Source organism: Gymnoscopelus braueri (genome assembly GCF_963280865.1).
Source record: "Gymnoscopelus braueri genome assembly, chromosome: 20".
Lineage (NCBI taxonomy): Eukaryota > Metazoa > Chordata > Actinopteri > Myctophiformes > Myctophidae > Gymnoscopelus > Gymnoscopelus braueri.
Genome location: NC_137622.1, coordinates 16368355 through 16512533, shown reverse-complemented (window position 1 = coordinate 16512533; position 144179 = coordinate 16368355). Strand labels below are relative to the sequence as shown.

At 41.6% G+C, this 144179-nt stretch overlaps 6 protein-coding genes across 9 annotated transcripts; 3 read left to right on the top strand and 3 right to left on the bottom strand.

The window, feature by feature from the left end:
- Positions 1-23491: 23491 nt before the first annotated feature.
- lonrf4 (LON peptidase N-terminal domain and ring finger 4) lies at positions 23492-41079 on the bottom strand. Its single transcript, XM_080416756.1, has 12 exons — positions 39945-41079; positions 37041-37159; positions 35812-35934; positions 34151-34330; positions 33526-33649; positions 33129-33204; positions 32556-32670; positions 29999-30120; positions 29622-29780; positions 27429-27591; positions 26537-26686; positions 23492-26162 (listed from the first exon to the last, which is right to left on the bottom strand). Exons 1-12 carry the CDS (start codon positions 40243-40245, stop codon positions 26013-26015), a joined length of 1782 nt encoding a protein of 593 aa, XP_080272882.1. The 5' UTR covers positions 40246-41079; the 3' UTR covers positions 23492-26012.
- A 2031-nt stretch (positions 41080-43110) lies between these two features.
- med7 (mediator complex subunit 7) lies at positions 43111-45726 on the bottom strand. 2 transcript variants are annotated; one of them, XM_080416260.1, is made up of 2 exons: positions 45606-45726; positions 43111-44150 (listed from the first exon to the last, which is right to left on the bottom strand). In XM_080416260.1, the coding sequence occupies exon 2, from the start codon at positions 44141-44143 to the stop codon at positions 43379-43381; it is 765 nt and encodes a 254-aa protein (XP_080272386.1). In that variant the 5' UTR covers positions 44144-44150; positions 45606-45726; the 3' UTR covers positions 43111-43378. The 2 variants fall into 2 exon arrangements, with proteins under 2 accessions (XP_080272386.1, XP_080272385.1); XM_080416259.1 differs by having other exon boundaries at positions 45518-45721.
- A 1843-nt stretch (positions 45727-47569) lies between these two features.
- Positions 47570-58864, top strand: itk (IL2 inducible T cell kinase). The gene is made up of 17 exons (XM_080415946.1): positions 47570-47754; positions 48361-48468; positions 48710-48791; positions 48906-49031; positions 49285-49322; positions 50212-50363; positions 50731-50796; positions 50931-50985; positions 52638-52717; positions 54456-54595; positions 55309-55395; positions 55847-56015; positions 56680-56896; positions 57435-57499; positions 57657-57775; positions 57905-58062; positions 58624-58864. The coding sequence occupies exons 1-17, from the start codon at positions 47608-47610 to the stop codon at positions 58687-58689; spliced, it is 1875 nt and encodes a 624-aa protein (XP_080272072.1). The 5' UTR covers positions 47570-47607; the 3' UTR covers positions 58690-58864.
- A 3693-nt stretch (positions 58865-62557) lies between these two features.
- cyfip2 (cytoplasmic FMR1 interacting protein 2) lies at positions 62558-99337 on the top strand. 2 transcript variants are annotated; one of them, XM_080415788.1, is made up of 30 exons: positions 62558-62724; positions 72767-72915; positions 74178-74267; positions 77688-77765; positions 78904-79005; positions 80425-80606; positions 80849-80945; positions 81361-81489; positions 81968-82072; positions 82280-82368; positions 83493-83730; positions 84209-84361; positions 84837-84976; positions 85163-85310; positions 85543-85696; positions 86630-86786; positions 87214-87310; positions 87416-87492; positions 87607-87715; positions 88045-88164; positions 88361-88560; positions 88856-88943; positions 89553-89696; positions 89837-89927; positions 91015-91145; positions 93995-94067; positions 94280-94374; positions 95111-95349; positions 95874-96021; positions 97211-99337. In XM_080415788.1, exons 2-30 carry the CDS (start codon positions 72799-72801, stop codon positions 97376-97378), a joined length of 3759 nt encoding a protein of 1252 aa, XP_080271914.1. In that variant the 5' UTR covers positions 62558-62724; positions 72767-72798; the 3' UTR covers positions 97379-99337. The 2 variants fall into 2 exon arrangements, with proteins under 2 accessions (XP_080271914.1, XP_080271915.1); XM_080415789.1 differs by lacking the exons at positions 95111-95349; positions 97211-99337 and having other exon boundaries at positions 95874-96015.
- A 743-nt stretch (positions 99338-100080) lies between these two features.
- Positions 100081-123369, top strand: hmmr (hyaluronan-mediated motility receptor (RHAMM)). Of its 2 annotated transcripts, XM_080416535.1 has the most exons (22): positions 100081-100219; positions 101683-101781; positions 102278-102378; positions 102888-102965; positions 103164-103352; positions 103446-103532; positions 103770-103881; positions 104064-104129; positions 105029-105102; positions 106636-106709; positions 106867-107237; positions 107345-107493; positions 116516-116751; positions 117660-117776; positions 118862-119044; positions 119149-119358; positions 120426-120608; positions 120713-120922; positions 121793-121853; positions 121972-122148; positions 122733-122898; positions 123126-123369. In XM_080416535.1, exons 1-22 carry the CDS (start codon positions 100180-100182, stop codon positions 123146-123148), a joined length of 3006 nt encoding a protein of 1001 aa, XP_080272661.1. In that variant the 5' UTR covers positions 100081-100179; the 3' UTR covers positions 123149-123369. The 2 variants fall into 2 exon arrangements, with proteins under 2 accessions (XP_080272661.1, XP_080272662.1); XM_080416536.1 differs by lacking the exons at positions 120426-120608; positions 120713-120922.
- Positions 123370-123736: 367 nt separating this feature from the next.
- LOC308075565 (insulin-like) lies at positions 123737-126219 on the bottom strand (the record flags this gene model as incomplete). The annotated part of the gene is made up of 2 exons (XM_080415511.1): positions 123737-123879; positions 126027-126219. The coding sequence occupies 2 exons, from the start codon at positions 126217-126219 to the stop codon at positions 123737-123739; spliced, it is 336 nt and encodes a 111-aa protein (XP_080271637.1).
- Positions 126220-144179: the final 17960 nt, after the last annotated feature.

Below are 144179 nucleotides of genomic sequence, written 5' to 3'. Positions count from 1 at the left end.
CTCCCTGTACACCTTCGACTGCGTAGCCACACACAGCTCCAATGTCATCATCAAATATGCGGATGACACGACTGTGATGGGCCTGATTGACAATGACGATGAGACGGCCTACAGAGCAGAGGTCGGAGCATTGACACAGTGGTGCCAGGAGAACAACCTTGCTCTCAACGTCAATAAGACCAAGGAGCTCATCGTGGACTTCAGAAGGCGGGAGAGAGAGCACGCACCCATCCACATCAATGGTGTTGCAAGTGGAACAGGTCGATGACTTTAAGTTCCTCGGAATAAACATTTCGAGGGACCTCAAGTGGGCAACGCATACCACACAGGTGGTGAAAAAGGCACAACAGCGGCTCTACTGCCTCCGGCGTCTGAAAAAGTTCAGAGTAAGCCCCCGCATCCAGAGAGCTTTCTACACCAGCACCATCGAGAGCATCTTGACGAGTGGCACCACCGCCTGGTTCGGAAACTGCACCGCAGCCGAACAAAAGGCACTACAGAGAGTGGTGCGAACTTCCCCCTCTCCAGGTCATACATCGGAAACGGTGTGTGGCTAAGGCCGGAAGCATCATCAAGGACATTTTCCACCCCAGCCATGGTCTGTTTAAGTCACTGCGGCACCCACGGCCAGGCAAGCGATGGAGGAGCATCGGAAGCAGCACCACGAGACTCTGTAACAGCTTTTATCCAGCAGTAATAATGTTGAATGAGAACTGAGCATGTGGACACTGTGCACTGAACTCATTGAACAATGTTTTTAATGCACAGATGATCTGATCAATGTTTTAATTGGACTCCCCATTACAAACACTTCCTTCCCTTAAATTATTGTGTACATTAGCCACTCTCTTAAATGCACTTTACTGTATTTCTATTCTATTCTATCTATCTTTTTAACTGCATTAATGGGCCTGTACAATTAAGAATTTCACCCATATTACCTGTAATGTGATGTGACAATAAAGTTTGATTCTGATTCTCCTTGCAACTGCCATTGTGGTTAATGGTTGCAATAGTTGCAAGTAGTTGCATGTTGCAACTCCTTGCAACATGCATGGCGAAACATTGTTGTGGATGTGGAGTGGGCTTAAAAGTACTCAGTACTTTATAGCCTTCCTAGAAATATACTCGAGTAAAAGTAAAATATTTGTCTTGGAAATGTACTCAAGTAAGAGTAATACGTATCCAAAAAATCTAATACTCAAGTAAAGTACAGATCCTCAGAATCTGTACTCAAGTACAGTACTCAAGTACATTTACTCTGTTACTGTCCACCACTGTGAATACATTATTTGTTCAAGTTTAAACTTGAAAATGCTAAATATCATATGGGTAAATTTACCCCTTGACTAGGATCAACTTACCCCTTACCTGGGGCAAGTTGAACCACATGACCACTTTTTTTTGAGAACCCATATTTTTACAACCATTTGTCATACTCATTATTTTAATTGATAGAAGACATCTTGAAGTTTCAGTAGATGTTTAGATTTTACTTCCATCTCATTTGTCCTTGCCTAGAGGTCAACATAAGTAAAAAGTGGTTCATCTTACCCCGTTCTCCCCTACTGTCAAAAAATATGTTTTGCACAAATCGGCCTCCTGGTGGCGCTATAAAAGGCCCATGAGAAAAATTTGGGGCAAAGGTTCTGAATTGGCATCCAGGGAGTGTGTGTGCACAGTTTCGCTGCGATCAAGACAGCGGTGCCGGAGATTAGCTGGTCACAGACGGACGGACGGACGGACGGACGGACGGGGTGGAAAACATACTCTCTCGCCATGCATTTGGTCTCATGCCTTTCGGCCTGGCGGAGACAATAACAGCATCCGAAGTGATTGGCCTGGAACTTAACCAGCAACTGTTTTTCTGAATTGAAGTGCTTTCTTCACTAAGACACATTCTTCCAAAACATCTCAGGATTAGATAGACAATGGACAAAGTTAAACACTCAACAGCTGTGATGAAATCTGATGTTCGTAGCATAAGTTACTGTAGGCCACGAACGTATCTAATCATTAGATTTGAACACAGAGCTATTTTTATAGTATAAACATCCTGGTAAAGATGTTTACAGTAGTTAAGATAAAACAGGTTCTCAGTGATTAGGTCTTGAGATCCGTTTGATCAAAGAGGAAGCCTCTTTAGATAGAAAACAGTCCGATTGAAGAGGTTATGTTGTTCCTTAAAATTCTTGTTTGTTAACTGTTGTATATTTATAAAAATGTATGCATTTTTACACTCCTTTTAAAGCTCAGGACATACTGAACACGAATCATTAAAGAATATTCCATTTTAGGTTATAGTTTGGCCACAGGAACATAAACTGTATTGTCAGAAGTTACCTTCATGCAAATGTGTGTGATAAGCCTAGCAAGACTCGCTGTGCGCTCGGCCGGAGCGGATCAGCTCCCGATTGGCTGAGAGAAGGAGGAGGAGGAGGGACTGCGAAGGTAGCGCGTGTCTTGAATTTACTGTATAAAAGTGTGTACTTGTGTGATCTCAGGGCACTGTATTTTGACCCACTCAGTTACCACTTTTTGTGAATACTCCTGAAGTTGATCAAATAAAAGACTTGGAGAATAATATCCATCGGATCTCGTTCCTTCTGTGCTGCGACATTTTCATTGAGGTTTATCCCACGGTATATACTGCCAAGATAAAAAGTGTTGTCATGACCTATTCCTTTGGACCAGAAACACACCACTCATTACATTATAACACCACTGCAGTGAATGTTCTTAAACAAAATAATCATTATGAAACGTGTGTGACTGATATACAGTGGACATCTTTATTGTCACCGCCAGGCCGAAAGGCATTGGCCGAGACTATGTTTTGCCCCCTGTCCGTCCGTCCGTCAGTCCGTCCTTCTGTCTGCGACCAGCTAATCTCCGCCACCGTTGGCCCGGTCACTGTGAAACTGCGCACTCACACTCCCTGGATGCCACAGCAGAACCTCTGCCCCACATTTTTCAGATCAGCCTGTCATAGTGTCACCATGAGGCCGACTTTTGCAAAACAATTTTACATTGTACACAGTATCTCTATAGTCATGTAATCAACACGGATCTGTCCGATTTTCTATATTCCATCCTGATTGGCTAATGTTGGCTTCCAAAGTTTGCACGATTGGGTCGTTTTGAACAAAATGCCTCAAATTATAAACACAGCATTCGATTTCCGTGAAATTTTTCACACACATTCCCACTAGGCCGAGGAAGAAGTGCCACTTGAAAATGTTCAAATCAGCCTCATGGTGGCGCTATAATAGGCCGATTCGCGTTTTTACCCATAACTGCACCGATCTGCGTGAAAATTTGCACGCATCCTCCCTAGAGGCCAAGGAAAAACCTTTGCCCTTCATTTTTCACCTCTGCCTTTTAGAGCTCCACCAAGAGGTTGACTTTTGTAAAATAAATTGTTTGATATTACTCCTTCAGATTCTGTCCAAAAATCACCTAAATCGGTACACAGTATCTCTATAGTCATGTGATCAAGACGAATGTGTCCAATAATTCCTATTCCACAGTGAGGCACAGTCCTGAATAGACTGTGATTGGCCAATCACGGTGCAGGGTTAGGGGGGTACACTGGTGGCCAATCACAGCGCAGGATTTGGTGTGCAAATATCCAAACCTCACATATAGGGGCGGTTATAGCGCCTCCTGGTGGCGCTATAATAGGGCAATGTTAAAAGGGTGGCATTTGTTCTTCAATGTAGTGCGAATGTGCGTGCAAAGTGTCACCACAATCGGACGCTGCATTCATGATTTGTGGCATTTTGTTCAAAACGGGCCACTCCTGCAAACTTTAGATGTCAATGTTAGCCAATCAGGATGGAATATGAAAATTTTAAAAGATCCATCGTGATCACATGACTATAGAGATCAAGTGTACCGATGTGCGTGAAATTTGGATACATTCTGGCTTAATATCAAAAAATGTGTTTTACTTAAGTTGGCCTCCTGGTGGCGCTATGAAAGGCAAATGTGAAAAATGCAGGTCAGTTGTTTTTCCTTGGCCTCTAGGGAGTGTGCGTGCAACGTTTCATGCAGATCGGTGCAGTTATAGTTAAAAACACAAATCGTCCATTTATAGAGCCACCATGAGGCTGATTTGAACATTTTCAAGTGGCATTTCTTCCTCGGCCTAGTGGGAATGTGCGTGTGAAATCTCACGGAAATCGCAAGCTGCGTTCATGATTTGAGGCATTTTGTTGAAAACGGAGCAATCCTGCAAACTTTGGAAGCCAACCTTAGCCAATCAGGATGAAATATGGAAAATTGGACAGATCCGTGTTGATCACATGACTATAGAGATACTGTGTAATGATGTGCGTGATGTTTGGATAAAATCTGTAGGAGTACTGTCAAGAAATGTGTTTTGCAAAAAGCGGCCTCCTGGTGGCGCTATAAAAGGTTAATTTGAAAAATTTGGGGCAGAGGTCCTTTCGGCCTGGCGGAGACAATTAACTTGTTCTAAAGAAAACAAAAGTATGGATTTTACTTGGAAGAGGATCAAAATCAAAACATATTTGATTGTTGCAACCCATCATATAAGTATACAGGAGTAAAATAGCCTACTTCAATTTCAGTTCCTCGACATTGCAGCAACAAGACAAAATAGCAAAAAAATTCATAAAATAACAACAGTAGCAGATGGTGCTGTAATAGAGCAAATGGATGAGAGACTTGCTAATTGCCTGTGTTGGAAAGCACATCTATGGGCAACTGGTTACAATAATGGGTATGATAGGCAGGTTGGCAAACTATATTTTCCAAAGAAAACATTAACATTCGTGACCTAGGATTTAATTGGAAGCCAGATTAATTAATGTGCTGCCATTTTTGGCATAATACTGATGTTTATGAAATCCAAAGGCTCCAGATTTCACAAAATAAAGCTGTAAGGACCCTTCTCTCATGACAGTCCTGTTATAAGATATGTGGGTGGTCATATATTAATGAATATAACAAACGTGTTCCCTTTAGTTGTTGTTGGGGTATTGGCCAAGCACATTTGCACATACCTACAATTTGTCCTCTGAATGTTGTTCTACATGGTGCAGTTAGACTGTGGAATGGTCTCTCAGATTCTCTCTGTCAATTTAAGCAAAGCATGATAAGTATGAAAAGTGTTATCAAAGGGCATTGGCAGTACATTTAAGTATAGTGCAATGTGTGATATATTACTTATAAAGGTTGGGACTGGTGGAATAGTTTTGCATTGTGTACTGTAGAGTATGTAGGCAGTTGCACACATTTTACCACTTTTGTTGAGCATGTATTCACATACATGTGAATGCATGTGTGTGAGTGCAAGCACGCACAAGCATGCGCACACACACAAGCACGCGCGCACACACACACACACACACACACACACACACACACACACACACACACACACACACACACACACACACACACACACACACACACACACACACACACACACATACTGTATGTACAGTATGCAGATGTTAAAGATTTCTCTGCAGTTACAGACATGCCATAGACAGGTGTACTGTGTAGACACACATACAGATGCATATTAGCCTGGTTCCAGACGAATCTGCCGTTGCAAAATTCTGGCCCCCCTTAATAGAGATTTAATTTCTCTCCCTCCGAAGTCGTGAGGGACCAATCAGGGCCCAGTATCCAAATGTGGGCGGGCTTATGTGTTAAGAATAGTTTCATCTGGTTACCAGACTAAATACGAGTGGAGCTAGCTTTCGTTGTTTACTATTTCAGCACCAGCGCTTGTGTGTGACGTAGCAGGAAGCACTGCTCTGATTGGTTTTAGGTCTAACCAATAGAGTCCGTTTGGATCTTTTTGTAACCGCCCCTTGATAGGGACCAGACTTATATCCACACAGTGTGTCGTGTGATATTGTCTGGCCACACGAGGCTAGATGCATATACCAGTGTGTGTATGCATGCTCACACACACACTCACCCACACACACAAACCTCTCCCACTTGTCTTTGAACAAACATGATGTCTGCGTCCAACCGTGATGTAATTAGAATGCGCCCGGTGAGCAGATTACCAACGCAACAGTAACCACGGCCGACAGGTCTGCCTCCACGATGACACCGCAGCCAAATAATATTTGATCAAGCCCGGGTGTTCGGTGATGAGATGCCCGTTTTCATAGTACTACTCAGACTCACCCGGATGACAACGGCCCATTTCCCGATCTCATACAGGGCTTGATTTTATGATTACAGCATTTTCCATGATGAGGACTTGTGAGCTCATTAACATCGTTCTTGAAATCAAGAATATCAATCAGCTCATGAGAGTCGTAATCAGATTGTATATTCATCCCCTGTGGAATGATTTCAACTTTAAATCATTCCACAGGGGATGAAAATGTAAATATAAATAGGTGTGTAATATAAAGGGTGTGTGTGTGTGTGTGTGTGTGTGTGTGTGTGTGTGTGTGTGTGTGTGTGTGTGTGTGTGTGTGTGTGTGTGTGTGTGTGTGTGTGTGTGTGTGTATAGCCTATATATACGTACGTACATACATGCATGCGTACATACATGCATGCATACATACATACATACATGCATACATGCATGCATACATGCATACATGCATACATACATACATACATACATACATACATACATACATACTACATACCACAGACTGTGTTAAATAACTCCATATTCTGATAGTAATCATTGATAGAGTGTTTGTTCTCTCCGTCTCTCCAGCTCTTTAATGAACATAAAATATATTTTCAGGTTGGGATAACAATTTCATCCAGTCCGTAGAGAGAATTCATACAGCATATGGGATAAAGTGAAATTGGAAGTGATGAAACAAAAGAGGACAGACAAAATTGTAATTGGAACATTGTAAAATTGATAAATGGGTTATCTTTCCTGACATACTGACTATATATTTGTATTTGTTGATGATATGTATTAATATGTTAATATTCTATGCTCTGTTGAGGAATTGTCCCAAATGTTTTACTGTACCTCCGTGCTGTTTATATTTTCTGACTAATAAAGTATTCAATCAATCAATGTATTTTCTCTTTATTAAAGAGCTGGAGAGACGATGATACCCCTTTTACTGAACAAACATTCTATAGCAATGAAGAATATAGAACTTTTTAACTTTTATCCCAGAAGTATCACTTACAGCACCTTTAAAGCGAGTGTTGTTTCAGACAGTGTATTGTCTCTGTATTACACTGTAAAGTTTTACCTCTAAAACTTGATTTTATAATGCAAGTTCTCCTTCTTTCTTTCTAACTTTCTTTGAGTTTTCTCCTTGATGCAGTCCATTGTTCCCTTTGTCAGAGGACTTAGTGTGACTGACAGAACCAAAAGGCTTGACAATAAATATGATCTCCCTGACTTTAGACGTTTTCAATTCAGACACCCCTTATCTACCAGACACACCTTTACGTCTGCAAACTGAAATCCCAAACCCATGCTGGGTGAGGTATATACGCTCATGGGGGTCATGCTATGGCTTATTACTTGCACAACACTGGCTACCAAGTGATGAGATGAAATGAAATTATATGACAGTATTTACTGAAATGCACCATTATTTTTCTGGACATCTTTATTCTATTTATCTTTATTTTTCTAGATATCCATCCGTCCGCCCGTCCGTCCGTCCGTCCGTCTGTCCGTCCTTCCGTCCGCACTGTGCACAGACACCAAACCTTTGGACCACCTTTGGACCATGCTCGTCCACTTGGACATGTATTTCTCTGTTCGGTTTAGGTCTTTAGTTTTGTTTGTCTGATTTACGTTTACTTGTTTAGTTCTGTAACTCTGTATTTAGTATGTTATGTGTCTAGGTCTGAGTTCTCTTAGTCTGTTAATTCCCCAGGTGTTTCTCTTAGATCTTATTTTGTAGTAGTATTCTTGTGCTTCCTGTCTACCCTTGTTTGCCATTAGGCTGCCTGTCTTGTCTCTCCACCCTGATTATTTGTTAGCTCACCTGTGTCCTGTTTGCCTGAGCCTGTCCCTGTGTTGATTGTCAGCTGATTCACCTGTGTCCTATTAGTGCTATGTCTATTTAGACTCCCCCGTGTTGTGACCATGGGTATAATTTAGTGTTTAGGCTGTGAGCCTTCTGTGTTACCAGTTGAAGTTAATGTTTTGTCAGCCCCGTTGGTTATTAAAGACGTGGTGAAATTAAAATAATTTTTTTCACACTTTTTTGAGCATACACAATTTTTGTGTATTTGTATATCAAAAGACCCTAAAAGTCTATAAATGATACTATCCTAATATCATATCCTAATATATTCTATCCTACTATCATATCTCTGCTGTCGGGCAGAAACAAGCTAACCATTCAGCTAACAGCTAGCCTCGGAAACCCATGCCTTTTTTTTTGTTACAAAAGAAAAAAGGCTGGGGGAAGATCCCAGGAGCTGTGGTCTCGGAGCGGGAGTGTACCTTGTTATCTCCTAACCAATCAGAGTGCAGAGGGGCGTCGCTCTAAATTTGGTGACGTCAGCGTGTTCCGTGCACAGGCCGGGGGGGGGGGGAGAGGCGGGGACATAGATTGGTGAAGCAATAGACCATATTCACACGGCGGCCATGTTTCTATGAAGTCAATGAAAGTAGCCACCCCGGGTGGCGGCACTTTCAATGTTAAATTCCAATATGGCCGCCGTGTGAATATGGTCTATAGGAAGCGGCGCAGGAATCCGGGCGCCTGGATTTGGATCCGCCCTTCAAGACCATCGATTGGGCTCGTTCTTTCAGTCTAGCTAACAGCTGAATGGACCTCCAAGCTCACAGTGGCGTTGGAGGTCAAAAGGGGGTGGAGCATGGAGTCAGCAAAACCAGCTAACTCCACCCCCCTTTGGTGAAGTTAGCTGGTTTAGCAGAAAGTTTGAGGATCCAATGGAGTTAGCTGGTTTTGTCAGAAGAGCTTTTTAATCCTTTTCATTGGTTCAATATTGTTTTTACCAACACACAGATGTAAAGGGTGTTCAATAGCACTGATTTATGGAGGTATGAGGGAAAAATGCAAAAGCATCAAAATGGAGTTAGCTGGTTTATGCCCGACAGCAACGATATCCTCCTATACTTCTATCCTATCATCCCAATTCCTGCTATCCTACTATAATATAACCTCTGTCATTCATTTTTCTCCTCAGTGTGTTGACCAATGAGACTGCACTTGCACATGGGTATTGACCATTGGCAGATGCAGGGAGCGAGGAAGCCGGTTCTTCACTTTTGCCAACTTTTAGCTGTTTATAAGCATTTATGTCAACTCTCACTCAATTAAGATTCTGCTGCAGGTAGAAATGCCCTCACCCATTTTTTTTATTTTTTTATTCACACAATAAAAACAGTACTTAAAGTTATACAATGATTTTTAGCAGCCTCTGCTGGTCATTACCGTCACTGCAGGCCGTTCGTTTATTCCTCTGTTACCCAGAATTCCATTTGTTTTCACCGGAAGACGGAAGCGTTTCAAAAAGCGTTCTTTTAATTGTTTTATACGATCTGTGGATCATTTTTCTTAGCCAGTGGAGCTTTAGTTACCGTGAGCTGTGTTTTCTTTTTCTGTTGTTTTTTGATCTACAAATCATACAATCTCTTAAAAACAGCATGAGTTTCCTTTTTGTTATTAGCGTGGTAGTTCCTGGCCAAACAGGAAACCGGTGCGGTAGTTCCTGGCCAAACAGGAAACCGGTGCATTTCCGCTTCCGTTTTACGGCCAGATGACGTCATTTTTGCGGGAAAGGCGCCCCTGACAGCGTTCAATAGAAAATATATAAATAAAAGGCTTTCGGGGGTGAAATTCATGGAGTGGGTGTTGTGAAACATTTGCCACTCACAAAAGATATACAATTTAACTTTAGTTTTATTTAAAAAGTTACCTAGTATTACTTTAAGGTAACAATTCTAAAAAATAGTAAAGAAATAAGTGCAGGTGAGAAAGGAAACCCATAGGGCTTAATAACGGTTCTCACAAAAAAAAGTAGTAAGTTGAACATAATAGTCAAACATAAGACACAACAAACAAGTACTCCTCAGTGGGTTGACAAATAGATCTGAAATTGCACACAGGCATTGAACTTTGGCATATGCAAGGAGGAAGCCGCTTCTTCACTTTTGCCAAATTTAAACTGATAATTAGCATTTCTGTGAACTCTCAAGTCTGCTGTGGGTGGAGTGACTCATGGCAGCAGTGCCAGGGTTATTTTAACAGCAGGTGTTTCCATTTGTATAACTCCTGAATGATGGGTTTAAGGCTATACATCCACACGACACTAGAGAGAATGCCAGCAGAGAATGAGATTGCTGCAAAGTTATAAACAACTTTGATTCAAACACAAATAAGCAGTAGAGCATGCAGACGCAGCAATAAAAGTTTGGGAAATGTAAAAAACTAAAGGAAAAAGTACGAATAGTGAAGGGTGGAAAGTGGTAGTTGATTACATTAATATATTGCCAGTGGGCCTGTTTCATCGAGGCAGACAGACAGAAGAAGATCTTATGTCACAGATGTTTGTATAGGACTCAAAGCCAGTGGTGGTTCTGGGGTGCCATCTCAACTGGAACCATCCTGTAATTGCCGTAATCACATTTCTGGTGACGGTGGAGCGCGGTACACCACTGCAGGTAGATTGCAGACTCGTAGCGTGTTACCAAGGTAACGGAGCAGTCTTGCCTCGAAAGGAGTGGTAGTGCATGTCTAGCAACCAATGATGACACGTCTGGTCCATAGGGTATGGTCACAGACATGGATAGTAGAATAGATCGCAGCCAACTGTCTTGGTCCAATGATGTGACTTTGGCTTGTAAATGCCTAACTGAGTCAAGCTATCAAGCTGTGCCGTGCAAAATTAGTTAGTTAGTTAGTTAATTATTTTTATTTCAGTCATGATTTTTTTTTTTTTTTTTTCAACAAAACCAGTTGAACATACAGTACAACTTTTTAAACAAAACAGTTGCACATACAGTACAACTTAGTCAACAAGACTAATTGACCGAAAAGGTATGGGCTGAAGCCGAAGCTTATTTTGCCCACCTTTTTACCATTTAAAATAAATTATCAAAGTAGCATAAGAGCAAACAAAAGAAAATGAACAAACACAGAGCTTCAAATATTACATTTCAGAACAGACGAAACAAAAAGAAACAACAATTTGATTAGTTTACAGTAAAACAGTAAACAGTTTGTTTATACCTTTTTCTATTTATCTTATAACAATATATTTTATCACTAGCAGCATTTATACCGTCACTATTTAGAATTTATTATTATTATTATTATATATTTTTTCTATTTATTTATAAACTTTATCCTTCCTATTGTTAAGTTACTTGACGCTACACTTTCCATATATATGAAGTGATTGCTTCATACATATAATAATATATGCACTCAAATACACACTCACAAACATATTTCTCCACATATGTATGCGTGCATATGAAAGTATGCCCACACACATATGGATACTCACTTTCATATTTATATCTATTCATTGCATGTATATATAACTATCAATTACCTTTGCTTTATATAATTTCTTGAACGTTTTTATTGAGTTGGACATTTTGATTTCGTTTCCCAATGAGTTCCACAGATCTACCCCTATGACCGATATGCATCTTTCTTTGGTGTTGGTCCTTGCTTTTGTTTTTTTGAATATGGCTGTACCCCTGAGTTCGTATATACTTTCTCTAGGCCTGAACAGCTCCTGCATGCAGCTTGGAAGTAGTTGGTTGTGTGCCTTGTACATTATTGCAGTGGAGTTTAGGTTGACTAGATCTTTCAATTTCTGTGTGTGGCTTTCTATGAATAGTGGGTTAGTTGGTGCATAGTAATCAGACATATTAACTATTCTTATTGCTTTTTTTTGTAATATAAAGATAGGTTGGATTATTGTTTTATAAGTATTTCCCCACACTTCCACACAGTATGTTAAGTATGGCAATAGTAAGGAGCAGTATAGTGTCTGGAGTGATTTTTTGTTTATGATTCCTTTCATTTTGTATAAAATTGCTATTGTTTTGGATAATTTTCTTTTTAAGATGTCTATATGTGGCTTCCAAGTAAGTTTGTTATCAATAATTATTCCTAGGAATTTTGTATGGTTTACTTGCTCTAATTCAATATCATTTATGGTTAAATGGATTGGAATATTATTATTTTTATTGCCGAAGATAATGAAATTTGTTTTACTAATGTTTAATGATAATTTATTTATGTCAAACCACTTTTTTAAGATTTTTAAGTCATTTTCCACTGCATGCAAGAGCTGCCCAAGGTCTGCACCTGAAGAGTACAGACTGGTATCATCTGCAAACAGAACGCAGTGCATAACCTGCAGGGCTTCACATATATCGTTTATGTAGAGAATGAATAGTTTAGGGCCCAGGACCATAAAATACTTTTATGGCCTATGTTACCATGAACTGTTGTAGTCCATTAGACCATGGGTCTTCAACAGGGGGTCTGGGACCCCTAGGGGGTTTTCAGAGTTACTACAGAAGGTCCGCCAAATCTTTGTGGGATAGGATTTTTTTTTTTACATGAAACTTGCCCAGTTATAGGCTACTCAAAAATGGCACTTGAGATGGCAATTAATTTACACGGATTAAAGAGCAAAAGTAGATAAATACTGTAAAACCCAATAAAAGACTAATTGTGTCGACCACGCCACCTTTGTTAAAGGAGATTGGTCCCCTATTTAAACCATTCAATTAAGCAGGACACACAGGTTCGTATTTAAAATCAGGGGAGATCAAACACTTTAAAAACCAGGAGAGAACTGAGACAAAACATTTTGGAAAAGGTTAAAGTATTTTCAATAATAAATAAACTGATACAGAGGCCTCTGATCCCCGTTAAAATACAATACAAAACTTACGTACTTACACTCGAGACAGGGGCGTCGGTTGCGTGTGCAGCACTGGCGACACAACACGTCAACACCTCTCTGTCACCGCCTCAAGTGACTCCAGGCCCCTCAACACCTCAACAATGTAATAAACACAATTTTGCTTTGCTGTGTTGAACTGCACATTCCTGAGTGGTCTGGCTGTGCGTTCCATCAGATAAAAGCAATGAAGGACTCCAAAAAGGAGATTGTCTTGCTCTGGGGTAGGTCATGGTGGATTAGTCCAGAGAGATAGTTGATTGTTATGTTAAAAAACCATCATAGGATGTTATGGTGTTTATAGCGGGAGAGAGAAAGGAAAGGAAAAACACACACACACACACACACACACACACACACACACACACACACACACACACACACACACACACACACACACACACACACACACACACACACACACACACACACACACACACACACACACACACACACACACACAACACTCTTCTGTTCAAGAGATTAGTCCATTGAACATTGTGGAAAAAACACAGATTTGGCACCTTTAGCTCTCTACCTCTTTCACTCACTGTTAATCCTCCATGCTCAGATCTCCATACTCCTTACATTCTCAATTTTAATTTCCTCATTGATAATCACACTGTTGATGCTAAGCTTCAGACTGTGTTTTTTTCTCATGACAGGGTGATACTGTATATCTTTAGAGGAGGATATTGCGTCTGTTCTTTATTGCACAAAACAGCAACAATAGCCTAACCTACGTAGTCTGTCCCAGTTTAGCTCATTTTGGCTTTGCTTGGAGGCCTTAGTGAGTCACTGCAACACAGTTATTTTTAATATTCACATGATGCATGCATGTACACACACACGCACGCACGCACGCACGCACGCACACACGCACACACACACACACACACAGAAGAGTGCTGACTCTATCACGAGATGAGGACATCAAACAGCCCTGCTGGACAACAAAGGATTCTCAGTTCAACCAAGCAGGAAAATAAGCAAATTAAAGTCTGTAGCCTATACAGTAACAACAAACTGAAAAAAGGATTTGTCAACTCACTCAACTCAAAGAAATGGTGAAGTATTGTAAGTTCACTTTCAGGGAGAAGTGACATCCCTGTCATTGAAAATTTCAATCAGGGCATTCCCCACATCATAGCAAATGAAAAGGTCAACGTCTTCTATCAGACCTTTGTGGAGAAGTGTAGATTGCCTGACGCACAATCACAGCACCCATACATGCCCATTATTTCCATCTTCTATTGGTAATGTCCACTTTTATGTGGCAAATGCCGCGAGTTTCACACTGTATTCCTGATTTGTAGCATTTTGTGCAAAACGGGCCCCTCCCGTAAATTCTTTAAGCCAATCTTAGACAATCGTAACGGAATCTGAAAACTTGATTCATCTTGATCGTGTGACCACAGAGATGTGTGCGTTTTGGAGAAATTTGAAGGAGAAGTAGCAAAAGGTTAACCTGACTCCGCCAGATGGGGGCGGTATTGACTACACAATACAGTTGTGAAACAAATATGACGCAGGCTTCTTCCTTCTGGCAGAGTCAGGTTAGCAAAAAGTGTGTTTTGAAGAAAACACAAAATGGCAGAAAAGCTTGTCAGGTGGAAATGGACGTGGCATATATGAGTTGCGTCATGAGCCAAGGAATCCGTGGACATAAATATTTTTGATTGTAAAGACCTATGGTTCAATAGTTGTAGTGAAGCGGCCTGTTATAGTGCCACCATGAGGCCGATTTGAAAGATTTGGGGTGGAGATTCTTCCTTGGCCTACTGGGAGTGTGCGTTCCACACAGACGAAAACAAAGTCTCCGGCCTGGTGGGTACAAAGATGTTAAGAATATCTTGTGCACCCTGGATCTAGGGAGGGCATCGGGGCTTGACGAATTTCCAATACAGTCCTCATAGAGTCCGCCACAGAACAGACCAGTCCCTTCAGCCGTCTCTTCCAGCTCCTTTTCTCTCGTGGCATGTTCCCAGAACAATGGAAAACATCAACACAAGGGACACTAACAAACTGAACAAGCTGGTGAGGAAAGCTAGCTCTGTAGTTGGAGATGAACTGGACAGTTGATTATGGAGGGGATTATGAGGAGGAAGCTGGACGCCATCCAGATGAACCCCTCCCATCCCCTCTATGATGCACTAGTAGGGACATGGACACACAGACTCATCATCCCCCTGAACAAAACAAAAGTGATTCAGACAGTCCTTTGTGCCAGCAGCCATCAGGCTCCACAACTAAACCTGACGCCTCCCCCATAAGTGCTTTTCTGTTCTTGTTGACTCCTGCTTGATGCACATTCACACATGGACTACTAGGATGTACACTATAGAACCATGACAGATGCCTGTTAACCGCTGTAAATGTTTCATTATTGATAAACTTCATACATTATTTACATATTATATTCACTGTTGACAGACTGCACATACATTATTGTCTCCGCCAGGCCGAAAGGCATGGCGAGAGAGTATGTTTTGCCCCCTGTCCGTCCGTCCGTGTGTCCGTCCGTCCGTCCGTCCGTCCGTCCGTCATTCTGTCTGTGGACAGCTAATCTACGGCACCGTTGGCTTGCTCGCCGTGATACTGTGCACACACACTCCCTGGATGCCACAGCAGAACCTCTGCCCCAAATTTCTCACATTGGGCTTTTATAGCGCCACCAGGAGGCCAATGTGTGCAAAACATATTTTTTGACAGTACTCCTACAGATTTTGTCCAAAAATCCTGCAAATCAGTACACAGTATCTCTATAGTCATTACACGAAACGGGTCTTTCAGATTTTTCATATTCCATCCTGATTGGCCAAAATGGCTTCCAAAGTTTGCAGGAGTACTCCGTTTTCAACAAAATGCCTCAAATCATGAACACAGCATGCAATTTCCTTGAAATTTTGCACGCATATTTCCACTATGCCGAGGACGAATTGCCACTTGAACATTTTCAAATCAGCCTCATGGTGGCGCTACAACAGGCCGATTCGTGTTTTTACCTATAACTGCACCGATCTGTGTAAAACTTTGTACGCGCATTCCCTAGATGTCAAGGAAAAACCTTTGCCCTGCATTTTTCACATCTGCCTTTTATAGCGCCACCAGGAGGCCGACATATGTATAACTTTTTTTTTTATATTACTCCTTCTGATTGTATCCAAATTTCATGCAAATCGGTACAGATGATCTCTATAGTCATGTGATCAAGACGGATGTGTTGATTTTTCATATTCCATCCTGATTGGCTAAGATTGACATCTAAAGTTTGCAGTAGTGGCTTGTTTTGAACAAAATTCCGCAAATCATGAACGCACCGTCCGATTGCGGTCAAACTTTGCACGCACATTCACACTATGTTGTGGAACAAATGCCACCCTTTTAACATTGGCCTGTTATAGCGCCACCATCAGGTCTAATTTAGCACACAAAAATGTTGCACAAAATGCCTCAAACCATGAATGCAGTGTCCGATTGCTGTGCAAGGCCTAAGAACAAATGGCACCCTTTAAACATTGGCCTATTATAGCACCACCAGGAGGCCACAATAACCTACCTGACCTGGCGGAGACCTGTGCTCCGAGGAGCACTTTTTCTAGTTTTAACTGAAGTGCAGATGGCTATAGGGTCAGACTCTCTATTTACTTTATATAATTTTATATTTATTCAATGTTTTATATTTGAATGTATGCACACATGCATGTATTTATTTAATCTCATTCTTATCTCTCTACTCTTACCTGTACACTGTTCCTATCCTGTTTTTCATGCTTACTACTGTTGTTGCTATGATATGGGGATCACAAAAGATCTGTCTATCTGTCTGTCTATCTAATTTATCGATCAGTCTGGACCATTTTTGCTCCATTAACATCATCAAATGGGTCTGAGATGGCAGCAAGCTCCTGATAAACATCCGAAAGTGGGCTCATGTAGCTAGCAAGTGTGACAATAATCCTGTCCTCATCCTGATCTCCTAATTGCGACCACTAAAATCAAGCTCAGTGAGCAGATGGAGGTTTGAGGACTATGCATTGGCAGAAAACTCCAGTGGAACAGCTATCTCTCTAACATCGGATGATGAGTATGCCCTTAATTATTATGCTAATAATCAGTGGTGGAAAAAGTACTCAAATTCTTTACTTAAGTAAAAGTACCAATACTGCAATGTAGAAGTAAAAGTCCAGGATAAAAAAGTTACTTGAGTAAAAGTACAAAAGTATTGGCATCAAAATGTACTTAAAGTACCAAAAGTAAAAGTACTAAAATATTTGAAAATAGCCGATCTCACTGTGAGCTTGTAGATCTGCTATTTTCAAATAGCCTAGGTATAAAATAGGGCTAAAGTGGTTAATGTATGTTTCATAATATCATAATTTATATCTGAAAAGTAACTAGTAACTAAAGTTTACAAATAATTATAGTGGAGTAAAAGTACAATATAATAAAGCAGAACAGTTACTGCAACAACTGTTATTCATAAGGTGCACACTCCCAACCGTCCAGCAGATCTGGAGGCAATTTCCTCAGCTCATGTCCCAAGCCGAAACACGCAGAGGACATACACACACCAAGGCATGCCTTGTCACTCCCCAGGGCTTTCTCCTCTCTTGCTGTAACAATATGGAACAGCCAGACATCACATTTAAGTGGTGTTCATGCCTCCAAGAAGAAGGCTGCAGATCAGTGAGAGACTTGCTGAATGGTATTCATGAAGTCTGTATCTACAAAAGCATAAACACACAGGCACACAGAGGCACACAGAGACACACAGACACACACACACACACACACACACACACACACACACACACACACACACACACACACACACACACACACACACACACACACACACACACACACACACACACGCACACACACACACACACACACACAAACACACACACACACACACACACACACACATGCAGCCAGTTCCCCTTTGTGATAACTCCTACAAAACGCCTGTCATCCTCACTCAGTAATGTGCAAGGGGGAGCCGCCGCTAGCTGATGGATCAATTTAGTACAGAAAAGCTGTGGCATTCTTCAGATGTAATGGGCTTTGATGTAGATGCTGAGCTGCATTACACAGCCCCACTGAAGCCACTCCAACCCCCGTTCAAGCTGTCAGGCTCCTGTGCAGAGGATGTTGGCAGGAAACAGGCTGCTTTTACGGTATATTACACACTTTCATTTTTACTTTTGTTCATACCATTGTTAAGTAGGCCTATACTTCATGCACACACATGGGCTATCTCAGCTATATTGCTGACACCATTGTTATTATATTAAATAGGAAAGTCAGATTTCAGGTGTCCCCCCCCTTGATTATCCTGTATGATAAATATATATGCATTATTATGACCTATGATTGTCACCACAGCACTGGACTGCCCCCTGGTGGCCGTTTCTTTAATAGCATGTGTTAAATAGCAATGATCTTGACCTGCCTTTAGATTTTGCTTTGTCTGTTGCATTTGTACTTTTCAAATTAAGTTATTGGGTCTGACAATAATCAGCTGCTGTGTCCAGCATAGACTATATTCTGAATAAATTCAATTTCAAGCTCTCATTTCTCATGCTATTATTGTGTCTTTTTTGTAGCCATTCCCATGAGTGGTTGAACAAGCCTGGAGAGGAGACTCACCTTGATGAACACAACTTTATTCATCCCAAAGAGAAGTTAACAGCAGCATATGAAATACATGTACACAGGTTGTGTGTGTGCGTGCGTGCGTGCGTGCGTGTGTGTGTGTGTGTGTGTGTGTGCCGCGCGCGCGCGCGTGTGTTTTCGTATTTTCTTTTTCTTGCAGTGCCCAATGGTGATTGGAGGTGGAGTGACAGCACCTGAATGTCGTTGGCAATCAGCCAGCAGCCTGCATAAAAACCTGGGAGAAGCTCATCACCAGCTGGTCTTTGCAAATGCCAGTCATACCTGTTTTCCATGTCTGTAGGCTAGTAGGCTATGTGCCATGTCCATGCTGTGTGCTATGGGAAGCTGGTGATAGGGCTTTTTCTTTTGATCCCTTTTCCCCTCTGCTTTTTATATAGCCAAAGAGATTCGATTTTTACTTTTTAATTTAGATCTGGTGTAGATTAGTTTGTTAGTTTTTCAGGGAGTGTGAGGTTTTGGTTTGTTGTTTTGGCCTTGGCCACCCTGAAGTTGGGTGCTTCCCTTTTTGTTAAAATGTTGTATACAGTCACATTTTCATTATGTGTTTGTGTTACTGTCTTACATTTTTTTTGTATATTCTCCAGGGGGAGTCTATTACAACCGCTTCTTAAGAAGACAAGGGATTGAACAGCACGGCAGAAAAATTAAAAATAAAATAAGAAGAAAAAACAGTCCAAGTCATCATAAACAGTCCAAGTATTTAAATTTACAACTGCGTGTGATTCCCCCCCATCCTCAAAGTTGTCAGGAGTGAGAAACTGACACATTTGTCTACATATAATGAATTGAAACAAAAACAAGAAAAAAAAGAATGTAAAACTAACAATGGATAACTTGTATCTCAGTAAGTTCAGGCGTCACTGGCAACAAGATTAGATCCACGATATACACCTGCTATGTGTGTTGTGGAAATATGTCAAGAAGGTTCCCCAAGTCTTATAGAATTTCTTCTCTGAACCAATAATTGAAAATCGGAACATTTCTAGCTTAACCCATTTAGGCCTGAGGCCGATTCTACAAATGTCTTCTAAATCCTAACAGTTTTCTTAAAAACGTATGTTGCTATATCAGTGGTACTCAAACCTCCTTGACACGTATCCATGTCAAGGACCCCCAAAATTATATGCATTTGGCCGCCGACCCCATCTCAAAATATTTTGTTCTAGGGACCCCCAGAAGCAAAGATTTGAGTAAAAAAAAATCGGAAATAAAGTAAAGAATATATATATATATATATTTATATACATACATATATTCAAAGATTTGTCACAAATGTTCACGATTTTTCAAAAATAGCAGATCTACAAGCTCATAGCGTGGCACGAAGTGGCGCAGTTGTGAAATTGTCACAGGTTTTTTTTAGACCCGTGAAGAGCTCTAATGCTACCACTTATGTTGGTGCAACGGCACAAAGGTGACGCAAAATGTAAGTAATTCGTCGAAAGTAACACTAGCGTTTTCTCACCGTCAGTTGATGCTTCATATCCATAAGAGTCAAACCGCCGGGATCATTTGTTTATTTTTGGAACACAGTTTTTATTTGACACGATATTAAACACGTCTATGGGAATTAAGAATGGGGGGGAAAGAACGCGACCCAGGTAGGATGAGTAAATTACGTCAGACTTCGGTGCTCTATTAAGGCATCCCTAAGCTGTGCAGGGATTTCCTCTTCTTCCCAGATTTTGAGAAGCACGGCATGTATGTGCTTAAGAAGATCGGGTCCGCCTTTCTTCAGGACTTCTGCTGGGATGCCATCGGGCCCAGCAACCTTGTTGTTTTTCATATTCTTAATGACATCCATGACCTCACCCAGGCTGGGTGCTTCTAACATACTTTCAACTATGGGCTTTTGAGGGAGTTGGTCAAGAGCCTCCATCTCAGGAATGGTGTCCCTGTTTAAGAGGTCCTTATAGTGCTCTTTCCACCTGTTTGCTATTGCATTCTTGTCCTTCAAAAGCAAGAGCCCATCTTTAGAGCGAAGGGGGGTTAGGCAGCGATAGCTGGGACCATATACCGCTCTTGTGGCATCAAATAATCCTCTTGTATCTCCACAGTCGGCAAGCTGCTGGATCTCCAGAGCCATCTTTGTCCACCACTGGTTCTTCAGTTTCCTAACTTGCATTTGGACGGCTACCTTCGCTTTGGCATGGGCTGCTCTTTTCACCTTGCAGTGGATGTTGTTTTGCCAGGTGGTGAAAGTTTGCCACTTGATGTCACTGAGTTGCTGAATCATTCTCATCATACCAGTCTTGATATCTACGCTTTTTGTGACCGAGGATGTTTTTGCAGGAGTTCATGATGGCAGTAGAAAGTGTGCCCCAGTGTTTTTCAGTATCCTCAAGCTACTGTTTGGGCAAGGCTGCGCTAAGAGCATCCTGCAGCTGTTGTTGGGAGGTGGTGTCACCCAACATGTCGATGTTAAGCTTTGGCCGGCACTGTCTTTTCTGCATCCTTCTTTTCCGCATTAGTATAGCCAGTGTATCTGTTGTTATCGGAGGAGCAGATTTCTTTTTTCTCGCCTTCGTCTTTCAGCAGCCAGACTGGGCCAGAGCTCCATTGCCTGGGCCATGGCCCAAGTGGCTTCTGGTCGGATGGTGCCAGAGTTATGCCCAGGACAGACACACAGACACAGGTTTTGTGAAGTATGTTACTCCCCTTTTTCCCCTAGACCATAATAAAGATGTTGATACATTAAGAGGGTAATACATCAGCTGGATGTATACTCAATTCCAGTCAATTTAAAGGTAGGGTAAGTGATTTGCGTTGGTTAAAATAATTGTTAAATAGCTCTATATTCTGATAGTACTCATTGCTATAGAGTGTTTGTTCAGTATTAGGAGTCTCCTTGTCTCTCCACCTCTTTATTAAACAGAAAATGCATTTTCGTTTCAGTTTCAGTTTCATTTCCAATTTTATCCAACCAGGACAGAGACCTCAATCAGGATACAGATTAAACAAGTGAAATTGGAAGTGATGACACTAAGAAATGAGCAGACAAATTTGGAACTGGAACACTATACAAATTAAGCTTAAAAATGTGTACTTTCTCCTGATTGGCTGAGATTTTGACACCTACCGAAAAATGGATTTTCTGTTTATTAAAGAGCTGGAGAGACGGGGAGACATCTGTTACTGAAAAATCACTCTATAGCAATGATTACAATCAGAATATAGTATTTTAACCTTTAAACAAAATACTTTTTGTTTTAACCAAAAAATATCACTTACCCTACCTTTAACTAAAATGGACCCTCTCATAGTACAGCTAACTCTCAGGATTGTACAGTGTACTACCTTTACACATGAACAGACTGCACTCCCACTGAGTCTTTAGATAGTATCATCTAAATCCTTGGTTTCTGTCTGAAAGCCCTCCCGCTCTGAACTCTGTTGGCCTCTGCATTCTCACCTGACGGGAAGAAGCAGGATCAGAAGCCGGGGGAAGACCATCTTCATGCAGGGTAATGGATACATCCCAAAGCCACACAGGCTGATTAACTGGACCATCTGCAGTGCTGGGAATTAGTGCACCTTCTCCTCTGAGGCTGGATGTAGTGGGTTGGATGGAGGCAGTAACTAAGTACATTTACTCCAGTAGCCTACTGTACTTACGCACAATTTTGAGGTACTTTTGCTTTACTTGAGTATTTCAATTTTTTTTATACTTTGTACTTCTACTCCACTACAACTAAAATTATTTGACATCTTTAGTTACTGGTTACTTTGCAGATTTGGATTATTAATAAAAATATATTAACCACTTAAAGCGCTGTATTAAACTTGGGCTATTTGAAAATAGCCGATCTACAACCTATAAGCCAGAAATGTTCAATACATTTCAATAACAATAATAGGCCTCTATTAGATCGAGCCATATTTGTGGGGATGATGGCTATTGGCCTGATGGTTTCTATTGTGTCAAGTAAACCTCTATATTGCTATATTCCACAGGGGTTCTTGAATGCAATTTAATCTGCAAAAGGGAGCAATTTGTCTGTTTTCACATCTTGTGTTACACCATCAGAGTCTAAAACTGAATTATTTCAACTCATAAAAGATTTTTAATCAATGAGAAAACATTCCAAAGGAAATACCAAAGCTAGTATAAAAATGTAAAGAAAGAACAAACAACAACAGAGAGGAAATAGGTGACAAACCAATGCTGAGCATTAGAAGTGCATGCAAATTGATTATACGGTGCAAAAATAGATCTCATCTGATAACAAGGGGCCGACAGGGGTGACAAATTCATTCATTCTACCCCTTCACCATCAGGACCATCACCCAAAGGAGTGGCTGATAACGGCTACCAGAGCCGCCTGGTAGCCCAGTAGGGACCTACTGGGACCATAGCTATGAGTTCTAGGTATCAAGTGCATGGCCAGTTAAGCTTCACCAAATGTTTCAAGCTGAGGTCTTGCTTCTTGATTCATGTATACTGCATGAAAGTGAGACAAATTCTAACAATTTTATGCAGCAGAGAAATGATTGATGTTTGATCCACGGATGTAGATACAGCCCATTATTCATCCATTGCTTTCAAGGAAATATTGAAATAAAGTCGGTTTAAACTTTGATACATGACAAATCTCTGAATTTAAACTGTAGTCAAAGAAGTAATAGATAGCTAGAGTAAGTGTTTATTGCCCTGTAGTAAAAGCTTTTAGGTTAGAGGGCACCATGGACAGTACAACAAATCTGTCTGTCTGTCTGTCTGTCTGTCTGTCTGTCTGTCTGTCTGTCTGTCTGTCTGTCTGTCTGTCCATTCATCAGTCTGTGTGTGAAATCTCATGAATTAACATTAGGGCATTGTCACTCTCAGCTCACGTTGATCTACATTAACATTACATGTACAATTGCAGCATACCGTAAGGTAAACGCATATTATCTGCTGATCACAGGCAAGTGCTTTACTGTCTATTTCAGGGTGGACGGTTTAATGCTTATTTCAATTGTACAGATTAATATAAACATAGCTAATTCAATTTCTTAAAACACACATAACACAGAACTATTTCTCAAAGGTAAAGCCCACATATGTTGGCAAATCAATCATGTGTAACATTACATCTTCAACATTCCTTGGAATGTATCACTAAATCAAGAACTAAAAATAATAATAAAATAAAATAAAACATAGCAAGAACATACACAAAGAACAACATGACAAAGAAGTTCTACATCTATCCTTTATCTCAAGTAAGAATTCCTAAGACCACTCTAGACTGTAAGTCGTCTGTCAGACTCTCATAGGCACCAAAACTGGGGATTCGGGAAACCAAACAAAGTGGAGGGTTCGAGGGGGGCAGAGGCAGGTTAAGTAGTTTAGATAGAAGCCCCGCAAGGTTAGGAATAGCCGATCTACACATTGTGAGCTTGTAGATCGGCTATTCCTAACCCTGGTCAAAACCCTCATCACCAAACGGCCCAGGATTTAGTTGATTCAAGTCCCCCAGGGCTCTATACTGGGCCTGCCGCCTTTTCCCCTCTACATATCTTCGCCGAAAAAAAGCTGATTCATTTAGATCGGCTATTTTCACCGAATGTTCGCTCTGTAATTGGGATGCAAGGGTTCATGTGGTTAATAATGTATCCAAATTTAGTTACTGTCTTCATACATGAAATATATGGAATCACAAATGCATGTTGGCATGTTTGACTGGCGATGAGAAATGAAAGAAAATGTAGCATGAGGATCAAAACTTACTGATTAGATATCTCATTTACTGTAGACCCTTATAAATTATGTGACATCATAATGTAGATCACTACTATAATGTTCCTACAAAGAAAAACAACCCCACAAAAGATGGAGACATAATAATAACAATTAATCTTGAGTGCTTATTCCAAGTATGAAGTGAACTGTACTCATGTCATGGATGCTTAAAGATTGAGTTGCATCTGTTGGTCTTGAGACCAAATGAGTTATTTGACATTTCCAAAACATTGTCTTTTGTATAATACACTCAAATAAGTGTGCAAAATTCACAACTGCGATTTAATGTTGTTGCTCCGCCTCATTTTAATGAAACCTTGCTATGCTACTGCAAAAAAAAGGTTTGATTTGGCCAGATAATACCATGCATGTACACTGGCTGATCCAGTGATGTGGCGTGATCTACAGTACATGCACAGAAAAATGGGAGAAACAACAGTGACATCTAGTGGCTATCATTAACACTTCTTTCAAAAAAATTATCCACACAAAACAATTTTGTTGATTTTGTTGGGGTTGAGAGAATCTTTGGTCTATACTTCTATAGTGTGTACAGGAGGTACAGCCAAACATAGATGCATTGATCATATTCATCATTATAAACAAAAAACAACACAAAAAGAACTCAATTTCTGGGGAAATAAGTCTGTATAATTATGCTAAAATTATGCACACTGAAGCAGTAGAAGTCCAACATTTATCCAAACAACTAGTATGTGCGCTTAAAGACATTCAGTTTGTGTCTGTTGACTGGCCATGTGAACTGGCCTCAAGCTGTGACACAGAGAGGGACGGTCTCTCCATGTATTAAACTCCACCAACCCCCTCGAGTATTAGAAATGCTTCGATCTTCTGTCATTGTTGGGACTGCCAGTGAGTGGGTCTACTACAGCAGTGGTTCTCAAAGTGGGGTCCGGGTACCCCCAGGGGTCTTTGAAGGGGTTCCAGCAATAGGTAGCATCAAAATCACATTAACCCTATTTTATACGTCAAGCTCACAGTTGTGAGCTTATAGATCTGCAATTTTTTTGAAAGATTTTGATCTTTCAAATCTTAAAACATAAAATTTAAAGAGCACAAACCTTCTCTTATGGGTTTGCCTAGCACAAAATATATCCAGATGGGTGTCCGTGAATATGTTTGAGAAACACTGCTCTACCAACCCCAAACACCCTGAGTATTAGAAGAGAATTCATCTTACGATGCGAAGTTAGTTCAGGCAGACAACTCAAGGCAGCGCGACAAAACTGATCAGGTGACCAGTCCACATGCGGGCTTTTTAAACTTCCCTGCCTACCTGTTCATTCCTCGCTTCTCCACCTTGCTGCTCGCTGTGCTGCTGCTGTCTGTCTGCTATCCGTTGCCTCGCTGTCCGCTGCTGCCCATGACGTTTGCAATCCCAACGCCTCCCCCAGCATCCACCTGTAGGTTCTGTTTCTAGATTCCCCTTTGGGATCTTAATTCATTCCCTGTAATTCTGGCAATTTGGCAATATCACTTAATCATAAAATGTTCATGCTTACAGGGAATGAATAGAGACTGACACCAAACTATGCTTCAGATATCTATGCTCAATTTATGCTCAATAGAATATATTTTGATTCAATCCAAGAGTTGTCTGACTGAACTGACAATATTTTTTAGACTGCCAATGAGCGGATCTAGTAGCACTACAGACCACAGCGCAGGGTGGGGATGTGGAGGTGGGGGTCTAGCTCTGGGAGAAATACTCCAGGACGAGCCGCAGGTGTCCAAGACGATCTTTGAGGGCGTTGAGGGACAGCACGGTGGTCTGGTAGGCAGGGTCTAGCTGGAGGACAGAGAGAAGCCACCAACACCATGCTGGGCCGTTGGACGATGCCTGAAGGGGGGTTAGGGTAGGCAGTGGTGGAAAGTAACTAAGTAAATTTACTCAAGTCATTTTTTTTTTGCTTTACTGGAGTATTTCCAATTTTCAATCATTTTACTTCTACTCCACTACATCTCAGAGGCAAATATTGTACTTTTACTAGTTACCTTGTAGATTTTGATTATTATTACAAAACCACTTCAGACCAATATATATATTTTTGAAAATAGCAGATCTACAAGCTCACAACGCGTCGCAAAAGCAACGCGTTGTGAGCTTGTAGAATGTGACCATGTTCAATGATGCTGTCCCTAAAAGCAAATAAAACATGTTTCAAATAAAAAAAAATCTACTATGTCCATAAAGTCTTGTGTTCTGGTGCTGACCTGTATATTCTCCTCGCTTTCAGGCATGGCTCCATACTGCCTGTTGATCTGCTCACGGATGGGGTTGCTTTGGCGCTGGTACCACTCCTGAGCCTGCTGGTACACACTGTCATGGAGACGTTGCAACAGCTCCAATTCTGCACCGTCAGCCTGGAGAGGAGAAGAGACATTTGCCAATGTCCAATATCAGCACTTAAAACAGAAAAGGTCGCCAAACAAACTTCAGATGCAATTAATTTAATAACCCTGAAGACGGCAGACTGACTGCCAAAACGTTGGTTGTTTTTAATCTCTTTATGTCCTAATAAATAATTGCATCAGAGGTTAGAGCCTGAGTGTGTGGCAAGCTCTGATATTTTAAGTATTTAATTCCGTTGGCCGGCACCTCACTGCACCCGGTGTGCAGTTGTTAAAATAGCCGGCCCCTTGTCCTACCCGACCACAGGATCTGTCTCAATGGAAGTGCAGGGAGACCAACTATCCCCACCACAGCTGTGTTAGTTTTATTGTATTAACATACTCTATCATACAATTGGTTAAAATAATGCTTTATTCACACACAAAAAAGTTATGGACTGCAGAGAATTCATACAGGATAAACAAGTGAAATTGGAAGTAATAAAAGAAAACAATGAGCAGACAAAATGATAAATGATAGATGATAAATGGGTTTTCCCTCCTAATTGGATGAAATTGCGGTGTCCCACCTGAAAATATATTTTCTGTTTACCAAAGAGCTGGAGAGAAAGGGATACCCCTGTTACAGAACAAACACTCTATAGCGATGATTGCAAGCAGAAAATAGAACTTAAACTTTTCGATAAAAACTTTTTATATACGTAGCACCTTTAAGTAATTGTTACATTTTGATATGTGTTTGTGTTATGCTGACCTTATGGTCTTCTAGGTACTCTATGTCAGCGGTGTGGTAGCCATCTCTCTGTCCTCTCTTCAGAACCCTGAACCGACCACCCCCCACCGTGTCAACATAGGATCTCCCATCGGCCAGAAGCTCCAGGCTATTTATCTCCAACATACAGCCATAGTCTGCAAATCTGAAGAACACAGGACAGAAACATATGTCAGTGATTCTGCAATTTTACCTGTATAAAGTTAAATAACAAGTTTTTAAAAAAGATTGCCGAAGAGATGTGGTGCAGAGGGAAAAAAAGAGGGGACCAAGTTAGCTCTGGTCCATAGCGTTAGAAGGAGTTCAACTTAACGCTATGGTACTTTCGAGCCGTTGCCCTAACACCCCCGATAGCGCAGTGGCCGCAGCCTCTCGTCTTTAGTAAAAAATAAAAACTACACTTTTGCTATTCACCAAAACAAAGACGGTTTTAAGATGTTGAAAGCCTACTTTCCTTAGTGGGAACACTCTGAGCCCGACCAAAATGCAAAATAATAGAAAACTTCCATTGACCTGATCTGTAGAGGGCGCAGGGGAGTAACTAAATATTTCTTTCCATCCGGGTGGATTATTTTACATTTTGGTCAAAAAATGAGGTGGGCGGCTCCGAGCGTTCCCACTAAGGAAAGTAGGTCTTCAACTCCATAAAGCCGTCTTTGTTTTGGTGAATAGCGAAAGTGTATTATTTTCTTTTACTAAAGGCTGCGCAGAATGGGGTGTGCAGGCTCGAAAGTACCATAGCGTTAAGTAGAACTCCTGGCGCTATGAGCCAAAGCTAGGAACAAGTATAGAACCCTGGGGGACCCTGGTCAATGAAGTAGGGTGTAAGTGGTTAATTTGTACATCCTTAGTAAAATCTAGAGTAGTCTAATAATGTTGAACCTGCTCCCAATTAGACAGAATGACAAGGACACTAAGTGGATGCAAGTAACTGCCTGGTAGGATATAATATGTGCCGAACTAGAGGTCTCTGCTCAGTAAAATGTTACTGTATGAGGAGGACCAGGTCTGGGAACCACCCATCTAAAGGTCTCCCGTCAGGCTGAGAGAAAACAGCAAGAGCTGAGGTCAGTGATCTAGTAACCTAGCAACGATTAAGCATCTTCAGCACATGAACCCGAGTAACAGCCAGACATAATGATCTCCCTAGACCCAGAGATCAAGATGAAGGAGATCGAACCACAGTTGCTAATGATGCTCTCTCTTTCTCTCGTTGTACTGGGCTCACACTGCAAGAAGAAAATCGGGGTTCGGGAACGCCCCTCCCGAATATCAGCAGGGGTGTTGTTCATTCTAGATTTAGTCACAAGCTCTTGTTAATACTTTTCATTGGTTAAAAAACCCAAAAAAAAAACACAGACAGATGTAACCACTTTCAACTATGCGTACGTATTTTGGGCATTATATAACCAGCAAAAATAGCAGATCTAAAAGCTAACAATGCTCACATCATTACACATTGTGAGCCTGTAGATTGTCTATTTTTGCTACGTTTACATGACACTAATATAAAAAAACGAATATAAAATATAGCATTAACTTATGAAAGTAACAATAACGTTTAAAGTGTGCCATTTCTGCACAACAGCAACAATATTTATTTTCTTTCTGACTACTTTTTACAGTTAGACATGCCATTCCAACTTTGACTCAGAATAGCGTGTTCAATTTGTCCACATGGTGGCACTATAAGATCTAAGTTAAGGTGTCAATTTTGACATCATCTTGTGTCATCTTGTACAAAAACACTAAAATGACAGCTATATTGCGATATTGGAAAGCACATATTTAGCTAATTAATAAAAAATGTAAAAATTGTCTTAAGTTATGTTCTGCACTGGTAAAAGTGACAATTCGTTGACATAGTGGCACTCATTCTACACAGAGGACAGAACATTGCTACTGCCAGCGGGTGCTCAAGGTAGTCATGAACCTCTACGGAGCACTTGCCTGAGATGCCTTCTATGGGATGAGGAGAGTGTGGAAATCTGAGATGGGAGATGACCTCAAGAGGCGGCTGTTCGTGGTTAGTGGTTACAGTACAATCAGCACTACTGTTCGGGGCCGAGACATGGACACTTACAGTACAGCAAGAAAATGCCCTGGATTGCTATAGATAGATACTGTATACAGTATGGGTCTGGCTCTAATCAGCACACTATTTCAGTGTCGTACCCTTTGCCAAGCTCATAACAGCACATGCCAAACTTCTTGGTCCCCGTCTCCATACAGCGGCGCATCATGAGCCGGTACCGGGGCTCAAAGACGTGCAGTGGGCAGGGCACTCCAGGGTAGGCCACCGTGCACACAAAGATAGGGATGTCCTTGGTAAGACTGCCAAGAGAGAGAAGGAAAATTGAGACATAACACCAGAGGTTAATATACTGTATTTCTTACATGTAACAGCAACATTGTGAATTTGAGTCCCAATTTATGTCACACATCATTCCCTCTTTCTATTAGTTATTATCGTAACTGTTATCATAAATGTTGCTAAGTTGCTATGGATGCTGCTGTGTGAATGTGTTGATGTTTGATTGACAGGTGCCTACTGAGAGATCTCAGCCATCTCAGCCTCATGGATGTGTTTCCTCTCTGCCAGCTGGGCGGGGAAGAGTTGCATCATTATGTCCTGGAGCGCCACTGTCGGGTTGTACTTCCTGTTCTTCAGGAACTGAAAACAAAGAGGGAAAGAAATAAATTCATATTTTGAAAAACAAAATGATAATGATAACATTATCAACAATATTACGTACACCACTAAAGGGGGCTACATGCACCAATTATTTACCATCCGATAAGAAAAAAGTTATTTTTGATAAGACACCTTTCATACTGCCAACTGCACTGAGGTGATTCCCCTCCCTCCCCCGCTCCGTAATCTGATGGAATTAATCACAGCTGTGTAGTTTGCTCTGTCTAGAGTGCTGGACCACTGTTGTGTACATATTGCGTGGATATTTTAATACCTGGACATCGGACATTTGGACATTTGTCATGGAGATGGACAGTATGTTTAGCAATTTATTGTGACAGTTTGTTATGGGGACAGAGGTCTTTGTATAAACTCCTCAGCCAACGTCTGCTCCCACCGCTTGTGCTGCTGACAGAAGAGCCTAGTCTGAATGCGAGAAAAAAAAATCACAATCACAACCTTGGTAAGACTGCCAAGAGAGAGAAGGAAAATTGAGACATAACACCAGGGGTTAATAAACAGTATTTCTTATATGTAACTGCAACATTGTGAATTTCAGTCCCAATCTATGTCACACATCATTCCATCTTTCTATTAGTTATTATCATCGTGTTTTTAAGAGACATTGGAAGAATGTGTTTACATTCTGTATCACTGATGTTAGTATTCAGACATCAACAATGATCAGTATCCGTGATTCAGTATCAAGCTGCCATGGATGTGTGTTTTCAGAATCACAACCACCCAACACTATCTTTAGCGACCGAACAAATGTCGGACAGTAAAGACATCTAGGTGTACTGAGCTGACCACCAAGATCGCCCAGAAATAGGGTGATCAATTTGTCGTCAATTTGCGGAACCCCTGTTGTGGGACAATGCGGGACAGGGGACTGGTCTCAGTCGGACGGACAATAACAATTTAACATTTCATTTATTATTATTATAAATGCCTTGATTTCGTATGTGGTAACATAGCACATTTTGTTACCCCTGCTGTGAAACAGAATTAACATCAAATTATTTTAACAGGCTTATAAAAACGCTTCTCACACAGGAAAAGAAAACGTATGCAAAGACACTACAGAAAGCCTACCATCAGGATAGGCCTACATTGTTGCATTTTGAACGGCTGCTTAATAATATTATTTTTATCCCACGATTTTTTTCACCCGGTGCCAATTTCCTAAGTGATCCTGGGCGCTACACCAGCCCTACACCAGTCCCCCACAGCCTAGCTCATGCTTCCTTCAATGCATGAAGTGACCTTCTTGTCACTTCACAGGGGGGAGTTTCCCTGGTAGGACGTAGCGCGTGGAAGGAACACGTTATTCCAACCAGTTCCCTTCCCCTCCATTAGGCGCCCCGGCTGTCATGGGGGAGGCGGTATAGCGACCAGGATTACTACATGTTTTTGTGAGGGTATTAACTACCCTAGGAGACACGGGGAGAACATGCAAACTCCACACAGAGTAGGCCCTTTCGCCAACCCCACCTAGGGTATGGGCGCTGATGACGCGGAGGAGAAGACACGCCCCCAGCACCCACAGCGTCCCCGGCGGGAATCGAACCCAGGACCTTCTAGCTGTGAGGCGACAGCGCTACAGACTGCGCCACCGTGCCCCTTTGAACGGCTGCTTTTAAAACAAGCTTACAAATTAATCTGTTCTAACTTTATTTGGTAGCTACTTATCTTGTTAGAAATACTAATAGAGAGCATTAGATGTGTAAACTCCGGGAATACAGCTTCTTCTTCACTTGTATTGTTTTTCACTTGATCAACAGCGGTTCTTTGATCGGTCCCGAGTTCGACGGTCCATCAATTAAAACAGTCTCCGCAATAGGTTTGTAACCGGGTTGTTTAATATTAAAAGTATTAATATGTTTGGTTGCGTGCTTGTATGCTTGAGCAGTACTCCAGTGTCCCCTTTGTTGTGAACTCTTGGCACTGAGATATGTCTGCCCTGTGGACTGTGTGCGGCCACAGAACCAACAGAACACATGGTCCATGTCAGTCCAGTGTGCTTCTCACGTTAAGACCTTCAATCAGCACAACTCGCCACACCTGCACATTGTTTTATAACACAGATGTCACGGTAGTTCTCTTTTGATGCGGGACAAATGTCCCATTTTCTGGACTGTCCCAAAGAGATGCGGGACTGGTGGTCACCCTACACAGAAACCGCTCTTATTGACGTAATTTGGTAGAACAAAGTTCGGACGGTGGATGGTAGCATGTAAGGGGCTTTCGAGTACTACTACTATTACTATTACCACCACCAACGCTACTACTACTACTACAAAATATAAATAATAATAATGATGCTTTGCTTCAACAGCAACTATTCAACACCACAAAATCATGCTAACCATCTTAATAATTGGAGATTTTCATTGTGTTGTGTAAATGGTTACCTCTTGTAGGGGCTGTTTGCAGAGGGGGCAGCGAAGGTTGTGGTCCAGACTCCTTTCGATGCAGTTTTTACAAAAGGTGTGGCCACAGGGAGTGGTAACAGGCTCATAGAACAACCTTCAGAAGGAAGCAGAGGCAATGAATCATTCGATCTGCTACAAGTTCCATTTATTTGTGATGTAGCATCAGACAGGACGCGTTTTGCAGCGTTTTGCAGATTTTTGTGCAATCCTGCGAGCATTAACCGACAGCAGTAACAGAGAGAGGTGCAGGATGATACATGGTGTTACTTTTTTCTTTTTTTTTTCCTTTATTTATTCAGGGAAGCCCATTGAGAGCAAGCTTTCTTTTTTAAGGACGCCCTGATTACAGCATGAAAACAAGTACAGTTATAAAATACAGGGTTCCTTGAGTGGGTTCCAAGTGGACCCTCACAGGTCTGTAACTCTGAGAGTGTACAAATGGACCCTTACAGGTCAATTTGTAAAACTGTCACACTCTCAGAGTTATGGGGTCCTTGATAATAAAACGTTTGAGAATCACTGGGATTAGGATGAGTACTCTTCAATACTGACCTGATGCACAGAGGACACTCGAAGTCTGAGCCGGTGAGAACAGCAAGGGAGCTCCCTCTGTGCTGACTGCATTGACCTGGAGGTGAGGAGAGTAAACCCTTTAACACTATCACTGGTTAATATTAGGGGGAGAATGAGGACACACTTATATTACATTAGAAGAAAACTGATCATAGGATGCACTTGAAAAACGATCTGGTTTGGCAATGAGTTTTTATTTTCTGTCAACTGTAGTATTTTGATTGTTTCCATACAATAGTAATGGCACTGTACTATATACAGTACATGGTATACACACATACAATGTGTGTGTGTGTGTGTGTGTGTGTGTGTGTGTGTGTGTGTGTGTGTGTGTGTGTGTGTGTGTGTGTGTGTGTGTGTGTGTGTGTGTGTGTACCCTTCTCATGTCTGTCCACCTTCATCATCATTTCTTCATCTTCCTCAGCAGTAGGGAGGAAGGACACAGCTTGGCAGAGGCTGAGGCAGCACTCGGTACTGGAGGCCTGTTTCTCCCTGGAGCCCTGAAGACAGAAAATGACTGAAAGAAATGCCCCAAAACAAGAAACACCTAAAAACAAGAAATGCTCCCAAAGACAGCTTGTCATTTGTGATAAACTGTCACATGTGTGGGTGTTAGGACGTACTACAAATACAGATATAACTTTTTTTTATCCACCCTGCTGTCCCTATTTTGGGCATGTCAACAAATAGCTAAAACAGCTGATCTGCAAGCTTGTAGATCAGCTACTCTGGCCGTGCGACACCATTGTATGATGAAGTAAAACATAGTTCTTAAGTGGTTAAATGGTGACGTTAATTACACAGTTTTTAATTACACATGTTTTGATACATTTAGATCCATGTTGCTTGCCTGTCAGCCAATCAGGACAGAGTTGTGTTAGTATTGTGGCGGCGTTTGAAAATTGTGGAACAACCGACCGACGAACATAGTGGCTTATACTTGCAGCTAGTTGGTTGCAGCTGAAAATTCACCGTTATGTCAGCCAGCCTGTGAAGATTACCTCTCTCACACCGTCGCCTTCTCTCTCCTCCGCCAGTGGTGGTATGTGGGCCTCTGGGTGCGCTGGACCCTGGGAGCCGCTGAGGCTGGTGATGGGGCAGGGCTCTTTCAGATACTCAGTCACCACATGCAGGATACGTGACACCTCCTCGGGCACTGCCATGCCCTCTGTTTCCAGGATCTTCCAGCCATGGAAGAAATTATCTTTTCTTTAATTTAGAGTAGCCAATATCCCCTCCAACTTAGTCATTATGCCAATTCCCTCAGTCCCCTCGCATTTCTGTGCAGTCTTGTCACTGCTGCCCTTACTGGCTGGAGGACATAGTGCCTCCACCCCCCTCCCCAATTGTGCTCTTATGGAGCTTGGCCTAGTCAGACCAAGTATCCGTGGTGGTGACAGGAACTTTACCCCTGCAACACTCCAATGCCCAGATTAGGGCCATCATGATAACAGTATCTGATAACTATTAACCACACATGCTCTACATGAATGAACCATTCGATCAAATCACCATATACCATCACATGTTATATGGTCTCTACATCCTGTAACAAAACAGATCATAACAAACTCATTAATACAGTATATACTTAAATGCAAAATCAAATCAAAATATATTCATATAGATATTACTGATATTACATACAAATAAAATAAAATACGTCAGGCAAAAGTGCACAAAGTAAGTAATGATAAAAGAATAAAAACCAATGGAATTAATAAAGAGAATAAAATAAAAGGCAATAGAATATTAATTAAACAGTAATAACTGATTCTATGTAAAAGCAAGGCTAAAATGTCTAAAACAACATTCCATTGCAGGGTTCAAGGACAGTAGCCTATTTGTTTACATCATGAACAGGCCATTCTATTACAAGAGTTGCTCTATCCTTGGATAACCCAACGTTATGGACTTGTGATTACCCAACACTTTTATCTGTCACTCGTACTGTGCTAATGGCCTCTCACCCACCCACAGCGGAAAACAGAGATATGGGGTTGTACAAAATGGAGTAATTGCAAGGCTTTCTACAATTCTACAATACTAAAATAATCCCAGATGCTGCAAAATTCACCACTGAGAGACTAACCAAATCCAAACAGCAGAATCTGTCAGCACCACTGCCCTAAACATGTAAAGAAAGGGCGGGGGGGGGGGGGAGAATTGTCCTTTTTTTTACCGAATGGGTTCCCAGATTGATGTAGTGCTTATTTTACCTTCTTTTTACCATGTGTACGTACTTTTTTTTAGCCTCATTGTATTTAAGTTTTTAGTTTTATTCACAAAAGCACGTCTAGGGACAGGTGTTACAAATTAGCATTTGCTGTAAGCACTATGATACTTATTATGATTATTATTATTATTATTATAATACATTTCTAATAGAAACTGGAAACACAGTATGCTATTGTATATCTTGATAGCATATTTTCAGTTTCTATGTCACTGTATGTGAAATTAGCTTTTGTTGAGGGATTTGGGTGAGGTGTAGAGAGTGGGCGGGTTGCTACTATATAGTCTATGAAATTAATTCAAGGACCCCAACGGAAACAAGTCCGCAAGGACTTTTTTGGTCGGACCTTTTAGACAAAAGTATTATAAATGTAACTGTGTTGTTTTACATTCTTTTTCCTAATAACATTTTCAATCAATCAATCACCTTTTTAATCTGGCTCTTGGCAGGAACAAAGTCGGCCTGGAGTTTGAGACAGCGGTGGAAGTGGATGAGAGCCTCCGTCTGTCTGCCCATCTCCAGCAGGACATTCCCTTTACGAAACAAGCCCTGCACAGTGACAGAGAGAAGAGTTATTATGGCTTTGCTCAGACTCAAATACGATATTTAGCAATGTTTCCCAAACAGTGGGTCAAGACCCATTTTTATGGGTCGCTACTCGCTAGTACAGTAAATATCCCCTTTTTAAACATTTCCTGCGCAACAAATTGTTTTTTCAACAGAAAAAAAAAGATATTCTGATCTTTTTTTTTCCAAACATTTTTCAGAAATTAAAAAATATATATACTGAAAATGGGAGATCTACAAGCTTCGTTTGTGAGCTTGTAGATTCTATATTCACTATTTTTTAAATAGGGCTTAAGCGATTAATTCTTTGGGAAATCCTGATATATAGGACTGACTGTCTACACTGTTATTTATGTGCAAGTGATCAGACCAGATTTGCATACAGTATTCAGACATCGTCAACCTATCTGAACAGCTTGCTGTGATAAAGACGTAACAACATAGGCGTGAGTAATGCTTCGTTTCGGTGAGCGATACATCATACGATGAAGTGTGATACATCAAGCTTCGAGTGTCAAGGCTGAGACACATATTTAGAATTCAGATTGGAATCATATTTCAAACCACCTAGGAATGTGTTTCCATGTGTTTCTTTGCTGATCAGACTTGATCAAATCAATAGATAGGGCTGCCAGTCACATAAATGTCACAATGACCTGTCTACAGCATGTCAATTCAAAGAGAAGACTTCTATAACAACAACCTTGAACAATGCAGCCAACCACCCACAGACATGGAATGATTCACTTAGCTTATATGTTGCTCTTTGCATACCTTCATGAATGACATAACATGGCATAAATGACATAACGTGACATACATAGGGGAAAAAAGGTATACGTCCTGTTTCTGTGGTTTATGTGTCACAGTTACAAAACTGGAGAATGCACCAGCAAGGAGAACTGCTGAAACATAATTCCCCCCCCCCACACACACACCCACACCCACACCCATACACACACACACACACACACACACACACACACACACACACACACACACACACACACACACACACACACACACACACACACACACACACACACACACACACACACACACACACACACACCTGTCCTGTCTCTCACCTCAGTCCAGTTAGGGCGAAGGCAACAGAGGTGATCTAGGTCAGTCAGCGCATCGGAGTAAAGTCTCAACCCCAAATTGGCCTCTGTTCTGGAGACCTTCAAACTCAGATCATCTGGAACTTAAGAGCAGAGATGGAAAAGAGAAAATGAGTAGGTGTTCTACTGTACATAACTAGATAGCATATTACAAATGACTAGCATAGTAAGCATACATAAATATCACATACTGTAAACAACCAGATAGCATTACATAATTATAAAACTAGTTAGCATGCATAATACACTAGCAATCTAGCATACCATATATATAAAAATACAGTAAATTATATTTAGATAACATCTAAACTCTCTCTCATACTGTATATATAACAAATATATAACTAGATATCATACACAACATATACAAATAAGCATGCATTACATATAACTATTAACTACAACATACTCTTAGTTATACTGTACAGGGATTGACACTAACGGTTGTCCGACTGCCCGTGGCAAGTAAAAAAAACGTTCGGGCAAGTGGAGTTTGCGTTCAGGTTGCCCGACAGGCAAGTGCATTCCGTCTTCAGTAAATATTATAGGCTATTCATGAAGACAATGCTACCTTTTTACAACTAGCAGTTGCACTCATTCTGTTTTTTTTAAGTGACCGTCGCCACTCGGCAGTTATCGATTGGATTTAACATTAATTTGTTCCACAAGCACAAATTTTACCTATCATTTTATAATGGAAAATGTACTTTTCGGGCAAGTGGGCATGACCTTTGGGCAAGTAGAACATGACCTGTACTTGTCTGACGGGCAAGCGCCTCAGAAACCATCGTGTCAGTATCAACCCCTGCTGTATTATAACAAGCATTACAAGCGTTACACAAAAATGATGTAACAACTACATGGCATACACACGTGGCACGGTGGCACCTAACGTGGCACGTGGCATATAACCTACGCAGCAAACATATATAACACATATAAAACTACATAACACAAACCCTGCTGCAACAGCTTATTACACTTCTATGGACAATAACTACTTTGAAAAACATAGAATAGATGATTCACCTTATTTTATCTCGTAACAAAATGCATGTCTCAACACTTCACTCACCAAGACGAAGTATAAATAACACTATTGTTCAATTTGTGATGCTGTTAGCAAACTGTGAACAGTGTGACATAAAATATGGGTCAAGATTCCTGTCCATAATTGTGACTACAACTGATTCTGTGAATATGTAATAGTGTCCATTTATTGTCATTAAAGCTGCTAAGCTTTTATAATGTGCATGGCCCTTGGTCGGAAGTACTTAGTCACAGGGTAAGAGTTTCTGCTAAATGCCTAAATAATAATAATAATAACATATAATAACAAGATGCACTCAGATTCCCGGCTTGTCATAGGAACAAATAATTTATAGGAATTTATCATAGGAAGCTTTATTTACAACATCCTTTCAGTTTCCAGGTGCGCTTTGATGGCAAGGGACTTCAACAACACACCTGAAACACTGAGATTGTGTGTGTGTGTGTGTGTGTGTGTGTGTGTGTGTGTGTGTGTGTGTGTGTGTGTGTGTGTGGTTCCTCAATTATGCAAATCCTAAAAAGCTGAAGAGCATTACACAAGAACTAATGCTCTGCTACAGATAAGGACAAAAGATAACTAAAAGGTTATTCGAAATAGCAGCAGGCCGCTTCCAATTACATTTCTCGGAAGGAAAGTGTCAATTACCATATGAACAAGTGAAACCATTTCCCAAATATCTGTCAAGACTTTCAGTCCAGCAATCACTACACAGTTTGCTCTCAAAATAACCTCACAGGTTGTGTGCTGTGTCCCTCTGCTAGACAGTCTGATGAACACAGCTTCACATGTCAAGGGCCTTGTGATGAACTGTAGCCTACTTGTACTGTATGTATCCACATCATTAGAAGCACACTTTATTTTAAATGCATGTCATGTATCGGAGGCATTGTACATGTTTTCTTCATAATAAAGTGGATATCATCGATATCAAATTAGGTATGAGTGTCCCAACCAAAATCTATAAATAGTCAGTATCATGTTATTCAACTACCTGAGACTACCTGAGTGTACTTGAAGCATCTTAGCTTCGCCTATATTTGGGTCAGCCTATAGTGGGCATAATGTTGACTACTTATAGCTTAATTTTGTTAAGCCTTATTTCAATCAGTGCACATTTTCACTTTGATTTGTTTTACTGAGGTTAGAAATAAGTTTAGGGTTAGGGGCATACAGTAGTTTTACTGAGGTTACGTTTAAGAATAACTAAGATTAGGTATGTAGGCATAGTTTATCTGGCGTTACGTTTAGGGATAAGGTAAGGTTCAGACATAGTTTACTGAGGAATACCAGGTGAATACCAATGGATTTGCCCCGGGGTGACTGTGTTTTGGGGCGAGCGTTTTGGTATTCCTGCAAAGCAGAGTGGAAGTGTTTTGGGTGCACCCCCACTTTACTGGGCAGCTGCCAGAATGTTGAGCAGTGCGTAGAGATACTGGGAGTGGGACCAAAATATATAGCCTACAGTAGGCTATAGCCTACATCTCGATGTTCCACTGCAGTGTGCTTTTTCGGTGAATGCGGGTCTGTGATGTAATGTTATACATTTAAAATAAAAAATAACAAGAGATAACAGTTATCCGAACCCAATATTCCTATTCATTTTTTTTTTAAATATTTATTATCAATGTGTCCCTAAAATCTCTGTATGACGTCTGTTGCGTAATGACACATGCATGGCATGGATTCCATGTTACACAATTTAACGTACAGGCGTTATGTCATGGCTAATGCATGGCTTACACAAGGATTTGTGTCTCTCACTCAAGAGAGAAAACGTACTGTTCTTTGTTCTTTCTGCAGACTAACATCATCATTACCTAGCTCTATCCCCTGGTTCGTGATGCGTAAAGCCTCTGCAAACTCGCCGACCCGCAGCTTCTCCTGGACGCGTCCCTTCATCTCAGCCTCGTCCGGGAAGCACTTCTCAACGACGCGGATCAGCAGGACGTTGTTCTTGGCGGCTCTCGTGTCTCTTTGTTTTAGTCGCTCGTTGCACGACGGACATTTAGACGGGAGGTAGCCGGTCTCCACGCACCTCCGGCAGAACGAGTGACCGCACGACACGGTCACCGGCTCCCACAGCAGGAACAGACAGACGGGGCATTCCAGGAGATCCATAGTATCCGTCCGTGGCAAAAAAAAAAAAAAAAAAAATGTTTACAATGATGAGGGGTTGTTGTTGTTGTTGCGGATTTCCCCGAGGTAAATGATTATAGACGGGACGGGGTTTCTGTCACTATCACGTGCAACATGGTTTAACAGAACTATAGGTTAAGTAACACATCATCTGTTCCCTCTGTAGCCAAAGCAGGCTAATTCCAAATCGCTCGCCCCGAAACACAGTTACCCCGGGGAAAATCCGGCAACCTCGGAACGGTCGCCACCTGGTATACCTAAACGTAAACCTCAGTAAATCTATGCTTGAAGTTAACCCTAACCTTATTCCTAAACGCAACCTCGGCAAAACAAATACAAGAATACAACTGACGCTGGGGGCGAGCGGTCCGCGAAAGAAAATGGGGGGTGAGCGTGTTTTGGGGCGAATCTTCCAGTTAACACACTACCTGTATCCCTTACTAACCTCTCCAGAACCCTTACTACAACTGAACTCACTCACTGACCTAGCTCAAATCAGTAGCCTACTACACGCAGACTTCCAAGTCCCCCCCCCTTTAAGTCTGACTTTTTGCTTTACTGCTGTCAAATGCATTCGCCAACGTGTTATCCACACTGTCAATCAGATTTGAGTCTTTGGTTTGGATCAAATAACGTCTTCCCTTTGCAATAAGCCGGAGAAATAGAAGAGCCTCCCCTCAATCCGTGCGCCGCTTTTCTCGTCGCTCCGAACTCCATCAACAACGCCACGCGGATCGGATCGGAACCACAGATGTCCTCGATCTCCTTCAGTGTTCAAGTTCGTCCCCGAGTCAGTCTGCCGGTTGCCTTATGAGATTTCAAAGCGACAATGTGGGTTACTATGTAACGCCACTGTAAATTACATAAATAAAAGACCACGTGATTCAACCGCTGGCCATGCGATTGGGTGAGAGCTACACGGCGTACCGCCCTGCTGTTGTGAAACATAATGATGGCGAGTTTCATAACACCAGAGTTGTGCTATACATTGAGTGCTTCTGGCTCATGGGCCTGTGATATGTAACGTTATTATATAAAATAACGAATGGTGGTCTAAGTACATGTACTGTACTTAGTTACCTTACACAATTCTGAGGTACTTTTACAGGAGTATTTCCAGTTTTCCATACTTTTACTTACACTCCACTACATCTCAGAGGAAAATATTGTACATTTACTCTAATAATGTGAACACTTTAGTTACTTAGATTTGGATTATTATTACAAAACATACATGAACCACTTCAGCCCCGTTTAAACTTCGGCTATTTGAAAATAGCTGATCTAGGTAATGAAGCTCACAACTCTGTGTTGTGAGCTTGTAGATCTGCTATTTTCAAAAGATTTGTATATATTTTATACTTGAAATGGGACATTCTGCTCAATGGGTACTTTAAGTATATTTTGATACTTTTACTCAAGTACATTTTGAATTCTGGACTTTTACTTGTAAGGGCACAGTCACACGGTTTATTCTATCTATGTGGTGGGGTGGATTCTGCCAATGCAGCTCAATTTTTGTTTTGCAGAAATCCTAAAATGGCAGCAAACCACTCCATTCCCATTGAAATGCATTGGCAAAATCCACCCTCACAAGTACAATAAAAGTGTGGCGTGAGTGTGCCCTAACAGAGTATTTCTACATTGCAGTATTGATACTTTTAAATACATTTTTTTTTTAAAAGAGTACTTTTACCACCCCCCCCCCCCCCCCCCCGTCACAATTGTCTATTATTATTTTACCTCTGCCATGGCTACTGAAAGTATTGATACTTACTGAGTATAGATAACATGTATTTAACATTAAAATGTTCACAGCCTTATTTAACAAACATTCTTCAAAAAGTGCCACTGGATGGCGATATAGACTAGTAGTCACTCACTGGAGCCACCTTTGTGCTACACTGCAATGCTCAGTTACATACACGTGTAGACTTAAGTTATCTAAAGAGGGAGTCAGAGGACTAGACATACTTGTTTTGGATGGATGAAGCTCTGTTTTGCCCTGAGAAAGGCACTTCCTAACCGGCAGAGCCTGACATCTGTTTTGGTAGTCTGAATCAGAATAAAATATTAAAGTAGTACAATTTACACAAATTGAGCCATAGCAATCTTGAGGCAAGGATGCAAGATACTGTTATGTAAATTGTAAAGATATCATGATTAAGATTATATTTTTGTAATAGCTCAAGTAGGGATACTCACACCCAATTTGCACATATTTTCAATGTTCTTTGTTTAAATGAATTTCCAAAATTCTAATTCAAAGCTAGATTAGACAAAGTGTCCAACTCAGTGACATCCCCCTTGACCTGAAATGACCACCATTGCGGATATGGATGCAAATACATTGCAGAGAAAAGTAGAATGTGGGAATTCTGTACATCACATGGTTCTGCTTATTTATATTAACTCGTGTCTAATTATGGATACAAGTGCAGATTCGGAACAGCCAAACCTTGCATGAGTAAACCCAACTGTAGACAGGATTATACATTTCCATACTTCAGTATCCCATGTAACTTGAGTGTCCTAAATATCAAGGTGCATCATGTGTAACCAATGAGGAATTTCAACACTGTGATCCTAGATATGGAAATTAGGCTGGACAAGACCTACTTAATCTGATTTCCCTGAAGTTCTCGCATAAAAACGGGAGGGACGAGAAAGACCTACTAAATACAGGGCTAAGAAGGTCGGTAGGCAAGACAAGTCGCCGTGTACTTCCTGTATTTCCATTTAAGACACTTTTGGTAGTAGTTCTTCTCCCGGCTTTATCTCCTCGTGAGATGCCGATAAAACTGGGAACGAGGTTGTGCGAAAATCCATTAATCAAATGGTACCAAATATCAAAGAAAATTAGCTTTATTGGATTTCTTACCAAAAGAGGAACGCAAGTAGCATTTCACTTCAATAAAATCCAAACTTTGTAAAATATCCAGATATCAAGTCAGGAGTCGTTAAGATATGGGATATTAGGTAGTGTGTAAACTAACATAATCCAACAGCTCCATGTTTAATTTAAGATTACAAATCAAGAATATGTATATGGGGGGACAAACCAACAAACCCTACACGTGCACATTAAAAAAATAATAATTACTCATTAGAAAACTTAAGCAATCTCGTCAATAATACAACACATGGCAGCGTCTTTGTCAAATGTCTTGTCCCTCTGTGACACGTGCACAGTCTTGTCCTGCTGGCCTGTCACCATACAACTGGCCCCTGATTCCTCTATGTCCATCGGTTCTGTTTTCAACCTGGGGGCCATGCCAGAGGGGCCACTGACACTACCCACTACAGACACGCTCCTACTCCCCTCCCCGGCACCGTTGGCGCCCTCCATCTGGGGCAGGTCGTCGGGCAGCGAGGCCAGGCAACCCTGGATCATCTCCACCACCCTCTCCAGATGTTTCTGGAACCTCTCGGCCGTTTCCAGCCTTTGTCGCTTCTGCACTTCCATCATGACCCTCAGCGTCTCCCGGGCCTGGTGCGGTCTGTATTCGTTGATCAGGTGATGCATGTGGACAAACAGCAGCTTCAGGTCCTCCAGCTTCTCCTCGCGCTTTATACTGCCAGGGCTCTTTATCAGAATGTCCAGCAGATCCAGGAAGTTCACCAAGATGGACATGTTGAGCTTCTTCAGCTCCCGTTTGTGGTCAAACTGCATGGGGTGAAGCCTCTCGATGCCCTGGCTCTCCAGAGGCCGGATGATGAGGTCGTCACATTGGAACTGATTGCCAAACATCATGTAGCTGTCCTTGATGGTTGGAGGTGGCTTCGGGGCCAGACCCTTACGGATGTTGTCATCTGTATACTGATTGATGTACTGCATGGGTGGAGGAGGCAGGGCACTCACCTGCTGTGGTTCACCCATGATGAACCTGAAAGAGTAGTGCAATAAAGTATAACATTATATTCAGTACATAACACTGCTGAAAGAATGTACATATTATCCATATATATCCATATATATATATATATATATACATACAGCTCAGTATATCATGCAGAGTAGCCTATACATCTGCTATGCTCACGCACGTTATATCTTATCTCAGGTACTATGTGTAAATAAGTAGATCATTTGTTTGTTTTCTTTGATTGATCTCCTTTCCTCCTTGACCTCCCCCCCAACAAAACTATGGGAACTATGATGAACGAAAAGGAATTTCACCCACTTTTTTTTTACTTCTGTAAACCTGTGATGTGACAATGAAGTTGATTCTGATTCATACATTATGTTAACTCATTGAGTTAACATAATGTCTTGGAGCTAGACATTTTGCACTTGCAAGTGCAAAATGTCTAGCTCCAAGACTCCAAGTCTATTTATTCAAACTGTTATTCTATATTAATATTGTTATTCCTTTCCCTCACTCTTACTTAAACCAATCCTGTGTTTCGTGCCTACTGCGCATACAGCCTATGAATTTATCCACGTTTTTTTTTTGTAGTTATGGTGTTTAGCTAGCTGTAGTATACAACCCTCGTAGACGTATTTATGATTCTGACGTTTTCAATCTACGAGAACGTCAGAATCATAAATACGTCTACGAGGGTTGTATACTACAGCTAGTGTTTAGCTAATGCTAATGTATTGGGCAATTATATTATGTATTAGCAGATAGCTTAATAAATAATAACGTGCCCGATAATCTAACGTTATCCTTAATGCTGTTCTCCAGTTAAGACACTCTCCAGATCTCTAAGTTAGCATCGTTTGCTAAGTAAGCTAGCCATCAGTGTTGCCAGGGTTTGCGAGAGAAACAAGCAACCAGGTCTAGGGAAACAAGCCCAAAAGAAGCGACTACTAGGCCAACTGAACCCGTCAAACCTACATCGGCCATTTGAAAATAGCCGATCTACAAGCTCACGATGTGACGCGTTGTGAGCTTGAAGATCTGCTACTTTTCTTTTTAAATGGGAAAATGTGTTTTTAAAATATAACATTTTAACAACACAAATCTTGTATTGGGGTCCCTGGTTTAAAATATTGTCAGATGTGGGGTCTCCAGACAAATACATATTAATTTGGGGGTCCTTGACATGAAAATGTTTGAGAACCAGCGGGTTATAACAATAGGAAACGAGCCCCAAAAAACGCAACCCGCAACAGCTACCAATATTTACAGAAAAACAAGGCCAAAGTCGCTTATAGTAAGCGGACATGGCAACCCTGCTAGCCATTCAACATACCGGCTAGCTGCTACAACAGGAAGCTAACTAGAGCAACACATTTTACACACACCTTTGGAGTGAGTCCTTGATGTTGGTTAAATAATGATGCTGATGAATAAATACCGTTCGTTAATTGATAAGGTTGATTAAATAAATACCGTGAGGTTGAAATTTTTCAACACAACGAGAGTCGTTTCTTCAGAAATGAGACAACATTGTAGCGCTGCTAACTTCAGGAGGACGCACCAGCGTTGCCAAATATTGTGAGAGAAATAAGGAGCCAGGTATGAAAACAAGCCCAAAAGAAGCGACTAGGCTACGGCTATTTGAAAATAGCCGATCTACAAGCTCACAACGCGTCGCAATGCAGTGTGAGCTTGTAGATCTGTTATTTTCTAAAAAATAAAGTGTAACAATGGTAATCTTGGAATATTTCTGAAACATTTTAACAACACAAATCTTGTATGGAGGTCCCTGGCACAAAGTATTTTCAGATGGGAATGGGGGGGGGTCTGTGGACATTAATTTGGGGGTCCTTAACATGAAAATGTTTGAGAACCACTGGTTTAAACAACAATAGGAAGCAAGCCCAAATAAGCTACACTTTAGAAACAAGCCCCAAAAACCGCAACCCACAACTACCAATATTTTCAAGCAACTTTACATAAAAACAAGCCCAGAGTCGCTTATAAGCGGACATGGCAACACTGCCCAGACGCTCTGGACGAACGTCCTGGTTTAGAACGCGCTGATTGGACCAAATCAGACCCATAGATTAACAATGCTTCACACACACAACTCTATGATCAGTGTCAGTCAGTCCCACATCTGTTCTCTTTGGCAAGCGAGCGACATCGTCGTAGTCAGTGGTGGAAAAACTGTTGACATTTTTTACTTAAGAAAAAGTATCGATACTGCAATGTAGAAACACTCTGTGAAAGTAAAAGTCCCGGTAGCCTATTCAAAATGTACTTGAGTAGAAGTACAAAAGTATTCTCCTGCCTACACAATACGTCATGTCCTAGTAAGAGCGAATAGGAGAAGGGGATCAACATCATGTGATGCGTTTGTTTAGCCTAAATAACCAAATAACCGTCAGCTGTTCCAAAATCGGGCCGAAGTGTTAAACACATACTGCAATTTCGTTTTTTTGGTGTAACTAAGTATTCTCATGGCTGACCCCAATAGTGTTTGTGGCCCCCGGGGGGCCCACCCCTGGCCCCTGGTGTGACTATTGTCATCATGGCAGAGCCCTGAACAGTATTTGTGCCAAGTTCGGTGTGGATTGGAGCAACACTGTGCCTGTGGCCCTTGAGCCTGGGGGCCCCTGACATGGCCCCTGGTGTGATATTGTCATGGCAGATCCCTGAACAGTGTTTGTGCCAAGTTTTGTGTGGCCTGGATTAACGGTGCGCCTGTGTCGTCCACCGTCCACCAATTAGGCAATTTAAATATAGTAAAAAATAAGAAGGTATGTGCACGATAAAAACATTATTTTGAATGAAATTCAGGCCCTGAAGGCAGCAGTTTATGGAGTGCTTGACTTGCATTGCAGTGGAGCGTTCTATGGGCAGAGCACACATTTAAATGTCAATAATCGGAGGATCATGTTCATTAAATTGGGGGAATCCCAATATGATTATTGTGCAGCCCTTACAACAGGTTTGTTGAAGAAAATAAAAGCAACAGATTAAGAACTTTGAAATACTGAATCTAACACTACTGATAGTAGATAAGGATAAGGATAATTCCTTTAGTAGTAGTAGATAGTAGTATTTACTGAGAGAAAGGGTGCTTTTCTTTCATCAAATATATCAAAGTGAATATAGAAAGCTCAACAGAAGCAACTGTTTGAATTAAGTCACCACATAAAAACAAACAAAATAGAAATAAAAAAATAGAAATAGGCCTACACCAGAGCACCCGGGCTTATTGCATCACACAGTCATTGTGCGATTGTGTGTGTGTGTGTGTGTGTGTGTGTGTGTGTGTGTGTGTGTGTGTGTGTGTGTGTGTGCGTGTGCATCGCAAGGATGTGGTTTTCGTATCTTCAGGCCGGAAACTCATGCGACATCACTACCCGCACCCGTTAGTTTTTTCCTCTCACTCTCACAAGGTGCTCTGTGTCTCCGGTTTCCCAATATGTTGTAGCTACTGCAGATGTTTACCATGTTCCCCAGGGTCATCTTGAAAGGAACAATGATAAAGAAATCACAGCAGAAGAGAAGGACATCACCATGCAACTATAAGGAGAGATTTTTTGTGTTGGACACCCAAGATCTGAAGTATTCAGAACGCCGCCCCGGGGTAAGTCTATAAAGACCAGTGGTTTATTGATATGCATTTTTCCGCAGACCCCCATCTGAAAATAAACTCAAACTCAAAATAAAATTCAAATTAGCACAATTCACAACACATCGCATTGTGAGCTTGTACATCGACTATTTTCAAATATCCGAAGTATGAAATATTAAAGTCTTAACTGATTTTGATGGGGTATTAAATCATTTTGCTGGAGACCCCCTGGAAGCCCCTAAGGACTCCTGGGGATCCCTGGACCCCCACTTTGAGAACCACTGCAGTTTTATTTGTATGGCACATTTCAACAACAAGGCAATTAAATGTGCTTTACACAGTCCTCACGGCATGGCTACAATGGTGGAACTTTATTCAGAGTCTTTGGATTTATTATTTTGTCTTGTGGTAGGACAAATCAATTAAATTCAATGATTTATAGTTGAGCCTTGAATTGAGAGGAAAAGGGTTGTTTTTGAACATATTGGATGGACTCCCCTATCCCCTATATTTTTGACATACAGCACGACTACATTAAAGATGTACAGATAAAGCAAGGAAAACATGTGGAAATGTGCAACATATATATTAATTTTATTTGTATTTCCCCTCTCCTAGAAAAAACCTACACTGAAAGGTTGTATTGCATTGTCCAGAATTAAATGTGTGGAAATTGTGTTTAGTGATGATGTTCCCATACCATGCAAGTACAAGTACCCTTTCCAGGTGAGATAACACATTCACAATTTATTTACAAATTGATAATTATACACCTCTAAAATCAATAATTAATTAATACATATATACATATAAGTATAAAATATATACTAATAATAATCACTAACTAATATTACTAATGTCTATGACATATGACTACGACATATGACTAATATGGCTTCTATAACCATGTTTTTGTATTGGGCAACAATTTAACAGTTTTATTTTTCAAATGCAAATGTCTCCACAGGTCTTTCATGACAACTATTACCTCTACGTTTTTGCACCAGACAATGATTGCCGTCAGAGATGGGTCAAAGCTCTCAAAGAGGGTAAAGTACTCTTTGTTGCTTTATAAAAGTACAAAACTAGTTGTGTATATTAATTTGTTACATATTCATGTATCCTATCCATACAACAATGTTAATTTTCTTCCCTGTACATAGAGACAAAGTATAACAACCTGGTTGTAAAATACCACCCAAACTTCTGGATGGATGGCAGATGGAAGTGCTGTCAGCAAACGGAGAAGCTGGCATCAGGCTGTAATGAATATGACCCTATGGGAAATGGTTTGTATTTGCTCTTTCATTTAAATATTACAATATCAAAATCGAAGTCCCAATGAAGGTCTTCCGACTGTCAAATTCAACTGACTAAATAGAAAAAGACACATTGGCCACTGTTAGTATAGCAACAAATTTGTACCCCATACATTCAGTAGTGTGCCAAAACATTCCTATTCCTATAAAATCACTGCCATATCAGTAGTATGCATCATGTGTAATAGTTCTTTAATTAAAAATTTCCCCCATCACTCTACAGCCACTAAAGGACCTCTCCCTCAGTTACCAGATCCACAGGTATTATACTTTTGATTGAAGTGTGAAAAAATAGCCATTGGTCGCGTACATGTTGAAATATTAGGCACAGTCTGGTCTCAGACTGTGATTGAAATGTGAAAAAATAAAAAGAGCCAGTGAATCTGTTTCACTTGTTGAAATGTTAGGCACAGTCTTCTGTCAGACATTGTGTTGCTGTGTGTTGTGTGTTGTGTGTTGTGTGTTGTGACTGTCATAATGCACAGCTGAAAGACATGTTTACTTGTGGATATACTCTTATGTCATGCTTTCCCTCAACATGGTGTGTATAATAGAATAGATGGTAATAGAAGTATGTTCTACTGGTATTTACTATTTACATTCCTTGGGTAGATGGACAGGACATGTTATAACCTCAACCAACCAGTCAGTAAAAAAATATATTTATAAAACACACGATTAGAAATATCATGCAGTGTTATGCACTTAGCCAAATAGTGTGTCTATCTATCTATACATTCTAGGAATATGTATGTATGTATGTAATACATACATACATACATACCGTACATACATACATACATACATACATACATACATACATACATACATACATACATACATACATACATACATACATACATACATACATACATACATACAAACATACAATGTATGTATGTATGTATGTATGTACGTACGGTATGTACAGTATGTGTATAACTGTCCTTCACATATGTCCAGAACCGTTCATCTGATCGACTCACACTTAGGGTGTATTGGCGAGAACCCTAGGAAGTGCAGTGTCGAGTGTGAAGTCAATCAGTTCTCCAGAACCGTCCCGCTCCAAACGGGTATACTGCACTTGTGATTAAAAGGACATAAAATGTACAAAAATAATAATAAATCCAACCTGATCTGTGTCTGCTAGGTGGGGGTACATGATCCAGGACAGAGGGTGGTGGTGGCTCTGCGCGACTACACACCTACTGGAGATAATGACCTGCCGCTTCAAAAGGACCAGGAATACATTCTGACAGACACATCCCATGCTGACTGGTGGACCATACAGGACAACATGGGGTAGAAAACACAATCATAATGTATCTACATAGTAGCTAGTTCAGCTCAGCTTATTGTCATTATTAAATTATCTTTCCTAATATATAGCACAACATTGAACACACAATCTGTTATTTTAAGCAAGCGACATGTGAGGAAGTATACATTTGTATTTGTTGTATTACTGTATGTTTGAGCCCTGTATGACCATTTATTCTGTTGGTAGTTCCTAAACCTACATTTACCAATCAGGTGTTTCTAAGAGCTGTGTTGCCAGTATCAGCACCTTATTTTTTACCAAAAAATAAGGACTTTTAAGTCTGTGTGCAGACTGCAGACTCATCAACAGATGTATGATGTATGTCACTTTCTCCATGTCTCTCATCAGGTGTGTCGGCTTTGTACCCAGCAAATATGTGGCCGAAAAATGTGGTTCCAACTTTGACAGATTTGAGTGAGTAAATTTCATTTATGTTCCCCTGTACTGTTGAAAGTAATAAGTTGAGCTCAAAGGTGAATCCACTCCAAATGTATCTCCTCTGTTGGAGTTGTATTTTCTTTTACTGTAGTTATTTGGCCCTTTCACAGATGGTACAACAAAGACATATGCAGAGGTGAAGCAGAGGAGCTGTTGATGAGAGAGGTAAGATACCTCCATGTCAGTGTTTGTGTCAAGCTTACAACAGGAATAATAATACATTAATGTTAATAATAACAACGACAATAACAACAGAACAGTGAAACGTAAAGTTTTGATTGATTGAATACTTTATTAATCAAAAATATAAACAGCACGGACACCAAATCTAATAAAGGATAACACAAAAAGGTTCTGGGGACTTGTTTCCATCGTGGTTCTATGTATTCAATTCATCAACAGTAGTACTGCATCACTGTTTGATATGATTGTGGAGCTGCTCTCTACTGACACAAATGTTTACAGTGGTGGAAAGTAAGTAAGTACCTTTTCTCAAGTACTGTACTTAAGTACAATTTTGAGGTACTTTTACTTTACTTCAATATTTCCATTTTCTGGATACTTCTACTCCTCTACATCACAGAGGCAAGTATTGTCCTTGAGCATGACGCTAAACACCTAATTGCACTTGATGAGCAGGTTGGTGCCTTGTATGCTTCCCGCCGCCGTCAGTGTGTGAATGGGTGAATGTGAAATACATAAAGCGCTTTGGAGAAAGGCAGGACTTTTACTTACACAATATTTCTACCTTGTGGTATTGATACTTTAGCTTATAAACTGAATACCTTTTCCACCACTGAAAGTAGTAGCATTGCAAGATGAATGCAGACATGCATGCACATATGCAGTGGGAAAGTGCAAATGTTTATCTCAAAGCCACAGTTTGTGCTACAATTCAGGATTTCCTGTCATAAATGTGTCATACTTGGCTTTACATGCAAAAGGTAAAACCCTAACCCTAACCATAACTTGCAGCAAACGTACGCCAGTTTGCTGCAGGTGCAGAGGCAAGACAACAGTGTTGGAAGAAATACTCAGATTTTAAAAGAGTAAGAGTAGCAACACCTCAATAAAAGAAATACTTTGTTACAATTAAAAGGCCTGTTTTCAAAATGTTACTTGAGTAAAAGAACAAAAGTAATGGCATCAAAATATATTTACAGTACCAAAAGTTAAAGCACCTACTCATTTTGTTTCTGCTTTTCAAAAATAGCAGATCTACAATTATTTGTAACTTTAATTATTATTTACTTTGCAGATTTAGATTATTACAAAATGTACACTAACCACTTAAGCCCTATTTATACTTTGGCTATTCAAAAATAGTAATGCTTGTTGATCTGCTATTTTCAATCTGCAATGTAACTAGTGAGTAAAGTTGTCAGATAATTGTAGCGGAATAAAAAAGTACAATATTTACCTCTGAGATGTAGATGATTAGAAGATGATTTCTTCGGCTATTCAAAAATAGCAGATATACAAGCTCATAGTGTGCCGCGCTATGAGCTTGTAGATCTGCTATTTTTGAGAAATCGTGAAAATGTGTGCAAATCTTTGAATATATATATTTTTAAAGCAAACATTTGTAACTCATATCTTTGCTTCTGGGGGTCTCTGGAACTAAATATTTTCAGATGGGGGTCCGCGACAAAATACATATCATTTTGGGGGTCCTTGACGTGAAAAGGTTTGAGAACCACTGATATTATAGCAAAATTAGTTTTTTTTTTTAAACTGTTAAGATTTAGAAGACGTTTGTAGATGGGTTAATAGTAACATTGGTGATTGTTCAATGTCTCCATACTGTGTTTCTATAGGCAAAGGAGGGTGCATTCATGGTACGTGATTCCAGGCAAGCAGGAGTCTACACCGTGTCTGTTTTCACCAAGGCACCAGGGTAATTCTGCTACCATCTTGTAATAGAACACACTAAACTACGTCAGGCACAGAGTTCCCAGCTATTTTGTAGTGTGATCTTTTTTGTAAGAGTGTTTTTTTTTATGTGTAAGAGAATGCCAGAAGTGACAAATCTTTTTGGTTTCCTCTCAGTCCCAGTCCCAGTTCCAGTTAGCGGCAACACAGTCAATTGAACTAATCTGTTTAATCAGTTATGAAAAAAGAGTAGATTGTTAAAAAATTATCGATATTCAAATCTTTTGAACATTTAAAAAATTGACGACCTACAACGCGATGTGATACATTGTGAGCTTGTAGATCAGCATTTTTGTTTTACTGTTGGACAAATAGAGCTTAAGACTAATTGATTTGGTTCTTAAGCTCCACTTGTTTATTTGCTGTTCGTTCAACGTCTCGATGAAAAGATCTTCATCAGGAATAATAATCAAATTCCTGACGTAGATCTGTTGATCGAAACGTTGAACAAACAGCAATAAACAAGTGGAGCTAGGAACCAGTCTGCTGACTTCATTCTTTTTTATTGTTGATCTGCCGTTTGTCCAGCACTTGTCCAGGACACTGAATAGGATGTGCATGCACTATCTATCTTTGCCATAATAAAACATAATCCCCACCCCTGGCCTGGCGGACATAATACATAAAGAAATAAAATAAACACACATCTCGATTATCCCATTGATCAAAACGATAATCGATAGAATAATAGGCAGCTTTAGTCCCAGTGCCTATACAATCCATGCTAGTTCTGTACAGCTAATGCTCATTTATTTACATGTTTACATACCGAGCTTATAGAAACCTGTGCTGTAGCACTTGAGACCAGTCTCAAGAACGATTGTCTCAGCCTCGTCTCAGTCTCGCCTGCAAGCTTGTAGATAGACTATTTTCACTATGAATACAGGTGTGCCTTGAGATTTTGACATCTGGCGGCACAGCCAGTTAGTGCACTATTACTAACTAACCAGGGCCGGATCAACACTTTTTGGTGCCTGGTGCAACGACCAAGTTTGGTGCCCCCTGCACAGTATTTCGTCAGCGGTATTTCAGCAGCCACGGAACAGTACATCGGCCTGTTACTTGCAACAGTCCTGTCATTTCTTTCTTTTTTACCTGCCGTTTGGTGCCCCCCAGAGCTTGGTGCCCCGGGCTGCAGCCCCTAAAGCCTGTGCATTAACACATTGATTGCCAAGAACGAGTTAACTCGTTTTTACTCGTTTTTAAAATCCATCACTTGATTGCCAAGATCGAGTTAACTCGTTTTTAAGAAAAAAAAATGTTTTTAATTTTTTTTATTTATTTATTTTTAATTTGACCCAAAGACCAAGGAGATATGATTTTTCGAAGATCTAGACTCCCATTCACTTCCTTGTTAACTTAAAACTTAAAAAGTCTGTATCTCGGCTCCTGAGTACTTTTTTTTTTTCAATGAAAAATCTCTGGCAATAAACTGCAAAAAATCTGAAATAACTCTGGCAGTCAATGTGTTGACGGGCCTGTGACTAACCACTAACTCACACGTCTCCCCTCCCCTCTGCCTTAGGTTTCCTGTCTCTCTGCACTCTCCTATCTAAATAAAACATAAAATGCCACAACAATTTCGGATTCAAATTCTTCTGATCTCTCTCACCCAACTGCATCTCAGTCTCTGTCTTGACTTGGTCTGGTTTTAGGTGGCCTCGAATACCGCACTAACAGAAACATCTGTTGTCTAACTTCAGGTCTAATGGAGAGAAGAATCCAAGAGTGAAGCATTATCAAATAAGGGAGAACGCAGAGGATTCAAAGTTTTACTTGGCAGAGAAGTACCTGTTTCCTACCATTCCTGAGCTCATCCGTTACCACCAACATAATGCTGCAGGTACTGTAACTGAGCTGACTGACCTAATGAAACATAACACCATTATGCATCATCAACACACAACCAAAGCTAAGACATTCTATTCATTCATTCATCTCCCCAAGCATACAGAAAGATATTAAACCCGAAAATAGCCAATCTACAAGCTCACAATACGTCACATCTGTGACATGTTGTAAGCTTGTAGATCTACTGTTTTCGGTGCCCTACACCGTTGCACGACAGATCATAAATTAAGCATAAGAGAATAATAACTAATAATTACTGGGTCAGAGCATAATGAAGAATGCTCTGACTTATCAGAACATACGATTCTTAATTTAAAAAAGGAACCGTTCTTACTGTGGCAACAGGTAATTTTTAAAGCTTTCTTAAAGCTGCAATCCCTACATTTTATGTGCTACCAAGGATTCAAACCTGGGTCTCCCATGTGGGATACCACACATCTACCACTCGGACAAGAGGGAATCCACGCTTGGCTGGGGGAGATGTTGCACTTATGAGCTTAAGGCAGGGCTACTCAAAACCAAAACTTCTCAATGGAAGAGTAGGGAGACCACCTCCATAGTATGTGTGCTAGTTATATTGCATTAACATATTGTGCTATACAGTTTGGTTAGAATAATGTTTTATTCATTAAAATTTGTTGTACTGAGATTGTAACTTTAAATATTTGCGTGCTTTGTCATGTTTCCGTGCATTCACACCTTCAGGTCTGATCACACGATTGCGACATCCCATCTCCCAAGACAGAGGTGGCATGAGAGGCAGCTCAAAGAAAACAGCTGTATTCTCCAAAGGTCAGAGGTCAACTTTCTACACACCAAGCTATTGTTGATATTTGGGCAGGTTAACCAACTTTATAGACATAGAAGACTGTCAGTCTGATTGCTCTATAACAGTGAAAACAACCATTAAAACCTTGGCAGGACATTTCGTGATAACATTTCCTAGAAATGACTTGGCCACCTATTTCACAACGTGGTCATATAACTGCTGTTGTGGTCATTTGGCCTTGAATTGGGGGGAATCATGGGTAATGCAGTTCAATAGCATATTGCTCACCAGTGGTGTAAATGTCACGATGCAACGCATCGTGAGCTTGTGGATCAGCTATAATATCTTTTTTTTAAACAAGTTTGAAACATTTTGAAACATTTAGCTTATTTGATGCCAATAGCTTTGTACTTTAACTCGAGTAAAATGAATGAATGCAGGCCTTTTACTTGAGTACTTCTGCTCACCTATCAGATAAGTGGGAGGTGAGCCCCACTGAGCTGAGCTTGGGGCAGGAGGTGGGCAGTGGGCAGTTTGGCCTGGTGTTGGAGGGGAGATGGCGAGATAGGAAGGTGGCTGTGAAGATGGTGAAAGCAGGAGCCATGTCGGAGGAGGAGTTCAAAGAGGAGGCGCAGGTCATGATGTAAGTTGACTATACAAGGTGTGTGTGTGTGTGTGTGTGTGTGTGTGTGTGTGTGTGTGTGTGTGTGTGTGTGTGTGTGCGTGTGTGTGTGCGTGTGTGTGCGCACGTGCGCGTGTGTGCGTATGTGTGCGTGGCATGCGTGTGTGTGTGTGTGCGAGTGCACACGTGTGTGCATGCGTGTGTGTGTGTGTGTGTGTGTACTTGTATTACTATACTTGTGAGGGCCAAATGTCCCAACAATTCTAGTAGAGGTTTAGAAATAGACATTGTGAGGACAATGTTCCTGGTCCTCACTCAAGAAATGTCTATTTTAATTGTTAAACTTTTTTTTTTTTAGTTATTTGGATTGGGGTTAGGATTACGGCATTAGGCATTTAGAGGTTAGATTTAGGGGTTGAGGTTGGAGTTGATTTAGGACTGATATGACTGATTTATGCCTCTTTCTTATATTATTTGACAATTATAGTATAGTATAGTTTGTTGAGTACAGCCGAAAATAGCCAATCTACAAGCTCACAACGCGTAGCACTGGGGCACGTTGTGAGCTTGTAGATCAGCTATTTTCTGCTTTTGGATTAGAAAAATAATGTGTGTGTGTGTGTGTGTGTGTGTGTGTGTGTGTGTGTGTGTGTGTGTGTGTGTGTGTGTGTGTGTGTGTTAACAGGAGCTTGTCCCACTGTAAGCTGGTTCAGCTGTACGGCGTGTGCACACAACACTGTCCCATGTGTCTGCTCTTTGAGTTCATGGACAACGGCTGCCTGTCAGACTTCCTCCGTGACAAGAGGGGGCGCTTGTCTCAAGTCTCCATGTTAGGGATGTGTCTGGATGTCAGTGAAGCGATGGCATACCTGGAGAGCAACAAATTCATCCACAGAGACCTGGTAACAGTGTTAATTTTGACAGCTAATTTTGATTTAGCTTTTGTCATTTTCTTTTGAATATCATTCCATCCAGTTTTAGTCACACTTAGTCTAGTTTTTATTGACAACATTTTATGAGATTTTAGTCAACTAAATGACGGTTGATTTTAGTCTACTAAAATGTATTTTTGGCAGGCCATGATGGCGTTGTAATGGTTGATTTACACTTAGCTGCAAGGACTTGTAGATCGCGACACCCACCGCGACACCCACCGCAACCAAACATAAAATGAATTGTCTTAGTTCTACTGGGTCTCTTCTCGAGTAGTACCTTAACATTTTGGTCTAGTTTTTATTTGTTGACGAAATTGTTAATGTATTTAGTCTTGGTCATTATAGCTTAGTTTTTATTGAGTTTTCGTCAGTGTAAAAGGCTAAATTAAACTGCCTGGTAAAAAATAGAGAAATCATAATAAAAAGATCTGTTTTTATGTTACAGTTCTGTACTGTTGTTTTATGTCAACATAGTAGTTATATCGTGCTTCCCTTACTTCCGTAGGCGGCGAGGAACTGTCTGGTTTCCAAGAACAATGAAGTCAAGGTGTCAGATTTTGGCATGACACGGTATAGACTTCTGTCAAATTTGTATTGGTGTATGATCCCTCGTGTGCTCACAATATTGTGTGTGATTTTTTTTTAAATCAGTGCATTTGCTATGTTCTTATTGCATAAGCTCACATTTTAGATAGCGTCATGAATAGTGTGTTGTGTGTTTGCTCAGATTCGTTCTTGATGACCAGTACACCAGCTCCCACGGCTCCAAATTCCCCGTCAAGTGGTCGTCTCCAGAGGTCATCAAGTACTCCAAATTCAGCAGCAAGTCTGATGTCTGGTCATTTGGTATGTTAATGACTGTTAATCAATCATCAATCAATCAATGAATCAATTAATTATCACTTGCTCTGGTGTTTCTTTTTTGTCGTAGTTCTGAACGGTGGTGTCTCCGTGTCCGTCTGTCTGTCTTCTCAGGTGTGTTCATGTGGGAGGTGTACAGCGACGGACGTCTGCCCTACGAGCACCGCTCCAATGCTGAGGTGGTGGAGTCACTGAATGCAGGCCTGAGGCTGCTGAAGCCCCGCTCCACTCCAGAGGCCGTCCACCTGCTCATGGAGTGGTGCTGGAAGGAGGTGAGAGTACGGGATACAGGATACAATTTCACTCCAAACTGCAAGGGGAAAAACATCATGCTTAAATAGAGATTTTTCACAGACATAGGTATATGCAGAAGAATAATGATAAGAATCATGAGAGTACATGGGTGGCAATAGCTGAATGGGTAGAGAGGCCGTATGGGAATTAGAGGTTACAGGAATGTTACAGGTGTAACAGCCCAAAATACCCCCAGCCAAACTATACCCGGGGTTAAAGCGGGCTAGTCTAGATTATACCCCGGGCTATACAATAGGCTAGCCCAGAATATACCCCTCTTGCCCAGACTATACCCCTGTTGTCTTTCATATGTTTAAAAAAAAATCATAGTCATTTTAGTAATGCATTAAGTAGAATCTCACTAGTCCAGATTATACACACCTTGTGTTTTTCTTAAATAAATCTGTATTTCAATGTCCATGTCCTAGAACAAGTTGTAGGCCTACATGCACACTGTAGATCTAGCAAAAATGTGTTCTCTAAAGAAGAGTCCTGCGTTTTGAAGGTGTGAGTGGTGACTTGCTTGTCTTTACTCTTAGAAACCAGAAGACCGCCCGTCGTTTGCCCTCCTTCTGCATGAGCTGGCCTCCCTCGCAGACCTGTGAAACCAGACAAGAGTTTACACCAAATATCATATACTTTAATGTAAGAAAATATATACTGTATAGTATATTTATGTTATTTATTGATTTATGTTCTGTTCTTTGACATTTTGTATTCAAAGGTATGTATTGTAGTACTAACTACATGTTAATTTCATAAAACAAGAATTGAATTTTATTGTTCATTTCCACAACCCGTTTTTATAACCCTTGCACTTTTTATGTTTGTAGCTCTCTGTGGTAGGTTTACGTTTTGTCCTTTAGAGGGCACACATAAACCATTCACAATGCTGAGCTTACTGTGAGACTGTGAGATATTTATTGTTGAAATATGTATATACCGGTACTGTATTTTGACCCAGTGTTAATTCTATCATTGCTTTTTGGGACATTTAATGATCTCCAGTAATAGTGATTCATTTGCATTTAGTTAAACTAAAATGGACAAAAAAGTGGATTCATGCAAAAGATTTAGAATGTCAAAGTTTATATCTTGTGAAAATGTTCTTACTGACCTCCTGTCAGCCTACTCATTGTAAATTGCCCAAGATAGGAGCTGATAAACCTTTTATGCATAGCTATGTATAAAGTTCAAATATAATAAATGCAATAATGTTTAATATGCAGAAATTTGACAAGTTTGAAAAACTTCTCGTGAATACTTGGCACAAAGTCAGAAGTAATGACTGGAGTTAATATTTGCTGAAAATATGTGGCCATTGTCCACATATTTTTATCGCAACTTTACTGGCTATAATTTTTCCCATGGTTTGTTTGATTTGGTTGAAAGATGTGGGGGAGGGTAATGGTTGAACTACATGAAACTATATATTAGTTTATCATAGGGCTGGGGGATATGACTTAAAATCAATATCCTCATAATTTTAAATGTTTTGCCTCGATAACGTTTAATGAATGATTATTCTTTTTAAATAGTGAAAATAGCAGATGGTGTGACGCCTTGTGAACTTGTAGATATTTTCAATATTTTTGCACGCCATCATTGTACAGCGAAATCTAATACAGGGTTAAGTGGTTAATCAGACTAATCAATTTTGTCAACTATAAAACAATGTATTAGTATGTATGTAGGTTGTACATACTTTGTGCCGATATGTAAAAAATACAAAATATATATTTTTTAGACTGCTTCTTCATTATTCGATTAGTCTATGTGATAAAGATTAAGTCGGTTATTGCTTCTAAATATTGGTTTTGATATATTTTCGGTTAATTGCTCAGCCTCTTATTAGTAAAGATATTTCCAGTGATAGCTTGGTTTCAGTGGTAGGAAAGGCTTCACTGTAATATAATACGGGTCCTCCAGGAATCAGTGTACAACATACCTCCACCTGGGATGTCCGGGTGGTGCAGGGTTGTAACAACAGTACAACACACCTGTATAATTGTGATTTTGTTAGATTCTCTCACACACACACACACACACACACACACACACACACACACACACACACACACACACACACACACACACACACACACACACACACACACACACACACACACACAACACAGAACACAGGATGGCAACCATGAGGCTCCCAGTTCGATCCTGGGCTCCCTCTGAGTTGGTGTCAAAGTGTCCTTGAGTAAGACGCTGAACCCCTAATTGCTCCCGATTAGCAGGTTGGTGCCTTGCATGGTTTCCTCCGATATCGCTGTATGAGTGTGTGTGTGTGTGTATGGGTGAATGTAATGCACAATCTATGTAAAGCGCCTTGGATAAAGGCGCAATATAAATGCACCATTTACCATTTATATTTCCCATAGAACAATGTGGTATATCCATAAATTCAGATAAAACCCATGATCTTTGGCCAAACATAGTCGCAACTAGATGAGAAAGCCTGATAAATGAATGCGATCAACTTTCAGGCCCAGAGGTGGAAAATAAATTAACCACATTACTACTGTAACTAAGTGCAATTATTTGACAGCTTTAGAGTTAGGTTACTTTTCAGGTTTACATGTATTATTACAAAACATAGAGTAACTGATAAATGATGATGCATTATTATAGGTTAAGCTATAGCAGCACATAAAGTAATATCAGTCCCAATCTTAACATCTGCAACATTATAATAAGTGATGATGATGAACATGTTAATGCATTACTCATTACAATCCCATAATTTATGACTGTGAAATGGAGACATGTGCTTAATGAGTATATTAGGCTACTTGTTTGGTACTGGTCAGGCTACCTATATTTTTATGCCAGTACTCTTATACTTTTTATTAAAGTAAATGGTTAATACAGGACTTTTGTATCGGGAGTATTTCTGTGGTACTGCAATTTTTTTTTTTTTTGTCACTTAGAATTTTTATTCATTTTTTTTACACACACATACATACAATACACTACATAAACACGAAAACAAAGAACGGAACAAAACAAAACAAAACAATAACCAACAGACTTCACATATAACCAAAAGAAAAGAAAAAACACACAACCAACAAAAGAAAAAACAAAACACTAAAAGACAAACATTTTGAAACTGACAACTTTTCAGATATGCAACTTCTTATTACAATGGCATTTCACAAGTGATTTTCCTTTTTTTCTTTTTTTTTTTTTGCATCAAATGTCTTTTCCCACACCCTCACGGTCCATTAGAGTTCTTGTAGTTTGTCCATTTTACCCATTTATTTTCCATTTGTGTTTCCTGGAGTCTCAGGCGATGTGTTATTTTTTCCATCACATATATCTCCTCCATCAGCTCTTCCCACTGTGGTACTGCAACTTTTAATTAAGCAATGGTGGAAAAAGTTCTCAAATATTTTCTGAAGTAAAAGTAGCAATACTGCAATGTAGAAATACTCTGTTAGCCTACAAGTAAAAGTCCGGAATTAAAAAATTACTTTAAAAGTATTAGCATCAAAATGTACTCAAAGTAACAAAAGTAGAAATGACTCATTATGCAGAATGTCCCATGTCACAAGTTTTCAAATTTATAAAAAGCCTCTGAGATGAGATGTAGTGGAGTAGCTCCATAAAGAACCTCTCACTCCGCTATACAGCTCCGAGATGAAGTTCTATGTCGTTCTCATACAGAATCGGTGGAACGTCCGCCAAGGCTCCGCTGTTTACCCTTTTGTATACATCGTATCCCAAAACTAATGGTAGATTCCAAACCACACGGATGTTTAAGGTTTGGTTCGGAGCATAATATTTTAGGTCCGGAGCGAAACTACCCGTTTAAATCGCTTATTTAGTCAGCCTGTGGCCATGTTTCCCATTGTAGCCAAACCGGGAGCAGTACTGGCAGCGGACGTAGGGGGGTTTTCCGGGTTGAATGGGGAACATGGCCAAAGGCTGACTAAATAAGCGATTTAAACGGGTAGTTTCGCTCCGGACCTAAAATATTATGCTCCGAACCAAACCTTAAACATCCGTGTGGTTTGGAATCTACCATTAGTTTTGGGATACGATGTATACAAAAGGGTAAACAGCGGAGCCTTGGCGGACGTTCCACCAATTTTGAATGAGAACGACATAGAACCTCATCTCGGAGCTGTATAGCGGAGTGAGAGGTTCTTTATGGAGCTAGTAGTGGAGTAGAAGTAAAAGTAGGCCTAGTGAAATACTCCAGTAAAGTAATAATACCTCAAAATTGTACTTAAGTACAGTACTTGGCCACTGTAATTAAGTATAGAAAGAAACAAAAAAACTCGTATTACTACACCCATCAGCATATCACCATCAGCACCGGTTCCACACTACTACGGTGACTGTCTCTTTAAGAAAATGCACTTGCAGCCATTTTCTGCTCTTTGTGTGTGTGTGTGTGTGTGTGTGTGTGTGTGTGTGTGTGTGTCTATGGTGTGTGTGTGGGGTGGTGGTGGATTAGCGGATACTAGGCACTGCTGGTCGAAACGAAACGAGAGCATCTATCTAGTAGCTGGGGTTGGGGAAAAAGGCGAGAAAAACCCCAGGAATAAACATCGGATCGTCGTCGACATAGAGCAACGTTGTCCGCCCGTATTTTGCCCGGACGGACATGCAATTTACAGGTAGGTGGAAAAAACAGCAGCCGAATGGATGAGTTGCATGTTGAAGATGTACTAGATGGTAGCGGAGATGATGATAGCGGAGATGTGCGTCTGTGTAGCGACGATGGTGATGGTTTTCAACAGAGAAAACTACATGTTACGAACGTAACCCCGGTTATTGGAGTATTGCGAGCGAGATGTCTCGCCGTAATAGGAAAAATAACGCCTGAATTCACCGACACAGTGTCTCCCAAACACCGTCAACCACCACCACCACCACCATCATCATCATCACCATCCAGTGGGGGTGATGATGATGATGGTGATGATGATGGTTGACGGTGTTTGGAGACCCTGTGTCGGTGAATTCTGGCGTTTTCTGCACCTTTTTACAGTTTTGTTAAACGAGAGACTGTGCCTCCTTTCGCTGTATGAATCACTCACGCATCATCTCGTGGAGCGTTTATTCTAAGGCCCTTATAAATAGCGGTATATATGTATTAAGATTCAGCCTCGCATCACATGGATGGATATAAGCGCCCATTCTTAGATGTTAAATTGAAACATTCGAACGTGTGGCCTTTTTTGTTAAGTAGACTTCTATATCAATCCGATTGGCATTTGATCGCGTCTATTCTCGTTTCTAACGTATGAATGGAAGGACCGTTAGTTTAGCCCACATAATTTGGCCATCGTTTGTAGCTGTACTGGGAAGGAAGGGGAGATGATGGGTGGGGTGAGGAGAGGAGAGGAGCAAGTGGCTGCTTTAATGTGAGAAGACACGTTTGGAGGATGATTCGCTGCATAAAGCAAATGACTGGACATTGATATTGTCCATAATATCCTTCTTTTTTTTTATTATCCAAACTACAAGTGAGGGGATGCTGGCCATCAGTGGCCACACAAAGCACAATGTGCAGTTTTATCTGGCTCAAAATGTGTTTTAACCCCATTGGCCATAGTGAAAACCTAGCTCTCTGGCCCATAGCGTTAGAAGGAGTTCTCCTTAACGCTATGTTACTTTTCAGCCGTTGCCCGCCATGCCCGGGTAGTCACTAGTGCAGCCTCTCGTCTCTAGTAAAAAATACACTTTCGCTACTCACCAAAACAAACACAGTTTTAAGATGTTGAAAACCTGCTTTCCTTAGTGGGAACACTCGGAGCCCCCCACCTCACGTCTAAAATACACTTTTTGGCCAGAAAAGAAAATATTTCACCGGAAGGAAAATGTTCTAGTTATTCTACTGCGCCCTCTACAGATCTTGTCAATAGAAAATAATCCATTGACCAGATCTGTAGGGGGCGCAGTGGAGTAACTACAACATTTTTCCATCCGGTGGAATATTTTCTTTTTCTGGCCAAAAGGTGTATTTTAGGCGTGAGGTGGGGGGCTCCGAGTGTTTCCACCAAGGACAATAGGCTTTCAACATCTTAAAACCGTCTTTGTTTTGGTGAGTAGCGAAAGCGTATTTTGTATTTTTTACTACAGACGAGCGGCTGCGCAGCCTGCGCTACCGCGGGTGTGCGGGCAACGGCTCGAAAGTAACATAGCGTTAACTCCCTCTAACGCTATGGACGAGAGCTCGTGAAAACCCTGGGCACCATAAAATACTGTAGTAGCTGTATCGAGAGGCCGTACTAACGTCTATTGCAGAATAAATGACCATTGCACACATGTTAGCCCACAGGCCCGTTTCTGAGGTGGCCACAAACGGCAGCAGCAGGTTCACCTACTTCCGTTTCAGTTATAGTACCCCATCTCTGAAATCGGATTCCCTTCGATTCATTTAATGTGACCACATTAACGTCAGTCGTTTTGTCGCCATGTAGTCAGTCAGTCACAGAATGAACGGTGAGAGACTACAGTATTAGCCCTAATTGTGGGGGTGATGTAATGGTGATAGATCAGCACCTCTCTGAGGCTGCTATGAGAGGACATTGCCTTTTATAGTTGGCCTGTTTCTCACGTTTACAAATAGCACCCCACTTGTCAATCTAAGAGTCTAACCACATGGAACCATAAAAGGGTCTATTGGTATTTGTACACTCTCATAGCTGAAAATGTATACATTAACAGAAATTAACACTGAGGATTTTTACTACGTCCGCTACAGTGACAGGGGAGCTCGCACCTCAATTTAGTAGTCATTTTGACCTCACAGTTGGGTCATGTGATCCAAGCTCAGTTTTATGCCCTTCTTTCCTCCCTCATGAATATTCATCTGCCATTCATTGTTGCTGGCGTAGAAAGCGGGCTATGACATCATGGGGATCATGGGACAACAGTAGTTTTTGTGAGGCCCTCATGTCACCCATGGACTAAATGACAACCATCCATCCCTCCCGGCACAAATTCCTCAGCTAGTGTTGCTCCATGACACAATGTGGCGTACTGTTGGATAAGACATTTGATCCGTTTGTGGGCCATATTTGATGATCGTGTTTGTGTAACGTGTGTGATTGCAAGTAATAAAAAAATGTGTATTGTGTATATGGTCATGTGTGTGGGTGTGTTGTTATGCTCAGGGATGTCTTTCTCTCCCCACCAATCAGAGCTCAGCTCAGTGTGAGGATGATGACACACATTATGCCTGGGGGGACATCCCATTGAGTGACCCTGACTTGACACACTTTTCTCTGTCTGTCTCTCTCTTTAGTTCTGTCTCTCACTTTCTCTTACCCCCTTCCTTCTTCTCTTCTCTTCTCTTCTCTTCTCTTCTCTTCTCTTCTCTTCTCTTCTCTTCTCTTCTCTTCTCTTTCTCTCTCTCTCTCTCTCTCTCTCTCTCTCTCTCTCTCTCTCTCTCTCTCTCTCTCTCTCTCTCTCTCTCTCTCTCTCTCTCTCTCTCTCTCTCTCTCTCTCTCACATGAACATTCCACAAAAGTAGTGTGCCAGAACTTTTAACTGTCCTGCTCAGATATGCCAACATAATAAATGTGTTTTATTTGGTTAGTATGAATGTGGTTCTTCTCGGAGCAGTGCACAACAACATTAACGCAGTTCTTCATCAAACTCTTTATTTTCCTATGTCCCGTAGTGTGTATTAGTCTTGCATGTCTTCCAGGAGTCTTCTGTTTTCTCTGTTCCATTTTTCTTGAGAGAATTGGAGGGCATCCCTTCCCTCTCTGTCTAATAACATCCTCCCATGCACATTTTTCTACACTTTGGCATGTTTTTCTTTGCAGTCTTTATTTCTCAAAATTTGCCTCTTGCACAATATAGAGATCTTGTAATTTTTCTCTCCATTGCATGCATGCTGTGTTTTAATGTTCTCTAGGCTAGAGGGTACTTGAAGCTATGCAATCAAGCTAGACTCTGGTTGCAGAAAGCATGGCCGGCTCCTAGACTAGAGGAATGTTTCTCAACCAGCTTTGCTCTAGGACCACATTTTGGTGTTGGCCAATTCATGGACCCAGCATAACATCCCTACAATCCTGTGGCCTTTAGGTTAGGGCTGGGTGATATGCACAACATCAAATATCACAATATTATTGACTAAACACCTCGACATTGATCTTGTGACATTAATAACATAATTATGTTGTGATGAAATGATCTATTTTTTTCACCGATGTGAGCTTGTAGATAAACTATTTTCACTAATTATTTTTTAAATATATTTTGAGTATTGAATAGGGCTTACGTGATTAAAACCAGGAAAAGACAACACTAATGCCATATCACAATATCCGAAATCCCAGACAAGATATGCCACAGGGTTTCGGTTGTGAATTATATATCTTTTGATGAGCAGGCGCTTCAGTAGGCAGACATGGATTTCACTGCCTTTTGATTTCCCCCACAGCACAACTGGAGGTTCTGAAAGAGTTGTAGTTGATCTAGCAGAGCTGATAGCCAGAGCTACAGCTAGGAATTCAGAGAGGAATGAATGGGTCAGTTGCTGTGTATACACACACACACACACACACACACACACACACACACACACACACACACACACACACACACACACACACACACACACACACTCTCTTTCTTACTGTTGAACAGTGTGTAGCGCAGTGTGGGAAAGTTTATTCAGTCAATCCAGACTTGAGTCGTGTCTGTATTCCCAAGCATGGATGGGGGTTCAATAGCCGTGAGCACGGTTATCCATTTGACAAAGACTCTTCTGATAATGTCTCTAACAGCTAAACAAGCCTTCCCTTCTGTTAACGTGCAGATGGCTCTATTAGTACATTATGATGATTACACATCAAGCACAACATGTCTTTTCAGCGCTCAATTAGAGCATTTGTATTGACCAAGGCTCTTATAGACAGGGTCCCCACGGTCATGAAATTCCTGGAAATATTTTGAAATTGAAAAAAAAAAAATCCAGTACTGGAAAAGTTTGGGAATTGATCAAAGGTCCTGGAATTGATCAAGGGTCCTGGAAAAATATTTGGCTATGCATTGTTTTTGGCTATTGATTTTGTTAATACAAAACATTTTCATAAACATGTATAACATTACACGAAATATGTAACATAAGTAGTTTTTCGCCGAACGGGCTGTGTGATGGCATATATTATTTAAATAAAATAAGTCATACGGATGCCATAATGAGTCTTCCAGTGAGCTATGCCCTAATTTTGCACGAAATTTTGAATGAAATTGTACTATTCTATATTCGATGCTTTATTTTTGCTACACTGCCTATCTTTGGGCATTCTACATAGGAGTAAGAGACACATTATTGCGCTGAATGATTGTTATATAGGCCTGGAAATTGGGCTAAATATTCTGGAAAAGTTTTGGAAAAGTTTTGGAAATTCATTGCTAAAAATGTGTGGGGACCCTGTATAGACACTGATAAATCAGACCCAAGTCCTCTGAGTTAGGCAGACTAAGGTGTGATCCTCATCCTACATGATATTGAGAAAAATAAATAAAAAGCCTATATTGTGGTACTTCTGCTAAATATGATTATTGCGATATTTACTGTGACAAATGCCAACACAGCCTTTTCTATATAATTGTTCCCCTCTCTGCTCTAAAAATGCTCAAAATCTTTGAGAGAGGGACAGAGAGGTTAGCATGAGCTGAGTTGCTTGATTTTTAGGCCTGAGATTCTTCACAGCAGCAGAATAACTGGTTAGGAATTAGATGTATAAACTTGCAAGCTTAATAACATGCGTCTCATATCGACACTCTCAGGCCGAAACCTTGTACTGTATGTCCAAAACATACTAAAAATGGAAAAAAGAACCTATGTTCCAATGGATCCAGTGTAGTAAACGAACTGACAAATTTAGCCACTTTCAACCTGGCGTCTTTATTTTGGGCATGTTGCAGGCTAAAATTTACAAAATTATTCAAAAATACCAGAAATATCAGATCTACAAGCACACAATGCGTCACCATGCGACCAATAGCATTCATTTATGAAAAATGGAGATGCTGCCCAACAGTGATGATATTTTTCTCATATGTAGGATATGTTGACCCACCCTGAAGAAGACTGTTAAATGTAATGAAACAGCACAGTTTCTGGTGACAAAACAAGAGTCAGCTAACACCAAATGTTAAGTTTAATTTAACAGGAAGCTCCACCTACCTCTGTGTGGTCACATGACATTTGCCTACATTAGTAGACAGTGTGTCTCCTATGAAGTATTCTAGCGTTAGTTCTACTTTGATGGGAAGCAAGCTGAAAGTTTTACAGTTGGTTTGATGTCACTGTTGAGGTTACAGTTGTGCAATACAGCTTCAGAAAGATAAAACAGTTCCCTAACCTTGCCTTAGTCTAGGACAGGCACATGTTTTAATTGTTTTCAGGTCACAGGCCCCCAAATAGATTTTTGTTACACCACGGACCCCTGTCCTAAATGTCATAATTGTACATGCAATATATTTATATTGGTGATGATATTGAAACATTGTTAAAATAGTCATAACCTCAGCTGGCTGGGGACCCGCAGGAAACACCTAAAGGACGCCTAGGGGTCCCCGAACCCCACTTTGAAAACCAATGGGGCTTAGGGTCTAGAGATCCTGGACTAGATGTCAGAGGCAACAATAGGGCAAGAGACTGGCACACACACACTCACACACACAGTTCTTACAGTACGTCAATTAACTTCAGCACAATTTTTGTTTGTAAGAATCCGAGTTAACACCTTCATGCCCAGGTCAAATCTGGTCAGATATTGTTAGTGTGTTTAACCAATAGGCATTAGGTGGCTTCTTGCAACAGGTCGATGTGTTGACAAAGATCTCTATTGAATTGAGAATAGATCTCATATGTAGTTGGATTCTACGAAATGAGTGAGCTGTGTATGGGGTGCAACAGATAATTAAACTAATTGATTTAATCGATTATTACAAAAAAGAAAACCCACCTGAAACCCATGCGTCTTTATACCTTTCAATCGCGGGACAGCATCTGTGTCATTCTAGATGTTGCTATATATACATAGCAACATTATTTATTTAATTGTTTAATACAAATGGGAAATTCTTCAGGGGTTTTTAGAATGGGCCTCAGGTCTAAATGGGTTAAAGAGCTGGAGAGATGGGGAGACCCCCTCTTACTACACTCTGTAGCAATGATTACTGACAATATAGAGTTTGACTTTTTCATGAAAAATAAACTTTTTAACCATAAAATATCATTTACCCTACCTTTAATCAATAGAGTAATCGCTAAGAAAATAATTGTTATTTGCAGTCCTAGTGTTTAGTTTAGTTTAGTTTATTCGAAAATAATCAACATACAGTTAAAACTTCATGAGGATAACACAAACAATAAAGTCCAGGACTTATTTCCATTGTGGTCCTCTTACACACACAACAATACATATCAGACAGTCATGTATATTGAATAAACACATTTTCAAGACAAACAATACACATATTATAAATGACAAAATAGTGCTGTGTTTCAGTGAAGCCCACACTAGACTATGGGTAAGGTAACCAAGATGTCACTGGCGATCCATATAGGTCACAAGTGCCTTACTTCTGTGTTTACAACCACCTATAGTACTTTGCTGGGGCACTCAATGACGCTTGGGTTGCTATGGGATACTATAACAACAAATACACCTTAAAGGAGAGATCCGGACATTTTAAGTGTTATCTTTGATGTGTCGTTAGTCACTCACCGACGTAGAAAGTGGCGTTGAGTTTTTCCAGCGATTCCCCATTTTTTCGACCCCCTCCGTTGGCATAATGGGAGCGCGTGTATGAGTGAAATTCGTCTATTATAACCGATGCAAAGTTATTTTTTTCTCTACTACTGCTCATTGTAGAGTCTCATGATACTCAAACATGCACTGAAAGTCCCTGAGAAGCTAACGCTAATGCCGAACGAGCTAACGCTGGTTGCTTGTTTCTCTCCCAGAACCTGGCAACTCGGTGTTGCCAGGGAGAGAAATGTCCGGATCTCTCCTTTAATATGAAACACATCATGAAAGCCCCCATGGATTGATTGATTGATTGATTGATTGATTGATTGAAAATACAAAATTATAAAATCACATGTGTAGAAGTATTCACACCCTTTACTCAATACTTGGTTGAAGCACCTCTGGCAGCAAATAGAGCCTCAATTCTTCTTGAGTATGATGCTACAACTTGGCACACCTATTTTGGGGCAGTTTCTCCCATTCTTCTTTTCAGATATATTCTCAAGCTGCATCAGGTTGCTTCGGTGCACAGCCATTTTCAGATTTCTCCTGAGATGCTCAACGGGGTCCAAGTCCTGAAGCCACTCCTTTGTTATCTTGGCTGTGTGCTTAGGTTCCTTGTCCTGTTGGGAGGTGAACCTCTGCCTCAGTCTGAGGTCCAGAGTGCTCTGGAGCAGGTTTTCATCATGGATCTCTCTGTACTTTGCTGCATAAAATGTTCCCTTGATCCTGACTTGTCTCCCAGTTCCTGCTGCTGAAAGATATTCCCACAGCATGATGCTGCTACAGTACCACCATGCTTCCCTGTAGGGATGGTGTTGGCCAGGTGATGGGCGGTGCCTGGTTTTGTCCAGACATTACACTTGGCTTTTCAGGCCAAAGAGTTCAGTCTTTGTTTCAACAGACCAGATGATTTTTAGGTGCCTTTTGGCAAACTCCCAATGGGCTTGAATGGCTGCAGTGCTGCAGAGATGGTTGTCCTTCTGGAAGGTTCTCCCATCTCCACAGAGGAACATTGGAGCTCTGTCAGAGTGACCATTGGGTTCTTGGGTCACCTCCCTGACTAAAGACCCATCTCCCCCAGTTGCTCAGTTTGGCCATTTATCTCCCCTTGTGGTCTCCTGATACGATAATGATGATTCAATTTCAGGCCAGTTTTGAAAGAAACCAGTGATTTACATCTTTTAATGGATGGTGTCAGAGCATTCCACATTTTGGCGGCAGAGTACGAATTTTCCAATGTTTGTTCTATATTTGTGTAGTGCCAGATCGTTGTCGCTCCCTCTAGTATTGTGGCTGTGGTTGTGGGGAGGGTATTGAGGGCACTGCCCCTTTGACTATCTTAATATATCAATCCCATTTTTATTTACCAATGATTCATTCCTCTTCCTTGTTTGACACGGAAGAACAGCATTGTTTTGCATATTCATGTCATCACAGTGAGCTCTCTACGTTCCACATTTGGGGGGTGGGAGAGTTCAGCTCTCTCTGTCCTTTCTCGATGTCCATTTGTCCACCACCGTCCCTGTCCCCGCCTCTGGTCTCTGTTCTCAGGGTTCATGTAGGCTGGGAATATTAAGCTTATTATCAGCCATGTCAGCCGTAGATCAGAAGGTGAATTACTCTGATCTACTGAGAGGCATGTGATATAGGGGTGGACCAGCTACACTCACATGGGCTCAGGCATGCACGATTGCACACACACACACACACACACACACACACACACACACACACGCACACACACATTTATTGTAGTGAGTCCTCAATCGAGTAAATATAAATTCAAATTAATGCTCTAAAAAGATCAAGATATCGAAAATATTCAAATTGTCATTTCATCATTCAACTATGTAAAGGAAAATAACTTATAGCTACTGCTGGTGATTTGGGGAGACAGTAGTGTTGACTATAGGCTTTCTGCTGCACAGACTGAGCCATTTTAAGGAGGGCTTGAGGTCCAAGGATGAATGGAAAGGGGCAGACTAACAGTTTTTGCTGCCAAGGAATTATCAAGGCTTGTACACCAGCAGAATATAATTTACTACGTTCGGTGTGTTGGAACAGATTCCAAAGGGTTTTTGTTCAGTAGAAAGGTAAGCAATTATAGCTTGACATATTGTAACCTACAGCCATTATGAATTATTCAGCTTGCCTACTTTTTTTATGGTGATATATACTTGTGTGCTGTGTCTCTTCTGCATTTGCAAACATTTTCTGCTTATAGAATGTCTATTGTTGTCCCTCAAATGTTATTTTTTGCCTTCCTCTTTCTCAGCTTGTCTCGCACCGTCGTCACACAAGGCCATGCCTTAGTTTGCTAGTCACTCTACAATGGATATGTTTGTCCATTAAAACTGCCTGTTGTTTGAGAGATGTGTACTCCATTGATACAATACTTCACACTTCCCTAAAAGGCTTGTTGTGATTTGAAGTACAATAAAGAGAGCGACTGATACCAAATGTTTTGGTCCGATGCCTTCCCGATTTTGGAGAGCCCTAGACCACCAATTACTGATGTTTTGCCTGATATTTTGCTTTTATTCTAAAATCTTGAAATCAACTTTTGTGTGTGAGTGTGAAGCAAGGCGTTCGTGAAAAAGATAATTTGTTCTCAGAGAACCTCCCCTGGGTAAATATATACTTATAGCTAAAATGAATAAATAAAAATAAACAATACACTTTTGATAGATAAAAAAAAACACACAAAATTAACATTATTTTTATATATGTGAGTATTGTGTCTATTTCAATCCAGTCGCAGTCTCTAGCCTTTCTATGCATTTCACCTTGTGTTGAACTGTTCATTTCTAATACTGCAAAAATAGCATATTGATAAATAATGGATATTGACAAGCACGAGTCTCATCTTAGGTTTTCTCCCCCCCCCCCACCCCCCTTCCCTCTCTCTCTTTCCTTCTGTCTGTGACAGGCTGGGTGTTGTGTGAGTGACCCTTAGTTACCATGACAACCCACGTTACCCTGGAGGATGCTCTGTCCAACGTGGACCTGCTGGAGGAGTTGCCTCTCCCGGACCAGCAGCCATGTATCGAGCCTCCCCCTTCCTCCATCATGTACCAGGTACACACAAGCACACACACGCTTGCGCGTGCGCGCAAAAGCATGCACGCAAAAATAGATACAAATAGCCATGCAAATATTCAACAATCCTGTACAGCAGTGGCTCTAAAACATTTTCACATCGAGACCCTACAAATTGATATGTTTCAGGGTGTGTACCCTCGTTTCAAAAGTTTTTGTGCTAGCGACCCCCATAAAGAGAAAAGTTTTGTTGTTAGATTAGATTTAGTGCAGAATTTGACTATACTGTAGTTCGGGAGATAAGTTAGAGAGAGTGAAAAGTAGCAGTAATAATCAGAAATGGCAATACAAAAATCTGCTGTCCATGTCTGTATACTCAACTGTAATCCTGTTACAGTTGATATCACTTTTTGAGTTCAAAAGTCTTATGGCCTGAGGATAGAAACCGTCCCTTAGCCTGCTGGACCGAGGCCCTGTGCCAGTCTTTGGCAGAGTGAAAAGTCCATTGCTGGGGTGACTAGGGTCTTTGATGATAACCCAACTCGTCTGGGTGTAGAGGCACTACATGGCTGGCAGCTCAGCACTCTTATGCATGTGCTCGTTATACTATCTATGCAGATATTTGTTGGTTACTTGTTCACATCAGAGGTCGTAATAGCCGGTTTTGGCCGTGTTTTATGACAAAATCCGGAAAATATAATTCCTTCCGGCTTCCGGACATCCTGTCCGGTAAAAAAACGAAACAAAAATGTATCATTATTATCACTGCAAATCAGATACATTTCATATTGTCTGTTCCTCGGCCCTCTGTGTTATTAGCAACTGCAAAAAGAATCCGGCTATGTCATCATGAATCACTTGTCAACAATGCTGTTAACTTTAATGAGCGAAGTTCAGCGAACATTAATGGAATAACTTCAACTGTCAAAATTGGACACGTATTTTACTTTAGTAAAGTTTGCACGGCATTTCTGATATTTCTAACTTTCATTCAGTCTCTGGCACAATCCCAATCGCTCATTACATTAAAATCTATGTGAGGAGCACAATGGGTGAAGAAGTTGGACATAGGGCACATTATGAATGACTTTGCAGAGCATGTTGTTTAGACAAATGTTAGGTTGGATGTAACCCCTTAATTTGCACTGTACTTAAGTAACTATTTACTGGTGGTTCATCCCATCACACTTGTAAGTCGCTCTGGACTATTCCTAAATTGTGAAATTGTAAAATGTAAATTGCACATTTTCCCAACCACTAATTTTAAATATTGTTTAACCCCGCCCCTGTTCTTCTTCCAGGCAAACTTTGACACAAACTTTGAAGACAGAAATGCATTTGTGACTGGCATTGCTCGTTACATAGAGCAAGCTACAGTCCACTCCAGCATGGTAAGACAAAGGACAGTGATTGATTTCCACTACTGACTGTTAAGATTTTTCTTTCCTGTTGTTTATTGTATTGCTTGATGCATTTTGATCCAAATGTGGTTAAATTAGTCAGTGATCACCAGAATGTGGCACAGAGTCTCATGTCTTGTCTTTGCATTATCCTTACTGGCAGTTCTGTGTCTGCCAACACAAACTCATTTGAGAGACACGTCCTTGCATACTCAAAGAGAGCTTTGTGTTGTAGTGGATTACTTTTTTTTTGGTTCCTTTCTGAGTTTTTGGCTTCAGCTGAGGCTCTTTCACAAAAACACGCACGCATGCACGCACGCACACGCACACACACACACACACACACACACACACACACACACACACACACACACACACACACACACACACACACACTCAGGCCTGCGCTGGTGAAACAAGCGGTGGACATCTTCCTCCTAGTGGGAGATGAATGGAGAATGTGATTTGACTGGCAAAGAGGGGAAGCACTGCTTCAAGTTATCCTCCTATTTAAATGAGGAAGTCCCATGGAGGTGAAGCAGGCACTCTATTTGAGGCCTTTCCTCTTTTAGCCAGAGTGATTGAGAATTCTGTCTCGCCTACTGCTGGCTGGAACAATTCTCCAAATGGAAAATGGAACACTGCTTAAATGTTTATAGGACCCCATTATCCTTGAATTCTTTAATAGTTTGATCATTGTTGAACTATCAAAATAGGGGGGGGGGGGGTACACAAACATATTTTAGTCTTTCATTTAGCCCAGTGTTTAAAGTCATACTGTTTACATTTTTCAATTAACACATTCCATGCCAGAGTTTAATCTCATAATGTACTCACCAGTGCCAGCGTTTTATTGTTGTTTTTTTGTTTTTTTCATGTCGCCACAGACCTCGCTAAATAAGTTAAAAGTGCGCGTTCATTTGGTTCTAAACACACGGCGGATCCGTGAGAAACGGCCAGCGAAAATAGTTTCCAAATCCGTGCCGCCATCTTGAAGATACAGCCGATCAACGGTAAACAGTGATCAGCGAGGAGAAAAACAACAACCGAGAAAATCGAGTTTTAAACAGGATCCCAGACAGGAAGCGGATACGATCGAAAAAACCGGAACCCGAATAATTCTGTTTCCGACCGGAAACCGGAAACGGAAATGGATCAAAAAAATTCGGAAAGTGCACCTGGGGCCATTACAATGGGAATCGGCGGTTCGCGTAGATCTACGCGACTGGCACGCTGCGGCTTTAAATAGGTTCGCGTAGATCTACGCGACTGGCATTCAATGTGTTAAACAAAGGTTGTTTTTCATATAATTTAGCACTGGCATTATTTTCACAATAACCATTCCTTTTTTGAAAAGCTATTTTTGGAGCTTTTCTTTCTTTATTTGAGAGGAAAGTAGGCTGACAGGAAATGGGGAGAGAGATGGGGGGGTTGACACACAGCAAAGGCCGCCGGGATCGGGAGTCGAACCTGCGACACGCTGTAAGACTGGTTTACCAATCTACATAGATTGGTAAACCAGTCTTACAGCGTGTCGCGGGTTTGCGCCTGGACCGCTAGGCCAGCGGGTGCCCCACAGTAACCATTCATTACAAATGTGTTGTTTGACCACTTCTGTAAACTATTTTAGTAGCAGCTTGCGTGTGTCTACCCCGACACTTGTGCCAGAATGATGCAGGCGCTCAGAGGAAGTGCTTTGGAAGCGGAAATGTATTCATTTATTCTATAAGTTACTGTTTGCTTTGTTGTTTTTGCTTTCCAAAATATTCTCCACTCACCAGGGGAGGTATTTAATGGAGGATGACCTCCGTGACCCCTCAGTTTGGCCGTATGCCCTTAAAAAAAAAGAATTGCTCTGAGGCAACAGTGGCCTTGATTCCCTGCCCGCACTGCCCCAGTACCCCAGCTGATTTCTCCTCTGCTTCTTTCCTGTCAGTATGGCTTTCAGACACTGATGTCTTTTGTTGAGATTCTGAATTCTTAGCTCCCTCTGACTCCACATCCCCATCTTCAAAGACGTCCAGGGACTGATGATTATTCCTGGACTGAGCCTGTATGAGCTTTTGACTCAGGAGTATTTAAATCATTGTTTCATTTGGCCTTGCTGCCCTGCCATTTGGCCTTTGTGCCCTCAAAAAACACCAAAGGCTAAGTGGTCTTGTCCCTAAAATGCTGAAATTCCAGGTCTGCAGCTTGCAGGATTTATAATTTGATGACCGGCGTCTCCAACTCAAAGAGTCTCCTACAGACCGATGACCTGTTCATCAAATTATTGGCTTAGGAATGCGACAAAAACTAAAAAATCTCCATGAATTCAAGGCTTCATGGGGTGTGTAATTGTTGATTGAAAATAAGTCATTGTTTTGGATGAACTACTCCCTTAAGCCTTAGCCACGTCTGTAACCTACCCCTTCAAAGTAGCACTAGGATTCTGTCACGTGGTATTGCCATCCAAAATTTGCCTTTCGCAAAAGCCCCACTTTACTGTTCTTTTTACCACCCCATCTTTACTAGAGACATCAGTAGGAACTTTGCTTCACGTTTGGAAATAGGTAAAAATAGGCTTTTTAGGCTTTTACCTTCTGGATGGCAATGCTCTGTTCATTTCAGTACGGTATGAAAATCTACTTTTAACCAAATCTTTTGTTAAAAGTTGCACTTTTGATGCATTTTAATGCTGTTGAAAGCACATTTTACATATCGTTACTCAGTAGTTCATTCAACACAAAATGAAGCGACCTGAATAGGGTAAAGAGACGTGTACAGTACAGTATAGCTTTCTTGTCACATGACATGAGGTCTGGAAAAGCAGAACTGGCAGATGTGCATGCCTATACTGTATGTCGCTTTACAGTCTAAATGCTGATTCACCGTGCAGTCTATCCAGTCTACACAACACCAACAACAGCAATATTGTGCAACTCACTGTGCAACTGTGCACAGACTGCACACAGGGTCCGTGGTGGGCCAAAATGTTGTAATGTGAACAAACAGTGGCCCCACAGACCATGTTGCTCTTATTGCCTGGCTACCAGTATACCAGTAAACGTATCTATTTGTCGTATATCAATGAATCAACGCTAAAACATAAACTAAATTAGTCTGAGTAACTGTTGCAGCCGTATTGGTAGCTAAACTGGAAAAAAAAAGGTTTCTCCAGAAGCCATTGACCACAGAAAGGAAGACCGTCAGTGTTAACTAAACAATGATTGTGGTAATGTGATTAGCTTACATTTCATATCACACACACACAGTATGATATCGTTCACCAGCGTTGTTAGAGTTGTAGTGTGGATTCTGCCATCCACTTGAGTTGCACAATTTTTAAAACAATAGTTATAGTTAATAGCGCTTGATTTCGACGGCCCATGAAGTGATTAATGCTCAGTGTTGTTGTTGTCTGTGTGGTAGAACGAGATGCTGGAGGAGGGGCACGAGTACGCTGTGATGCTCTACACCTGGAGGAGTTGTTCCAGAGCCATCCCACAGGTAATACTCCATCCTTTTCCATTACTTGTTCATAAGCTTAATTTAAGCCTGTGTGAACAGTTGTGAAAATAAATAAATACACATTTGAGTGGGCCATCGAGAACTGCTGGCCATGAAATAAAACATTTTAAATTAGGATATTTACATTATCGACGGCAGACGGCAGTACAGTATGCCTTGTCAGCTGCAGTTACATGAGACAATTTCTTCCATTCCAAGTCAGTTAATCTTACTGATTAATTTAGAGGAGCGCTAAATGAAATGATCGGATAGATGTCCTCCTGTTTCCTCCACATGATGAAGACTGTTCATGTCATGTTCCTAAACAAAGCAGCAATTTGATCAGAATATAATACTCCTGCAATGTTATTAAATGTATTGGAGAAGGTAAGTCTAATGAACATAGTTCTCTCTCTCTCTCTCTCTCTCTCTCTCTCTCTCTCTCTCTCTCTCTCTCTCTCTATCTCTCTCTCTCTCTCTGTCTCTCTGCCTGTTTTTCTCCCAACTATACTCTTGCTCTCTCTCACTGTTATGTCTCTCTATAAATCCCCAATGTAGTTTCCTCTTTGAATTTGTGATTACTGATTTCTGGTCTGTACCCCATATTTGTCCGTTTCACTTACACAATCCATCAGACTCAACATAACATACAGTAGAGTAGACCCAGTGATGATAAATGACAATTAAAGCACCAAAACAGCTTTATTGGTTAATGTTGTTATCTCCCAAAAGTTCCTCTTCATTTGCATTCAGTTCGTCTTTTCAGTGTTACAGAGATAGGACATGCATTTTAGACAAAACCACAGACAGAAGTAGAAAAGCGGTTGAAACTAAGCTATGTGCACACTCCACGAACTAGAGGTAATAACACATTAGTGACATCGGCTAATAAATAAAATAAATTAGAAACGTTGCTTTTTCCCCTACTGGTGAAATGAATGCCCAAATTCTGTTTGGCCAACACAACACAACACAACACAACACAACACAACACTTAAAAAACTGATATTTCAGCAGCTGCTGCTGATAACAATATTTCAATTCAATTGAAGCTTTATATTGCAGGAGAGCAGGATTACCTCATCACCTGCCTTCATCCATACCAGGTTGTGTAACAGCACCCTCTTCTGTTCTTCAGGTGAAATGCAATGAGCAGCCCAACAGGGTGGAGATCTACGAGAAGACCGTAGAGGTGCTGGAGCCAGAGGTCACCAAGCTGATGAAGTTCATGTACTTCCAGGTTAGAGATTCAGTAATGAGTGTCACCAAAGACGAAAATACAAGACTCTCCATCTCCGGTTTACTTCCCGTATCTGTGTGAACTAGGCGGACGCCTTTTTAGGAGACCGGAAGCAGGTTGGAGTCTATTATTTCCAATGGAAGAGTGAAACGTGAACCCAGCTTCTGAACCATTCTTTAGCTCCATGGTCACTGAACTAAATATTGGACCCGATCGTCACAAGCCACAAAATGTTCCCAAGATTTTCATACTAAAATGTTTTTTTCAGAGAGACAAATCAGGATTATTATCGACATTTCTCTGTCCCAGCAACACACTCTCGTGTGACAGGCAAAAGCAGGTGCTTTTGGTAAACATAGGAGACCATTTGTAGGATTTGTGTACCATTTCGCCTCTAGTGGCTCCAATTAGGATGGTCTATCTTCATAAATTAACCATCTTTGGTGTCACCAAGGTAAATAAAGAGCAGGTACATTTTTGCTATCCAGCAATTCCAGCCGGTAGATTTGTCGCATTGGGACACTGGGAGGCAAACTGTAGCCAAGAAGTTTGGTGCATTTATTGGAGTCAATGAGAGCCAGGTGAACCAGCTTATGAACAAACACTATTTCTGAACGACTGCAACCTCTGTAAAATACTCTGCTCAGGAAAATAAAAGAAGACATATCACACATTGTTTTCTGCTGTGTTGCTTTTCGATGTGTACACCGTAAACATTTATTGAGGTAACTAAATGTACTTTTCTGAATGTGCCAAAGTATCGCGAGACGGTCATTGACAGCCTGACAACCAAATACTGCCAGAAACTATACATGGTGCTGTTTAGATGCCTCAATAAAATTATACAGTGTGCACATTGAAAAACAAATGATTAGAAAACAACCTGTGATATGACTTCTTTTATATTCCTGAACCGATTAACTGACAAAGGTCCCAATCGGTCAGAAATAGTGTTTGTTCACTAGCTGGTCCAGCCGGCTCTCATTGACTTCAATGTATTTCACCGAACCTCCGGTTCCAGTTTTGCCTCCCATGCGTGTCGGATAGCGCCTGCCTGGCCCATGGACTGACTGTACCTCCTTCTATCATAGCCTTGAGTGTCACCAGGAACAGTGTTGGCTCAGTCTCAGTCTGTGATAGCAGGTGTTCATCGCTGTGGAAGAGTGAATAAGGTCACCGAACCAGTCACTCACTCCTGAACTTCGCCCACATGCAGCTATAATGACAGACATGTTCCTTAGAGTTTCCTGCAATTGATATTTGTATAGTATTTTTCTTTTTACTTCACACAACTAAAGGAAATCATTAACCAGTTTCCTAAAAGAAACAAATCTAAACAAAATGCTACAACATAAAAGGTAAGATAAGAAACTAATTGTACATTGTGTGATATATTCTCATTGCTCTCTTTGTGTCCAGCGGAAGGCCATTGAGCGGTTCTGTGGCGAGGTGAAGCGTCTGTGCCACGCTGAGAGGAGGAAGGACTTCGTGTCGGAGGCCTACCTGCTCACGTTGGGCAAGTTCATCAACATGTTCGCAGTGCTGGATGAACTCAAGAACATGAAGTGCAGCGTCAAGAACGACCACTCCGCCTACAAGAGGTAGTGTGACAGTATAAGAGAGCTTTAGCGTCGATATGCTTTGCAGTGGTATGTCTGTTGTAAGAGATTTGAGTAAGACTTGAAGGCCTCCTGGTGGTTCAACCTGGTAGTGCGCTGACTACACTATTGCAATGTCCAGCATTTGAATCCAGCACAGAACTGCCCCCCCCCCCCCACACTGACCTATCTAAAATGAATTTAATAGTCTGAAATCTATTCTCCTTCTTTTCCTGTGTCTCCAGGGCAGCCCAGTTCCTGAGGAAGATGGCGGATCCACAGTCCATTCAAGAATCTCAGAACTTGTCCATGTTTTTAGCCAACCACAACAGGATCACTCAGGTCAGCATGCTGTTGTAGCTTTTTGTCATCATGAAACACAAGCACCTCCAGCCATAAACGAACGCGGCATTAACAGTTTGCACAACCAGGAAATGCCTGGAAGTGAACGTGAAACTCACAAAGAGTGAAAGATGTATCATGGTATATAGTTATAATCTGATAATGTAATACATTTAAAATCGAATAATCTAACTAACACTTTGGTCACAAAGTGGAAGTTCAGTGACCCAAGGGCTTATGCAACTCATACAGGAATTTGTTTTAGAAAATGATTTAAAGTTATTTTTTAAAGAGATTAATTTCTTCTTTCTTTTTTCCCCCTCAATTTTAAATGAAAGGTGTAAACTTTTCATTGACAAAACTGCTGTCAGTTTAAAAGCTATAATCGATGCTCTGTCGTGTGTTTCTGTAACAGTGCCTGCACCAACAGCTGGAGGTGATTCCTGGCTATGAGGAGCTGCTGGCGGACATAGTCAACATCAGCGTTGATTATTACGAGAACAAGATGTACCTCACACCCAGTGAGAAACACATGCTGCTCAAGGTACACACATCATAACACCTCTGTGTCTTATGAGGTCATTATTGAAGGTCAGGGTTAGATTTACCGGGGTGGATGAGGGGGCAAAGTCCATGCCTCTGCTTTTGATGTCCCCACTCCTGGTCTTTCATTTTTATTGCCGGTGGGTATATGTTTTATCCCTGCTTCTGGTTAGACTGAATTAAATACATGCATTTCCTTTTGGCAAATGTAGACTGTCTGATATATTTGATATTTATGCTTGATAATATCACAGTTTAATAATAATAATAACAAAGTTAAACACATTAAAGCCGATCTACAAGCTCACAACGTATGACTATGCAACACGTTTGCTTGTAGATCGGCAATTTTTGCCATTTGTCATAAGAAGGAGTATATGAGTCTTAAGTGGAAAATGTCCTCCCCTCTGTTCTTTTCTTCCAAATCAAACCGTATGTAAAGCTCATGGTAACACTTGCTTCATCTTTTCGTGTGTCAGGTAATGGGCTTTGGGTTATACCTGATGGACGGAAACGTCAGTAACATCTACAAACTAGACGCCAAGAAGAGAATCAACCTCGGCAAGATTGACAAGTTCTTCAAAGTAAGGCTTTAAAGTCATACTGTGTAACTTCTTCAATTAAACAAAAGTACATTTTTATACAATCTTTTCACTGGTATATTTTTCACAATAACCATTCCACAAGTTTGACGTGAACGTTTTATTTTCATTTCCTTCTGTAATATGCAATCATTTGTCATGAACACGAACGAGCAAGAGTCACTCTCCTGTTTCTTTGTATCTCCTCAGCTCCAAGTAGTGCCGCTGTTTGGGGACATGCAGATAGAACTGTCCCGCTACATTGAGACCAGCGCACACTATGAAGAGAACAAGTCCAAGTAAGAACCATAACAACCCAGATGTGTGCATAGTTGAGCCATGAAATACCAAACAAATCAATTAACATCGTTAGGTTACATCATCATTACAGTGAAACCTAATACAGGACAGGCATGTGAAATGGATTGAGACTAGCTTTTAAATGCAATCATTGTGCGATGAATAGTTCAGAACTTATGTACAAGAATGCGTTAATAATTGACCTTTACCTTGACCACTCTAGTCAGTCAAAATCTATGATAGATTTTGAGTTAAAGACGTAATATACCCTGAATGAAGTTTCATGGCCTATTGTTTGGGCTGCAACTATCGATTAACTTCTTATACATTTTCGATTAATCGATAAAAAAAAATTGGGGGGGGGGGGCATTGCAGAATGTTAGATGTTGCCATAGCAGCGTGCAAGACTTGAAATTTGAATTAGATTTTTTATTTTTCATATCGATTAAAATTGATTACTTCGATTACCTGTTGCACACCTACTTGTGTTGTGATTTGATGATGATACATTGTATTGAGACTGCACACACAGACAGCCTCATTAAAATCGCTTCTCAGCTCAACTGATTATCATGACCATTAATTAAAAAATATATATACTTAAACAATGCACAGATGAGTCATGTGTATGTAAATCTAACTTATCACAGATTTCTTTTTGAGGGAGAGTTGTTTCCTTTTGTTTTTACAGCATCACAGTATAAACATGGTGGTGTTTTATGTTTTCTCTTATTTCCTCTACAGCTAATACGTTGTCATGGAAGCACTCTTTGTTAGTACAAACCACTTTGCCTTCCACAAAACACTTCCTATTGCCAAAACCTTGACCCAGTGTTATTTTTGACAGAAATATTTGATTTAGTTTTAGTCATAGTCTTTTGAATAAAATTCCACATTTTAGTCATCTGAAATGTTTTAATGTTAGTCTACTTTTAGTCGACTAAATCTACAGTTCATTTAGTCGACTAAAATGTATCTTAGTTTTTATTTCGTTTTTGTCAGTGAAAAAGGTAGTCTAGTCTAGTTTTAGTCGACAAAATCAACACTGCCTTGACCCCCCCCATTCCATCTTCCATTAACCACCCTAATCAGTTCTCTCTCCCGTGTCTGTCTGTCTGAGCAGGTGGACCTGCACTCAGAGCAGCATCTCTCCGCAGTACAACCTGTGTGAGCAGATGGTGCAGATCAGAGAGGACCACATCAGGTTCATCTCGGAGCTGGCGCGCTACAGCAACAGCGAGGTGGTGACGGGCTCTGGCCTGGACAGCCAGAAGTCAGACGAGGAGTACCGCGAGCTGTTTGACCTGGCCTTGAGAGGTCTGCAACTGCTCTCCAAGTGGAGCACGCACGTCATGGAGGTGGTGAGTTGAGGGGAGAGATGTCGTCATGCACGTGGTCATGTGCCCCTGTCTGTGTGTGTGTGTGTGTGTGTATGCGAGTATATGTTCCTGTACTACTACTTGTGTAGAACTGGAACTATCGATATTTTTTTGCCGATTATGTTTTTGATTAATTGAATAATCAAGAAGCACAGTTTTTACAAAAAAACATTCACAGACTTTTTTATAATCAACTAAAGTCATTAACCACTTAAGCCCTATTGTATACTTTGTCGTACAGAGGTGTCACGCAAAGAAATGTTAGATTTTTGCCCCAAAAAAGTGATACCAAGTTGAAAGTGGTTAACTGTTTTTTTTATGTTGCTGACATAGTACATATGTGTTTTTGATAATTCTGAGCAGTTGGTGTTGTTTTTATCGTAGGATAGTTGATGGTCACTCGGGTACCGGATCATCTCTCTCTCATTGATCTCCCTCTCTCTCTTTAACCATCATCCAGTACTCGTGGAAGCTGGTCCACCCAACAGATAAGTTCTGTAACAAGGACTGCCCAGGCACAGCAGAGGAGTATGAGAGGGCCACACGCTACAACTACACCAGCGAGGAGAAGTTTGCCCTGGTGGAGGTCATCGCTATGATCAAAGGCCTGCAGGTTAAAGTTCACCTGAAAAATACACTTAGTTCAAAATGGTTTTCGAAACGACTAGTATGTTATTAAAGCTATAATCTGTAAATGTTATGTTCCTCCTGATGTAGAAAGGTAATTGCAATTGATGTCCGAACTAAAATGGAAAATGACGGCGCATTCAATCTGGTGCCCTGTCTGCTGCAAATCACTATTTTTGTCAACCAGTAGATCTTCTACTCAACACCAGGAGCAACATTTCTCAATAGAAGAGTAGGGAGACCACCTCAAACCACTAGAGTTATACCACTAGGTATATTTTATTAACATACTGTACCATAAAGATTGGTTAAAATAACATCTTATTCATTCAAATAATTACCCTTCTGATCAGAAGTGTTACTTACAAGATACATGAACATTTATTTGCAAAGGGGTGTTTGTTGTTATGTCCATTAGCATAATGGACATGGTGATTGATGGTTCTGATGGGTTCTGATAGGTTCTGATGGGACGTATGGAGTCTGTCTTCAACCAGGCTATCAGAAACACCATCTACGCAGCGCTGCAGGACTTTGCCCAGGTGACGCTTAGAGAGCCTCTTCGTCAGGCTGTTCGCAAGAAGAAGAATGTCCTCATCAGGTACTAATGGAGGAAGGGAACCCTGATCATAAATTGGATTAAACTCCCAGAACTTATAATGGATCTGTGTTTTTTTGTCATTTTACCAACAGTGAATGTTTGTCACCGTTGCTAAACGTTCCTAAACGGTGGTAAATCATTTATATATGGCAGGCTCTCACTCTCGTTTCTCTCCTGCATTGTCAGCGTTCTCCAGGCCATTCGTAAGACAATCTGTGACTGGGACGGGGCGAGGGAACCGCCCAATGACCCATGTCTGAGGGGAGAGAAGGACCCCAAGGGAGGCTTTGATATCAAGGTGCCCCGCAGGGCTGTAGGCCCCTCCAGCACACAGGTGAGGAGGTAGAAAAGGGTGCCATGGAAGGCCAAAACGTGTTTAGTGAAGACATTTATACTTGCAGATGAAAATGTCAGATGAGTCAAACCAGAAGGAATATATCGGCCCTTCTCATTTCTATTCCATGTATTTTAATGACATGATTGTTTTTGTTTAGCTGTAGAGCAAAGTGTCAAGTAATCTCTGTCTGTCTGTCTGTATCTCTCTATCTATCTCTCTCTCTCTCTAGCTGTACATGGTGCGTACCATGCTGGAGTCTCTCATAGCAGATAAGAGCGGTTCTAAGAAGACGCTGCGCAGTTGTCTGGACGGGCCCATAGTTGTAGCCATCGAAGACTTCCACAAGCATTCGTTCTTCTTCACACACCTTCTCAACTTCAGCGGTACAGAGAAGCTCACACTTCTTCCCCCGTCCTAAATGGACACTAGCATGAGTTTACCATAACAGACACCTTCAAATGAATGTGTGACACCTTTAAACATTTAAACCCCATATACTTCATTGACCATGGGTCCCGGTTGACCTCCACTAAGAAATTACTTCTTCTTTTTTCTAAATCGTTCTGCCATATTTCTGAAGGAAATCACTTCAGGTTTTTTTCCTCCATGCTCAGAGACTATACAATGTAAACAATGGACATTAGTGCTGGTATCCAAACTATTTACATTTATATTGCCACATTTACAGTTTACAGTTTAGGCATTTAGCAGACGCTCTTAATCCAGAGCGACTTACAGTAAGCACGGACACAAGATAATACATCATAATACACATGATACATCAAATGCATAAAAATAGTAATCTAATAATAAAGTAGTACATAAGTAAACCAATAATCTAATAATAACTAATACATATGTAAACCATTTGTTGCCTTTTTTTCCTGTTCTGACAACTATTGTGTGAAATCATTGCAATATTGTGTATAGTCAGTAAACCATCAGGGATTATAGATCTTTTCTATTCTATTTTTTTTCTGCTTAAGAATGTTAGATAGCATGTTGTTTAGACAGATGCTAGGTTTGATGTTTACCTGTCATTCTAGTTTCTTAGAAGCACTACATTTGTATCCTTGCACTTTACTTATGTGACCATTTACCCTGTCGTTTGTTAACTAGGGTTCATTAGGGTGCCATTTACAATGATTTTGCACATGTCATTCTGATAAGTGTCTGCTTAATCCATAAATTGTAAATTCTTATGACTCTAATCCTTTTTAATATATCTATTACTTTGCATTGTTTTTTTGTGTGAACCTAATGAGCAAGCAACCAAGGGACACATTTACTGATTGTGATACTATGTGATTGTCCAGAAGCCCTCCAGCACTGCTGTGATCTGTCCCAGCTCTGGTTCAGGGAGTTCTTCCTGGAACTGACAATGGGTCGCAGGATCCAGTTCCCCATTGAGATGTCCATGCCCTGGATCCTCACAGACCACATCCTAGAGACCAAGGAGCCCTCCATGATGGAGTAAGCCCAAATGTTTCTAATGTGATGATATCAAACTGTCCTTTCAGTAACCAAAGCCAATCTAACAGCAGTAGTAGAGTAACAAAAACATTCCCTGGAACAAAATATTTTACAAATAAATATATATATATTCAAAGATTTGCACATATTTTCACGATTTTCTAAAATAGCAGATCTACAAGCTCAGAGCGCACCACCAAGTGCCGCGCTATGAGCTTGTATATTTGCGATTTTTTATTAGCCAAAGAAATCTAAAATGACAGATGCGTTACCAAATCAAGTAAGCAAACATTGATTTGAAATATAGAAATCTATTAGTATATCAGTATTGATTCTGACACTGCTTTTATGATTTAGTAAAATTATTTAGTGCACGTGCATGTAAATAATTTATTGAGGCTGTATGGAATATCTTCCTTCTCCCCAGATATGTACTGTATCCTCTCGACCTCTACAACGACAGCGGATACTACGCTCTCACCAAGTTCAAGAAGCAGTTCCTTTATGATGAAATTGAGGCTGAGGTAACATGATGTTGCTCTCTAAAACTAATAGTCTCATAGTAAACCAGTGCATTCAAATGAAATATTGGTAAAACGCTAGCATGAAAAACTGCCTCTTGTTTCCAGGTGAACCTTTGCTTTGATCAGTTTGTCTACAAGTTAGCCGATCAGATATTTGCCTACTACAAAGCAATGGCCGGAAGGTAAGAGCAGTGTATTTACACTTTATATTTGTTGTTAATGGTGCACAAAAGATCCTGAACATTACTGAAGTAAATGGTCAGAGCCCAATCTCACATGTGCTCTGTGTTCCACAGTGTCCTACTAGACAAGCGATTCAGAGCAGAGTGTAAAAACTATGGCGTGATCATTCCCTACCCTCCATCGAACCGCTACGAGACCCTGCTCAAACAGAGACACGTACAGGTACTGAACTAAATAATTAAAATAATTGTGCAAACACTTTAGACCAGTGGTTCCCAAACTTTTTAGCTCAAGACCCAAAAGAGAAATTAGACGTTTGCCCGCAACCCAAACTTGTGAAAATAGAAGATCTACAAGCTTGTAGATCTGCTATTTTCACTAATTCTTAAACTTTTTATTTATAGAAATTATTTGTTTTTTTTTATTTAACTTTTCATTATATTTTTTTGAAGGCCGTTTACCACTTAACAAGTAAAACTATACTAAAATGAAAAAGTAGGATAAGTCTCTGTGTTTCCTGTTTCCTCAACTTTGTGTCGTATCTGTTCCAGCTGCTAGGGCGGTCAATTGACTTGAATCGCCTGATCACGCAGAGGATCTCAGCGGCCATGTACAAGTCTATGGACCAGGCTATCAGCCGCTTTGAGAGCGAGGATCTCACGTCCATAGTGGTGAGAGCACACGCCAAGAACACGTATTAAAGCACTAAACAGCACATTATGAATACCGCATGGACACAAGAAGGCCTTTTCAAATGTTCAACAAATTTTCAAGCGCTCACTCACTCAAACAAGAGATACACTCAATACTTGAATTCAATTGGTCCATTCAAATTGTGTTTATTCCCCAACTCTTTCCGTGGGACAGGAGTTGGAATGGTTGATGGAGATCAACAGATTAACCCACCGGCTGTTGTGCAAGCACTTGACTTTGGACAGCTTCGACGCCATGTTACGCGAAGCCAACCACAACGTCTCTGCTCCCTACGGACGCATCACTCTGCATGTGTTCTGGGAACTCAACTTTGACTTCCTGCCCAACTACTGCTACAATGGATCCACCAACCGGTGAGGCACTGTGTGTGTGTGTGTGTGTGTGTGTCACAAACCAGCTCAATTCTTTATTATATCTAACTTAGACATTACAACTAGTAATGTGAATGTGAAAGTCCAAGAGATCATTCGTGTGTGAAGTGAGTGTTTGGGTGAAATGTTGGATTTTTCTTAGTTCCTCAACTACTTACCCTTGGTTCACGTCATTTACTCCAACCTTACACTTTTTTCGCTCAAGATAAGAGCGACATGAATTGCAAATTCATTCATTGTTTGTTATCTTTTAACATCTCTCTCTCTGCCTCATCAGCTTTGTACGTACCGCTATCCCCTTCACCCAGGAGCCTCAAAGAGACAAGCCAGCCAATGTGCAGCCTTACTACCTGTATGGGTCCAAGGTACAGTATGTTGTCCTTGATGGCTATATTCAATACTTGATGCCCTGATTGTTAATGTCAAATACAGACAATGCAAAACGACTGGAGGTCAGTACAAAATGGAAACATTCACAAATCCAATGCGAACATTTTACATCTTTACGGCATATCTTTGCTGTCTGGCAGAAAACGTGTATGTCCATATATTTCAACTTTTTATGTTTTTTTTCGTAAATTAATGCCCTATTTCATCATACAAGAGTGTTGCACAAAAGTAGTGACAATAGCAGATCTACAAGCTCACAGCATTCAACGTGTTGTGAGCTTGTAGATCAGCTATTTTCATTTTTTGTATTTATTTATTTATTTCATAAATGTATGTTTTGGACATACAAGGTTTCTGCCCGACAACGACAATTTTTAAATACTTAATACGATTAACAATATCAGCTGAGGATGGGAAGAGGTGCATGTGGATGAGATGGGGGGGGGGGGGGGATATGTAGGATACAAACCCTGATTTTGATGAGCGGCTGAGAGTTACATGATGGTGTTTATTGTTCATTCTCTTTAGTGTTTCGGAGTGTAACAGTGTTTTGTGTTTCTCTGTTTTCTATTCTTGCTCCCCAGCCTCTGAACATTGCCTACTCCCACATATACAGTTCCTACAGGAACTTTGTTGGCCCGCCTCACTTCAAGACCATCTGCCGTCTCCTTGGTTACCAAGGCATTGCCGTGGTAATGGAGGAGTTGCTGAAGATTGTCAAGAGTCTGGTATTTGTCTTCCTTTTTTTTACGAGGCACTTTATTTAGAAGCTCCTATCAAAACTCCAGGTTTCTACATTGATTTCTCTCTCTCTCTTTCTTTTCTCCTTGGCCTCTATATTCTGTTTGTCTTCCGTCCTGTATTCCAGTTACAGGGGACCATCCTGCAGTATGTGAAGACGCTGATAGAAGTAATGCCCAAAATATGCCGCCTGCCACGCCACGAGTACGGCTCCCCAGGTGAGGCCATAGTCCTGCACTGTCAAAGGACCAGGAGAATCATACTCTGCAGTGATTCTTCCAATGAAACACTTCAGTTGTTGCCAGATGGCTGTCCTGGTACATGGACATACAGTATAGGAATCTCATTACTGCCAGGACAGGCCAGTACATTGTGTGTGTAGGTTTAAGTATTCATCAGATAGGCCATCGCATCAAGGCTTAGTAATCTGTAGATTTCTGACGGTCTGTACTCTGCATTCTTTCCTACATGGCTTAGTGCATGTGATGATCATATTATTATTAGCATTATCAGCAGTTAATGAGGCCCTCAACTGGCGGCACCTGATTCCTAGACACATTGTGGGTCAGGACAGTCGCGTAGACCCGACCCACTGACACCGTTCTGATTCACATGCACAGAAATAGAATCACCTCCATCCTCATCATGTCTCCCAAGCTCTAACCTCAGTGAGGTCACTCCTCGTTACAATACACCAGTGGTTTTCAAACCTTTTCATATCAAAGACCCCAACATTAATATGTATGCTGCAGACCCCCATGTGAAAATATTTTGTGCTTGGGACCCCCATACAAGATTTCACTTTTGTCATATGTTTTTAGATAAAAAAGGATACGTAGCTACTGAAGCTCACAACGTGGTGCATCGTGAGTCGTGACACGTTGTGATTTTTTGGATCCGCTATATTTTCAAATAGCTAATGTGCTGTGTATACGTTCAAGTGGTTAAACTGATTTTGATGCTGTATTAAGTCATTTCGCTGGGGGACCCCCTGGAATCCCCTCAAGGGCCCCTGGGGTTCCCCGGCAGACACCACTTTTGAGAACCACTGCATTACACCATCTCACCAAAACAAAACCATGACGAGAATAAAGTATGACGGGAATAACTACTGTGAAATATAAGGATTTCTGAAGGATTTTTGGCTTGAATTGTATTCTATTTTTTATATATATTGCTCCTGCTGCTGAATCGTAGCTATCCTCAAATAGATGAATAAACGTTTATCTTACCTCCTTTCTATATCCTCTTACGTTAAAATGGTGTCCAGGTTTCCCACACATGTCTCTCTCTCTGACATACCAGGTATCCTGGAGTTCTTCCACCACCAGCTCAAGGACATCATCGAGTATGCAGAACTGAAGACGGACGTCTTCCAGAGCCTGAGGGAGGTTGGCAACGCCATCCTCTTCTGCCTGCTCATCGAACAAGCTTTGGTGAGACACTCGAACCCCTTGTCCGTGTTCTGACAAATTCCCATTTCTTAAATCTACAATCCTTTAGTATTATGTCTATTAATTGCAGTAATTGCATGTCCAAACTACAGTAAATAACTTAACTGTCATTATCAAATAGTCACTGTCCTAACTGACACCAGCATCTACATTTCTCAATGGAAATTTCTCAATAGTTAGACCACGTCCAACAACTGCCTATGTGCTAGTTCTATTGTACTAGTCCATACCTGGGGATGCATGCACCCAAACTATGTGCAGACTTGGGACTGCAACTGGAACTACAGATCCCACAGCCCATGGCAAAACTGCTTATAAACAGCTTGGTAGAAGTAAAACATCTGCTTCGATATACACACCCACTGTGGAGAATAATGCATGATGCCACGTAACTGTATAAAAGTTCCCATCCATCGATTGGTGCTACTGTGGGTTGTTGCCAACACAATTGATGAGACCGTATTGTAATTTAAGCTTCTACGCTTTGACCACACACACGCATATTGGTGCCCCATGTCTACATTGACTATGTGAAGCCCAGTCTTGGTGGGTCTGATGCTTGATATGCATTTAAACCAACATCCTTTCTAACTTTGCACTGTTGAGCCAGCTCTCTCTCTCTCGCTGCTACTGTTCGGCCTTCTCACTCCCTTTATATGCTAATGGTCATTGCACATGTGCACGTTCAGATCGAGTAGTCAACACATGCAACACATTTATATATTGCAGGATAGTAGGATAGGATAGTAGGATGTTATAGTATGATAGTACGATATAGCAGCATTAACATACTCCACCACACAGATTGGTTAAAATAATATTTTGTTCATATGAATAAGTCCCGGATTGTAGCTTTGAAAAAGTTCTCTTTTTATTATCATATTATTGTCATGATTCTTGCTGTCGTTCTGTCGTTCTTTCAATGCATGCGCAGCAGGGACTGCTAATGCGGAGCTATTTGTAAATGTCATGACAGATTCAAAGCTGTACAGTACAATGATCAAGAAGTGTGTTGGTGAGAGGTTAACTGATTGAATATTTCTTTCTGATGTTGATTTAGATAGAACACGATATTATGAGCCTATGCATATTGGATACAGATCCCTAGCGTTCCTTTGTGTGAGTTTGAACTTAATCTGTTTTCTGAAATGCAACTGTATTTTTCATTACACGCTGGCATCTACCACAGGTGGTAAGGATTTAGTATTTGTCACTGATAATGACACGAGAGACTAGATTTCTCTCTCTCTCTCTCTCTCTGTCTCTCTCTCTCATTGGTTTGCACCACTGTGTTCTTCTTTTTCACCATCCTTCTTTGGCACACAGAGTTTCACCTCCAAACAGCCATGGAGGCAACAGGTCCACATTGTTTGCTTGTTAATATTCACAAAGAATTGCTAAAATTGTTAAATTAGCTCAAACGATTTCAGTAAATGTTTCTTAAAATAAATTACACACGCACGCGCACACACACACACACACACACACACACACACACACACACACACACACACACACACACACACGCACACGCACACGCACACATTTGAATACTAAATATAGAAGAAAAGGTTCATTAGATAAAAATCTACTCAGTAGGTATGATGCTGAATGCTTCCATGGCAGAGGTGACGGTCCATCTCTGTTTCAGTCTAGTGCCTCTGCCTGCATACTGCATGCCTTTCTCATCTAACACTAGCCAACTGTTAACTCTGTATCATTTCTCTTTGACTGCCATGGTCTGTTTGTGTAGTGAAGTGTAATGGTTTTATCCATAGATGTGTGAGTGTGTGGTGCAGTGTGCCATTTATCCTTGCATGCCCTCTTTTTTCTTCTTTAATCTTCTTCTTGTAGCCAGGGTAAAGTGTGGTGCTTAGTTTGGTCTAAAAACCATCAATATAAATACAACCAAGAACGTCCAGTTACATGAACATTAGGGTTATTCCAGGAAAAGCGAGAAGGATCAGCTTCCCTTTACGACACAGCCACTGTGTGACGTGCTACACTAGTATATGAGCTTAATTCTGAAGTATGCTCTTTCTTAACCACATCATTCCTAGTAATCAAGTGATTCATGAGATTAGTGAATGGTTGTAGTGTAAATGTGACCTGTAGGTGCTAAACCAGATGAGACAGGATTTGGTGCAGACAGTGGAGCAGATTATATCCTGGGAATATTGCACTATGGTTATGTCATGATGAACAGACATTTTCTGTGCAGTGTGCTAGGCAATTAACCGGTTTCTTAATTAAACAAAATATATTGAAACGGAAGCAGTTTTTTTTTCCCTTTCTTTTTTATTTATCAATGAATCGAAACAAAACGATTCCAATTGATTAATGATTAATGTTTTTTTTATAATCAACTAAATCGATTACTCTGATTAACCCTGTATTATACGTCGTTGTGTTGATTTACACATTTAATGGTGAAAATAGCCGATCTACAAACAACGCATCCCAATGCGATGCTATTTTCACTATTTAAACAAATATCGTAATCGAGGCAAAAGTTAGAAATAATTGTTCTATTGATTTGAAGTCATATCGCAAAATTCCCTCTGATTCAGTCTTATACAAAAAAGTAGCAAAGATGCAGGCCAGTTCTGATCTCAGCTCTGGTGAAACTCTGTGCACAATCAGAGGCGGTGCTTTCTGCTGTGTTTAAATGCATGCTCTATACACAGCGACATCTTGAGTGTTATCTGAACTCTGAGAGAGTAAAACTAGACCTTTACTGTGTGTATACAGTTAAGTGTTCCTACTAGTGTATACTGTCTGAGAGGCTTGTTGTTTTAGAGAACCTGTCTCTTTGTTTATTTGAACCTCAGTCCCAGGAGGAAGTGTGTGACCTGCTTCATGCAGCGCCCTTCCAGAACATTCTGCCCAGAGTCTACATCAAAGGTAAGTTCAGAACACTCAGGCCTATTAGCTTCTCTCAGACAAGACTGAAGACAGATTCAACACTGTGTGTGTGTGTGTGTGTGTGTGTGTGTGTGTGTGTGTGTGTGTGTGTGTGTGTGTGTGTGTGTGTGTGTGTGTGTGTGTGTGTGTGTGTGTGTGTGTGTGTGTGTGTGTGTGTGTGTGTGTGTGTGTGTGTGTGTGTTGGTGTACAGAGGGAGAGCGCCTTGAAGTGAGGATGAAAAGGCTGGAGGCCAAATATGCTCCTCTTCACCTCGTGCCTCTGATTGAGAGGCTGGGAACCCCACAGGTGAGTTCTAACCCACCTCTGCTCCCATCCTCTCATGCTCTCACACACATGAGGCACGCAGACATAAGGTGCTTACATTACTAGTGATGAACACACGGAGCATACACATACATGGATGCCAGGACAGACAATCCCTCAAGACCAGTGGTTTTCAAACTTTTTATTTTCAAGGACACCCATAACTCTGAGTGTGGGAGAAGTGGGTTTGGTTCTATTTGCACACTCTCAGAGTGACAGACCTTGTAAGGGTCCATTCCCTGGAGCCCACTTTGTGAACTACCGTACTGAGAACTCAGTCAGCTTCACTACTGTCCGCTGACTTTTGCCTTCCATAATCAAGTATTCTCAAAGCATACCAACTCTATTTTAGACATTACCTATTTGCAGATCACACAGACTCTAAAAATTATGTCCAGTCATGGTCCGCTTTTGGGCCCACTGTGTGTCTGTGCAGACCCTGTGCATGTCCATACGTGTCCTTTTTGTGGCAACGATGAATTAGGCTGAAGACATCAACACTTGTACAATCAGCTTCTCTGTGAAGCTGTATTTTGCATAGGGTGTGTCTTTATTGTCATATATTTCAATTAATCGAAAAAGTGATTGAATAATCGGCAAGAACATAATCGATAGTTGCAGCCGTACTGGAAACATTTTCTTCTGATAGTTGATTTACGTATGTCCTGTTCTCTCCTTGACATTTCCCTGCTTCCGGAACCACGGCTGTCTTCCTCAGCAAATCGCCATCGCTCGTGAGGGGGACCTGCTGACCAAAGAGCGTCTTTGCTGTGGCCTTTCCATGTTCGAGGTCATTCTGACGCGCATCCGAAGCTTCCTGCAGGATGCCGTGTGGCGCGGGCCCCCGCCCACCAACGGAGTCATGCATGTGGACGAATGCATGGAGTTTCACCGCTTGTGGAGCGCCATGCAGTTTGTCTACTGCATCCCTGTCGGCACGCACGAGTTTACAGCAGAGTGAGTGATGAAAATGATGCTCACGCTTTTGCGTTTGTGTGAATATGTGTGCACACATCTGTATTCATGTCAATCTACATACATTGTCTAAATGCAGTTCTTTAGTCCTGCTAAGGGTGCCCTGTTTTCACCAAAGTGTATTTTTTTTGTGTGGTGCTCCCATCGAAAATGATTAAAAACATACGCTGTGCTCAGGAAGAAAATGCCTTGGTGGACACAAGGACAGGGGCTCCCTAACATTTCCATTCAAAGTACCCCCCAAAAGCCATAACCTTTGGCTACCCCTATTGCAAAATGGCTTAAACAACAAAAAGAAAATCGCATCACAACACGTTGTGACAATGTAGATCTGCTATTTTAGAAAATCATTGAAAAATGTTAACAAAAATGACATGCCCTTTTATTTATTTATAAATAAATAAATGGGGCTGCCCCCACTTTGAAAATCTGTGATGAAGTCAAAGCATTGTGTTGGAGTGTTTGTTGGGTCTGTATAATGGTGTGTGTATGTGTTGTTTCACCAGACAGTGCTTTGGTGATGGTCTGAACTGGGCCGGCTGCTCCATCATCGTTCTGCTGGGCCAGCAGCGCCGCTTCGATCTCTTTGACTTCTGTTATCACCTACTCAAGGTGCAAAGACAGGATGGCAAAGATGAGATCATCAAGAATGTGGTGGGTTTCTAATGGATTTTTATTCTTTTTATGATTTATCAGTGTCACAAGCTCTTGTTAAAGGGGTTCTAGGCAACTTCAGAGATCAAAAAAAGAAAAAAACTGTTGTCAAACAGAGCTGGGCTAGATTAGTACCGTTGACTGACAACCCCTTCAGCCAATCAGCATTTCGTTCCCCTTCAGCCAATCAGCAGCTCATTTTCCCCACCACCAGCAATATGACGCAAGGGGACTTTTGAAGGGGCCATGCCGAAAATAGGTTGCTTTATTCGGATACATACGTGTCTGCCCGCCCTGCCGGTTCTCTGAATTTTTAGGCTCTGTCATGATAAATTGACCACATATATGAAGTTAAACAACAAAATTCTATCCAAACGATATCTTAAAAGTAAATTCCGTGCCTCTAAAAAGAAGTTTGATAGCGTTTTAAAGTTTAAAAAACGAAACCAAAAACAGCGCACAGAAAAAATGGCGGCTCGTTCCATTTTTGTCGGCTGCACTCGGTTCCATTCGGTTTCACTCGAATTCGCCACCTGATTGGCCAACCTTCGCTGTCAATCACAGAACATTGAGCGAGGACGCTGATAGGACAGTTCACACGGACGCGCACGGACGCGCACGGACGCACATGCACTTCCTTTCATTTACGTCCCGGACAGTCCCGGATACCCGGATGTCAAAACATAAATAGTAGGGAAAATACGGATTTCAGAAAGAGGACTGTGTTTCAATGCAGGAAAACACCCCAGCATCATTATATAGTGGCTGATAGAGGGGGAAAAATGCAAAATATATATATATATAATATATTTTTTAAATGTAGGCTTCAAGTTACCTAGAATCCTTTTAATACTTTTCTTAAATAATGTATTTATAAAACCTACAGACAGATTTAACAACGTTCACTTTCACTTTCCAAAATATGACGAAAAAATATATTGTGACCTTGTAGATTGCCAATTTTTGCTACTTTGCTACCGACACTGTCATAAGACGAAGTAGGGCCTTCATTTTTTTGGGGAAAAAAACGATATGCTGTAAACACTTGTTAAACACTCACAACATGCACAATCACACAGGCTTTGGGTCATAAATGATCAGTTACGTTCTGTTTTCTAAGTGGTTGCATACAGTACAGCCTCTATTCTTACTCTCCTTATCTCTCCCCCCACCTCTCACCCCTACACAGCCCTTGAAGAAGATGGCGGATCGCATCAGGAAGTACCAGATCTTGAACAATGAGATCTTTGCCATCCTCAACAAGTACATGAAGGCCGTGGAGACGGACAGTTCCACCGTGGAGCATGTTCGCTGCTTCCAGCCTCCTATACACCAATCCCTGGCCACCACTTGCTGAAGACACACCCCTTGCACAACACACACACACACACACACACACACTCTCCATAGCTGTGATCCACATTCTGCCTCTCACTGGTCGGTCCGTTATTCAGAGCTACAGATGTACTCTGATGGTATATTAGTGTTGGCACAAAGTATACCAAGACAAATTACCTTGGAATTTGTCATCGGGTCCAGAATGTAGCTGTCTCTAATAATCCTTGAAGCTACAACGGCCATAGGACTGTATGGTAGAAAAGCTACAACTTGACATTGTCATCTCTGTATTTGTGGCTCTGAACCCCTAACCCCTCCAAAATCTTAGCAACTTATGACGTGGATGAGACCAATGGTGGAAGTGTAATATTGACACCATTTCCCCTTTTTTTTCCTTCCGTTTCTTTAACTTTTCCTATCCGTGTGGCTGTCACTCAGACTCATGCATGCCTGCCCCTTATTCAAAATGGCTGTACACCTGTGGATTGGTTCATTGACACAAATGCCAACAGACTAGTTGTACACTATAATCTCTATGCCTAATTTTGTCTTCGTGTTCATTCAGAAGCTGTCCAGTGACCCTGCAGATGAAATCCAATTAACATTTGGGATATCAATTAACCAAACAGGGTTAAAAAACGTATACCCAATTAACTCAATGACTAATTTTGTAGAGTATTGTAGCCTACAGTGATTGATGGTTTAAGTCCTGTGCGGTGTTCTGATAAGTACTACTACAACTGCTGTAATATTGCTACAGACCTCATTATTTTTGTGCTATGACCCAGACCTTTAACCACTTCAAACCAGTGTGTTTCTAGCGATACTGTACATTTCAGTACTTATCACCTCACAGCACACCTCCCTGCTTTCAAAGGAATGAGGTAACAGCGTCATTCATTGGTTTGCTTTTATTTATTTATTTTTTATTACCCGCTTTCCAGGTTTTCTTGCCTTTGATTGGGTACTACCCCCACTGTAAATTTCACAAAGAAGTGAAGTGTTCTGAGTGTTGTAATTGTTCTTGTTTTTAATTATTGATAATTTAATTTACATCCTACTCTATGTATACTTGCCTCTTCTACTGACCGGAAACCTCATCAGCTCTCTTTTTTTTCTTTCTCTCTCTCTCTTTTGTCAGTTTGTTGAAACGTTTTTTATATTCTGTACATGATTACAGTGATATTGTTTACCATTTTTAAAGACACATCCTCATCTGCGCAAAATGTGTTTACTTTTTTTCAAGGGTAAAAACAAAGAAACAAACATTTGAGAAAATACCTCTAGGTTGTATGAAGACAATGCTGTACTAGATTAACAATTTTTGAGTGTGAATGAACGTTGGTCTGGAAAGAAGACCTGCAAATTAATCTGACTGTACATTTAAATCTCCCCCAAGGGAAATTATATCCCTTTTTAGGAAAAATAAATAAACAAAAGAAAATCATCTCAAGGGAAGTTTCCCCAAATATATTCAGTATTTAGTATTGTTGGAATTTTGCTTTAGATTTAGCAGTGTTATCAAAATATGCAAAAAATAGTCCCTATTTTTTTCTTATAAAGCAAAATTGTGTGAAATCTTGAGAGGAAAAACTTACAAACACCCACTTGGTTTTGTCTACCTTTATCTGTTCCATTTTTGAATGAAGAAAGCTTCTTTTGTAATTCCAGTGGTACTTTTATTATATTTATTCACACAGGTCCAACTTATTGTTCATTTAAGGGTTAATCTAATGAAGAAAAAAATAATAAAATAAGAATGACGGTACCAATGCATCATCTTCAAACCTTAGCATGGCAAGTGTAATTTATTGTCATCAATGACTCCATTTGTGACATGAGGTTTTGTTTATATTGTTGTATGAGTGACCATGTTTTGAAATACAAAAAAAGATAAAAGACTATAAGATGTACAACAATAATGGTCCTGTGAAGGATTTGAAATTATGTTGTATTTCCATGAAATAAAAATATCTAACTAAAAATCATGAAAGGGTGATATTAGTGGCATTTGATTTGTGGGATTGAAAATGATCTTAAAACTACCGCATGATTCTCTGTTGTCTAATAGTGGATCTCTACACATATTTGTGACATTACAGATTTCACTGTAGATTACTGTAGATTACTGAACATATGATTATAGATTAGTCCACAGATTAGTGAAGATCTGACAGTACATTATTACTGTACAGATTACTGGACATACGATTGTAGATTACTGCATAAGGAACACATGGTGGCCGCTGGGTGGCGGTAGACGCTTCTTTAACGGGACAATAAAAAACAACAAAGAAGAAGAAGAAGTTGAAGGAGTGATTGGTTAACCGCGCATCACCAGGCTTTCTGATTGGCTGAGAGGCTTTCCTCAAGGCGGATTGGTTGGCTGTCATAAGTGTCACCAGATTCTGTGAGAAATAAGCAACCAGGTCTATGAAAAGAAACATGAAACATTATTACACATACATATATTTGAGAACCACTGGTTTAAATCGTAAAAAGTTGGAAGCAAGCCCAGTTTAGAAACAAGGCCAAAACATTGCAACCCGCAACTACCAATATTTACAAGCAACTAAAAAGAAGCCCAAAGTCGCTTATAATAAGCAGACATGGCAACGCTGGGTGTCATCTGTTGACGAGGCGCTCATTGGCTAGAAGCGCGTGTGACGTCAATTTGAAAATTTTCTGCGCTGAAATCAAACACAGGCTCCATTTTAAAAACGACGTTTGTTTTGTTTGTTCCTCCATGTCTGTTACTGTGACTGCACCGCGTATCTGACATTATTTGTTGTTTAATTTGATTGGTTTTATACTTCAACCATGTCTTTTGCCAGAGGCAAACGATTTAACGAGCATGTGGGTGAGTAGTTCAGTAATGTTGTTTAGTAGCAGCTAAGCCTTACATCCAGTGTTGTCACCCTCCTAAAGCCAACGTAACGTAGTGGTGGAAAAAGTGCTCACATTTTGTACTTAAGTAAAAGTATCAATACTGCAATGTAGAAATACTCTGTTACAAGTAAAAGTCCGGAATAAAAGTACAAAAGTATTGGTATCCAAATGTATTGGTTCACAAGTTTTCAAATGTATACAAATGTTGATGGCTGATCTACAATGCTAGGCATTGTGAGCTTGTAGATCGGCTATTTTTAAAATTAGTTGTGACATTGTAATGTGATTCAAATGTTTGTTATCAGGGCGTCCTTGAAAAAGAGAGCTTGCTCTCAATGGGTTTCCCTGAGGTTAATGCATTATAAACACAACCAAGGGCGAAGATGAGTATAGAATTCAGATAATGCATGTTTTGTAGTAAAAATCAAAATCTACAAAGTAACTAGTAGTAACTAAAGTTTTACATTTTAGTGTAGTTAAAGTATAATATTTGCCTCTGAGATGTAATGGAGTAGAAGTTAAAGTACTGAAAATTGAAGATATTCCAGTAAAGTAAAAAATACCTCAAATGTACTTAAGTACAGTACTTGAGTAAATGTACTTAGTTACTTTACACCATAGCCTTGGCTCTGCTTTACACCACAGTTTAGGCGGCTAGCAGCTTACATTGGCATGTTGTTAATAGGTCCCAAGTGCTAATAAGTAGGCTCAGCGTTCCACCTATATAGTAGAACTCTTTTAAACTATGGTTCCACCATGATGACCCTGTAAAAGAAAAGATACCAGCTATGAGGGGTCGTCTACTTCAGTGGTTCTCAAACTTTTCCATGTCAAGGACCCCTAAATTAATCTTAGGCCTGACCCCCATCTGAAAAGATTGACCCCATACAAGATTTGTAGAATATACAATGTCACAGTTACTGTAATCTCTCAAGACCTTGCAGAATCTGTCAGAACCACTGCCCTAAACATGTAAACACGTGTTGCAAAAGCAAAGGAGGAAATATATTTTTTCTTTTTTTACCGAATGGTTTCCCAGATTGCAGTTGCTGTGACACTTGTTCCCAAACTAGTGTGCCCTAAACAAAAAGTAATTTACTATATCAGTTCAATACTTAATAAACACTTGACATGCCGTCCTTAATTTGGGTATGTCATTATAGCCAAAATATTTTTCACAACTTTAATAACCCAGCATTAAAATTACCTGTTGCCCTGTCTTTGATTTATACTCCACATAACAGATATACATTTAGCCTTGGATCAAGACTATCGTAGATTTTATCGAGTCTGACTTTTTCAAAATCGATGAAATGCATCTATGATAGTCTTGATCCAAGGCTAGATATACATCGAACTACTCGTCGCAACTTTCCAGCAAGCAACACCATCGTTCTATGGAGTTTACTTTAGTTTGTTTTCTTTTCTCCCCAGACTGTGCTCCAGCTCCTGGAGACTATGACATCAAACCCATCCAGCCGAAGGGAGCTGTGACCTTCCACAGATCTGACAGGTTCAGACCCACCAAGGACGGTGGGTAAAAAAGACATTCAAGTGCTTAAATGATATCTACCATGGAAGCTGGATGTCTTGACATCATGCATTAAAGTTCTCACACTCAGTCGCCACGACTGATTTCAGTCATTTGGATTCCATAGAAGCCAGCATGTCTTCTATGAAAGCATGTCGCTCACCGAAAATAGCAGATCTACAAGCTCACAACATGCTGCGACGTGTTGTGAGCTTGTAGATCATCTATTTTCGGTCATGTTAAGATGAAAGAGTATTTGAAGTGGTCAAACTAGGCTAGCAGTAGAATACAAGTTTAGAAGCATCTTCCATAAACATGAATGGTCTCAGAAATGTCATAAAAGCAAAGTTTAAAGCCTCAACCTGTGATTTCTTCAACTTGTTGGCTGTATGTAGAACAGCAGCAACATGGGTTTAAAATGATAAACATCATCATTCATGACGTTTTATTTTTGCTTTATTCCATGAGACATTTAATTTCTCATCTCTTTGTCTACAGCTGCAGGGGACCTACTACCACCACCACCACCACCCTCACCCTCAAGAAGTGTCAGCATGTCACCTGTGGCATTCCGCAGAACCATGTCTGTTGATGGCCTTGTAAGTTGTGGTTTGGTGGGTGGACTTTGTTCAAGTCAACAAATCCAAATAATAACATTAAGTAAAAGTGAGAACATAATTTTTTCCAACATGGTCCTCGATGTCAGCAAAACAAGTAACAGGACAGACAGTGATGACTTTTGCTCCGTCATGCATACAATATCACTATGGCACACCAAACACTTGGTTGGAAAGGTCTTTAAAATCAATATTTGTCGAAGACGACTTTCATATTAACCCTCCTAGGATCTTCGTTTTTTAGTCCACCCAGGGTCTCATGGTACACCATTCTAAAGTGGTTAGAAAACCCCCCAAAAATCAAAAGCATCCAAGCATTTAAAATGCAAAACAAAATGACCTGTCTGTCATTTTCTAACTGGTTATCTTGAGATGAGCCCAGAGTCCCAGACCTGAAACCCCTCTGGATTTACCCCAATTAGAGATAAAATGAATGTATTTCTATGGTTCTCATTGAAATATGAATTATCCCACTCTTTGGACAAACACAGGTCGAAGGGTCAAATGCAAAGAAGGGGAGAAGTGGCGTTACAATGGAGATGAAACTGAAGAGTGTCTTGGAGAAGGAGGTAAGTAACTCGCACATCATCATCAACCAAGTATTATTTACCCCATTTTTGTTTAAAAGCTCAACTCTATTCTAATAGTAATCTGGCGACCGATTTTATCTGTTGCTCTATCTATTGCTATAGAATGTTTGTTCAGTAACGGGTCTCTCTCTAGTTTGTCCGTAAATCTATTGATCTATTTGACCCGCTTCCTCCCAGATCCGCTCCTTGGTACAACAGCGTGGGGAGCAGGACCAGCATCTTCAGTCCCTGGAGGAAGAGCTTAAAAAGCTGCAGGCAAAAGTGTTGACAGCAGTCCGGGAGAAGACGGCCCTCTCTGCTAATATGGCCACCTTGGAGAGACAACTGGCTGAGCTCAAGAAAGCCAACAAGTTCTTGAAGAACAAGGTCCGCTTATCTGACTTCTATACTCGCCTTCGCCCTTGGTTGTGTTTATAAATATTTAAACCTCATGAGAAGTATGTTTTATTTCATCCGTAGACCTCTGCTGACACAACAAAGAAACAGATCAACTCTCTGATGATGGAACTGATGGAGGCCAGGAACAATTTGGATGCTAAAAACAAGGTATGGGAGATGCAAATGTATTTCCCTGGTTCGCTTCCAGCTGTGTACACCTATAATGTTGTCATTCCCCCTATCTGAACCTGTCTTTGTGCTGTGCTGTTTTGAATAAAGCAAAATACAAATGACCTTGCACAGTAAAAGGCAGTGCAACCACAATCATCATCATCACACTTGAACATTTGCAGGCTTGTGCTGAAGTGTAAACTACTGTATGGGTTTTCTGTGTTTGTGTATCAGGAGTTAAGTGACCTGCACATCACTACAGAAGGACAGCTGAAGGTGCTGGAAATGGACCTGCAGACCACTAGAACTGCGCTCACAACTCTCAGGGACAGAAACGGGGATCTGGGTAAGGATTACCAGCGGAGCAGGTTACCTTTTGTAAAGAGATTTTGTAAGTTAAAATTAGTACATGACAAAGCAAATTACAAAGACTACAAAATGGGAAAGAGCAAGGTCTTAACCTGGTCACAAATTAACAAAAATTGTAACTAAAATAGCAAGGGCTATAATGTAATTTACTGTTCACAGAGGACCTCCAACAAGCAACTAATTCAAGGAATGAAGAGCTGGAGAATGAGATGGATAGACTGCATGGTGAGTCCTTAGTCTGCGCACAGATGTGTGGGCAATATATATGTCACAGGGAGATTAGAGAACCAGGGAGATTGAAGACAGAACGCTCGTTTTTAGGCACGGGGCTTCGGGCCGGGGCGAGGCAGGGCTTTGATGCGACGCAGACCTGTCTTTTGTTGTTCCCCCCCACGTAGCACCCAGGAAGCTACGCTAGGGGAACGCTGAACACACGTGCACACGTGATAATAGTTATTGTCCATGACGGAGGCGCGCCTCCAGGCGCGAGTGCCCGCGCTGACCGGCCGATGCTCTGCTAGTCGAATCAGTGCCGTCCGAGTTGTGAACCAATAGGGACAGAATAGTTCTTCTCATGGATCACTGTGTGTGTGTGTGTGTCAGGGAGAAACTAAAACAATGCGTGTGTGTGCATGCGTGTGCATGTGTGTGCGCATGTGTGTGCATGCGCGTGCGCACACACACACAGACAGACACACACAGACACAGACACACACACAGACACCCCTCCCTCTAGTCTGGCTTGCATTGCCCTCTAGCGTTGGTTTTACAGAATTGCCTGAAAACAAGTGCTCCTTCAATCTCCCTGGTTCTCCAATCTCCCTGTAACATATACATTTTTGTGATATGGGACTAGATATCGCTTGGATATTATAATGTCATATGTCCTGTGTTGTCTGTAATGGTTTGAAAGGCTGAATTACAGTAAAGTGATTTGCCTTCACTCACTTAGTTATTATATTTGCATTACTAGGATTATAAAATGTTATTGTGTAGATATTTTGTTAAAGAACCAATAGTCATCCCAAGTATAATCAGAATATTGACATTGAGGTATTTGGTCAAATATTTCTGGATATTTGATTTACCCTGCCCTACATTATGCCTTTTATACATGTTTTCAGCGCTGATGGAGGAACTGAGTGCAGAAGTAAGGTGTCTGCAGGGCTACCTAGACACAGCCAACGATGAGATCCAGGTGAACTATTCATTTAGCATTAATTAATTGGAATTAGAATTTAATTAATTACATTAGAAAATGTAGGTTTTAAAAATCCAAGTTAGTTCTATCTGTATGGTAGAGTATGTTAATACGATGTAACTTATAATGGGGTGGTTGTATTTTGTCTCCCTGCTCTTCTGTTGAGAAATTTTGATCGTGTCAAAGGTCATGTCTCACCTAGACACAGGATCTGTCATGAATTTTGACCTGAAGGTCAAGATTCAACTTATCCCCTTAGCAAACAGGCAGGCTCTATTAGATCAATGGCAAAACATGTCAGCACTTGCGCAGGAAACGGGTTCAAAATAAATAGATGCTCAACAGTATTATCAATGCACATTAACTCCTAAATCCATAGACATAAAATACGAAGATGCCACATTTGGTGATTGTAAATCAACGTTGCTGCCTTATTGCCAGGGAAACCTAGCCATAACTCCTGTGCAAGAAATATGCCTGAGTTTGTATACAAGACGTGCCTTGATACAAGAGTTGAGACTAAAACCCCTTTCTGTTAATAACCATTACTGTTACTACATAAGATGGTGTTTTGGTATGAAACCCACACAAAATTTTACCTGTTAGCCTATCAAACCAAACCACTTGAAAATGGGTTGAGAATGCAGCTAGTTATGATGATTTAATTGTGGAGAGACATACATGGGGCATACATGCATTAGAAGTCCCCATAATATACGCATCGCTCCAAAGAAGCAACCAATGACGTATCTACGTGTATATATCTATGCCTAATTGTACCACATTTGTTATTACCGTAATTTGATTCAATGCAGCTGCATACATCAGTGAAACTATAAGGTCGGTATTATACTGTGTGCCATGTGTTGAACCTGCTGTAGTTTTTAATCTGAACTGGAAAACAAACTACAAAATCAGCCTAGGGTTTCATGCCCATTTCATTACATTTGATTTGGCTATACTACTCTTAAAATATCGCAATCTTCTGGGTGCTGAGCTGCACTAAATGTCAGGTATATCACGTATGTGTAACTAAAATGGCATGTGAAGGAAGTTCAAGGTTCTTTATAGTTACATCGTGTGTTCAAGTACATAAGGGTAAATACATTTTCATCTGGTTCCTCATACATTGTAGCAGTAAAAAGAAAAATGATAACGAGAGAATAAAAAAATTGATAGTATATTTTACAGTACGTTCGAGAAAGCAGTACGATAAAAAAAAAAAGGGGCCTGTTGCGAGGTGCCGCTGCGGCCCGGGCAGGGATCAAGGCCACGAGACGCACAAGCGCGTCCTCCTTCCCAGTTCCCGCGGAACCGGTCGGAAAAAAGGTTTTTCACCCAAGGCCGGGGCCGGAAGGGCACCGAACAGTCTGCCGCCGGCTAGCGCACGGCTCACGTTTTAACAACCCCCAGACTTCTGCTTCGTCACCCACACCGACGGTGATCTTACTGGTTTTGCACTTGTACTGTAACCTATACATATCTCCATTTATGTGAATGCATACAATACTCTGATTTCTTTGCCTGCAGGACCTTCGGCGGAAGTGTAATGAGAGGGAAGAGCCAGATGGAACCGCAACAGAGATCCAGCAGGAGAAACTATTGTAAGCAATCGCCTGTTAGCTGAAAATAACTGATTTACCAGCTTGAGCTAACAGCGTATCACGATACTTTAGCTTGTAGATCGGTTTGGCAAGCAACTTGCCGTAGTATTAGGCTCTAAAACGTCCATGACACTAATTTGATGCTTGTTGTGCACAGGGAACTAGGGAGAGAAGTGGAACAGCGCACTGCAGAACTACAACACTTCCAGACTAGTGTTGTGAGGCAGAAAGAGGAGGAGTTGGTGACTTGCCAGCAAAAGCTTCAGGCCTCCCAGCACACTTTGAGAGAGACCGAGGAGAGACTGAATAGTTGTGAGGTGGAGTTGAGATCTTCAGAGGAGGCGCTGGGCGACATGAAGGTCCAGATGACACAGACCAGTGAGGCCCTTGAGGAGTCCCTGAGTAAAGTGAGCCAACACGAGACCGAGCTGACCAGACTGAGAGATGTGCTAAGGAGAACAGAGCAGAAGGTGGATGAGGGAACATCCCAACTCGCAGAGAGGCGCCTGCACTACGAAGAAGCCATGAGTGCGTACCAAATCAAATGCCACATTTTGTGGAGTTTATTTTCTTGGATTCAAATACATTTTAGAGTTGAGTTTGTTCCGTGTTTTATTTTCTGTCTTTGGGTTTAGGCAGGACACAGCAGGAGGGCCTGAGGCGAGTGGAGGAACTGGAGACGGAGCTCAGCGCCCTGCAGGAAGTCGGGAGGGAGGAGCAGAACAAACAGCTGCATCTTCAGCAAGATCACGCTGCTCTAACTGAGCAGCTGCAGAAAGAAAAGGTAACCGGTTTAACCGGAATGTGTGTCACTGAACAGAATATTAATGGAATAAATCACATCATTAAATATAATCTATAATTGTTCCTCATACAATACCAAAACATTACAAAATCAGATATAGACCTAATATACGTTACAATACATGTTTTAGGCCCTATTTGAACTGCCCACACATGGGACTGCAACTTTATTTATTGAGATGACATCGTAGAGACGTAGACTGTTAACCGCCCACATTCCAGAGGTTAAACGTTTACCAAAAAAGGTTCAAATGCCCATCCCTAATTGCACATGTTGATATTGCAACGATGATACATTTTCGGTATATTGTGCAGGCCTATTACGCATCCCGCAACCCACCACCCACTCGGGATAGGCAGGGTAAAAAACACACTCTCCTGTGATGTCCTAAGAACTAGAGGTTACGAATGTAACCCCGGTTTTAGTAGGTTCGGAGTTTACTACTCACTATGGGATATCAGCGCCCTCAGGCGATGACACAGAGCAACACACACGCTCCCGACGCCAATACTGATTGGCTAAGGGTATGTCACGAGTCCGGAAGACCCAGGAGTATAAAGCTCCCTCGTGACGTAGGCTCTTCCTCTTAACATTCTCCTCTCTGCATGCCAAATGCGCACAGAAAGGGGTGTCTGGTGAGTAGTAAACTCCGAACCTACTAAAACCGGGGTTACATTCGTAACCTCTAGTTTTACCACGGTTCTCCGTTTACTACTCACTATGGGATTCATAAACCCCCCTTGAGGTAATGAGCCACACAACCCTGACAACCCCGCACGTCCCTCAGCTCCTAGGTCACGTCCCCCCTGGACGTGACCTATGGCCCCATGGGCGCCCCCAACCCACCGGGCTGGGATGCGGGATAGATAATCAAGCTAGGCCCTGACAGACTCCAGAGTCCGCCTATTTACTAACAGGCAGACACAAGCCTGCCTCATAACTCAATATGAGGAACAGGGCCCCATCTCCTGGGAGCCAGCCCAGCTGGTCCCACGGAAACCCCAGAGGAAGTCGAGAAATAGGGAGAAAGCCCCAAGCCTACTCCCTTCCCTCCACTGGCCTGGAGGCAGCCGCTACGCCTAGGACCGCGCGCGCCAAGGATGACGCCGCCACGTCCAGGCTGTAGAAAACCGCAAAAGTCGATTGGGACGACCCATTTTGCGGCTGCACAGATCTCCTGGATCGAAACTCCCCTGTAGAGAGCCCAGGATGTAGCCATGCCTCTAGTAGAGTGAGCCCTCAGACCCTCTGACAGGGGCACCACTACTCACATAAGCCAACCTAATGGCATCTCGGATCCATCTAGAAAACGTTGCCTTATTGACCGCCTTCCTCTGAACCCCAAGGCCCAAAAGAGACAAGGAGCTACGTCGATGAGCGATTGGCCGCTGTCTTCTGACAATAGAGCTTCAACTCTCACTGGACAGAACAATGCAACCGCCTATCCTCCGCCGAAACGAAGGGAGGCGGATGGAAGGCTACCAACTCACCCGGATCCGGGGCCACCCCGGTCCTGGTAACGAACGTCAGGTTAGGTTTAAGCAAAACCCTCCTGTCATTGTTAAAACACTTCATGCACTCCGGACTCATCAAGAGTGCATGCATGTCACTGACCCGTTTAGCCGTAGACAGGGCCACCAAGAGGACCGTTTTGAGACTAAAGATCCTCAGATCCACAGACTCAAAAGGCTCGAACGATGGACAGCATAGTGCCTCCAGCACAACCGTCAGATCCCAGGCTGGGAACAGTGGCCTGTTACCCGGCCTGGCTCTCCTGGCGCCGCACAAAACCGGCGCACCAAGGGGTGCTGGCCCACCGTCTTGCCATCGAAACTTCGTGGCAAGCGAAATGGCCACCCCAAAACACCTTCACTGTTGAGAAGGATAAATCCCGATCTAGCCTTCTCTGCAGAAAGTAAGAATGCTACACATCGAGGCCTGGAAAGCCACCACCACTGGTGACTGTTCCAACCCCCATCTGACCTCGTAAGCATTCCTCGTGGACACGGCCCTTGCGCCCTGGATGGTAGCCATCACGTCAGGGGGAAGGCCACACGAGCTCAAATTCACCCTCTCACGGGCCAGACCCATAGGTCTAGGTCCTGAGGGCGTCCCCCCCTCCCTGCCGCAGCAAGTCCCTGCCGACAAGGAGGGCCCAAGGCACGTCGTGAAGGAGAGGAGTTATCTCCTGACCTCTACGTGTCCCATGCTGGGGCCACCAGCAACATCAACAACCCTCGGAGCCTGACCCTCCCCCACATGGGGAGGATCAGCTCTATTGGTGGGAAAGCATAAAGCAGTTCGTTCAGGAGGCTCGGCACCTGGAACGCCTGAATGGACGCGAGACGTGAGTCGCATCACAGCGCCATCTCGCACGCCAATCCGTCCAACACCAGGGAGGCCAAACCTTCCTGCTTGTTGACATAGCACATGGTCGCGGTGTTGTATGTTCTGATCGAGACAGAACAACCCGGAAACCGAGCACCGAACTGTTTGAGAGCGAGGAAAAACCCCGTGAGGCTGGCGTCCGTGGTGATGACCTTCTGTGATATCACAGCGCCTATACTGACCCCTTGGGACAGAAAAGCCACCTGCGACCACGATCCGAGTGTCTCCACGACACCCTGGAAACACCACCACTAGCTGAAAGCCTGAGGTGAGTGGGATCCGAAGAGCCCGCTGCCACCTCTATACAGGTCTCATGTAGAACCTGCCCAAGCGGATTAAGTGAATGACTGAAGCCATGAGACTCACCGCCTGCATGCCTAGTTTGTAAGTGACTTGACGCCCTACGCGAAAAGACCTCACACAAGCTAAGACGCTGTCCAACCTGCCCTTGGACAGCCGCGTTCTGAGCGTGTTCGAGTCCAGCGAGATCCCCCAGAAGGTGGTCCGCTGAGATGGAACCAGAACGCTCTTCTGGACGTTGACTGTGAACATAGCGACGTCAGGTGGGAGAGGGCCACGGCCGTGTGCCGTGCCACCACCTCCTCTGAGCCAGCAATTAACCAGTCGTCGAAGTTAAGTCGACAGACCGATCCCCTGTCGCCGCAGTGGAGCTATGGCCGCATTGGTACACTGCACGAGCACTCGCAGGCTCAATGACATACCAAAGGGAAAAACGTGTACTCGTACACTCCCCTTTGTAGCCGAAGTGCAGGAAATCTCTGTGTGGAGGCCAGACTGGAACGTGGAGGCAAGCAACCTAGAGGTTGATGCCCGCCCATCAGTGCCCCTGATGTACCGTTTTGCAACAGCTTTTACGGTCGTCAACAAAGAAATGGATACTTGTTGAGGCCCTTCAGATTCAGAAAGGGCCGTACGCCCCCCCCCCCTTTTTCTCACCAGAAAAAGCTTTGAACAGAAACCCAGTCGGTTCTGATTCGTAGATATTTCTCTGGTAACGCTCATGCTCAAGAGAGAGAGAGAGAACCTTCTCTCTTAGAGTCGTGGCTGCTTTTATCTTCCGCATGAGAGAGACACACTCGTCTGACATAGGAAGTAACACAAGGCATGTGGAAAACACACCAGTTCAACCACAATGTGTTGTTGTTGTTCAGGGGAGCCTGGCCAGTACAACCACAGTGTGTCACTGCCGTACTGAGCTTAACCAGTAAACACAGTGCAACGCTGATGTACTGGGATAAAAACAGATTCGGATTGCAACCCTCCCAAAAACTGCTCACCGAGCGAGCGAGTCGGGAGGGGGCGCTGCTGTTATCAGTCCCGTGGGCAACGTGCACATTTCCACGGGGACCGATGACGTCGCCACGCGGTCCAGCGGACTCGTACTGTGGCGTCCATTAGAGACCGTTAGTGTCTGCCATGCTGTGAAACAGGCCTGTCAGGCACAAAGGGCTCATAGAGGAGGCCATTGACGCCCAGGGACCCCCTGGGACCCCTAGCGTCGTGACCTCCTGACCGGGGCTGGATTACGTGCTTGTGTATTTTAAGACATTTTCAAAGGAACAAAATAAAGCACAGAGACAGTGTAAAACAACATAAAAAGTTTAACATACTCTTATGAAAACCATTTATGTGTGTCTCAAAGCACTCAATGAACCTGAGCCTCCATCGTGGTAGTGTAGACAAAGGGCTAACTAGCTTAGTTTGTAAGCTTAGCCTGGTCTAGTCTAGCCTAGCTACAGGTCGCTTTTAGCCTTTAGCTGCTACCTGTAGCTGTTTGGCTAACCAAGAACGAAGGAGAGCTATGGTCACCACGTGTTGTTTTAGGGGACTGGCTAAGCGCTGCACCAAAACAACACTGCTCTTTAACTGTGTCGATGTTAGTGAGGCTAGTCAGCCGCTAAGTGAAACAACATCAGCCTGACTCTATGGGCTCATAGAGGAGGCCTTCGACGCCCAGGGACCCCCTGGGACCCCTAGCGTCGTGACCTCCTGGCCGGGGCTGGATAATGTGCTTGTGTATTTTAGTACATTTTTAATGCAACAAAATAAAGCACAAAGACAGTGTAAAACAACATAAACAGTTTAACATACTCTTATGAAAACCCTTTATGTTTGTCTCAAGGCACCCAGTGAACCTGAGCCTCCATCGTGGTAGTGTAGACAAAGGGCTAACTAGCTTAGCCTGTAAGCTTAGCCTGGTCTAGTCTAGCCTAGCTACAGGTCGCCTTTAGCCTTTAGCTGCTACCTGTAGTTGTTTGGCTAACCAAGAACGAAGGAGAGCTATGGTCACCACGTGTTGTTTTAGGGGACTGTCTAAGCACTGCACCAAAACAACACTGCTCTTTAACTGTGTCGATGTTAGTGAGGCTAGTCAGCCACTAAGTGAAACAACAGCAGTCTGACTGGAGGCTATGCCAACCTAGCATACCATAGCTAGTAATAGTCACGGTTAACTCACCATGAGTGAAGAGACGTTGACATCCGTTTCCATGGAAACAGGTGACGTCGGAACCTAACCCACAGGGCCCGTGCAAGCGTGGGGGTCACGTGACTGAGTACGGAAGCATTCCACGCTGCTCCCTTGTTGTTTACAAAGTCCGTCGCCATCTTGTCTAGGCTTCTTGGCCTGGCTAAAGGAAGCGACGGAGCCACCTCCACCGAAGGAAGCACTCTGTCGCCCTCCAGAGGCTGGCGTGACACGGTGCTTGGCAGGTTGTAAATATTGGGGTGACCCTCGACCCGCGCCGCCATCTTGCAAACCTTCCTTCCCACAGTGGGCCTCTGGCGCCCTCTGCCGGATGGATGGTAGAATTGGAAAATTCTGGCGTGACCCATGTACACTGGCGTATATAAATAGCAATGGATTTATTACCTTTGTCTTGTTTATAGCATGCACAGTATTCATCCCAGCAGCGTTTGGAAAGTCACCAAGGGACTTTCCAAGCGCTTTGGGCTTATAAGGGGTGGTTATCAACACGGGGACCACCTAGTGATCCCTATGCATCGATGCACCCCGACAGTTGTTGAAAACAGGCAGAGAAGTATCCCATTATTGTCTATCATGCTGTGAAAGCAGGCCTGATAGGCACAATGGGCTTATAGAGGAGGGCATCGACGCCCGGGGACCCCCAGGGACCCCTAGCGTCGTGACCTCCTGACCGGGGCTGGAAGTGTGCTTGTGTATTTTGGGAAATTTTAATGGAACAGAATAAACACGGAAACAGCATAAACAGTTCAACATACTCTTATGAAAACCCTTTATGTGTCTCAAAGCACCCGATTGTAGCCTCGTTCTTCGTGGTACAGACGCCGGCTCTGAAGAGGCTAACGAGCTGGTGTTGTCCTAGCAAGCTAAGCTAGAACAGCGCTGCTAACAACCTGTTGCTTAGTGAGGCTAGCCATTCGTTGAAACCAGCCGCCACAGGTTCGAGGATCTCTTCCTCGGTGGCTGCGGGAGGTTCTCCCCGTCCGGGGCTCGTCGTGGACACCTCCTGGGTGTCCTGGTACGACGGGAGCTCCAGGAAATCTTCCCCGTCCTCCGCCATGTCGTCATCGTGAAGAGCCATCGACTCCTCGCTGGCAGGGGGGGAGGGAGGGCCGCTGCTAGCATGCTGCGGTGGGGACAAGCCCCCATCGCAGCAGCAGCGGCGGGAGGTGGCGTCAGCGTCGTGGACGCTTGACGCTCTAGTCTTGGCATCGGCACCGATGGGGGTCCCATGAGCCGGGGGGCCGCTTGTGCTGCCCGACTGGGGTCCCCGGTCCGGTGGCGGTGGAGGTCTCACCGTTATCTCGTCTAGTCCAGCCGACCAGGGTCCTAGCCCTGACGAGCCGAGCGTCAAGTTGAGAAACGGTTAACCTCGTGCCGTTAGGGCACGCATCTGTCTCACCCGGGTGGGTCCTGGCGCAGAAAGCGTGATCGACCCCCAAGCAGTGGATGAAGACGCGGTGGGGGTCGTCTGCGGCGATGAGGGGGTCGCATTCCGCGAACCCGCAACTCCTCGGTGGTTCCATCTTGGTCCTCGGTCTGGGAAAACAACAGGCTAAAGCCTAGCCAGTAGCGTAGCCTAGTAGCTGCTAGTATTAGCCTAGCCACTGAATGAATGAATGAGCTAGTAGCTGCTAACCGGTGTTAGCAGCTAACCGGCTTTTTCAGCTAACCGGCTTTTCCAGAACAGACCAAGAATTAAGGAAAACTGAGAGGATAGGTAAATAAATAAATACTTAATAAGTTTCGGGAAAAAACTTATTTGCAAGGATTTTCCCGTGGGGATATAATCCTTATTCCCGCATTGGGTTATAGTTGAAATTTTCCTTGCTTTCTTGTGTGTGAATTTCTGCGCATTCGCATGCAGAGTGGAGAAAAGAGGAAGAGCCTACGTCACGAGGGAGCTTTATACTCCTGGGTCTTCCGGACTCGTGACATACCCTTAGCCAATCAGTATTGGCGTCGGGAGCGTGTGTGTTGCTCTGTGTCATCGCCTGAGGGCGCTGATATCCCATAGTGAGTAGTAAACGGAGAACCGTGGTAAAACTGACTGACTGCATCTGACAGACACGCCAGAGAGACGGCCTACTTCGAGAAAGATTGACAGTTCTATATATTTGAAAGAACAGTTGATATGCCACAGGAATTATGTCATGTCATAATAATAATAATTTGGTCCCCACCCCTTTTTGGAGTATTTGTCAGTGTATATTTGCACGTACGGTGAAATGTGTCCTCAGCATTTAACCCATCCTAAGCAACGGGAGCAGTGGGTGCTACAGGGGCAGCAGTTAGTGGTTAAGTGTCTTGCTCAGGGACACATACAGTAGACCAGGGCCGGGACGCTGTTTCCCAGGCGGCCTCTCTACCCATTCAGCTATTGCTATAATGTTCTAGTTAACCCAGTACAAATGTATAGCTTGTTTCAGATGTCAGGATTGTGGTCGATATTATGGTTTCAAATAGAAGAGGAAGAGTTATTAGAAAGGGAGACGTGGGATGCAAGAACCAGAGATAAAAGGAGAAGATGAATGCATGAAGGACAGCTCATTCAAGATCTAAAGCAACAAGAGGAAAAGAAGACTAAATTGAATCAGACGCAGAATAGAAGTCAAGTGGAGAAAATTAGTAATTGTGAAAAAAGACAGAATAATTAAGCTATGAGAATGGGGAGGAGCAGAGAAATACCAGCCCTCTGGACAGCACCATTATCTAAAAGAAGGGATATACAGTATAGATGTTAGGGGTGGAAAATATTATTGATTCAGCAATTAATTGCGATATGGACAATTATGAATCTATTATTAGAATTAAAAAATCAATTATATTTAAAAAAAAAGATTTTAGATTTGTTTTCATATCGCTAATTGCAAAGAGCAGCAGCCATATTTTGGTTGGTTAACAGACTATTGAGAAGCCTTTGTTATAAGTCAGTATTATTTTACAAAAAAGGACTTGTTTATTTTCTTGTTGGTTTTCTGCAATTGTTGATTTAGGCAAATATAACCTTCCAGCTGAAACTCTTCCATTAGTTTTTATTAATAAAAGATAATGGAAGTAAATTAATCGCGAATCGCAATTTAATTGAATCGTAGCCCTCGGACTCGAATTGAATCGTCAGGTACCTACCAATTTCCGCCCCTAATAGATGTGTATATCTAATTAACACATTGTGACTGGCATATAATTAATCAATATATATATATATATATATATATATATATATATATATGAAGTAAAACTTCAAATGATCATAAACAGCTTGGGCTTGATGATAAACAGCTTGGGCTTGCTATGTGTATAGATACAACAAACAAAACAGTCGTAATCTCGGATTAAGGAACTAAAAGACCATAACTGGTGCTAACCTGTTTTAAATATATTTACCAATGCAACATGTGTGCAACCGCTCCTTCCAGCAATTTCCTCAGTTGACCACCCTGCTTTGCCATTGCTATAACGGATTGCTGATGACTTTTAGATTAGATTTATATTTGATCATTTTGGTGAAGTGATAGTATTAATTTGATGTCAAATTGGTTGTAAACTGCCACTCAATGGTATTAAAAACTGTTGTGCTGATTAGGGCATTAACGAATAGTGATTTATGGTATTCGAATTATTCGACCCAAAAGTATTCGAATAGTCGATTATTCGGTTTGATTATAAAAAATAAAAAATAAAAAATTTAAAAAAGTGTTTTTTTTTTTGTTTTTTTTTTCAATTACATTGATGACTCGACTCAAGGAATGCGAGTTGACGTCACACCAGAGCTCACAGCTGCGTGTCTGCTCTAGAAAAGCCACTAAAAAAAAGAATCTAAAAAAAAAAAAAAAAAAAATGCTTTTTTTTTTTTTTTTTTTCTCGAATAGTGGTTTGATAGTCGAATAGTCGGTTTGATATTCGAATATTCGAATATTCGACTATTCTGTGAATGCCCTAGTGCTGATACTGTATGCACACACAAAAAACTTATTTTTTTGAAAACGATAAAAAAAAGATTTTCCGCAGATCTACAAGCTCACTTTGACGCGCTGTGAGCGTATAGATTTTGGGTATAAGTTCAAGGGTTCAAGTGATTAAAAATTTGTCATTGTGTTCCTGTAGGCCCTTGTCGCCTCTCTGTCTGTCCTGCTGCAACAGGAGAAGGCAGAGTCCGACCAGCGTATGAAGGACCTGAGAGATGAAATGGAGGAGGTGCTGGGAGAGCTGGCTGCCATGGAGGAACAGGAACGGAGTCGCCAAGATATGATGGTGGAGACCAAGGGGGGGTTCCTGAGCCTCCAGCAGGACCATGCAGAGCTGGAGAAACGTCTGAATGAAACCAGGGCCCTGCTTGACAGGTACAGATCTAAACACCAGGCACACAGGCAAATCCTCTTTTAATTTAATGTCAAAATGGACCTGTATTTTAGTGTATTTTGTCTTTTTTGTTTGTTTTAAAAGATGTGATGACTCAACGGTGCTCCCTTAGTGCCGTGTTTCTCAAATAGGGTAGTAGTACTCAGAAATCTTCGATTTTTTTTTATATTTCTAGAATCGGTTACCTCTGGAAACTAACATACATTTTTGGAAAATATTGATGTGCCCTATATTTTAAAATGCAACCAATTGTCATTATATCAGCCACCCGCCAATAAAACCAAGTTGCCTGCTAGTTTGCTGTATTATTTTTGGACCTAGAGTGAGTTTTGAATATTGAAGCAAAAAGAAAAATAGATAAGTGGACAAAAAGAAGCTAAAGACACCACAAATGTGTCCGTATCAGGACAAACATTTTGTGCCGGTGAAAAAATATTCCACTACCAGTAAAGAAAGATGAGGGGGGTCCCCCCCCAAAATGGCAACCGGAGGGTGGGGAAGCAGTGCTGCGACCGCAACCCGGCAGCTGTCAAGCAGGCCAAGCCAGTGAAGCCTCCACCAGCCAGGGCAGCAGCCCCAGGATCCGGTCTCCGAAAGGGAGGAGGAGAAGGGTGGGTTGGCTGGTCACTCTGGCATCAGCCCCCCTACACACTTAAGAGAGAGCCACATGTCCATCTATTCTGGTTGTACCATCTTGACCTCGATACAATACATGTCATGTGTTTGTACCGTCTACCTGACCGTATCCCTGAGTCTCACAGTGTGGCAAACTAAATGCTACACGGGCCTAGAAATTCAGTGGATTGGTGGAACGGGCCCAGTTTTTGGCATGATGAAATGTTAACGTTTGTTTTGATGCATCAAACCTTTTTGTTTGTGACTTGTTTAGTAAGATAACGGAGATGTCTGCGTTGGAAGAGAACCACTCGATGGCCATGAAAACCCTTCAAGAACAGCACACAGACTCACTCCACAAGACAGGAGACACTGCTGCTGAGCTGGAGAGGTGAGTGTCTGTATTTAACCTTAATAATGAAACGTCAGTTTGATTAATAGGCTTTCTTTTTCATGACCTTTGCATTTTAACAGCTAGAATGACCGGCTAAATCTTTGTCACACAACCTTGTCCCTCGACAAAGATTACATGTTTTCAACTGAAAACTGTTTTCAGTTGAAAATGTGTCGTTGTCTATTAATATGGTTGTGCAAAGTATAAATTGGCCTTTAAAGGACCCTAATGGTGCTCTGGCATGACTCAAAATATACTTGACATAACTGCCCATAATTTTCATATATATGGCAAAGCATATCATGGTTTGTTAGATTTTCAAGGACTTCTTTAGATTCCATTCATTTCAATGTGTTATGAAAATCTACTTGTAGATCTTAAGGTCTTACTGAAATAAGTAATCCAACACCCTACGGGTGCGTTTATAATTACGTGCCTGACTGTACCCGTGGTGCTCACTGGTCAAAATTCAAGGGCTTTGCTGAGCATTCAGAGCGCACACTGACCGCTCTGATTGAAAAGCCAGGTTATCCAATTGTCTGAACATTGCCAACAACAATGTCGGAGGAATACATATCCATCGCATTGAAATGTGATGGTTGTGGCTTGTTTGAAACTGACAGTATTCACCATGCATCTACAGTTATACGTATGTAACAAAACGTACTGTATATCATGTTTATACATGAGATTAATTAGTATACTTTTGAAATAATTTTAAAGATGAAAATGGCAATGTTGGTTAACAAGTATCTACTCTAACCATTCATGAATTAACTGATATCAGCGCACTCTCAGCGTATTTACAAACGCACCCTAAATGTCATTGTGTTTATTTTTTGTCAGTGATGTTTTGTTTTAAACTGATTGATTTAAAAAAGTTTGTCTGAAAATAGTCCCTGGAAAAGAGATTGATTAATTCAACCGTCCATGACAATCGTGCAATGCTGTTTAGCCAACGAACATGAAATATAAACAAAGCCATAGCCATTAATGGACAAATGGTCTGTTTCTGTCAGATATTTGGCTGAATCTGTGAATAGACAAGTACATGCATTGATGGCAGTATGGCCCAATTCCAGCACTAAACAGGCTCTACAGCAAGCAGAGAAGAGGTCAAGAACACTGGAGGAGGAGGTGGAGAGAGTCACTCGGGAGATGAAAGACAAGATGGCCAGCACAATTCAGCAGAAAGAAGATGATTCCAGGAAGATGAGGGAGGAGGCAGACCGCAAACACTGTGCAGCTCAGGAGGAATGGGCGCTGTACGTACAACTTATCGCACTTTGAGGTTTCGTTTGGTACCGAGCACAACTTTTTCACGTCCTGAGTCATTTGTAATGTTTTCGTTTCCTTGACTGTACTGTAGGGAGCTCAAGAGGACTCAAGAGGCAAGTCACGCATCCCTGGTTCTTCAACTTGAAGAACAGGTGAAGTCTGTAGAGGCAAGCCACGCGACCCTGGTCGACCAACTGCAGGATCAAGTGGAGACTTTGGCTCAGGAGAAGGTCACCCTGCAATGGGAAATGTTAGAACAGAGAAAGGACCTTGAGGGACAAGTAGCTGAAGCACAAGACAGGTGAGGGGGGGAGTCTTTAAGAGTTTATGTATCAAGTTCTGCATAATGCAACATGTCAAGTAGATTATGTTCTTTTCAGTAACAATAATATAGCTGACAAAGGCTTGGGTAGTCTGACCATGTTCAGCATCCCTTATATGTTCCAGGAATTGAATTCCAAAGAAATGTAAAATTCCGTCCCATAATTTGTGGGTTGTACTGCCGTTTCTACTATTGGACATGGTCAAACTGCAGAACCAACAGCTCCTTCTGCTGCTCAAAAGTCAACCCAGCTGTATGCACCATTTCCGACTTGGTGTTCTGCGTGGATTCTGGCTCTTCCACACCCGGACACATAACTTTTTCCAAAACGTCTTGCCCAAACAAACTCTACAAAACCTCCTTTCTAATCTCTTCTTTAAAGGAGTACTTCACCCAAGAAATGACTTCATTTTTATCGTTCATCTACCCGGTGATGTCTTTGACTAAAAGAGAATCTTTGTTTGTTAAACATTCCTTAAATGAGTAGTTCACATAAAAAATTACTTATTTTCTATCAATCACCAAAAAAGCTTTGAATTCATGGAGATTTGTTTTTGTCGCATTCCTGAGCCAATAATTACATCACCGGCAGAGTCTCTGGTTCACCATAATGCTTGGATAGTTGGACAAGTTGCACCTTGCTGCAACTGTTCAAAAATGCCTGCACCCTGCAGGCTCCTCAACAAAATCTCTCCATACTGACAGTACGTTTTAACAGCGGGCGACTCTCGGGCGATCGCCGGACGACATCGTCCAAAAGATAAAGAAAATCCATCTTTCATCGCCCCCCCCCCCCCGCCCACTTCGCCCTATCGCCAGTAGTTGCCGGCTCTCATAGACATATAATGCACTTCTGGAAAATACTATCCTGATCGCCCGCTGTTAAAACGCACCGTTACTGTCAGAGAGCATTATGTTCACCATATGAAATATAAAATAACAAAGCCATAGCCATTAATGGACAAATGGTCTGTTTCTGTCAAATATTTGGCTGAATCTGTGAATAGACAATTACATGCATTGATGGCAGTATGGCCCAATTCCAGCATTAAACAGGCTCTACAGCAAGCAGAGGAGAGGTCAAGAACACTGGAGGAGGAGGTGGAGAGAGTCACTCGGGAGATGAAAGACGAGATGGCCAGCACAATTCAGCAGAAAGAAGATGATTCCAGGAAGATGAGGGAGGAGGCAGACCGCAAACACCGTGCAGCTCAGGAGGAATGGGCGCTGTACGTACAACTTATCGCACGTTGAGGTTTCGTTTGGTACCGAGCACAACTTTTTCATGTCCTGAGTCATTTGTAATGTCTTCGTTTCCTTGACTGTACTGTAGGGAGCTCAAGAGGACTCAAGCGGCAAGTCATGCGTCCCTGGTTCTTCAACTTGAAGAACAGGTGAAGTCTGTAGAGGCAAGCCACGCGACCCTGGTCGACCAACTGCAGGATCAAGTGGAGACTTTGGCTCAGGAGAAGGTCACCCTGCAATGGGAAATGTTAGAACAGAGAAAGGACCTTGAGGGACAAATAGCTGAAGCACAAGACAGGTGAGGGGGGGGGAGTCTTTAAGAGTTTATGTATCAAGTTCTGCATAATGCAACAGTTTATGTATCAAGTTCTGCATAATACAACATGTCAAGTAGATTATGTCCTTTTCAGTGACAATAATATAGCTGACAAAGGCTTCGGTAGTCTGACCATGTTCAGCATCCCTTATATGTTCCAGGAATTGAATTCCAAAGAAATGTAAAATTCCGTCCCATAATTTGTGGGTTGTACTGCCGTTTCTACTATTGGACAACTGCAGAACCAACAGCTCCTTCTGCTGCTCAAAAGTCAACCCAGCTGTATGCACCATTTCCGACTTGGTGTTCTGCGTGGATTCTGGCTCTTCCACACCTGGACACATAACTTTTTCCAAAACGTCTTGCCCAAATAAACTCTACAAAACCTCCTTTCTAATCTCTTCTTTAAAGGAGTACTTCACCCAAGAAATGACTTCATTTTAATCGTTCATCTACCCGGTGATGTCTTTGACTAACAGAGAATCTTTGTTTGTAAAACATTCCTTAAATGAGTAGTTCACATAAAAAAATACTTATTTTCTATCAATCACCCCATAAAGCTTTGAATTCATGGAGATTTGTTTTGTTTTTGTCGCATTCCTGAGCCAATAATTACATCACCGGCAGAGTCTCTGGTTTACCATAATGCTTGGATAGTTGGACAAGTTGCACCTTGCTGCAACTGTTCAAAAATGCCTGGACCCTGCAGGCTCCTCAAAAAGATCTCTCCATACTTACTGTCAGAGAGCATTATGTTCACCATCGGACACATTCAAAGCACAAATCTTGCCTCACAGCAGATTTACCCCCGACTAATGAAACGAATACCTATTTTAACCTCTGTGTTCTCAGTTCAAGTTCCGAGTGGAAGAAAAAATATGATGAGCTGTTTGCTAAAGTCAAGCCCTTCCAGGTGAGCTTTCCCCTAGAGAAAATGTTAAAAGCTACCAAAAAAAATCCCTGATCCATAACAATTTGAATTTTCAGGAATTGACGCTTGTAAATAACAATTAGTTGTTTCGTTCATACAGGAACAGCTTAATGGCTTTGCTGCAGAAAGAGACGTGCTGCTCAACGTGAACGGTTCTAACCAGGAGGAGTTGAACCGTCTGGCTGAAGCTTACGCTCGGCTTCTGGGACATCAGAATCACAAACAGAAGATAAAACACATGGTGAAGCTGAAGGACGAGAACCTCACGCTTAAACAGGTGACACACACACACACACACACACACTACTTCAGGCTTACTCTGGGTGGAAACTGATGTCATTATCAGGGGACCCACTATACTGTATGAACATGACTGATGAACATGATTGGCCAATGGCTGTGGTTCACCTCCACCAGTCTGAGTGATAACTAAACATTATTTCAATTACATTACTTTTCTATGCTATTTGTCCAAGTGACACTATGTACACACGCTAGCCACACACACACACAATATTATATCATGCATTTTTCAGTTAAGACACTTTTGGTTGCATAATGCTTTGGTTGCTGTCATTCCTCTCCCCTCTAATTTCCTGACTACTTGTGTCTAATCACTGGAGAAACAGTCTCTATGTGTGATTTGTATGTAATAGTATGTTCCTGTTTGTATGATGTGTTTTTATCTATTTTTTTTACTTTCTTATATTTGTATGTCTTATCTGTATGCAATATGGACCCCCTGAGTGTCTGGAATAAAGTTTGAATTGAATTGTCTGCAGAAGTTGATTCTTTATGGCTTTGCTTATGTTGCCTCCAGCTTCGTTGTGAATCTTCCCTTCATGCTGTGTGTTTTTGTAGGAGGTGTTGAATCTGCGTTCCCAGGTGAGTCGGCAGAAGTCCCAGCTGGAACAGCTGAAGTCGGAGCTCCCTGTAGCCGCCCGCCGCAGGTTTGATCCCAGCAAAGCCTTTCAGCACAACACCAAAGAGAACACACAGCCAGAAACGCCGGTCGCCCTCCGAGACGGTGGTGAGTAGTGCTAAACTGACCGACCGCCTGCCGTGTCACACCAGTCTCCTCATAGACAGAACAATGTTATGTAGATTAAAGAGAATTTAATCTCTTGAGCAGGGATAACTGTAACCATTTGAAAATCACCATTTGCATGGAAGCTTTGATTTTCAGTGAGTCTTTGTGAAAAATCTAATGAAAGTATAGTACAGTATTTTAATCATTTCTCTTCTGTCCTCCAGGAAATCATCATCATTATTTGTAGATGGGGTCTTCAACCAGTCAACATTTTGGAATTCATCAATGTTTTACAATTTTAATGTTACTTAATCTTTTAATTTAATTTCTTTTTTGAAAATTATACCAATGTTTGCTTTTCAACGCAGGTTTTTAATTACATTTTCTATTCTTTCGTCTGGAAATGTCTTTCCTTTTTAAAAGTAGCCTAATGTTTCCTTTTCAAGACTTTTATATATTAAAGGGGAATACCACATATAGACATAGACATAGTTCAATGTTGAAAATGAGTGGTCTTCCCCTTAAGTCAAGAGTGTTTTAAAAATTCTGTGAAATAAATGTTCTCTTGACATTGTCAGGTATTATTTGAATTACTTTGAATTGGATATGGCCCACTGCAGTCAGTAGAGGGCACTCTCGCACTGTAACCAGACAAATTATACACCCATAATAAATACAAACACACTGAGTTCCAGCCACAAAGGACACACAACGTCAAATCTTTTCACGGTCAAGCTCAAGCTGCTTTATTTGCTATTGTCAGAATTTGATAAGACATAGTCACTATGTATTTGCCCACAGTGGCACTTAAAGACTATGAGTGGTGTCTGTGGAGTCATGCACAGTAGCTCTCCAGGTGGTAAATGCTGCAAGGCTTATGACAGCACTGCTCCACAATTCCTCGCTTCACCTTGGGGTTATTGTGTCCAGACAAGGCCTCCCACGGTTTCTTCTGTCTAGGCCGCTTAGACGGGAACCCTTTGAAATTGACAAGTTTCCATAGCCCTGTGTGAGTCGACTGTTATCAGTTCTATTCAGTTTAGTGTAAACCCCATGGCTATGTAGTAGCTTTAGTAGTTACAGTATGCGAGTTCTCCAGTTGCGGTGCATGAACATAGCATATGATTCCAAAGTTAAAAATAAAGGTGTAAATTATATATTATGTTAAATAGCTCTATATTCCGAGAACAGTCATTACTATTGAGTGTTCGTTCATTGGATGCTACACAGCTCTACATTGTAGGCTACATTTCCAATATTCTGCATGAGCAGAACTCCTTTTTTTACTTCAGAACCCCTGGCGGATCTTTGAGGTCTTTGTAGTGTAAGATTCAAATATTTTTGGGAGAACATAATGAGGAACTTTAGAGTGCACAATTTATTTAAAATTTCTGTTGCTTTGCTAACATCTGAGGCTGGAGAGGGTCTTGGTAAGAAACCAAAAGAACATGTCACAATTAACTTCAAGAGAGGCAGCTAGAAGCTAATGATAGTTTGAATGACCCCAAACATTCTTTCTCCAGCTGACTTACAAATTGGCATTCTCACTAGACTGAACTTGAATTTTGAACACAGTGGGTAGTAGAGACTGCTAGTGGGAAGAAGGCGGTATCGTACACCCCTGGAAATATACTTCTAATCAGTGTCTCTAGATTAGAAAAAATATGTACAAAATTATGAGCTATGTTAAAAAGTTGTCTAAATGTCCCATATACCATTTATATGCAAATTGGTGCCGCCATTATCAAAACATCTATTTTCACTAAATCAGCCACTATTGCACCTAACTGAACAAATAAGGTGTCTAGACCTATGTTTTAAGCATTACAATGGAACTATTCTCAAAGTGATCACATGTACCTTTGGCATGCTGGTGTGCAAATGAGTGCTGCCTTTACAATATAATCACGTTTTTTACCAATTGTCAAGCCAACCTTTTTTTTGCCATCTGCAATATCATGGCTTTCTCCACCAATGTGTTCATAAAGATGTCTTCTAACACCTCTCAATTACTTCCGTCTGAACTCCTCTGGGAAACTTAGTTGGAGCCAATCAAAGTTGAGAATTACTTTTCCGTCATTCAGCAGTGGGCGAAGGCTCAACTGGGCTGGCAGCTGCCTGCGTTGCCCAGCGCTGACGCTTCTGCTCTGGGAAACTTTGTGGTAGCCAATCAAAGTTGAGAAGACCTGGTGTGAAAAAACTGGAAAAATATAAATTGGACAATATAAGCTTGTGGGACTTATAACTAGAGATGTGTGTGGGGGTGCTGAATCCATTCCAACCATTTGTTTTTAGTAACGATGACTCCCAGGCCAGATAATTGGCCATGCCTACTTTTCAGGGGGCGGCCTATCCATCAAATTTGGCCTTAACTTTGAAAGGTGATCTAAGAGTCTGTCCATGTTTGTGATAAACATCAGAACAACAGAAATGCATCCATTACCATGGTGCAGCCATCCCCTTACCAAGTGCATACTGATTATCCGTTTCTTGTTCCCCACACGTGATGAAGTAGGTAGGGGTCCTTGCATAGCTTATGGAATGGATTCAGCACCCCCACAAGCCCCTTAGACGTGCCACAAGCTCATATTGGCCAAGTAGACATCTTTTATGAACACATTGGTGAAGAAAGCTGAGCAATTATTTTGCAGATGGCAAAAAAAAGTTGGCATAATGATTGGTAAATATGTGATTAAATTGTAATGGCAGCACTCATTTGCACACCAGCATGCCACAGGTACATGTGATCACTTCAAGAATAGTTTCATTGTGCTCCTTGACCCTCTAAACCTTATTTTTAAATGCAAAATTGGCTGATTTATAGTGAAAATGGATCTTTCGATAATGGCGGCACTGTTTTGCATATAAATGGTATATGTTACATTTTTACAACTTTTTAACACAGCCCATCATTGTCTATTGTCAATACAGTTAACATACCCTTTAAATTAAATTGGTAATTTGTGATATTATCAAACATAAATGTCAAACATATCAGACAGTTTATATTTCCCAACAGTAAATGCATGTATTTAAGTCTGACCAGAATCAGGGTTAAAACATCCCCACTGGTGATAAAAAATGAAAAGCGGAAGAACCCTGGTTAAAATCCTCGCTGGTCTTACCGAGCAGGGGCTGCAGATCTCGCTTATGGTTTGTGTGGTTGGGGTTGAAGAAGAAACCCCTCTCCCCACATACAAAGTACAAAGCATCCACCAGCTGAGAGCCACACAGGTGCTGTGTGGGGACGGAGCCTACCGCTGGGAATGACAGCACCAGCAGTAAAAGCATGGACACAGCCCGTGGTACCACCGCCATAGGAGGAAGAACTCTTTAAAAAAAAGCACACGTCCAACACGTTATGATCCTAGCTTGAGAAGAAGAGCTGAGATAAAGACTGAAACGGTATCCGCGTTCTCATTATAAAACTCCAGATGCCTACAGAGATTCAGATTATGGCTGAAAGAGACAGAATGGCTTTGTCAGTTGAACTAGAGCATTACAGAATTAGTTCCCATACCATAGGTGAATTTTGAGATGGATTCATTGTGATATGCCTGTCTGAGATGCTATGCTGTAATAGAGCAGATGAAAAGAATTGAGCTGCTCTTGAGTTAACATACATTCCTGATGGTAATTTATTGGCGGCATGCAGAAAAGATTGAGACTTACAGTTCACCAACCCCAAAAAGGCTTTTTATGCCTTATTCCAGAGAGGGAGGGGATGACATGCAGCAAAGCACCTCGAGTAGGATTTGAAGCTCTTGGTGATCCACCGCGGTGCACCACTCCAAATAAGAACTTATGTTGTGTGATTGAGTACGAAATGCTTTCTCCTTGACCTCGGCGTTATGCGCTGAATTTGTCAATGTTACTTCAGAGTCAGACCTACCCTGAATTCAAATCTACACAGTTCCTACCTGAACATGAATGAACGTTACATGCTGCTGCAATATAGAATTATGTGCGTGAAAAAAAACTCGCCTAACAAAAAAGTGAACCTAGGTTCTATGCCCTCCACCTCCATTGATTAGAACTACCATGGAATAGAAGGTGGTTCTAAGTCTTGTCTGTTTTATTATGATTATCATTATACAAATGTATATATTCCTTATTTCGTCCAGTCCAGTACTATTATTATTATCTTGTATTTTGTATTGCTGCTGTTGCACATTGTTGCGGACCATGTCACACCAACATTTCACTGCTTGTATACCTGTATGAGTGAGTGACAAATAACCCCTCTTGATTCCCTTGATTCTTGTGTTAATTCCTTTTCAGAGCTGATTTTGCCTTTTGAATTTGAATGTATCCCCAGCCAAGGAGACTAGTGGTCCAGGCACGCTAAAGAGCCTTTATTGAGATCTTAAAGTTTACTGGACATCACTGAGTGGAGAATGAATCACTTTAACTGTTTCTTTCACAAAGCACATTTCACATTGGCTGTTATCTGGCTTACCTAAGAACCTCTATCACTCTTGGCAGTGTGCCAGCAGGCTTACCTAAGAACCTCTATCACTCTTGGCAGTGTGCCAGCAGGCTATCATTGGCATATTAGGTGAGTTACGTTCAGATGTATCGAATACAACCCAATCATTGACATAGCTACTGTATGCATTTCAAAACAGTTGAAGGAAATACAGAAACATACCAGCCAGTGTTTGGCAGTTCAGGGCAGCAGAGCAGGTGCCAGGTACCAGAGAGAAAGTCTGAAGGTCTGTACACAATTATACATGCAGCGAACATTCACACTCGTTCCTCTCCCCTTTATTATGGCTCCTCACATCGACCTGGTCTTTGTCGGTGTCAGCGGAAAACACCACGGTCCTCTCTCATTAACGAGATGACCTGTAAGTATGTTGATTCGCACTGAGGACATCTGCACTCTAGGACTTTTACTATGACTGTGACCTGCTCTGAACTCTGAGCACAGCAATGCTATTGTAAGATGAGAGGGGAGTTAGCCAGTAGGTCTAATACCCCATGCTGTGGTGCCTGTGTGTCCTGACTGGCCCAGCTCAAGAGGTGACAACGCAACACAAACACCATATGCCACCTGCTGATCACCAAGGATCCACTGCTACACAACAAGCTGTTGTTACTGACCACTAGTGGTGTGTACTGTAGGACGTACAGTACACAGTCAAATTTGGTCCATTTGGTTCCATTTCTGCACTCTCTGAGTTCAATTATTAGAGTAGGGGTGGGCAACTTTGATGATGGAGAGGGCCACTATGTTTCCACACCCACTCCAGAGGGCCACATTGCATATACAGTAGGCCTACTGTTGGGCAGACACCTCTTATCTTCGTATTTCAACTTTTTTCGGAAATTAATGCCGTACTTCGCCATTCTATGTCACACTAAAGTAGCAAAAATAGCAGATCTACCGCGTTTTGAGCTTGTAGATCTGCTATTTTTGCTACTTTTGAATTGGAATCCTGGTTTTTATTTCGCTATTTTTTATTTGGAATCCTGAAAAGTAACATTTTTATTTAATTTTTATTGTCGCGAGACGACAGTGTAATGGTAATTGGGAAGATGTTCACCCCCTAAACACACTGAACACGATCTTTCATAAAAGATTACATCCGCCTAAGACTCCATCTTAAGATCAAGATGGTGCCACACTCTGGCAAATTGTCTTGTGCTCTCCGACATTGAACCTAATGATATTGCTATATGAAGCTGGGTATTCTGTTCTGGGCATGTCATAATAGGCGAACATTTGGCAAAAATAGCAAATCTATAGCCGAGCTTGTAGATCTATTTTTGCCAAAGAGATTTGGTATAGAGGGGAAAAAAGAAGGGGACCAATTATTGAGCCCTGGGGGACCCCGGTCTATGACGTACTGTATAGGGTTTAAGTGGTTAAATGCTAATGAGAAATGTTTGGTGTGGGTTACTAATTTGTGCAGAATGTCACCTATTTTTTTCACTGAGTTCAAAATGAAGATGGTGTTGAAGAAACCACACTAAAAGATAGATTAACAGTGTGATGCAGAGAGAGAATGTGAATCTTGATTCAATCATGAAACCGATCATTTACAGCCTACTGTGGTTTGTTTTTAATAATTTAAAACAAAAGCCAGCGAGAAAGCTCTCTGAGAGGCGGTCAGTAGAACTAATTTATGTGTGCATGAATCAAAGATGAAGAAAGAACGGTTCATTGACTTCACCAGGCATTGTATTGGACTAATTAACACAATGCTGCAATGCTATGATGAGAGTTCTTATTAGTGGCAACCATTGTTACAGAACATCATAACGACTTTCATCGGTGTTAGAACATACACAATCAGACATCCTCTTCAACTGGAAATGAGACGGAGCAGATTTGCAGAGATGTTGTTCATATCCCATGTCTTAACTATGGAGATGCCTGCTGGGCACTGTCAGGGGGTTCATTAGTTGACAGTGGAAGAAGGGCAGGTGCCCTCCAAAGCCAACTAAATAAAGCAGAGCCCTTTTGATTGATGTTAAAAGACAGAAGTGGTAAGGAAGCAAAGTGGCACCTTGGAACAGCGATTTGAGAGGGTGCTATGTACAACCAAGAAAGGTCCAACTCAACATGAGGGGCCTTTGAAAGTGGCCACTCAAGGGAGCAGTGCAGAGCAAAGAGGAGCAACAGGCACATCCACTCCAGTCGCACGGCTGCTTCAAACATCACACATCAAATAGAGGACTTGTAGGCACCAGACATGCAGACAGAAGTTGGGTGGAAAGTCGGCCGGGTCCCCTAGGAGCGGGGTTGCGTAACATGTCTTGTCTTCTCCTCCGTTTGAGGAGATAAAAGGCAGCAAGGAATTCGGCCTGCATGCTGAGCTGTCCTTAATCTGCTCTGATGGCGCGCTGTTTCACCGCCATAATTATCCCCCGTCTTTCTTGGGAGGAAAACTGGAGAGAGTTGGAACATCAAAAATACTTCACTTGATGCAGTATACAGCAGAAACAGCTTGGATCATTTTTGTTTTAATGTGCATGTTTGAACTGCAGGAAGGCACAGGAAGTCTCATGTAATGAGATGAGACATCAGTAAGCTGAGCTATAGGCTTTTAGGCTACAGATACTATAGTGTAGAGGCTGCGTTGCCTGCACTTATATAAACCCAGGGTGGATGGTATAGTCTTTGAGCGCACGTTGAAATCACACCAGATAAAAAGGTACGTCTGAGAAAAAGTATGCAAGTGTCAGAAAAGTTGGAAGCTATATCAAGGATGATATGACAAGGATAAGTGGTTGGGATCCTGACAGACCCTATACTCGTAGGGGTATACTAGTATTCACCTAGATGCACACAGACACCTTGTCATATGTAAACAGTGCTGTGTGTGTGTGTGTGTGTGTGTGTGTGTGTGTGTGTGTGTGTGTGTGTGTGTGTGTGTGTGTGTGTGTGTGTGTGTGTGTGTGTGTGTGTGTGTGTGTGTGTGTGTGTGTGTGTGTGCGTGCGTGCGTGTGTGCGTGTGCGTGTGCGTGTGCGTGCGTGTGTGCGTGTGCGTGCGTGCGTGTGTGCGTGTGTGCGTGTGTGTGAGAGAGAGGGGGGTGTTAAAGCTGAGACAGAATGGACAGACTGGACACGTCTGCCTGTTCCAGACACTGCCCTCCATGTGTGTCATGGCCTGCTGGCTCACATCCGTGACAGGACGCTCTAAAAGTAGGTGTGTGTGTGAGAGAGAGAGAGAGAGAGAGAGAGAGAGAGAGAGAGAAGGAGGTTGGGGTGGGTTGGGGACAGGGTGCCCTGGTGTCTGTGCTCTCCTGTCGTAGCAGTGACAGTCGCTAATGCAATACTAACCCCTGTCATGACCTACTTTGTGCTATGCCACCCGTGTCCAGACCGGCAGAGGACACACACACACACACACACACACACACACACACACACACACACACACACACACACACACACACACACAGGCTGAAATATGGAATGCATTTTAAACATCCTGCCATTTGGCATAGAGTTAATTTAGCCATGTGTGTGTAATATATATATATATATATATATATATATATATATATATATATATATATATATATATATATATATATATATATATATATATATATATATATATATGTATATATATATATATATATATATATATATGTATATATATGTATATATATATATATATGTATATATATATATATATATATATATATATATATATATATATATATATATATATATATATACATACATGTCATGCATACCTGTTTGTTGCGAACGCAGCGGAAGGAGGCGCGCCTCCGCGCAAGTGGAGCTTACTATGAAACCGTGCTTGGCTTGTGTGTGTGTCTGCGTGTCTGTGTGTCTGTGTGCACTGCCTATGTGCAGCTGTGTGCAGCCAAGTAAATGTCCAATATAGACGTACCATACATCAAATGAAAGGTCTTTGAAAACTGAACACACCTGTCAAGGTTGCGTTTAAGCCCGCCCCTTCCCCCGGAAGCCACGCCCCGGAGAAGGCTCCTAAAAACTCCCCATTGAAACCCCATGTTAAATGAAAAGTGCCCGAATCGCTCCGAAACTTTTTCTACCCCCCCTAAGTCGGGGTCTACGAACAAATACTTCGGCCTCGGATTTTGGCTCCGCCCCCCGGAAGTGGGTGAAACAGGCACTTCAAACACTTTGTTGAATTGTTCAAAAACATTCAAAAAAGAATTTGGGTGCATTTTTATTTTTCTAAGATGCTCCTTTTAACGCAGAATTTTTGGGTCTTTTTTTTTCTTAAACGCCTTAGTTTTCGAGCTGCGTTCGCTTACCGCGTTCGCGCGTCTTACTTGTATATAGGCTATGTGTGTATATATATATATACACATATATACACACACACACACACACACACACACACACACACACACACACACACACACACACACACACACACACACACACACACACACACACACACACACACACACACACACACACACACACACACAGTGGATGAATATCCATGGTTTCATCACACTTTTGAGCAGATTAGAATTAGAAGTTGACAGACTGACAACGTGAGACTGAGCTGGGTGAGAGCATGGTTTGACAGCTGAGAAAATGACTACATGTTCTAGATATGACAAGCCCCCCTGGGAGGGGTGAGGTGGGACAGGAGGACGGTGGCTACTTAGATTTTCAGGCCAGAAAATGGATTTCTATTTAAACCCTCTTGTGACTGCCCCCTCCGAGTTGAACTCAGACAGAGAGACGAGAGAATTCCATTTAGAAATGCAGGGTTTTCTGGTTACTGCGAGGCATTTTGGCAGGGTTTTGATGGATTGATATGAGACTGCCTCTCTGAACGAGTTGTTTCTACCAAATATGAGGCAGAGAGGAGGTCATTTCCCATAAGAATTAACCTCTTCTCTCTCACCCCTCCCTACTGGCTATTATTACACTTCACAGCAGTGACAAAAAGTAGTGTCAATTTTGAATGTGCTTTCATGTCTCACATCTCTCAGGATGAGAGGGTGTTAATTCACCATGACTCGGGGTGATCTGATGCAACACCCATCTTATATCGATATCATTCTCTCCGTTTTCTGGTTCCATCCATTTAATAAATAGCAGCTGGTGACTACATCTACGGCTTTTATGGCAGAATATGGTGAGCTGTTTCGTGTGTACGCCTGTGTGCACGTGCAAAAGAGAACATTTTGTTGTATTGTGAGGGAAATTGTATTTCAAAGGTTTTTGTGAAATATGTTATTCCATAAGTAGTCGAATATTGTACTTTTTACTCCATTACAATTATTTGACAGCTTTAATGACTAATTACTGTGCAGATCTAGAATATGAATTGAAAACATACATTAAATACATTATGCATTAACATTAACATGACATTAAGCTTAGCAGCACATAAAGTAATTTAAATTTTCCCCACCTACCAGCTACAACATTAACGGATTACTACTTAAAATCCAGTAATATGAATGGGCCATTCTGCATAATGAGTACTTTTACTTTGATACTGTATTGGTACAAAGTATATTTATATATATTGTATATTTGATATATATTTATATATACTTTTTTTTGTTTTTATTCAAACAATAATAACTTTTACTCTAGTAAAACTTTGAATGCAGGAACTTTACTTGTATTAGAGTATTTATATTGTGGAATTGCTACTATTACTTAAAGGAGGACACTATACTTTATGGAGGACACTATCTTCATATAATTTGTCCTCACTAATGCTCATTTGACGGAACCATTCTGTCAACTCATTCTGCATCTCAGAGGTGGGCTGTGGACAGTTCAGAAAAAACAGTGGCTTCCATTTCAGCATGCTAACTTTCCAGGAAGAAAAGGGCTGTAGTTTCTATTTGCTTGGAATCCCCTTCGACAATGTCATTGGTAGGCAGGTGTCTGAACTGTCCACGGCCAACTTCTGTGATACAGTGCAAGTAGAATGATAATGAGCATTAGTGATGACCAATTATATGAAGATATGGTTAAAAATGGGTGAAGTTTTCCTTTAAGTAAAAAATAAATATATTTCCTGTAAATACTGTGAATGTGATGCAGATCAAGCGGGGTAGGTAGGTAATTTGTCTGTGGGAGGACAGAGACTTGTGACCCAGGCAATCAATGGCTACCAATCGTTATCGTGGGCTGCCACGTGCCTTCAGTGCATGTGTGTCAGCGTTTAACCACTTAAGCCCTATATACTTTGTCGTACGAGGAATAGCAACACATCGCAATGCATAGATCTCCTATTTTCGTAGAATGTTTGCCTATTTGCCTAGAATCAGTATGCTAGCGTTCAGATGGTTAAAAGACAGAGACAACTGTGCATGTGTGTGTGTGTACTGTGTACATGTGTGTTTTTGCAGGAATCGATGGGTCTCGGCCCCATGAGTGCATCTCCCTTGCTCCCAGAGATAAAGTCGAGGCCACAGCCACACCTATGAGTGAGATTAACAACAGGCACTTATTTAGTCGAAGGGAGAGGGCCTAAGATTTGAACTCTTTCATTATTTTGAAGAGAATGTGTAATGCCTTTACAGCAGGTACTGTCATGTTAAAGGTCAGACTCAATCAATTCAATGTTCTCCGCCAACCTGCCTCAAATTGCATATTGATGCTTGGGAGCTGCCCTTGACACTACTGGATTAGATGCATGTTGATAACTTCATGAGAACCCTCCCCCCTCACTTCTTTAAACCTCGCACACACACATTTGGTTTTTATCTAAGTGTATGTGTGTGCATGCAATTATGTTTTCGTGCCCGTGGGTGTGCAAGGTGGAGACCTGACACCTGAGCATGTTTGTATCTGTAGCTGACAGTATGATACATTGTGTAGACTGGAGTTCTACATTGACATATGGGCTGCCAGTGGGTTTGCCATATAACATGTTGAATAGCTTTGATATGCTGATGAGAACAGATCTCTGCAGTACACTCTTTATGTGGTGTAAAATAGTGGTGTGTGTGTGTGTGTGTGTGTGTGTGTGTGTGTGTGTGTGTGTGTGTGTGTGTGTGTGTGTGTGTTGTGTGTGTGTGTGTGTGTGTGTGTGTGTGTGTGTGTGTGTGTGTGTGTGTGTGTGTGTGTGTGTGTCTGTGCAAGCATTCTCATGGTTTCCCCCATAAAGTTGTTGTTGTTATTTAACCCTCTCTGGCCCCCCCCACATACACATGTAAAGAGACTTTGGGTACTTAGAAAAGCGCTATATAAATTCCAGGTATTATTTATTATTATTATAACCTGAAGCAATGCTTCAGTTGTTTTGTCCTTTCAAGGTTCAAGGTTAATGGTTTCTTTATTGTTACATCTTGTGTACGGGTACATAAGAGTAAAAATAGTTTGTTCTGGTTTCCTCAGACATGTAGCAGCAATCAACAACAAGCAATTTAGAGTTGTGGCCACCTTCTTTAGGATCAGTGTCCGATGGACAATTAACATGTATTACTTATCATTTATCCTGATTTGGTTCTTGAATCTTTAATCTAACCAGTACCTCTCTTGTGTTTCAGTTTCACTGCTGTTGTTGCTATGGCACCTGAATTTCCCTTCGGGGATCGATAAAGCCAAGGTTTATCTTATCTTATCTTATCTTATCTTATCTTATCTTATCTTATCTTATCTTATTTTAATTGTGCTTGCTGCAGATAAAGACTGAAGAATCTGTGTTCTCCTTAGTGAGGATGGAACATTTTGTCACCCATGCCTGGGGAGCTGTGTACCGCACTGTTTGGTAATATCTGGAATTAATTCCTTCACCAGTCCCAGTTTGTGCCTTAACAATTCACGGGCAGTGTTAGATCTTCAAATTGAGAATTTGCTCAAAGGCCTCTGTACTGCAGCAAGTAATAGCTTTCTTGTTAACCATGATTCCATTCATTACCACTGTCGTGACTAAGAACTGATTTGAATGGCACAACCCACAGACTATACGTGACACTCGATCTAAACAGTCATTTACCCATTAATGGGAGAATGCTTTTGTTTAATGTCATCGCAAGAAGATGAGGCAAACACTTTACCCCCTGAGTCTCTACAAGTAGGAAAAGAGGACAAATGGGCAGGAAATGCTTATCCATTCTTCCCAGGTAGGACTTTTTCCATAATTCAACAATGTCCAGCCCCCCAAACACTTACGCACGCGCGCGCACACACACACACACACACACACACACACACACACACACACACACACACACACACACACACACACACACACACACACACACACACACACACACACACACACACACACACACACACACACACACACACACACACACACACACACACACACACACACACATACGTATGCATTACTGCATACAATATGTACATGCCCTTTGCCCTGGCACAGCAGAGAGCTGTCTGTGGAGCAGATGGTCCTGAATGCAGATTCTATATCATGGCCTTCATTTAACCTGCAGAAATCACAAGATGTAAGAGAACTTGGCATTCATGCTTTTCTGTAAGGTTAAAAGGGTTTCTGTTTCAACTCTACACCTCTCTCAGGTGACTTCACCAGTAGTCCAAAGCTGGTTTTGTGGAGGTTCAAAGTTTATATTAACCAGTCATGAACCCTAGCATCCCTATTCTGGGCATGTCATAATAGGCGCCAGCAGACATTCAGTAAAATAGGAGAACATTTTGGCAAGAATAGCAGATCTACAAGTAGCAAATAGACATTCCGGGAAAGCATCTGTGTAATTCTTGGGCTATTTTTTACATTATATATACAAATCTTATACAAAGATTGAAAATGTGAGAACTACTGATTTAACTACCGATGTAGAATCTGCCTCAGGTCTTAATGGGTTAAAGGTTTCATGACATTCAGTTTTACAGCACTTTAAAAGTCTTTATCATGGTCCTTTAAACGTGTATTAAAATGTTTTAACTGAAAAATCCACTCCAGTGATCCATGGCAGGTTTTTTTCTCTCTGATTTCTAAAGCCTTTTCAACAGCAATGAAAAAATAAATCTTTGCCTGCGGGTGTCGCTGTTGAGGGATTTTGCCTGCTCTGCCCCCGAAGGAAAGGATAGGGGAGGGCAGGGGCGGGGAGGAGAGGGGGCGAGAAGGAACTATGACGTCAAAGTCAAGGGGCCCATCCCAGCACCTTTTTAGCCTAATTATTCAGAAAACCCCAGACCACAGAAAATCCACTGGATGTTCAAAGTTCCGTTTTTTTGGGTGTATTTGAGTTCATAAAACGAACGATGAATGTCATGAGACCTTTAACCACTTAAACACTCCATACTTCATTGACTGGGGTCCCCCAGGGGTTTATCCTGGGCCCACTTCTATTCTCCACCAAATCTCACTAAACCAAATCTCTAGATCTGCTATTTTGCCGGATGTTTGCCTGTCATATGACATGCCCAGAATCGTGACGCTAGGGTTCGTGTGGGTTAAAGTGGTTAAAATAACATTAACATTGTTGTATTGCATTTTATCTTTCGACGTTACTGTCATTCCTCCCCCTCTTCTCTCCCCTCCTTCATCCTCATTCTGTCTCTCCCGCCCACCCTCCTCCTCTCTCTCACTCCATCATTGTAAAGTGGAGCACAAACAGTGACTCTGGACACCTCAGCATTAAAGCAGGGCTCAAAAAACACCTCCAGTAAAGCAAACAGCGGAGATGAATGGAGTGTGGTCGACCCGACTTGTCACACAGGCAATCCTTCTAATAGAAGACCGCTGATTTATCGCAGAGGCTCTCCACAATAGAGGCCGTAATGGGCTTTATTCATATTTTTATTTTATGAAACAGGATGAAAGGGGTCATGGTGGCTATTAAGCAGATTAATGGCATGTGTTGGGTAAAGAAGATGCTGTAAAGCCTTAAAAGTTAATGCTGTCGTCTCTGGACCACCGCCGCGATGGGTTGGGAGGGGCCCCCGTGCAGCTAATAGACATAATTCAGCCAGGTAATGTAAGATCACCGGGGACAAGATGAATAACGCTTGGCAATGTTATGGGGTTACTCGAGGTATGGCGGCACATTTATGTGGATTATTTATGCTCCATAATGAAGAGCATAATGAAAATTGGACGCAACCATAAATATGAGCAGGGGAAGCGTAATGTGGGGGGATAATCATTGATGCAATTAAGGTGTCACGCACACGCAAACCGTGGCCTGGCCCCCCCTGGCTTTCTCCTCTGCATCCCGCTGAAGGTGTATTTTATCTTGAAACATCACATTTAATCAGACAGCGGCGTCGGTGTAAATCTGCTGCTCCATGGCGTTTTAAATATGTTCAAGCCAAAGCCACGAAACCTCTGGTTCGTGTATCTGTATTAGTTGTAGCTATCTGTAGTTATTTACGATGCGGATTGCTCTCTGCTCTTCCTCCTCCTTAGCAAAATGCATGCGTGCGTGTGCGTAATAATATGTGTGCACAGCTGCACACTTATGCATGAATTTGAGTGTGTGTGTGTGTGTGTGTGTGTGTGTGTGTGTGTGAGAGAGAGAGAGAGAGAGAGAGAGAGAGAGAGAGAGAGAGAGAGAGAGAGAGAGCTGTCAGAGCTGTCACTCCACATATGAGTGAGAGAGAAAGAAAAGGGAGAGAGACAGAGAGAAGGTTGTTGGGGGGGGGGGGGTTAGACAGGTGCTGGATTGACCTGTAGACCCCCTGCTGATAACCAGACATCACTGACCACTCTGTCAGCTCTCTCATCTGTCACTGTCATGTACGTGCACCCTCATCTTCCTCATCCTCTTCCTCCTTCTTTTCTCTCCCTCTCTCACTTATTTGTACCTACTCTTTTCATCACCTCTCCAATTCTCCCATGTCAGCAGCTCTCTCTCTCTCTCTCTCTCTTTCTCTCTCTCTCTTGATTGAATACTTTATTAGGCTATTAGCAGTTTGAAAAAAGAGAAAAAGAAAACAACACTAAAAGGATAACGCAAAAAGTCTGGAGGGCTTGTTTCCATTGTGGTCCATTGTACTCAATTCATGATCATGTCATACAATACGTACAATACATTACATATCAGAGAAGTAGTTTGACACGTACGTTCCTCCTGAGTATTTTGACCAGACCCATTGCAACTTGCTCTCTGTCGTCCACATTGAGCAATCCTATAGCCTAACAAAGTGAGCTGAGGTTAGGTTAGTCCTGGGGTGGGGTGGGGGGTTAAGTAGCAGTCTTATCAGTTTATTTTGAGAGGTTTGATTGATTGATTGATTGAAATTTGTATTAGGCAAAAGAATGTAAAACAACACAGTTACATTTATAATGCTTTTGTCTAAAAGGTCCGGCCAAAAAAGTCCTTGCGGACTTGTTTCCGTTGGGGTCCTTGAGATAATTTCATAGACATATATAGTAGCAACCAAACAGGTCTGTAGATTTGTTTTTAGTGACATGGGGGTGTTAGTGAACCATGAGGTGCGAGCATTGTCAAAATGACACTGGCTAGAGTCTTGTTCTTTGGTTGACTTTCATGATCACTGTTGATGCCAGTTTGTTATCTAATCCAACCCAAATAGGTTACCTCACCTTGGCTTGTGATTACATTGTCACCGACTCACCTTAAAACCCGTTGACATATTGAGGTCCCGGAGGAGGAGATTGGAATTTGAATATAAGTTTGCGTTTTGCCGGATAACTATCAATCTGCCCCTATATTAACTTCTCTATAACCTTTGAGATGGAACAAAGGAACGAAAGAGGGCGGTAGTTGCCGACTTGCCGGGGTCTAATTGTCTCCGCCAGGCCGAAAGGCATGGCGAGAGAGTATGTTTTACCCCCTTTCCGTCCGTCCGTGTGTGTGTCCTGTCCGTGTGTGTTACCAGCTAATCTCCGGCACCGTTGGCCCGCTCGCTGCCAAACTGTGCACACACACTCCCTCGATGCCAATTCAGAACTTCTGCCCCAAATTTTTCACATGGGCCTGTTATAGCGCCACCAGGAGGCCGATTTGTGCAAAACCCTTTTTTTTTTACATTACTCCTACAGATTTTATCCAAACCTCATGCAAATTGGTACACAGTATCTCTATAGTCATGTGATCAACCCGGATCTGCCCCATTTCCCATATTCCATCCTGATTGGCTAAGGCTGGCTTCCAAAGTTTGCAGGATTGGTCCGTTTTGAACAAAATGCCTTAAATCATGAACGCAGCTTGCAATTTCTGTGAAATTTCACACGCACATTCCAACTAGGCCGAGGAAGAAATGCCACCCATTTGACATTGGCCTGTTATAGCGCCAATTTAGCAAAACACATTTTTGGAACAAAATGCCTCAAATCATGAATGCAGTGTCCGATTGCCGTGAAAGGCCTAAGAAGAAATGGCACCCTTTTCACATTGGCCTATTATAGCGCCACCAGGAGGCCACAATAATGTACCTGACCTGGCGGAGACCTGTGCTCCGAGGAGCACTTTTTCTAGTTTGCTTTTGTTTTCCTCTTACTCCTTCTCGCTCTCCCTCCCCTCTTCCCCCTTTCTCTGCATCTCTATTTCAAAACTGATCTGTGTTATACATTTTTTCATTTCCCTCTTGGAGCGATGTCTCTAGTCTCTATCTCATAATCTTTAAACACTGTCTTTGATGCGCTTGAGTCAGAACAGTGAGCATCGTTTCAGTTTGCCTCATGAGAAAACCACTTTTACTGCCATGCTAGTCATGTATATCTCCCACGGATCCAAGCGGAGAGGTAACGCTGGGTCAGAGTGAGTCATAGTAGTTTAGAGTGGCGCTAGTGTGCTGATCCATGCAAAGTGGGTGTGGGGATTAAGTGGGGTTAGCATATCCATTGGAGATGTCCTGCAAGCATACTGTAGTTTTCTGACTCTTTGGCCATTACAGGTCCCCTATTAGATTGATTCTATGTTACTGTATGTGTTTGTTAGTGTTGTTAATGACATAGTCCCAGGTTTCCAGAAGGGGACATGCCAGTTTACTGTTCCATACATAATAAGGTTTCACACTTGTTTACTGTTCAAATCTGCTGCCGAGATGAAGCTATGGGAAATAGGGGTGTTGGAAAAAATCAATTCATGTAAGAATTGTGATTTTTATTATCAACGATTCAAAATCGATTCACAACTTCCAAAAATCGACAGGAGTTACAGGAGTTTTTACTCTATGGAGTTTTTGATACGAAATGTAAGCTTACCGTAATCACAGTAAACATCATGTCTTCAGTCATATTCAAGGGCTTTTTTAAAAACTAACTCCAGTCACTTTCAGTTCAGCACAGCTGAGGTGTGGGTCACTGTCCAGCTGAAGCTAGTTGACACTCGTTAATGTTACTTGCGTCAAAAAAATTATGTTGTGTTTCTGCATCAAATAGACTACACCTAATCTAAGATCCATCAAAGCCAAGAACTTTTACACGACCCTCTCTGGTATTATATATTTTTTTGTTTGAGCTGTCGGAAATAACTAGGCTACTCTTGGTTGTTAAAGTCAAGATGAAAACAATATAATAATTTGGATTAAACTGATTTTTAATTGAATCGTGACCCCAAGAATCATAATCGAATCGTGAGATAGCATACGATTCACAGCCCTAATGGGAAACAGGAAACGAGTATGCCACCTTCTGGAAACCTGGGACAACAGAGCCTTGAGCCACAAAGTGATGCAAAGCTATTGTAATGAGGCTTTATATTTGGTTGTCTCTCTTTATTCTGTCTGTCTGTGTAGTGTACTGTATGTCACTCTGTCCACACATTGTCCAAAAGAGGGTGCTGAAGCTGCTTATTCCAACGATGGAGGGTCTGAATCACAAGTCAACTTCTCAGCTCAAGCTCAGGCAAGCCTTTGATTGGCTGGGCTGTAAAGGAAGTCCATGGTTGGTCCTTGGATGTTCTAAGTAAGTCTTTGGTTGGTCAGTTGATCCTTTGTCAAGTCCCGCCCATGGTTGTGCCCCTCTTCGCACCCATTGGTTGCTGTTTCTTGGTTGGACAAAAATCCTTTCTCTCTATCACTACCATTGAAATAATGTGTTTTTCAGTTGCTTCGTATTGATATTCAATGTATTAGATTATTATTTTAAACTTGGTCTCAGTAAAAAGGAACATCTCACGTGCAGTATAGTGACTGGGCTTAAATTATGTTTTTAAATGTTTTAGCAAATTCCATATAAACAGCTAGGCGAAACCTGGCCTGAACCAGGGTAGAACAAGGTAGAAAGAGCCCGCTGGTTAGTCAGTCAGGGACCAATCAGAAGGCTGACCATCGGGTCAATTAATATGTCTGTCACACATTTTGCTGTCTTAGAGGGTGGTCCTTAACCACTTTTCAATAGCTGTGTCCCAGACATTATATATCTACCCAATCGCCTGTGACACTCCCTTGTTGTCTCCGCCAGGCTGAAGGCAACATTTTTGTCATCAAAATAGTCATGTGATCAAGTCGGATCTGTCCGATTTGTCATATTCCATCCTGATTGGCTAAGATTGGCTTTCAAAGTTTGCAGGAGTGGCCCGTTTTGAACAAAATCCACGATTCCAAACTGAGCTACCTGGCCTGGCGGAGACCAGAGGAACACATTTTTCTAGTTTGTAATTGTAAGTATAGCAGCAGTGGACTTCCAATAACAATGAGTTATGGCTATGTACAATAGATGACACAATTTCAAGTGACAAGGGAGAGGAGAATATTGCAGGTATTTGACCTTACTTATTGACGTCATGTATCACTGTGTCCCAAAAGTAAAATATATAGAAATGGACAGAGTGAAGTGACCGCTCCGGGCTGAGAGGGAAGGTCAGGAGTCCCCCGGGTTAATCTGTCTAATAGCCACTATTCCAGCTGTCACGGCCACTTGGAGGCCCAGATTACTTTGTTTTGTCCCTGTCTCAGAGTGCCCCGTCTCCCAACTGATTGGCACTGTGTGTGGCTCGAAAATGGAGACACAGACATTGATTTGCGTTCGGTGGAACAGATTAAATTGCCTCCTCATATACCCATACCCGCGTTTCCATGCCAATGCGTGCGTACCTGTGTGTGTGTGTGTGTGTGTGTGTGTGTGTGTGTGTGTGTGTGTGTGTGTGTGTGTGTGTGTGTGTGTGTGTGTGTGTGTGTGTGTGTGTGTGTGTGTGTGTGTGTGTGTGTGTGTGTGTGTGTGTGTGTGTGTGTGTGTGTGTGTGTGTGTGTGTGTGCGTGCGTGCGTGCGTGCGTGCGTGCTGGCTTTCAGGCCAAACCCTGTCATTTTGCGCCTGTCACATTCTGTTAAGTGTGGTTCACACTCCTTCCTAAATCCCTCACATCCCCTCCTCGCCGCCGACATCAACCCAGACGCTCGTAAACAGCATCTCTCAAAATGGCATCCGACTCATTACACCCCGCTGCACACACATGGTTACACACATGCACACACATACACACTCGCACACAGAAACACTATGGGTTCTGCGGGAGCTGCCAATAGCCCATTCTGTCCCAATCTACCTGTGACTTCCAAACACGCTGTCTATTTGCTTTCCACCTATTCACTTGGTGGATGCAAAGGCAATATCCAAAGTGTCTCTCAATACTATGTCTGTGTAGGTTTGCATCAATGCATCAGTAAAAAAAGATGAACATCTGACAGCTACATTTGGCAGTGTTGATACTGGGCTCTTCCCTCTCTTTATTGTAGAAATCATCAATTACAACATGTGACATTAAGACCAAAATAGAAAACATTTAGGCACTGTAATCAAATACAGAAAACATAACAGGTTTAACTACTCTCAATAGGATGATACATTCATTCAAAATGGCAAAAGAACATGGAGTTTAATGTAATAAGAAAAAAAGACAATAATTTAAAACTAGGCCAATGCTTGTTGTGAACGAAGCCATAATTAATCTAATAATGTAATTTAATCATCTATTGTATCAGATCGCTGACAATCTTGTCAGGTGGGTGGAGATCCTGGAATGCATGTGGAAATCCAGCCAAGCACTTGACGAACTGGTCAACGAAACATTTGAACGCAACTAACAAAACGTTTTAGTGAACTGTACTGAATGATTCAGTACATTAAAAAGAATAATAATTCCCATTCCCTTCACTACAACCTGCCTCAGTCTATGTTCGCTTATGGCCAGCTCTGCACAACCTTCTCACAGTTGGTCTGCTTCTCGCAGTTGTGAAAGTTTGGATTGTGGGATATGAGGAGGGCATAAGTGTTTAGGACCTGCTCTGTAATTCATTCAAACTTAATGTTTGTAATAACTTTGTTTTCATAATTAAATAGCATTCTGCATTCATTTATTTTTGGGCTTTTATGCCTTTATTGACAGGAAATGGGGAGTGACGTGCAGCAAAGGCCATCGGGACTCTAACCCACGACGCCCTGTCAGGCTACACTGGGCATAGGTGCCTGGACTGCTACACCAGCAGTCCAGGCCAGCACTCTGCATTCTTAACAAATTCTGCTTTTCAGAGATAGAAATATACCGTACATGGTCAATATACAGTAGATTACACTCAAAGGTGATGGAGACATTTGGGAGGCGGCCAGCAGTGTCAGGGGGTATGGGGGGGGGGCTTTTCTTCTTTTCTTTTTTTCTAGTTTTCTTGAAATATACATGATTTATGGGTTGAAATTCTCCTGTCGCACTTGTTATAATTGTCTCCGCCAGGCCGAAAGGCATGGCGAGAGAGTATGTTTTACCCTCCGTCTGTGTGTCCGTGTGTCCGTCCTTCCGTCCGTCCGTCCGTCCGTCTGTCACCAGCTAATCTCCGCCACCGTTGGCTTGATCGCAGCGAAACTGTGCACACACACTCCTTGGATGCCAATTCCGAACTTCTGCCCCAGATTTTTCACATGGGCCTTTTATAGCGCCACCAGGAGGC

Coding starts and splice junctions, on each gene's coding strand:
- lonrf4 (XM_080416756.1), bottom strand. CDS start 40,245: ATGGATCTCCTGGAATGCCCCGTCTGTCTGTTCCTGCTGTGGGAGCCG. Junction 30,121..32,555: donor GCAAACAGCCCCTACAAGAG/GTAACCATTTAC, acceptor CTTTGTTTTCAG/TTCCTGAAGAACAGGAAGTA. Junction 26,163..26,536: donor AAAGCGAGGAGAATATACAG/GTCAGCACCAGA, acceptor ACCCCCCTTCAG/GCATCGTCCAACGGCCCAGC.
- med7 (XM_080416260.1), bottom strand. CDS start 44,143: ATGGGTGAACCACAGCAGGTGAGTGCCCTGCCTCCTCCACCCATGCAG.
- itk (XM_080415946.1), top strand. CDS start 47,608: ATGTTTACCATGTTCCCCAGGGTCATCTTGAAAGGAACAATGATAAAG. Junction 49,032..49,284: donor ATATGACCCTATGGGAAATG/GTTTGTATTTGC, acceptor ATCACTCTACAG/CCACTAAAGGACCTCTCCCT. Junction 57,500..57,656: donor TCAGATTTTGGCATGACACG/GTATAGACTTCT, acceptor GTGTTTGCTCAG/ATTCGTTCTTGATGACCAGT.
- cyfip2 (XM_080415788.1), top strand. CDS start 72,799: ATGACAACCCACGTTACCCTGGAGGATGCTCTGTCCAACGTGGACCTG. Junction 87,311..87,415: donor ATGATGAAATTGAGGCTGAG/GTAACATGATGT, acceptor TCTTGTTTCCAG/GTGAACCTTTGCTTTGATCA. Junction 89,697..89,836: donor TGAAGATTGTCAAGAGTCTG/GTATTTGTCTTC, acceptor CCTGTATTCCAG/TTACAGGGGACCATCCTGCA.
- hmmr (XM_080416535.1), top strand. CDS start 100,180: ATGTCTTTTGCCAGAGGCAAACGATTTAACGAGCATGTGG. Junction 103,533..103,769: donor ATTTGGATGCTAAAAACAAG/GTATGGGAGATG, acceptor TTTGTGTATCAG/GAGTTAAGTGACCTGCACAT. Junction 107,494..116,515: donor AGCAGCTGCAGAAAGAAAAG/GTAACCGGTTTA, acceptor GTGTTCCTGTAG/GCCCTTGTCGCCTCTCTGTC.